At 36.7% G+C, this 121,896-nt stretch overlaps 6 protein-coding genes and 2 long non-coding RNA genes across 16 annotated transcripts in view; 4 read left to right on the top strand and 4 right to left on the bottom strand.

Annotated features, from left to right (window-relative positions):
• The first annotated feature begins 529 nt into the window (after window positions 1–529).
• Window positions 530–8,812, top strand: LOC106178729 (uncharacterized). The gene is made up of 9 exons (XM_013562031.2): window positions 530–698; window positions 3,112–3,344; window positions 3,946–4,125; window positions 4,449–4,594; window positions 5,200–5,397; window positions 5,679–5,807; window positions 6,278–6,553; window positions 6,774–6,903; window positions 7,327–8,812. The coding sequence occupies exons 2-9, from the start codon at window positions 3,145–3,147 to the stop codon at window positions 8,165–8,167; spliced, it is 2,100 nt and encodes a 699-aa protein (XP_013417485.2). The 5' UTR covers window positions 530–698; window positions 3,112–3,144; the 3' UTR covers window positions 8,168–8,812.
• Window positions 8,813–9,795: 983 nt separating this feature from the next.
• Window positions 9,796–62,737, bottom strand: LOC106157166 (uncharacterized). Its single transcript, XM_087008105.1, has 45 exons — window positions 62,362–62,737; window positions 61,676–61,857; window positions 61,167–61,324; window positions 60,447–60,684; window positions 60,087–60,243; window positions 59,640–59,736; window positions 59,270–59,385; window positions 58,821–58,906; window positions 58,320–58,396; window positions 57,921–58,048; window positions 57,438–57,508; window positions 56,879–57,072; window positions 56,422–56,570; window positions 55,970–56,138; window positions 55,436–55,690; window positions 55,070–55,195; window positions 54,579–54,710; window positions 54,132–54,221; window positions 53,731–53,868; window positions 53,089–53,236; window positions 52,640–52,759; window positions 52,123–52,333; window positions 51,546–51,690; window positions 51,046–51,233; window positions 50,646–50,826; window positions 48,985–50,087; window positions 26,901–27,051; window positions 26,015–26,607; window positions 25,680–25,772; window positions 25,156–25,282; window positions 24,638–24,729; window positions 24,212–24,355; window positions 23,786–23,887; window positions 23,034–23,129; window positions 22,024–22,280; window positions 21,337–21,512; window positions 20,647–20,793; window positions 19,099–19,143; window positions 16,927–17,091; window positions 16,315–16,485; window positions 15,698–15,849; window positions 15,215–15,307; window positions 13,918–14,077; window positions 13,220–13,389; window positions 9,796–12,769 (listed from the first exon to the last, which is right to left on the bottom strand). Exons 1-45 carry the CDS (start codon window positions 62,662–62,664, stop codon window positions 12,158–12,160), a joined length of 8,508 nt encoding a protein of 2,835 aa, XP_086864231.1. The 5' UTR covers window positions 62,665–62,737; the 3' UTR covers window positions 9,796–12,157.
• Window positions 62,738–75,893: 13,156 nt separating this feature from the next.
• On the bottom strand, window positions 75,894–79,982 carry LOC106178732 (uncharacterized). Its single transcript, XR_001239974.3, has 3 exons — window positions 79,014–79,982; window positions 78,219–78,715; window positions 75,894–77,781 (listed from the first exon to the last, which is right to left on the bottom strand). It is a non-coding gene; the product is annotated as an uncharacterized LOC106178732 (long non-coding RNA).
• Window positions 79,983–101,464: 21,482 nt separating this feature from the next.
• On the top strand, window positions 101,465–105,947 carry LOC106178726 (neuromedin U receptor homolog nmur-2-like). 6 transcript variants are annotated; one of them, XM_087009779.1, is made up of 5 exons: window positions 101,836–101,964; window positions 102,198–102,402; window positions 103,013–103,041; window positions 103,582–104,395; window positions 104,548–105,947. In XM_087009779.1, the coding sequence occupies exons 4-5, from the start codon at window positions 103,618–103,620 to the stop codon at window positions 105,114–105,116; spliced, it is 1,347 nt and encodes a 448-aa protein (XP_086865905.1). In that variant the 5' UTR covers window positions 101,836–101,964; window positions 102,198–102,402; window positions 103,013–103,041; window positions 103,582–103,617; the 3' UTR covers window positions 105,117–105,947. The 6 variants fall into 6 exon arrangements, with proteins under 6 accessions (XP_086865901.1, XP_086865905.1, XP_086865902.1 ...); XM_087009776.1 differs by having other exon boundaries at window positions 102,994–103,041; XM_087009775.1 differs by lacking the exons at window positions 102,198–102,402; window positions 103,013–103,041 and adding an exon at window positions 101,465–101,554 and having other exon boundaries at window positions 101,838–101,964.
• Window positions 105,948–106,543: 596 nt separating this feature from the next.
• On the top strand, window positions 106,544–108,746 carry LOC147763200 (neuromedin U receptor homolog nmur-2-like). The gene is made up of 2 exons (XM_087008619.1): window positions 106,544–107,873; window positions 108,041–108,746. The coding sequence occupies exons 1-2, from the start codon at window positions 107,096–107,098 to the stop codon at window positions 108,610–108,612; spliced, it is 1,350 nt and encodes a 449-aa protein (XP_086864745.1). The 5' UTR covers window positions 106,544–107,095; the 3' UTR covers window positions 108,613–108,746.
• A 16-nt stretch (window positions 108,747–108,762) lies between these two features.
• Window positions 108,763–115,501, bottom strand: LOC106178728 (kynurenine aminotransferase-like). The gene is made up of 13 exons (XM_087008620.1): window positions 115,396–115,501; window positions 114,916–114,980; window positions 114,553–114,604; window positions 114,142–114,240; window positions 113,346–113,495; window positions 112,801–112,890; window positions 112,355–112,474; window positions 111,997–112,117; window positions 110,994–111,160; window positions 110,641–110,827; window positions 109,959–110,035; window positions 109,533–109,619; window positions 108,763–108,935 (listed from the first exon to the last, which is right to left on the bottom strand). Exons 2-13 carry the CDS (start codon window positions 114,972–114,974, stop codon window positions 108,876–108,878), a joined length of 1,269 nt encoding a protein of 422 aa, XP_086864746.1. The 5' UTR covers window positions 114,975–114,980; window positions 115,396–115,501; the 3' UTR covers window positions 108,763–108,875.
• Window positions 115,502–116,964: 1,463 nt separating this feature from the next.
• The window catches only part of LOC106178736 (kynurenine aminotransferase), a 19,188-nt gene continuing 14,256 nt past the window's right edge, over window positions 116,965–121,896 (bottom strand). For 3 of the 4 annotated variants that reach the window (XM_087008616.1, XM_087008618.1, XM_087008617.1), the window contains 7 exons: window positions 121,053–121,142; window positions 120,508–120,627; window positions 119,860–119,980; window positions 119,377–119,543; window positions 118,908–119,094; window positions 118,058–118,144; window positions 116,965–117,719 (listed from right to left, as the gene is read on the bottom strand). In XM_087008616.1, coding sequence (XP_086864742.1) covers window positions 117,508–117,719; window positions 118,058–118,144; window positions 118,908–119,094; window positions 119,377–119,543; window positions 119,860–119,980; window positions 120,508–120,627; window positions 121,053–121,142 — 984 coding nt within the window. In that variant the 3' untranslated portion in view covers window positions 116,965–117,507. Of the gene's footprint in view, window positions 117,720–118,057; window positions 118,145–118,453; window positions 118,531–118,907; window positions 119,095–119,376; window positions 119,544–119,859; window positions 119,981–120,507; window positions 120,628–121,052; window positions 121,143–121,896 lie in introns of all 4 variants that reach the window. The other variant, XM_013562040.3, reaches the window with a different exon arrangement.
• The window catches only part of LOC106178738 (uncharacterized), a 6,588-nt gene continuing 5,833 nt past the window's right edge, over window positions 121,142–121,896 (top strand). The window contains exon 1 of the long non-coding RNA XR_015333452.1: window positions 121,142–121,393. This is a non-coding gene — a long non-coding RNA (uncharacterized LOC106178738). The remainder of the gene's footprint in view (window positions 121,394–121,896) is intronic.

The following is a 121,896-nucleotide window of genomic DNA, read 5'->3' as shown; positions in this document are numbered from 1 at the left end:
GCAAAACATTTTATCAAAACCACTTCCGTAACTTGCAAAATAATGTTTGGTCATCATTGAATTACTACAGATTGCTGCATTATATGAGTTTGCGACAGTTATCACAGTGAACTTTAAATTAAAGATGCTACATGTAACTTTCGATTTCCCTTTCATATTTAGCATGGGTCCTAGCTAGCTGTCAAGTTTTCTCAGCCATTTTAGGCCCTATATTAAATAAGTCATTAAATATAACATCTAAGTAAAAAAAAAGTTAACTTTTCTAATGGACCCCCTGACCGGGAAATTTATTTTTCCCGAATATAAACGCATGCAACACAAAACGACTATTATTGTCATTATTTAGTACACTCGAGGGCCCAGTGTATATTTGTACATTGACCTAAATATGACTCCATATTGGAATGCCTGAGATAACAAGGGCGTTAGTGCTGTATGACTTATAGTCCGCATACAATAACTACTGGACATGGACTGACTGCATTCCAGTCCTCAGGATTCGCATTTTCCACTCGACCAGTACCAGGGTGCCTCCGCCACCGACGGAACCGACCCTGAGTACGCTAGTGTAGGCCTACACCGAGTGTATACCAGGAAGCCCATATGGCGCAATGAGTCAAACTCTACCTCTTGAGAGTCAGCATAGCCTTGACGCTCGTCGAATATATAGTTGATCAGACGTTTGGTTTATCACATCTGTAAGTAATAAGTAACAGGATGTACATGTAACACACACACACACACACACACACAGAGAGAGAGAGAGAGAGAGAGTATTGGTGGTTTGAGGATACTTAGGCCTATTTGTATTCAGGCTATGGCAAGCGTCAAGCTGAGCGTACACGCGCAGAGCTAATGTCGCCCTTACTGGTATATCAAGGTAGCCTACAGTGTACATGAATGCCCCCCCCCCCCCCCCTTCCAATCAACCACCCAATGAAGGGAAGACTTGAAGCTTGACCCCCCCCCCCCCCCCTCACAAGCCACTGGTACCACATTAGTAGGCTATCATTAACAGTTATTGTGCGAAATGGCAAGTAGTCAGGCCTGGCTGCATATATATTCATGCAGTGCATTGCCAAATGAGAATGTAAAGGACATGTTCCTATCACCGTGAACATCACATTTCGTCTCTGGTGACGCGTGTAGGATCCAAGAGGTTTGACAGTCCACGGACCACTGGCATTTTATAATCATATTTACGATGATTGATGTTTTGACTTTTTCGTATTTGACGTTTTAAGGTCAAAGATATGAATAGATGCATTTGACTAAATGGCCTACATTTGTAGCTGTTTTCCCACAGACAAATTGCTCGTAAACCTACCTAAGACAATTATTGCCTTCCTCATGGGCTTGCGAGGAATACGTTCATCATTGGTTTAGACAGCCCGTGTTGAAACAGTGGACACAGGACATGAAAAATGTATGTCGACTCACGCCGCGTGCAAGAGAAAAAATTGCTTTTGTCGCAAACAATCAGCCGGTTCACATGATAATAAGGCCTCAAAATGGTTCCACCGCTTACTTGTGTTTGTACATATCTGAACTGTTACAGAAACTTATTGGAGATCTTTTACCAGACCATCCCTTGCTGGCAGACCCCCCTTACGCACGCACGCACGCACACACACACACACACACACACACACACACATTCCTGTTAGGCACCATTCAGAATAGGGGACTAACTAGTCTGAGTGTCAAATGTGGCGACCTAATACAAAGATTGCCGTCTAATCCGCTAATAGACACTGAATAGATATCCCGTGGGGAAGTATTCAAGTGAGTCGGCCATATTTGACCCTCGGACTAGTTAGTCCCCTATTCTGAACGAGGTCTAAGTGAATGTACAGGTAGCATTCATACCTAACGTGTTGTGCATGCAATCAGCGTCCCCGGTATTTTTTATATATAGTAAAGTACAAATGCACTCATTGTGGCTGGTGTATAGTAGATATCCAGGCTAATGAATATGGAACCAAAGGATACCTGTGTTAGGGCTATGTTGTATATTTATCTCCAGTGTCCGACTGTGATATGTATGCACGTTGGTGCAGTTACGGCACTTTTTCCTATTCCCGTGTTCTATATGTGTACTTCATTGCTCACAATACCATAGGTGCCATGTTGGGAAAGAGAGCGTATCTTGTCTCAAAATGCTTCAAAACTGTTTCATTGAAACACGGAATAGACAGATAAAATAAAGATGACCTAAAAACAGGTTATGTCATGTGAAGCGTGAACTTTCACCGACACGGTTGGTTAATTACGTTTTAAAGTTTCATAAAAAGGAAGAAAATTTCGCCGAATGGCTGTTTTTAATGATTAATGACTAAATAATTAATCATACATGTAGATAAACAAGATGAGGGAGAATTAATTACTACTTTAATCAACTCGCAGTACATTGTAAACGCCCTTGTTATGACTTCAAGCTAAGTTGATGACATGTTAATGGTGCTGGTGTCTGAAGACTGGACATGCCAATATAATTGATTGGAATGCCGGGGAACACGTGGTTAAGTTGTGTTCAGAGCAGGTCTAATTCAAACCTGTACATGTATGAATAAATGACGTCGCCCAGCAAAAAAGATGACATATGGACTACTATAAGACCCGTGGGACTTAGGGTCCCAGGATTGCTATATATACATGTACAGTATACGTCTAGGACCCCTTTCTAATTATGCCGTGTTAAGTAATAATCTTGAGGTCTTTAACTTGAAATCTCCCAAACTTAAACTTATTTTGAATTGTCTTAAATCTTGCAAACATGCTGTTATTGTACTGGTAATTGCAAGCACGAAAGATTAACAGTCAGTGTACATTTTTAAGACGCTGGGCGTCCGAGGCAAATTTGCCTACTTGTACTTACGAGTGTTCTTTAATATCCGTTAAAAAGAGGAAAGCACAGGAGCGGATCCAGGACACGAATATTAGTGGAAAGGGGGGGTGTCAGTCTTTGTTTTCAACCTGCACATCCTACATAAAGACAGCCAGGCAGAAATCCCACCAGGGCACTAGAAATCTCATGTGGTATGGCATGAATATCATTTCATTTACATGTGATTGTTTTGACCTATTATCGGCAGTTATTCTCCACTCTAGGCACAACAAGTGTTCGAATGCCCCACCTAGACAATGGAGCACGTGAACCCAGACATGGCGTCTAGCAGGGGACCCCCTGGCGCCCCACCCAGTTACGAAGAGGTGATGTCCCCAGCGGCCGCCCTCGGCGATCAGCTTCTTGCTGCCCAGCAAATTTCGTGCCGCGACTTCGCTCCAGTGTGGAGTGCGAGACAGTCTTTGTTTGGGTCATCTGTCACAGGCGATGACATGGCGTAAGTAGGCCTACTGGCAAACCCGTAGTTGGGCTGGGGGTTGGTGTGGGGGTGGTTTGTGTAATGCCCCTATTTTACACAGACCACGAATCCCACGAATCGCCAGGTATTGACAAATTTCAGGATTCGTGGTTGAACCGTAATCAGTTCGTGATTGATCAAGAATTGCAAGAACTGACTACGAATATATACGAATCTGTTAAGAACTTCACGAACTGATTACGATTCAACCACGAATCCTGAAATTTGTCAATTCCTGGCGATTCGTGGGATTCGTGGTCTGTGTGAAATAGGGGCATTGGGGGGGCGCGGGGATGCGAAAGGACAGCCTTTGAATAAAAAATTTCTTTCTGATTCCAAATTTCATCTGGGCAATACGTCATTTTCAAGTTGGGTCAAATAAGGGAGTTAAAGATCCATTTTTCTTTTCAGAAGAGTTGCCCTTGATGCCAAGTTTATTTCTTTTATGTAAAGAGTTGTGCATACAAGCATCAGACTCATATGGCGCATTTTTAGACTGTAGCAAGTAAGTTAACCGTTAGAAATTTATGAATTTTATTTATTCTCTTTCGGAATTATTGACTATATTTTTTCTTTTAAGGGTATTAGTAAGCCGAGCATCTTCTTGGTTGGCAAGTCGAAATGATGTTTACTTAATCAAGTGTGAAACGGTGACAAAGATTGTCAGAGCTGACACCCCTAGTGCTGGAACTGACAGCGCACTCTGGATGGAGCCACTATCCAAGAAAGGACCAATAGGTGTAATTGTGAGACATTTACGGTGTGTACGGATATTTTTTCAATTGAAGATTAAAGCGGAAGTCACTTGATAAGATTGAGAATGGAATTTTATTTAAGGTTCATTTATGATAGTTTGAAACCGGTTTTGGTGCAAATGCTTTGAGGTAGTTCGTGACACACATTTTTTGTTTTTGTAAATTACTTGAAGTACGAGCTTCACGTTCTTTGCCAACAAATTTTTGAGAATTAGTCTGCTTCTAGCTGGTAGACAAGTTTACTACCTTTGATCTCTCTTCTTCGTCAGAAATGACTATAGTATTATGTACGCACCGATGATTATATTAGTCTTGACGTCATTTTCAGGTTATGGTATAGAAAACTCCCACCGTCATCGCCAAAACCTTCTACCCCGCCTACTCTCCTTATACGTGACTTCGTTCCCAATCACGGTGACGTAACGCTTGGAGAATTGATCCAAGCTGCCAATGAGTGGCTGGCTAGGACCAAAAGTAAGTGTACAGCGCATGGTGTGATTTTGATTCAACGGCTTAATTTTGATTATTCATTGGCAGATATTGAATCGAAATACCAGTACATTATATGACTTTCCCAATTCAGCAGTGTCTCTACCTCTTCTTTTCTAGCGCACCCAAAATATGTTCTACATCTCTTATCAGATTTGATAGGTGATCGGTTAGACTTCCCAGAATAGCATGCTTTAAAAGTGAACCACTTAGAATGTCGATACACTCTTTAATTTTAAATGGTGCTGTCATATAATTGGTTCCTAGTTTACATCCATTTAAGTGACTTTGTGCGCATCAGCGCATTTCCCGGTATTTGGTATTTGATAAAACGATGTCGGTTTTTATAAATTTATCAATTTTTTGGTGTATTTGAGAGCAGCATACTTTTCCATTAATTTTGATATTACCAACTTTTTTGAGTCTATAAGCCGTCATTCTAATTTTATTTAGGTGAAGTTTTAACAATGAAGTGCCAAGATAATGTCTGTGGTGTGTAACAGTATGTTATCTGTCATTGTGTTGTATTATGTATGTTTGTGCTGTTATCAAGAACAATAACATATTACTTACACATGTTCCGTCCCCAGACCCCGTTGTGACAGTTGAGACTGTGAATACCCCTCTGCACATCACAATGTACACCCCGGCAGATCAACCGGAACGCTTTATAACTCGCAATGACTCCACAGCCTTGATATTCAAGCCAAATAAGCCTTCTGCCTTCATCCTTAGGTTGTTTTACTTTGCTCATAAAGGAGATGGGCCTAGAGAGGAAATGCGGCTAGGTAAGTATTTATTTTAAATTCCGTAAAAGGGCAAAATAGTTTAAACAAAATTGTAGATATGCCGGCCTAGGTTGGCTACCACAAGCTGAAACCTTTTTCACAAAAATTGAACCAATGACTACGCAGTTTGTTGACCTTCTTTATCATACAAATAAATTGAAAACTATGTTAAACTTTTCTCTCCATGTTAACTAGTCAAACTAAATTTAATCAAGTAAAAATAACATAGGCAACGTCAGCAGCACAAGTTTATATTGAAGATGAAAATGCTCTATTTCCAGGCCTACGAGATTTTATACCGTCTGCCCTGGGGTTTTCGTCACCCAGCGAGGCAATGCACCACATCTCCTCCTGGTTAGGCCAACAGAATGTCCACGTCCTCAATATACAGACAGTAAAAATTCTCTCAGGTTGGTGTGGTTATGGTTTTATTTGCGCAGCCTAAAAGTTGGGATCCCAAAGACAAACTGACCCGAACAACAGTAGCACGAGAAATGCAGAACTAGAAGTGTGTTTAAAAATACCTAATATCTTGCATACAGTGTGTAAGTCGGGCACGCAAATATATTTTTGACATAATTTTGACAAATAATGAATCTTTTTCCTTGCCGAAAGAGATATGTTTAATTATATGATACTGATATTTGGGGAATTACAAGAAGCCGAGTAAAATGAAATAACTTAGCATCGGAGCTTCTCCACAATCTATGATATTGAGATGATTGTTAATATATCTAAATTATTGTTCCGAAGGAAACGTCACTCGTCAACTTAATAAAGCAAATCAGTGGCTTATCGATTTTTTAAAACTTACTTATCTCTTACACATAGAAGTTATCTACGGTGACTAACTAACCTTATAACTATATTTATATTTCAGGTAGAAGTCCGAGTGCCTGTTTTCAAAAGCGTCCCTTTAAGTACATGTATCTCCCTGATAAGCGTTCAAGGCGCTCTTATCAGTACGTTACTCGGATCGCCTACTCCTTCACTCCAGGTAGCGACACGCCCACTGCAGCACCTGAACGCTTGTCATGCGCCATTTTTTCTCCTTCAAAGGTGTCCATATTGCCGCTAGGCAACGGGCAATTTTCCATGACATTCAAAAACTTTCCTTCGGTTTTGGACAGATTGCAACAGTGGATGGATAAATCAGGTGAGATGTAACTTAACTTAATTAGGTCTTAACTTAATTAAGTCTAAGCTTCGCTCGTAAGCATGCTTTCTGTGAACAGAAGTTCTTAACCGCAGTGCGAATTTTAGGTCTTGTAAATTGTACGTTGAGTCTCTGTTATTTCATAAATTGTACTTCTTGTCTCTGTTATCTCATAAATTGTACATCTTGTCTCTGTTAACTCATTTTTATTTCGCTCCAGCCCACGACCGAGAAGTGATAAGTGTCGAAACGTTCCCAGTTCAAGCTCTGACGTCAGAGGAGCAGGCGGGGGCCACCCGAGAGGACGTCACTTATCTCCATGGTGAGGAGACGTGGCTGGATACTATACGGTGGGTACTGTACTATATTTTCCCCGCTTTAAAGTCGTGTTTTTTACGTTTTACAATCTGTTAGAAGATACAAAAATCTATTAGTTATGGCGGTTAACATTTTTGTACAAGTTTTATTGTGTGACATCTTTATTCATTTTATGTTTGAATTTACGCTTACTTATTTACCTTTGTGTAATAATCATTATTACAATTGCCCTGTTGATGCAAAGCATCAGAGTTGTTTTTAAGTCGCAATAGTACAATAATCAGTATTTGTAGAAATTTTTGGGAATGTGTACGTTGGTGCTGAAGTTGATATTCCAAAATGTTATCGTTTATTCTTCTTTGATTATAAATTTCTGTTTTTCACTTGCTTTTCTAAAGAAATATATAAATCCAAGATTCCCAAAATTATTATCTGTTGTTTTTATAACCACGTAGGGTATATTTGGCTAAGAGGACGTCACAGTTTCTAGAGTTTGACAACATTCCGATAGCCTCTGCTTCCGCGGTCAGTTCAGCCAGTCCTCAACTTAACGCGGCCCCGGTGTCTGGGTATGCCGCCGTCTATGCTCAAAACACAGCCAAAGTGGCTGGATACTCTGCGCAAGATGTCCCTGGTGTGAGCGGGTCATCTGGAGTTACCGCTGGACAGGTTATGGTCAGTGCGGGTCCCTATGTTATGGCTGGCACTCCTGCACCGCCTTCACCACCACCGCCATCAGCACCACCGACAGGCCCACCAACAGTACCGCCAACAGAACCGCCTACAGAACAACCAACAGAACCGCCAACAGGCCCACCAACAGAACCGCCTACAGAACAACCAACAGAACAGCAAACAGAACCATCAACAGAGCCATCAACAGAACCGCCAACACAACCAACAACAGGACCATCAACAGAACCACCAACAGAACAGCTAACACGGCCACCAACAGAACTGTCAACAGAACCGCTAACAGAAACACCACCAGAACTACCAACAGGACCATCAACAGAACCAGCAGAACTACCAACAGGACCATCAACAGAACCAACAGAACTACCAACAGGATCGCCAACAGAACACCCAGCACAATCACCAACACAACCACCAACGGAAGAGGCAGCAGAACCATCAGGGGAAACGCAACCACGTAACACTGTGTCTGTTGAGACGCATGTTATCTCAAACATCGCACATAACATTACCGATGAGGAGGGGAATGGCGTTGCCTCGTTACAGGGTGAAGAAAGCACCATAGAAACTTTCCCAGAAAGTTCTGAAAAATATATCTAATACAGCGACAAGTTTTCGTTTTCTGCTGTGCCAAATGATGCCGTTTGCCTTGCCACTGATACTGGTGGAAAAGCCTCCTCTGATAACTCTGTCCCCTTTTGTGTCAAAGTATCCAAAATGGATGAATTTTCTGAATTTTCCTGTGACGATGACAGTACACCGAGCTAGAAAAAGATTTGAACGAAGCGGCATGTGCCTCATTTAGTATTTAGACTTCAGACGAAGTTTTGAAGGGTATAGTCATAATGGATCAAATCAACAGGAAAGGGATTACAAACTCGTTGCCCAGAAAACGCTGAGAGTTCATATTTGTCGGTTGTTTTATCACACGCCTCGTCCTCATAACAAATTGTGTTAAATTCGCAACTTGATATGCATTGATATGCACGTAAGATCTGAAGATAAAAGCTCAAACTGGTGAAACAATATAATTTGCAGCTGGCGTAAAGAATGCCAGAATTACATATACGGCCACTTAATGTCCATTTTAATGATCGTTTCCCATTGTTTTCAGATGTATCTCTATTTTCTAAATTTTTAATATGTGAAAACATATAATGGATTACGCATGCAATTTATACAATACAGCGTTGTAATATGTTAAAATGATGTTGAATTGTGTGTCACAGTGTGTGTGTGTGGAAAGGGGGGGGGGGGGGGGGTACCGTTCGTTGCCCTTAATTCTACCAACTGTGTAATATGTTAAAATGATTTTCCAGTTGTAACAACTAGCTGACTGTGTGTGCGTGCGTGTTTTATCGGACTAAGTGTCAGAGCACAAAAGGTAAAATATAATAAGTGGATTTATATTATTAAATTCGATAAATTACAACGGGTTTTGGAAAGAGATATTGGGTTTGGTCCAAAGCACCGATGATATTAGCGTTTGATATGTGTGGAACTCATTTCGCTACAACAAAGAATCGCCGTTTTACCCACTACGCTACTGATTCCACTCGAAGTTCGTTTTACTTCTTTAGTCTCCCAGGTAATTTTAATAAATGTTCTTTTCCCATTCCAAAGAGAGCTGAAAGTAACATATTTCATTTCTCTTTTCCCCTTTATAGGATCATAGTTTGTCTTTTCCCCGTCTGCTCTATATCGGCCTGTTTGAGTAGTGCGTTTCCCCGTTTAGTCGAAAACTACTGATTTGAATGCGGAAAGCGTTTAACTTAGACAAGAACACACGCTTATGGTTCAAACAAATCATCCCAGGCGGTGTACCCTATCCTTGTGATATACGAATACAATGTGCATATGACAAAAAATAAAAGATCCGGCAAACGACGTTTAATAAATGGACAAATCACATGTCACGGGGAATTAAAGAACGTGTCCAAAAACACAACCAAGTAAACAAGTCAGTTCTGTTTAAAGTGAAATAAATTCTACATAAATACAGTAATTTTGCATAAAATAAAGAATCTAAATTTCAGAACGCGCAAAAGGTAAAATGTAATTTGTGCATTATTATTTTAACGAATTCTAACCGTTTTCTCTTGTGATAGGGTCTAAAGGGGATATGGTACATGTATTTGGTTAAAAAACAACAACGTTTTTTATCAAATGCTAAGATTCTTACAGACTATACTTAGTCTGAAGATGTTGAAAATACATAAAACGTTGCACACTGCTTCTTTGTCCAATTTATTTTACATTTTTAACTGCAAATTGTCAAAACGTCTGATTGATTGTACCCTTCCAGTATGTGGCTTATAGTACTTGTACATGCACTGGATGTCTTTTTGTAGCCATTTTCGATGATCAAAGTCCTTCAGATGAAAGAACCTAGATACTTTTCATACCACATACCTACTATTCATATTTGTTTGATAGTAATTTTTTTCCTTTGAAAAAATTAACATAAAATATAGACATTATAATTTTTTTTACGAATTAACTTATACTTGGATTTTATAGTTAAAGTTAGCATAACAAAAACAAAAAGTGTGACATTTGAGTATACCCTATGAAACTTCTGAGCTTTTAAGTCAACCAAATCACTGAGACAGATATTTCAAACCTGAAGATTGTTCTAAGTAATATAATTTTTCTTCTGTTTTCCTGACCTATGATTCATTTCAATTAAAACCTTTTCTACCTTAAAGGCATCAATATACTGCGCTTTTCTGGTAATCTGTATATAAGTAAAATAAATAACACAAAATGAATTGACACAAATTAACTCCTAATGATGTGAAATGAAATAATGAAATAAAATCCTATGATGAAATAAAACCCAAGATGGTAGCAATTAAAACATGGATTGCCATTCTCCCATCTCATAACAAAACATACCAAAACAAAAAAATTGAATGAAATCAAATATATTCCACATCAAGAACTATCAAATGAATGCTAATCAAATGGGGTCCATATTTAATGATATTATATGATAAACATTGTTGAGACACCAAGAAATGACAATAAAATTTAAAAACTTATATACTCTTTAAGAAATAAGAAAAAAAGTGAGATGTTGAATAAGTAAATTTAGCAGGTAAGATTAATCGATAGTGGTACGAATCATAGCTGATGAAAAAAAAAAAAAAAAAGAGTAGATCTATACTTCTGCTTCTGCAGGATTCTGATCAACAGAAACATTGAAAATAATATAGTACATCTTGTGTATGGTGATAACAAAATATAGTCCGTGCATTTTTCACCACATACTGTTCATCACAAATTTGAGTAATTTAAGGATGATAATTTTGACTTGAAGAGTATTAAGAGGATTTTGAGCCCAAAACTTTTTCTCGATCAAACATTGAACACTGGCTACCAAGTTTCGTTCTACACTGTTCATACTTTTCAAATCATTCCTCGCTTCTGAAAGGAGCACGTTTGTGAAAAAAAATGATAAATTTAGATTCTGAATCGACAGGAATACATTTAGAATTTTTGGGAATGCTTGAAATGACTTTCTAAATATGTTTATACTGAGCACATCAAATAATGGAACTTTTGTATTATTATTGCTCAAATAACTCTAGTCTTGCCCAAAGAAACAATTATAATGGATGTCTCCCCTCCCATTGTATGCAATTCAATTATAATTAATACAAGTAAAAACGATTAAAAATGGAGATCAAATATGACAATGACCAAGAAACTATATGATTTTGACTGAGCTTCCCTTACCCCCCATCCCCCTAACCAAATGCACATGCGCGCGCGCGCGCGCGCGCGCGCGCGCGCGCACACACACACACACACACACACACACACACACACACACACACACACACACATCTAGTCCTGTTGTTAATACACAGATTTCAACAGAACTCAGACTGGCCATTAAAATTTTTACCATATTCATGAAGTCAATCAATCAATGGACAATAGATATATAAGTTTCTACATGAAACCGAAATTTGACTTAGATATCAATTATCAAGGAAGAGAAGCCTGTCACCATTTAATTTTCATTGTCATCAAATCTATCTTTACATTGGAACTGGTTTTTCGCAGCATCAGTCCCTTGGTTATCTCTTAATCAAGTCCTGCTCTCCTAGTAAGCTAGTTTTCCCAACCTTTTTTTGCGATGCTTAGCAGCACAACACACACACACAACACACTTGCATCCACAAAACCCATGAACATTAATTTTTGTGACGACATTCGCTGTTTCTATTAATTTAAAAGGATAATTCTTCATTCCTTTGTATAAGATACCATGTGGATCATTTTATAGTTTTGCTGCACATGAACAATTATGCAACACATGACGAATACTGTCTTGAGGTTCAATGGGTAAAAACTGCTTATTCCTTCATAAACATACTATATAATATCTGTGTATATGAAGATCCTAAAAACATTTTTTTTCTGGAAGCCATGCCTTAACAAGTTAAAATAGCTTAATAATAAAAGTTATCAAGAATAAGTAGACTAGAAAGTTCACTTCACCTTCTTGTTTTGAACTAAAAAAAAGTTTAAAGTAAAAGAAAATGGCACCAAATTGATTGGAAATCTGCAATACTCCATTCAGTGGGAATCCGGTCTTTGTTGACTTTTTTCTTCATGGAGGACAAGTGGGGATTTTCCTCTAGGAGAGCGATGCATCAAGTTCCCCAATCTTGGGACGCTCTCTCCACTGCTGAACCTCTTCCTGCTCTGATCTTGCTTTTCTTTGGTGATTATTGCAACCTCCGTATCAGAATCATCGTACGTGCCACCTTCAAAGTTATTTTTGTTTCCATCCTGCCCAGAATGAAGAGTGTGTGGAATATTCTGCATCAAATCTGGCAGAGAAATACCTGCTTGTGATATCTTCTCTGGGGGTATCAGCGCCTTCAGTTTAGCCACTGTGTTAAGTAAAGCAGTCCGTTCAAGCTCTAGGGTTTTCAAATGGGACTTCAGTCTGTTATGGCTGCCCTGAAGATTGCCAAGAGTGACCTCTAGTGTGTGGTTCTGATTGTGAGCCGTCTGGAGCTGTTCCAGCATCTGCATGTTTTGTCGTTTGAGACTCTGGTTGGCTTGTTCCAGTCTCTCAATGTCCATGTTCCCTTGCTGTGGTGACCACAACATCTCCTCCTGCAGGACGTGGTACTCCACCTCATAGGAATTCAACTGTTGGGAGATGTCAAGGTTGAACACCTGAGGACAAAAGGAACTTGACACATGAAATATGTGCTATAGTAAGTAAGAGCTGGAAACACAATCAGCAGTCAAAATACATTCCCTGTCGTATCATATTACATATATTAAAACTTTCGTGGAGTTTTGGGTTATTTTCATGATTGCTTGTGTAGATTAACGTAATTTACTGAAAAGAAACAGGGCAAGAAGAGGGGGGCTTTTTTCACACGTCTTAAAAAAAAAAAAAACACCCTTCCTGCTAAATACAAAAGGTTCTATAGTGCAGAAAGTAATACTGAGGTGAAGGTTCTGGTAGCTTAAATTATTTGCCAAAGTCAAAATATAATTCTCCTAAAGGAAAATAACATACATGTACGTATTCTAGCACATTCAATTTTTGAATATTCCACCTATGACCTAGATTTGGAAATAAACAAGAAAAGGAAAGAAAGAGGACAGACTAAGTACCTGATTGATGACTCTCTCCATCTGTATCATACTCATCTCAGGCAGGGTGGTCTTCAGACATTCCACGATGGTCTCAAAGCTGCTGCACTGCAGAACCAGCTCCTTATGGCTTCCCAGTAACACCAGCGCCACCTTGAAGATCACCTCCATACCCTGCAGGAATATCAGATCTGGAAGAAAACACCAAGACTACTGCAGACCATGCATGAATATGTTAATAACACTCCTCCTCATGTTTCTAATATACTTGAATCATTACAACCTACTCTGATTTCTACTCAATGCCAGGAGGAGGCGTGTAAGTCTGTTAATCTGGCTGCATTCAGCATGAGTCCCCCAGGAGTTAGTGTGCACTAGCTGGTGGGACCTAACTCATTGGCATTGGCGCCTTTGAGTAGGGTCCCCTCCACTCTTTCTTAGATGGGAAGTGTAGCATATTATGTCACCAGATGACAATATTTCACTACAGACCAGTATCTTACCTAAAGTTTATATTTTTTGAAAATAAGACTAACAAAACAATAAGGCATGTAACTGATTTGGAATAATATTAAATAGGTCAACTTAATTATGCCATGTTATTCTAATATATGTGTATGTGTTGTACAATATAATTCTAAACATCAGGTGCATACATGCATATTAAGTTAAACTGTACAATAAGAATACATCTACAATTATATAACAGAGTCATTTACCAAACACTCTGGCGACAAATCCCAGTGGAAACTGTGAGGCAAACAGAGTCAGGAACCAAGGGGCCGCATAGAGAGTGGGGTGGATCTCATTTTCCTCAAAATGCTCATATAGCTCCTTGTAGTGGTCGTGCAACAAACGCTGAAGTTGATACATTTGAATCTGGAAAATAAAGAATATTCATCGAGCTAATCTATAATGTTATTTTGTATTAAAAGCTTAAAGATGCATATTATTAGATGTATATGTAATCAATTCTCAAAAACTTTACCATTAAGTGAATGAGCATACAGTTTGCTTTAATAATTCCTCATATGCTAGATAAAATCCTTATTTCATATAGAGTATTTCCTAGAGTATCCTGCAGTTATGTTGACCGAGTTAAAATCATAAAGAATAAGTCCTAAGCCTATCCTTTGGCGAGAAACAAACAACAAATATGTTCCCACAAAAAAAAAAAAAAAAAAAAAAAAAAAAAAAAAAAATATATATATATATATATATATATATATATGTGTGTGTGTGTGTGTGTGTGTGTGTGTGTGTGTGTGTGTGTGAATTATCAAACTCGAAATGAAAAGGTTACATGACTTACTATGTGTAGCATACATAGCATATAATACCAAATTCTCTACACAAGCAGTAAACATGGGAGTTTCATAGACTATTTTATATCCCTGCCTCCTACCCCCATGTTCTAATATCTCTCCTTACCTGTAGTGAGGTCATGTCTGGCCTGTACTGTCTTCTGAACCCCATGTTCTAATATCTCTCCTTACCTGTAGTGAGGTCATGCCTGGCCTGTACTGTCTTCTGAACCCCATGTTCTAATATCTCTCCTTACCTGTAGTGAGGTCATGTCTGGCCTGTACTGTCTTCTGAACCCCATGTTCTAATATCCCTCCTTACCTGTAGTGAGGTCATGTCTGGCCTGTACTGTCTTCTGAACCCCATGTTCTAATATCTCTCCTTACCTGTAGTGAGGTCATGTCTGGCCTGTACTGTCTTCTGAACCCCATGTTCTAATATCTCTCCTTACCTGTAGTGAGGTCATGTCTGGCCTGTACTGTCTTCTGAACCCCATGTTCTAATATCCCTCCTTACCTGTAGTGAGGTCATGTCTGGCCTGTACTGTCTTCTGAACCCCATGTTCTAATATCTCTACTTACCTGTAGTGAGGTCATGTCTGGCCTGTACTGTCTTCTGAACCCCATGTTCTAATATCTCTCCTTACCTGTAGTGAGGTCATGTCTGGCCTGTACTGTCTTCTGAACCCCATGTTCTAATATCCCTCCTTACCTGTAGTGAGGTCATGTCTGGCCTGTACTGTCTTCTGAACCCCATGTAGAACATCATGTAGATAAGAGTATCAAATGCCTCCTCTTCTGGCATCTGAGGGAGAAAATGAAACATTTATGAAATTTCAATATCATTTACAGACGCTGACCATCAGAGGTTCAACCAGGATTCTGAAAAAAGTATAATTTCCTTTTTTTACAGGCCATCTAGGTTCCAATAAATAAAAATCTGGTAAAAAAACTGAAAAAGAGAGTCAAAAACACACCTGAATGGCTTCCTGACTAGTGCTGTGTCCACTATACAGATACAATAAAAAAACACAATTTTACATGTGGACAGCCTAACATGCATCAACAAGATACCAGTCATGTGGCTGATTAACAGGCTTCTAGTCTAAGCTGATCTCTGACTCCAATTACAAGACAGCCTTGAATAAACAAAGCAGCAACAATTATTGAGTGACTGCAAAGTAAGTGTACTTACATGCATTAACAAGATACCAGCCACAAAGCTGAGTCCTTGGCAGTAGCCGACCTCTGTGTCCAACAATGAGTATGCCTTGAGCAAGTTGAAGAGGGACAGTTGACCCACGCCCAGTGGAGTGGTGAAGTACTCGTGTGTAGGAAATGTACGACCTGGAGCAAAAAACACATGGTTTATAGACATGATTCTGGTAGTCAGAAAGTTTTCATTTATGATAGATCCAGAAATTTGAATTTTCATGTTGACTGTTTCGAGATAGTTGTGACCAAGTCTGTCAGAGTGAACAGACGAAACAGTCAACAGGTAAATCAAATATATAATCTTTTATGTTCCACTGAATTATAAAAGTCAGTTTACAATGACATGAATGCTGTAAAGTCATATACCTACAAACATAAACAACCACAAATATTTACCCATTAGCACTGCAAGCTCCTTTTGATAACCTATAGCAACCAAATCAATTTTGACACACTACATTTTTATTGGGGCTTGAGGCTTTGATTTTTTTTAGTCAGTTTTCATTACTTGTATCTTATACTGTGCAGTTTTTTTCAAAATATTCGGATTTTGGGCTTTAAATCACTTTTATTATTATTATTATTTGTATATCCCACCTAAGTCAATGAGTATTGCATGCTGGTGTGTGGTTAGCTGGCGCAGTAAGTCTTGATACGGCGTCTCCAGCTCAACATTGGGGAACTTCATCTTCAGCACCCCAGGGTGGTGCAAGCGGTGCTGCGCCACCAGTAACCTCCAAATGGCACCGCGCTTGGGTCGGGGGATTCCTGCGGGAGATGAGAGGAAAATAAATACCAAGATGTTCATGTTTTCAACGAGCAAAGATCAAACAACCAAATGTAGACAAATGTGCCAATCACTTACATATGTCACATTTGTAAGATTTATTCTAATAGTTTTATTCAATATAAAAATAATTTAAAAATAAAGTTATATCATCTTTAAGCGACATGTCCAAATAATAAGTTAATTAGGTTAATAACATTTTCACAATCATCATGAATAAAATCATAAGGTTTTGGATAAAACTTCAAGTATATGATTTTAAAATTAAGTTAAAACAAATACTGTAACACTCTTTTCAATTATTCCAGATAAATTATGCAAAACAATAACATTGAATAAAATCATCATGCAGCAAAAGTATCAATCAAAAACAAAATATTTCCAGTTCTAACACAATGCTGTGATAAAGCAAATATATTCACCTCTCTTCACTGCATCCAGCAGCTGATCAGCGTCAAATTTGTCTCCCGTCATCTGTTCCATTGTTCCCAGCATGCTCTCCCACTCCTTGGACACCGCTTTGAGACACGGCGTAATCTCCTTGTAGTCCAGCCTCTGACGCTTGTCTTGAACTGCGTCCTGGCGAGCTAAGGCGAGGAGAGAACAAGTTGAAGTTAACTGTTTTATTTTCTTCATTTAAGATTCTAGTACCTTGAGAAATCTTTTTAGAAAGAAATGTACAGCTATTCTGATGTAAAATTTCAAAGGCATATTACACAGCAACTTTAAACACAGCTTAGACTAATTTCAAACTATGAAAATCTTACTGCAGCAACAGCTTGAGATCAAATCACTGGTTAGCATCCCATGTCTTTCATACCAATAAATATAGTACCACAGAAGTAATGAAATCATTCTTAATGGTCCTCCACTTCACTTCCAGTGATAACAAAATTGACAGAACCACTCAAGTTGTGTTACAATCAAGTTCCCCTAGGGCTCAACATTTGTCTTAATAAATCAGTGTCAGTTAAAGTAATTTACTCAAAGTGTCTTCCTTTGGTTTCATAGTCTAAAAGACTATGGCTCCATCTACTGTCAAATAAGGGCAGTGACAGTAACAGCAAATATGGGCATATACAGAGCAGGCAGAACTTAGAATAGTCTGATTTCTGGTTTATGTGGAATGATTTGAGAAAGCATTATTATACCATATACACATAATAAACCTGTACCTACATACAATCATGCTATGAGATCATGCTGTTAATGTGACTATACACAATGTCTTGATGCCACATGCATGTTACAACACACTGCCTGAGAAAATGTTGATAAGATACACTCATGCTGGTGCTACAAAAATGAAACTTATAAACACAATCAAAGTTTTCCCTCCTACCAAAAAAAAAAAAAAATTATAATAAAAAAAATAATAATAAATAAATAAATAAATAAATAAATAAATAAATAAATAAAATAAAAATAAAATAAAAAATACTATCCAGAAACCAAAATGAAAATAGTATCAATGGTCTGTGGTACATGTTGTGTTATTTTGAAAAAAAATTAAGGTATATCACAGCAAAGCAAATGTTTCCAATAACCAAATTATCTAAATGTTAATTCATCTTTTTTTTCATGAAGGAAATTTGTTAGCTGATACAAAAATTGTTAAACTTTGCTTTTTACACTCTGTTCATTGTAAAGCACTCAAAACAATATATATCAAATAAACATAACAATTAAAGAAATAAAGATAAACTAGCTAACAAAACAGGGGGCATGACCTTCAAATACAGAGACAAATATATGGCATAAAACAGGAACTATAAACAACGAGAAAAAAAAAAACAACAACGATGAAAAGTAGTCAGTATATCTTAGATGTGCAATTTCCCTCTATGTCCCCATAAAATAATAAATAAAACATTCTTTGGTCAACTTAAGCAAGGAAGGTGTCTAAAGGAGGGATGGAGTGACTGGATTTGAAAGATTACCTGACAAAAAGATATTAGAACATGGGATCAAAAACAAGAAGTATTGCTAAAAAACTGCACACAGCAAGAAAAAACTAACAGCATCAAACTAGTTTAAAACAAAACAAAATGGCACCAATATAATACATTTTTAAACCAGGAATGTTGTGTTCTTGGAAATGCATTTTCCAATTTCTTTAATCTGTGCCTTTAAAACAGTCAAAGAAACAAACAGATAGGATTGTGTTGTCATGCTCAACATTCCATAACCAAACATGTAATCCAAGCAGAGCCTGAAAGTATCTGAACACATAGTACTTATCTGCAAACCCACTGCAACACTCAGCCAAAATACGAATCCTGCCACCAAACTTTAAACCAAATGTGTGAGCTATTACCCTGAAAAACTGACTGTAAAATTATCCACAGATTTCTTTGGAAATTTGAAAGAAGAAAGAACTGCCTCTTAAAAAAACAAAAGAATGGAATGCAGCCTAAATGATTAAAATATACTCAGCAGCCTAAAATATTCTAAAAGAAATAGAAGTACTATGTTCAAATTTAGCTCATTAGGTAGCTGATTTTTTCAGGGTACCAGCTGTCACTAGTAGGAATAGGAAAATAAACACCACACATATTTTGAGAAAATTATCCTGACTAGTAAATATGTCTCACCTGGAAATGTCACCACTAATTTTTCTCCGTAGATTATAAATGAACCTAGGGATTCAAATCAACATTAGAATGGAACTGAATAAAAGAGAACTAAATACTAGATAGCAATGAAACGAAAATGAACTAAATTAAAAATCGGATTAAAATTCAAATGGAAAGGGTTATATTCAAGGTCGTGGCTATTATTAGTACTGTGGTTTCCCTTTATACGGTTATAATTAAGTTAAGAGGAGAGATACATATAATATATGTAAGTGAAAAGCAAAAGAAGATTATTGTGGACATTAAGTTAACCTCTGCCAGATCCAATACACACACTACACCGGATCTTGGATCATAATTTTGTATTTCAAATTAAACACCAAATATTTAGCAAAACAGTTTTAAAGATCATTCTTGACTTTCTTTTATTACTTATTTAGCCATACCCTCAATTCTTTACATGAAAAGTGAACTGAAAACTTTGTGATAGCTCTAATTTCTGTTTTCAGTCTGACAGTATTTCCTGAGCTATTGCAAGGTTTTTCATCTTCCAAAAAAATTTAAAACTTTTTCAGGTTAATAAACTACTCTTACCTACAATAGTTAATAAAACATAATACCACTATAAAAGGTTTGTGCAATGCACGCACACACGCGCACACACACACACACAACCACATATTTCATTCACGTCCATTCTACAATCTCAGTCTATACCAATACAACTAAATAATACTGAAATGACTGTTATCATGACTGCCTGTAAACAAGTGCCAAATAAAGCCATTTTATCTCTCAAATTCAAGAGGTGTGGAATTCCTTAACGACATTACAGCAGTCAATTCTTAGGAACATAGAGCAATTGGAAGACTTCAAAAATCCCAGTCCCTCTAACAGATATTATTGTTATTATTTTAAATATAAGCAAAATAAATATGATTTTAAATATAAAGTAAATTCTGATAACAGCATAACTTTACATGCCTGACATATCTATTTTGCATAGAGTATAAGTTGGTGATATAGATTAATACGTAGTTTGTCTATGGATTAAACACTGCTATATCACTTATTGTATGTGTTACTTAGTCTAGCTATGTTGATTATAGTACTCTATGTATAGGTTAAGATTTAGAAGACTTGCCAGTTATGGTGCTTTGGTGATAATTGATATAGACATTCATTTTGAACTTATTCAGTGTGCTGAGAAAATTATGTTAACATGCTGAAATTTGTAAAAAGGTTATGATATACATGTACATACAGTTACTTATCAATAAAAGCTGGATTAATATGAAAAAATCATGCAATATATATATCTAAGCAAAATTAACTTTTAATATTACATATATAAAAAAATAAAAAATATATAAAAATATCCATAAAACCTGCTTTCCATACATTGGTTAATTTCCCTTCCACTTCATAATATAAAAATAAAAAAATTAAGATAAAGAATTTAAGCTGCTAAAACCCAATGTTTCCACTGCCCATATGCTACATATTTTGTTGCAATCTATTGGTTTTTTGTACCTATGATACTTTCCTTTTCAAATGTGAACCTACCCTGTAAATTCCTGTTTTCTTTCTCCATGCGAATAAGCAACAAAGTTTCCATTATTGCTTTCTTCCAGAGAGCTCGGATTGCTGATGAAGATTTCTTTTTCTGAGTAGCCTCATCTTCAAGTATTGCATTCTCATCAATTGTGTCCACTGAAATATACAAGGAGGTGGTTCATATTTGGTGGCGTTGTCAATGGCAACAGGTAGCACTGAAAGAGATACCATGGTAGCAGGTATCATGGCAACAGATACCATGGTAACATGGTAATAATAACTCTACAATGCTTCTATTACTAAACATAAGATATATTTCAAGGACAACCAGACTCTGAGGCTGAGTTACAGAAACTAGGTTGCAAGTAGCACTGCTTTTTACATCAATTACCCAAATATCATCAAATTCAAGAAGGCCATTTTTGTTATAATACATATTTTATAACCATATGCATGATACTACTTTAATTTTCTACCTCTGATAACAAATAGATAGGTACATATGCTTCAACTTCAAGATTTCACTCTGTATGAATAACTTAAGTATAAGATAACAAATAATTAAAAGATCTAGTTTCTGTTGCTCAAGGGGGGAGGGGGCTTAAGATTCTATCTTGTGTATAAAACTCTTTGATACTGAAGAACCTGTGTTCTGATTCATGGTTTGACAAATAGTCTATGTGCTATCAAAGCTGTTACCATGTATGGACTTCCTGCTGGACTTGCTGGTGGGGGTGACCACGCTGTGGAAGATGGCCTGTCTCCAGGACCCTCGTCTCTGTATGGGCGTCTTGGGGGTCTGAGGTTCCCCGGCACCATGGCTGTCCTGGGACTGGGTCGTGGACTGACTGCCTTGCTGTTGGGCATGGTGAAACCTAACAGATACAGGAATACAGATACACCTTGTCCATTTTAATAGTTTTTTAAAAAATATATTGAAGCAATTACATAGTTTATTAAACTGTCTTCAGTCTCATTTCTGCAAATAAAATGTCTTTGCTCTTATCATTTTTCTTCCTTATAATTCCACATTGATGGTATGACTGTATTGTTAGAATGTTAACCCCTTGTGCTGCAGGGGGTGCCTGGCTGGTCAAGTCAAAGACAATCATAAAACTGGCTGCAATCAATATATCACCCTACCTTGAGGTGTAAGTTTAAAGAACTCGGATGTGATTTTAGCTAGTAAAAAAAGATGGTCTTATGACTGAGGTTGACAGTGCCACAGAAGGCAGCAAATCTAAACAATAAACAAATAAATGAATAAAAAATAAAAAAATAAAAAAAAAGTTGCCACATAACTAATCTACACTTATAATTAAAGATTTGTTTAAACATTCTTAGATGTGGCTTTAATGCGCATTTCCCTCTGTAACCTCAACTCACATGCTCCTCCTCCTGGGAGTAGACACCTTAACACATTCCTGGTGATCCTTCTTCCCGTGCATGCTCGTATGGAGGGTCTTCAGCTCCGTCTGCTGCTCCGCAGTCAAGTTGGCTCCGACAGTGGAACTCCGTGGTCTCCGCTGTGATGCTGCAGACCCCCTGGGGGAGTCTCCGCCTGCCCATGGGAGGTCCTTGAATTCTTTGGTCATGGGGGAGGAGCAGGGGGTGGTATCTGGGGTGCTGCTCACAGAGGAGTCCTGGGGGGAGGAAAAAGGGAAAATATAATATTATAAAATCAATGAACTGTGAGGGTTCCTATAGACAGGTTACCTGTTACAGTAGGTCAGTAAGCCATGAGATGGTGTCTGCAGTATTTCATTTTGTTTACTGCTTACAGGCTGAAAGAGGATAATATTCTAAATCTGCTTGACAATTGAAGTCAATATCATTTTAATATGCTGATGAATAACTTATTAATTAAACTTTAAGTACAAGAAAATACGCAATTACAAGTTCTAATTTCTGTTGCTCTAGGGGGGAGGGGAGAGCTTGATATGCTGTATCTGATGTACAAAAATATTTTCTACAGTTACTGAGGAACTTTTATCACTGTATAATATATTATCAATTTATTTCAAAAATAATGACTGCAAACACAAAAACACTTAAACCATAAGTATTTGTCACACAGGCAGAACCCTTGTTCTCTGAACTATCAAGGTGTCTGATAACATAAGATCTTGAACATAAGATTTACTACACATAAATTATACCATATAAATGTGGAACTTTGTGTATGATATGTAAAAACAATTAGAAATGACACTGATGACGCTGTCAATTCTAAAAAAAAATATATATAAATGAATTACAGATAATGAAATAAATACATAAATAATTTAAACTAAATAATGACAATTATGAACATCAAGATAACATCTTTGATATATACACTTAGTTAACACTTCCCCACATACTATCCGAACCGAGGGTGGAAATGTTTTACTTACTGGTGTAGACGTTGCACCTGAACTGTCTAAGTCCAAGGAGGTCCAGCTTCTTTCTCGTCCATTAGCGTGCTGCTCAGGGGGAGCTTTCAATTTATTCTGTGAATGATAACAATTGCAAGCGCAGGGTTCACTAGCACAGCTAAGCACCATGGAAATCTATGCCATCTGAACTTTTGCATTCCATGTTTATGATAAATCACTGCTACTTACTTTTTTTTTTGTATTTCAGAAGGGAAGGGTAAGAAAATGCTTGTTGAAATTTTTTTCTTAGTTTTTTATGGAGGGATTGTAAATATCAGGGTCATAATCATAAACTTAGCAGTAAAAATTCAGACTTTGCCACTGACCATTTTATACATCTATCTGCTCATCTCTGAACATTTCCTACACATAGAAAATAATAATTTTGTCATCACTAATAAAATTAGATTAATATTTTGAAATCAAAATCTGTTTGCATCAAACAGAAAATATGATAAAATCAAAAACCAAATAAAGATAATCAATTGCTATTCAAGCATAATTTAAGTTAAACATACAATAATTTATACAATAAACAACCACAAGGCAGCAACGGACAAACAGAAACGACCAGCACAACAGCTACTCCATTTTAAAATTGAAATAAATCACAATCATTCCACTGAACTTCTTCAGTGTCAACTGAAATTTCTAACACAAGTTGGCCAACATCTGACACATACCACAACAAAACTCACAGATAACAGAATTTCATACTGCCCTCTACTCACCCTGATTAAAATGTCAAATGAACTGGCTAGTGACTTCTTAGCTTTGGACTTAAACATCTCCAGCCCAAACCTGGCCTTGTTCTTGTTGTCTACTAGGTTAAACTTAAATATAGATACAACATACGCCAGTTACCATTAGGGGCTTAATCCAGATATAAATATTTCAAGGTTTTTTTATTTCCCTAGAAAAAAAAATGGTTTCGTTTTTGTGATTTTGAAACTTCAGCAAAGTTCTGTGGCACTCTAATTTCATTATATATGCATAATTATGTAAAATGCCGAATAGATTCTATTTGACATTAATAGCAATTTCCTTTTTTTTCTAATTGTTCTGCTACTGATCAAATTATCAATTCCTCCTCATCACCAAGGCAGGGTTTGGCAAGCAATCTACGCACAACCCACAAATTATAAACCTGTCCTTACTTCCTGCTTCACACCACCGCCACCACCCCCACTCTTGCCAGTGTCACTGATGTGGACATGCTCCCTCTGCTTCACCTCGCACAGTTGCCGTAGCAACATCATCAACACCTCGTTCATTTCCTGGTAGCCGGATGGATCCTCTGCCTGGTATGAGACAAGTCGTTATATTATATGGTTCAGTTTAACAACAAAATAATATACTCAGACATGATTTGGGTTATTAAAAAAAAAAAAAAAAAAAGGGGGCGGAAATGGCTTTGTGGCCCTACAGTTAGGGGCAGCGAAATAAAATTTTTCATTATTTCAAAGTTCACACAATTTTTATCAATTATTTCCAGAGTCTACAGAGATGATGATCAAATATTGAACAGAATACCAAGATCTGTACATTCTTGGAGGCAGCTAGCATGGAGATTGAGGCAATACCTTGAACTTTGCTATAATGTCTTCCCTCTCCACCTCTGGGAGAGCATCCACTCTGCTGTAGATAAGAGCAAAGGCTTTCTGAGGCAGTAATCCTGGAACACAGACATCAATTTTATTATAAATCTTCAATGAGGATAAATGGATTAAAGCATATCTTTACTAAATCTTCCAATAACCATGCACCATCTTTTTCATTTAGGTACTGAGATATTAGCCTGCTTGAAATTGGAAATGTGATTTAGAAAAATCTAGATGAATGCACTGGCAAAGAAACATTAACTGTGTATGTTATTTTATAATTTCCAGACAGGGGGTGCTGGCAATAAAGGGCCATAGTGTTTCAGTGTTAATTTTCTACCCCCTCCATTCCTTCTCCCCTATTCAAACAAGTACACACATGCATGCATTCTCTCTCTCTGTCTCTGTGAGAGAGAGAGAGAGAGTTGTAAGAAGACAGAATTGTTTGCCACATTGGGGGGTGCCACAGCTTTATTCTGTCTGTGTAATCCAGTGCTCACCTTCTACTTGTTGGCACAACTTGTGGAGCTGGTGCATGGGGCACTGCTCACACACCACATGGTTCTTGGCACTTTGTTGAAATGCATTGTGGAAAGAACGCTTTAGATTCTTCATGATTTCATCCACCTACAACCAAGATATTATTTAATACTTTATAGAATGAAAGTTCTGAAAGGAGCTGCAGTTTTGCCAACACATCTTTTTTATAACATTTACTATATAAATTACAGCTTCCCCTTAAAAACATTGTCATTATCATTCCCCCCCCTCCAAAAAAAAAAGGTCACAATTTTTAAAGAATAATCCCATTATGCTGAGTCTTGAATTCTACCAAACAAAGCCACCCAGAAAATTTAACGTGATTAACAGTGGTGACACAGACAGACACAGTGATCAGAATATATACTGACAGAAACAAAAGCTGACCTAGACAATGATAAGGTATCAGACAAGTATCATTTGCAACACAATACATCTGTTGAATGATAATGGAGGAAAGTTCACAAGTAGAAGTAATACTTGCCACTGACTCTGCGGCACATCTGAACACATAACACATGAAGCCGCCGCACGGTTCTCTGGAGATGAAACCAAAATGGTCCACTTCTCTCACACCCTGGAAAAAAATTACTCTTAATATTTTTTTTACTTGAGGATTTAATTTACAAAACCAAAAAATACCTTATTTAAAACATTAACAAAAGAGCATCACCAGTAATTGCACACAAGCTATACCATAAACATTGTACTCACACTTTCAAGCTTTTTAGTGCAAACCAATTTCTTATGGGAAATCATTCACAGAAATCATTCATAGAAATTATAATTGCAACAATTTCCCCAGGGAAAGAAACAAACCTGTGAGACAAATGAAATGTCCTTAAATTTCCTTTCCAGACTGACAGTTTTCTTGTCAGGGCTGATGAGACAGATTTCGTCGAAAGCAATCTGGAACAACATAGTTCTGTTATGCTCCCCGGGAGTGGGCAGATGACTCTGACCAATCAGAACACTTTTCATGAGGTTTTTGGAATCTTTGTGATGTTTGTCGTCTGACGCTGTGTGATTTACTAAAGACTGCGTTTCTGTCGCAGAGGAGTCTTTCAAGGAGTCGTCAGATGACGAAACATGCTTGGCCAGTCTATCTTGTGAATTTTCCGCTGAGCTGCTACTCGTCAAGAACACGTCCCCGCTATTGCTGCTACCAGTGCTATCAGTGCTGTTACCTCTCAACTTCTGTGCCTGTGAGGAAAGCTCATTTTCTTTAACTTGGACAGAATTTTCCAAGTTGACTGGAAGGCTTTGTATACTTGTCCCACTACTGTGACGTTGTCTTTGTTCTTTCTCTTGGGCCAGTCTTTGTGAGCGTTCTGATTCTTTCTGCTTGAACATAAGCACTGTTTCATCGATGAAAGATGCCGGGGCTTTCTTCTGGGCAACTGATAGCTTCCCTTAGTAAGAATATAAAGAACCACATATGATATAACAACCATAATTCTGAAACAATATATTGAAAATTTAATTTAAATGAGCTTATCTGCAAGAAAAAATACATTAGATTTAGTTTCATATTAATTCTTAGCAAACAAAACAAGAGAAAAAATTTGTTGAACATAAAAGTGCATTGAAAAAAAAGCTTCATCTCTTTACCAGTAATCCATCTGAATCAAGAATTCAGAAATTTAACTTTTTTAATCCATTTAAATTCAGAAACGAAATAATCCTAATAACTGAGCAGACTAACCTGAATAAAGCACCTCATAGAACTGGCACCCAGATCTCATGAGTTCCCCCATGTTATCCACAGGTCTGCCCTCCTTACTGTGCTGCTGATGGTGGATGTCCTTCACAACTTCTTTGGTGGCTTCTCTAATAGCTGTGAACAACTCTGGGACCTAAACAAAACATAGGTTCACAGTGTGAGTCATATTGCATATCACTGGCAATTGAACCCAGGTGATCTAGCCACTGATAAAATCTGTGACCAGACAGTCAAAGGTTGAGTTCACAATACATCTATCATACAACATCGATCCAACTCCCTAGGAACTGTCACTGAATGTAATCAGATTTAACTGAATGACATGCCTTTAATTTGTGTGGGCTCAGATTTTGGAAGCTTTTTCTTAAGTAAATAACCCTAAAGCTGCTGAAAAGTCATGTCATTCAGTTAATCTGATTGAAGGGACAGGTGTATCCGATCACTTTGTACCGGGTGACATTTTGGAACTTCGGTAACTGATAACATGTGATCAGACAGTTTATTACAATGAAGATCAATTTTACCTGATGACTTCAAACTTGTTAGTTTATCTCCTTGTTGACTGCTACCACCAGAATATATTGTGTTATCTATTAGCTATATGTATTACTGGGGTAGAGTTAACACTCGCCAATTTAGCCAAATGCTAAAACTGCCCTTAATTGGCTAAAGAAAACGGGCTTGATTTGACTTGTTTTAGTCAAATTATAACCATTTCGATAACAAATTGACAAAAAAGTGGTGATTTGGCTAAGCGAAAAAAATGCTAGTGTTACCCCAGTATTATACAGGTATATTACATAACCACCCCTAAATACAAAAATCTTGATCAGATATCACTGCTTATATAAATGAACACTAACACTAAAAATCTGACAGTCTTTGCTAAATTAACTGAAATCATCTTTCATTTTACTTCAAAGTGAACAACTGACTCTAATCCAAGAAAACCAAAATTAGTCCATTCAAATCAAAGTTTTCATCAGTTCCCAGCACAGACCTTGACCTTACCTTCTTACTTTGAGAATTGAACTGAACACAGCACAAAACATAAGTGTTGTATATCTCAAACTTGAAGCGATTTATAACCAGCCCAGTCAACAACTTTATTCTAAATTTCTGATTGCCCTATACTGTCAACAGCCAATCATACTCAGTTTAAAAAAATTTACAAGCCGGATTTAAAACAGTCAGGCTAGGTTGTAATAAGTAACTTGCATTCATGGACATGAGCTTTGAATCAAGGTGTGCCTGGCTTTAGAATGGTTTAAATACATTGTGATCAGACTTAACCTCATGTCTTTCTGAAGAACAACAAGGTCCAATGCACAACTTCCAAGAAATCAAATTAAAAATATTTCAGAACTGCTTCAAATTTGGAACTTTCATCCCTTCTGAACAGGATATAAAGCTCTTACAAGCTGGTTAATGATTAACCAATGTAAATTTTTTCCTTACCTGTTTGCTTTAAGAGCTCTGTGGATATGAAATCTGAAATCCTACACTTTGCACTGCTGCACAATATTACCATAGTTTCTATTAATGGAATTTGTAACTTTTTATATAATTAGGACCCCACTTTCCAGATAAACAGTATTTACTCAGCAATTTCGAATATCTTATTTTGTACATTAACTTACTATTTTTTCAAGGTGTATAATTTCTTTAAAAAAAAAAAACCTTGGGACTTGAACCCAATTTATCATTTAAATCGAAATAATTCCTATCAACTTTTCCAGACAAATTACTGAAATGACACAAACACATGAAGGTAATTAAAAGGTTTTGTTCAAATTTACAAAGCAATCACCGTTTATGTACATTATGTTTACATCATATCTGTAGCTATAGCGCTAGTTGACAAATGCTATCAATTTCATATACAGGCATATTTACAGATAAGTTAATTCATTTTAGTTTGGCTTTCATACTCTGTCCCAGGTCAATCAAATTTGCACAGAAAAAATGCCAGCATGTTCAATACAGGTGCATGCATTTACTAGTATCTGGTGATACAATGTATTTCAAAGAGGGGTTCTTTTCTCTCAAAACTTTTTAACTCTTAATTAGTAGACTCAAATTGGGGAAAGACAATTCTTTTGAAGACCCCTTGCCTGTCAGGTGACTGATGGAAAATATCCCACTGGTTACGAGGGTTGCCCCCCCCCCCCTCCCATCCCCCTTCAACAGCTAGCACTCACCTTTCTCAGAACGGCTAAAATGTTTGGCATCATCAAATGCACCAGGAAGTTTTCCTTATTTATGTGGAAACCAATTTTTCATGATAGATAACAGCAGTTATATAGTTCTCAACTAGATGTCAGCTCAAAATGGATCCTGCAAACTCTGGTCATTGCTTTACTTTAAGTTTTGTGAAAGAAGATAGTCAGAGAATTGTTCATGTGTACTCTAACAGGAAATGAGTAAGCTCTGAGGAACTGTCCTTTTGTATAAAGGGGTTTCCTCTGAGTAAGAAAAGATGATGTTTCTGAAAGAGAAACTGGGCAGAAAATCATAGTGTGAATAAAAATTACCTTTTACTAGTGTGCAACCAACTGCAATTATTAAAACTTCCAGAAACAGTAGTTTTTATTTAGAAACACCCCTGAAGAGGAAGCTGACTAAAACATGGGTACACAGGTCATCAAACAATTCCTAACTACAGACTTGGGTCATATCACTTTCTCGTCCTGTTCATTCAGAAAAGGTCTTGCGTACACTGGAAAACACTTCATATGACTTCTGCTTACTGAAAGGTCTGACTGCCTACAGGATTACAGGCAGGAAATGTTCAGGAGGTTATAAAAAAAATCATCCTTTCGGACAAGGTCCACTCTGAATCCACCTTTGACCTCGGTTCTATGCCATTTTTCAGGTGAGGTCAACTACTGGGGTAAAAAGTAAATTTTAAGAAAAGAACCTTCCTTTTGAAATTGCTGGCTACAAGGATGGCTTACCATAGGGTTTTTAGGCCCAAAATGATAAGGGGAGCCCTGTGTCCCTAAGTGTGGTAGCACTAAGGCATTTGTGGTTTAAAAGCTTAAAACAAGTTTTTAATGCAATCAATGTGATCCACTGGCTAACCAAGATGTATAACATAAGCAAAGACAATGCGACCAATGCTAATGTTTATGGTTTACTCAATGACTTTTTTTTTGTATTTCAAACAGATTTTTAAATGGATATTAAGTACAAAAATAGCTCAAGATTTTAAGTGAGAAAGGAAAAAACAACCCAAAAAGCACCATTATTGAAATCAGTAATACAGCAGCCTAAACCCCTAGTGAGCTAATAGACATTGCATTATAATTTGCCATTGAAATAGCACAACATTACCACATGCAATCTAATTCCAAAAGACATTTAATGTTCTGCCCTGTTATTTTTCCCTTTCTCTGAAAAAATGAAATCCACAGGGTATGAACAATCCACAAACAGCATCCAACTTTCAATCAAGAGCAGAAGAAATATGGCACTCGATCAATATGTCCTTGATAATCAAGGGTCCAACATGAATACAAGCAGTTCCAAATGACCCCCCAGTTCCACTTTTCTTAGACTGGGTTCTCATAGATTTAGATCGATCTGTCTGGATTGACCTAACTCCCTGGGGGTTCAGGCTAAATTGTTGTCAGCGGAGGTTAATTACCCCCTTACAGCATTTAGTAGGCAGGACAGACTTTTAAGTTGGCTAATCTGACAGGCAGACCGCAATCTAGTGAGACTCCCCATGGGGATAGACTGATTTAAAATCTGTGGAAATGCAGTCTTAGTTATCAACTTAGACCCAGGATTGAATGAGAGTACCTGGATATACATAGATTGTCAGAAGAATTGAAAAGATGCAGATATTGATTATCATTTATCTTACATTAATTCCGAATGAAGAAAGAATGAGAAGAGGGTTATCAGATACCACAAGCAGGGTCCACAGTATGTGGTGCAGATGCGTTACCTAATTTTGCCCGATTTCACTTACTTTGAAATACATTATTGAACCTATGGAAATAAGTTCATGTTTCCTGTCAATTTGGACCCACTAATTTGAATATACCTATAAACCTAACTCAGAACAATTTGAACCTACCAGTACCTATATAACTCTGAACGATTTGGACCTACCAGTACCTATATAACTCAGAACAATTTGGACCTACCAGTACCTATATAATTCTGAACAATTTGGACCTACCAGTACCTATATAACTCTGAACGTTTTGGACCTACCAGTACCTATATAACTCAGAACAATTTGAAAGCTAAAAATGAAACATCCACTATCTTATTTTTTACTTTTCTTTTTGTGAGATTACGCCCTAATCTGGCACTCTACATATAGTCTCAAATCACTTCCTCGTTATAAAAAATAAGGAAGTAATTAAATGATTGTTTCTTATATTAATTTAGCCTTCAATTTGCATGGCTCTGAGTGAGTTACCAATGCAACCCAGCTAAATTCTTATATAAATGTGCATATTCTTCTCATAATTTAATCTTCACTGATGGTATAAAAATACACATTCTCTCCCTAGATAGCATATGTGTATGGTTTGAACTTACTAATACTATTGTCTGCTAAACAAAAACTGAGGTTATGCAAAGGTACAAATGAAGAATCACTAAAAAATAAAAAAAACAACAACATATTTTGAGGTCACAGCCACATGTCGCAATATTGGGATTGCCTTACACGCTACCACCATTACCAGGAATTTACTTTTTACCTGCATTAACTTATTTTTAACAGCATGACCTGGGGCTTTCACATCACCAGCATTACCTTGAACTTAGTTGTTCCAGGTATTACCAGGTAAATGTTTGTTATTGTGACTGGACTCATGTGTGGTTTGTATTAGCAGAAAAAACTCTTCATGTTACTGTAAACAAAAGTGCCAATAACATCATATAAATAAATCAAACAGTTTTACCTGCTTATCCTAAGAATGATGGAATACAAATGTTAATATGCTGATAGTCAGAATCTACTTCGTAGTTTATAATCTGAATTAAAGAAAATAAGAAGCAAGTTTCAAATGCCTCACATATTTGGATTTGTAATATTTCCTATTTTCTAGCTTTTCAATTAAATTCTTGCTCAACAAACACAACCCATGCCTAACAAACACAATAACTACACAACAAATATTATGATGCCAACAAAGTCTGCAGTGGGTAACTAACATAAGCACTTTTATTTTATTTATGTATCTATTATATAGCGCGTTTATATTATTCTTGCAAATTAAATAAAATGTCTGACAGTCATGAAGTCTACCTCTGAAAATTTGAATCCACCTGCTAAGAAAAAAACTTTGTCATTCTCAGACATCAGCTACCAAGCCTTTATTGATCTGAAAATATATATGATAAAAGTGCAATTTGAAAAAGCCATAAATCTCAAGATATATTCCACACGTTATCATATATACAAGTAGGAGTGGGCTGGATGGTAAAAAAGTCATATATAAAATGAAAACAGGAAATGAGTGGGAAGGGATGGGGTATGACATGAACTAGGTACATGACAATGATAACAGACAGTGCCAAAAATTTCAGACTGCTTTGTTTTTCTTTTTCTTTTTTGTTTGTTTGTTTGTTTTATTTAGTAGCACTATAACTGCTACCAAATTTCACCATGTATTTGAACCAGCACCCAAACTTGAATGTTGAAATGTATTTGGAATTCTTACAGAGGTGTCACATAGGGATGTGTATATTGTGCCTGTGATTTTAAAAAAAATTAGTCATTTACTTTTACAAATGACTTGTTCTAAAAGAAATGAGTTGCTTAGCTGATAAGGAACTCTGAATAATCTACTATGGAACCTAATTACGCAGAGATAGCAGAAAATGGCATCAATCTGAGAGAAAACAGGTTCAAATAGAGGACAGTTTGAGACCTTCGCACTCTTCAAATCACCTGCTCTTTCTGTCAAGCCAACAAATCATGCTTTACAGCTATTTAATTTAGCTTCTGTGGCCACCACAGGTTAAAGAAACAACCCATAAAAATCAGTGGGAGGCAGAGAGCAGAGGTGTGATGCGATGCGGAAGTTAATTAACCTACCTGTTTTATAGAGATTTGCACTAGACGGAAGGTGTGGAGTTTGCGCTCATATTCCATCTCGATGTTGTGATGTAAGCTGGAGTTGAGGCACATGCCACACTGGTAACGTTGTGCTTGGGGATCCATCGCCACATGGAGAACTTTATACAAACTACATTATTTTTTGATAATTTACAAGCTATAACCTCAAACAAATACACCTTTGGATGTTTTCACCTGCACTGGCCTCCATCCTAAGTTTTTCTCAAAACATGTCACAGGGGCTTCCCGTTTTGAAGTTTGACTCATCGAGTTTCGACACCAAGATAAGCACTTCCCAGTTCTGAGCATGTTCAAAACAAAAGGACTTTAGTCATTCAGCTACTACTTATCTTTTTAGTTCACTGCTGACTAAAAATCCCACCACTAATTTTCACAATTACTCCAGCTTCCAATGCATAACGCATTTATAAGAAAGAGTGTGAAAAACAAAGCCGCGTGAATCATAAAGCCCCAAACATGATGTTCTGTTTTGCAATGCCACATATCCAGGCACGCAGAGTTTTGTTATAAAAACATATCCTGGTATAGTCCTTGAAGCAAAAACTTATGAAAAATCCAGTCAAAAACAACCGATTCTGTCATCAACTCCTGGCATGATATAGCTAAAATTGGATACAGGTCTCCTCCTCCTCCTACAAGTCCTATTAGATTTAACATTTTCAATACAAATGCAGAACAAAAATCAGTGCAAGATGCACAGTGCATTCCCAATGGACACACTGTGAGAGAAAACAACAACAATAACACTACTCTGTAAAAATATGTGAAGCAAATAAAAATCTGGGACCTAACACTCAAAAATGCTTCCAAATCACTGTGTGATTTCCTTTCCATGGCCCTAGAAATATTTGTTCCTTTTGTTGACAAGTCATCTGGGATCTCATTAAACTCCATCTTAGTAAGTACAACCCTTCAACAATACTCCCCTTGATACGTCCAGTGTACTTTGTGTAAGTCAGGCAGCTGATATTGCTGACAAAAAGGAATAAAAAATAAACAAAACCAGCCAAATGACAAATCTGAACTTGACACAATGTTGTTCTTTGTTTCAGAAAAATATATGTTTACATCAGGTAAAAATTTTGTCTGTTACTCTGGGCTTAAATTACAATAAAGCTATAACACTTCTGCCTCATTTATCTTAGAGTCCACAACCTTTCTGTCAATATTTTGATTTATTATTCCTTGTTTTTTGCTTATAAGGCCCAAGAAAAATGCCACACATTCAAGGAACTTTGATAAAGTCTTTACATTTAAGTGAGAATAAAGCCCAGGAGATCAGACCACTTAAAAATAAATCTGAACAATTTGATTTATTCAGCTGTTCTATGAGCAAATGTATCTTTAATTCACTTACTAGTATTTATTCCATCTATTTTTAAGAAGCAAAAATTATAAAAATTATAGACACTTCAAGTCAACATATGGAAGACATTTATTCATTCCATTTATAACATTGCTCTCTACACTTTATTGACTTGTGAACCTTTAAATAAATTAGAAACCTTACTTTATAAATAAGAAAATATATTTTGCATAATGTGAAATGCACCAATAAAATTACATAACAATGTATAAGGTCACAAATGTGTGCAAAAGTGCAGGATTAAACTGAACTAACACAGTGAATATTTTTTAAATGTTTTAAGAACAATATACCCTATGTGCAAATAATGTAATCTCCAAGATATAAGTGACAAGTTGTTCATAATATTACTAGTTCTGTTCAATTGTTATACAGCCACAGATGCTGACTGCTGATGACTTTTATTACTCATCTACTTGAGAAATTACTTCCAAATCAGACAAAAAGGAAGCACTCAGATATACTAGTAGCAGTGTAACACAGTGGCTGGGTTTAGGCACTGGTTGTGGCTGAAACTAACCCAAAAGTACTCTCTTCATCATAATATTTACATTCTCATTTTGAATTAAAATAAAATACAACATTTATACCTATTTTTTGGATTATCTGCTTCAACAGAGATATAAGTAAACCTAAGCTGAACACAGAATTAAGGCTCTATTCCCATAGATTTTAGATCGATCTATCCCCACGGGGAGTCTCACTAGATTACTTTCAGATAATCCGACTTAAATGTCCGTCCCGCCTACTACAAGCTGTAAGAGGGTAATTAACTTTCGTGTCCACCCGGCTGACAGCTATTTAGCGTGAACCCCCAGGGAGTTAGGTCGATCTAAAGTAGGTCGATCTAATCTATGGAAATGGGGTGTAAGACTTGATGTATTGCGTCTTGCCTACTGTGCTGATTTAACTATCACGTCGAATCATCAATATTCACAATTAACCATTATTATAAGGATAAAGCTGTGTACAGCTGAGCTGTTGAATCTACATAATATGTAAATGAAATTAGTGTAGTAGGCACCTGAATTATCAGTAATAGAATCTTTCCGTGCGGAAAGTAAATTTAAGGTCATCAGAGAATACCACGTAATATGTTCACTGAAAATGAGTCCACCTACATCTTCCCTTTGCTGCCATTTACTAAATCACCCTAGAGAGACAACTTCATTGAAACAAATGGATTGCAAGAGGATATCCAACTGCTGAAACCCAGAAGATTAATTTACTGCGCCAACACCTTTGCCTCTAACAAGTTAATTCTGCTGAGTGTTTTACACCTACATTACTATCAGATCAATCCTAGAAATTCACCAAATCCACCATATCAGTTTTAGTATGGTTCATTTACCTACAGGGTGAAAAAAGGAAAAATATTTCAGCTACCTTGTAGTTATAGGATTTAAAAACAAGGCAGCAAAGCTGTCAAATGTACAGACAAAAAAAGAAAATAGAAATGCAGAAAATGGGTCATTTTGTCAATTTTGATGCAATAATAAATATTGCCTATAATAGCACTGTCAATCAACACTGAATTTTAATCATGCACAACAGGTAACATGGTCAATAACAGGAGCAGATCCAGAGGTATTTTCTGACAGTATTCCAAATTATCTTTGTTGATCCACCCTCTATTTTTGATGGTCTTCTAACAGAAAAAAACAGATACTCATCAATGTGAACTTTAAAATCTGACCATCTTCTGAAAGACCCAGAAGACGGCCTCAATCCACCCCTGCAATAAGATTACAGTTTCAGGACCATGAGAGTTCAAATTCACATAATGAAAATCCCAATATTTGAAAAATGATGACAGTGCATAAAATAATATTACGTAATGTTTAAAGACATAAAAACCAATGCAACTGCTTATGTGGAAATACAGAAAATGTGAAGAGCTTCAGGTGGATGGGAGCTGAAAATGCCAGTGTTTGAAAAAAATTTTTAAAAGACAAAAATATTCCAATAAAACTGCTATTCAAACTTTTAATCTTGCTATATTAACATGATATGAATAACCCCAATGTGTTTGAGGATAAAACAGCATTAATGTTGGCATTAGACAATTTTTTTTCTTTTGTAAACTTTGCAATATTAAACAATATTAACCTGCATAATTATCACTAATTCCTAATTATGTGACACAGTTAAGAGAGCTTTACCTATGGGGCTTTACAGGGAAATCTCAACGAGTGTTTTATGTAATCCTATTTAATGGGCACTTGGAAATTAATAAGGCAAGTGATTTTATAGCTCTTAATTTAGCTTGTGACTACCCCAAGGGACAATTACCACTATTCATAAACAGTAGCCCCATAGAGCACTCTATAGAGCTGCACTACTTCCAAAACAGAAAACAATCACACTGATTTTCCAACACAAACTGCACTTCAGTCTTACGAAACTTTTCAGTTAGTTTGAGAATCATAAGTAATATGGTATTTCCCTAGTGGTCATTCCGGCAGCGATGTACAAAATAGGGTTTTCTTCAACTTTTATCCAATATAACATAATGACCATCAATTTTTAATAATAAAATAAAAGTATCATGGATATTCAGAAAATTTGACATGGAAAGGTCTTCAAGGCCATGGAAGTTCAGAGTCACACCTTCAAAATGCCAAAATGTAAACGAGATAAACTGTACTGAAATGATTTTCTTTCCACTTTCAACACTTTTTTTACACATAACAAAATAATCAATTTACTGTCATTTTTAAATGAACTAAGAAAATTGTTGACATGGGAAAAATGTCAATAACAATTTTAAATGTCCAGTTTGCCCCATTCTAAGATTCTGAACATGGTGAATGATTGAATCTGACAAACTGTAAAGATGAGTTTATTTCCATTTTTTTTTTACACTTTATTACACAATGCACAATAACAGGTTTACCATCATTTTTACATAATCAACTAACAATATTGTTAAGATGTAGAAAATGTCAAAGGAACACCTTTACATATTTAATTAGTTTTTTTTTTACACTTTATTACACAATGCACAATAACAGGTTTACCATCATTTTTACATAATCAACTAACAATATTGTTAAGATGTAGAAAATGTCAATGGAACACCTTTACATATTTAATTAGTTCACATATGAGATTGTTAACATGCCTAAGAATTAAATCTGAAGAAAAAACACTAAACCAAAATTCTTCACCAAAATTGAACCGATCAAACTTATTTTTGAATTTCATCTGTATTTCAGTAAGACTGATCACCCCTGTGAATTTCAAGACAATTGGCCGATTGATTTTCCTTGAAATGTGTTATCGGTATTGCATATATGCTGAAAAAAGTGAAAAAACAGCATAACTTCCATAAAATTGCTCCGATCACCCTGATTTTCAAACTTGACCTGCGTATTATGAATATTCATCAGTTCTGTAAGTTTCAAACCAAAAGGTAAAACGGTTTTTCACTTATTGTGTTATTGGTGTTACATATATGCTGAAAAAAGTGAAAAAACAGCATAACTTCCATAAAATTGCTCCGATAACACTGATTTTCGAACTTGACTTGCGTATTATGAATATTCATCAGTTCTGTAAGTTTCAAGCCAAAAGGTAAAACGGTTTTTGACTTATTGTGTTATCAGTGTTGCATATATGCTGAAAAAAGTGAAAAAACAGCATAACTTCCATAAAATTGCTCCGATCACACTGATTTTCGAACTTGACCTGCGTATTATGAATATTCATCAGTTCTGTAAGTTTCAAGCCAAAAGGTAAAATGGTTTTTGACTTATCTTGTTATCGGTGAAAGTGCACGGCGACGACGACAGACGCAGGTGATGGCTATATGTACAGACACATCTGTGTCTGTACATAAAAAAGTAATAACAGTATTTAATGGTAAGGGAACATGTGTCTAGCACCAGCAATCTTTTTTTACTTGCTGAAGCATTTTGGTTTCATTCAGCAATCATTACAACATTCAAACTTCATGACAATAAAGATTCAGTAGGCCACAGTCTCATTTATTCTCGCCTTTTATCTTTTTGTAAACAACTTCAATCTTGGGTAAAATTCAAGGCAATCAAATAGACAAAACACCACAGTCTCCTGTGAGTGAAATTGAAAGTAAAGCATTCATTTATTTCTCAATTTGCCCAAGCACTGAGGGCTTTAACTTTGAAATCAGCAGTCCGTTCATCATTTCCTTTCTGATCAATAACATCACAAAAAGCCCCACTTGTTTCCACTGAAATGCTTTAATAACAGGCAGAGAAACAGAAACTGGAACTGGCTTGCCAGATTTGTGTAATAATACCCTTCAAAGGATGGTTTAATGAATGTATTTTTAGTTAGAAGATCTTTAAGGATCAATAAAAGCTTGATAAGAAGTGAACATTGACATATATTCATCTAGTTTTCAGCAGTGCCACTGAAGCAAGCAGTCTGTCTAACTCGCAGGCAGAGGTCCATATTCTACGGATCAAAGTTTCAACTTTCAATCATAATCAAGATAGATTCTTATTCCTCATATCCTGCCAGAAACACAAATGGAACTAAAGGCAATTGTTCTCTCATGTTCTGCAGCTGTCAAAGGCATACAGACACATTACTAGTATATATCACAGCCAAGGATCAAAATCAATGTACGTAAGCCCAAAATCAGAAACCTAGATATAAACACTTCTTTTTATGATGAATATTCCCTATCATAAAATGCCAAAAGTACTTTACAATCACAAACATCCTGGATTCTATGTTTTTATATGAAATATTTTATATATCTCAACAATGTTCATTCCAAATCAGGGTGGAGATACTAAATATATAAAAAATTCTGCTCTGGTGAGTTCTGTGACTGTCCACTCAACAAGTTTAGTGTATTCTTTCTTTTAGCCTTTTCTTGGATCAATTTCCAATGTCCAACTTAAGAGGGAGTAAAACAAATTGATGCTGTGTTATGATTGAAAAAAAAAAAGAGGTAAAATTCTTAATAAGTTACAAGTCGCTTTAAGAATCTTTGAAGTATACATATCATATAAGTGATAAAGGACAACACATTTACCAATCACAGACCAATCATTGAGCACATATATGAAGACACAAAGTACACATTATTATCTTAGGCAAAACTTCTGGGCAGCTATTATTTAAACTATAAACTGAAGTCACCTATTCTGCTAAGTCAACATACAGTATATATATCTGAAATCTCAAACCAAACAGAAACCTTGCAGTGCTGTCCAGATTATTAATGTATAGGATTATTAATATATGGGTTTATTATAAATCAATATACAGTTGAAGAAATGGTGTATTAAGAATCAATGAACTATTCTGATTTCACAATGTCACACTATGGGATATTAGGGGCTAAATATTACATGTACCAAACAATATACCAGTGTTCTAGTATGTATACACCTTGGCAGTGCATAGCACACCTGTTTGCTTAACATCATTAAGTAAACTTAATATGATGCAATTAGTCAAGAGGGTTTCTAGTAATCACACAAATAGCCGAAAGTACTTATTGAAGTCGCAGATCCAAAATTGAAACCTAGCCATCAAAATGTTCTTTTTAAAACCTTATCTCTAAACCAAACATTGAAGGATTTGTTGGATGCCTTGATTGATTATTTTTTACTGGGACAGAGGAATTCAGCATATGACTGTTATTTCTTTTTTACATTTCCTTATATGGAAGCAGTAAATTACACCTCAGGAGAGAGATATAAATGTACAATTGTACAACCTAGTTGTCAGTATGATGAAACAGCCCCGATTACATCTTATATATCAGTATATTATAATTTTATGAGTGTGTATGCATGCAGCAGAGCACGTAGTTGATTCATCTTCAAAGACTACGTGCCACCTTCACCTGAACGTGTATGCCTGTATGTACACAAAGCCCTGTCTAGGTCAGTTGAACCACATACTAGTAGATACAATTGTGTACTAGTACCTCCTTGGTGTAACCAAACTGAGGTGTCTATGACTATGGAGTCACAGGCTTGATTGTAATCCCTGAATGAGTTCGGTGGTCAAATACGTAGTGGGGTCCATTCATTTTTATTATTAATATCCAAAGTAACTTAAAAGAGCCTAGTTAATAAATTTCAATTAACCTAATGAGGCTGGAACCAAAACAATGATTATTTGGCAGAAAAACAATTAAAGTACAGAGCAATTTCCTAGCAAAAAATATTTCTTTTGTTCAATGATAAAACCAATGCCAGAAAGACTCTTAAGAGCACCTAAAGTAAAGAAATGGTAATTTATTATCAATATTTCTCAAAACATTTAAGGTATAAGTCATAAGTAAAGGCCATACTTATTAATATTCTTGCCAAACTTTAACAAAGAATGTATAATAATTTTTTTGAATAAGGCATTTAAGTGTCAAAATTCAGTCTGCAATGCAAACAAATACCATCAAATGCTCCTTATACTATTGCATGTTCATATAGTGGACTTAATTTTAGAAAGTACACCATGAATGTTTCTTGCAATTGAGAGGCTTTATTGTAAATTAATAACAAACTGACGATGAATCATATTACCAGCATTCTGTAACATGACCTTTATGTGTAGATCAGCTACGAGTGACAGAAAGATCAATGCTTCTTTTAACAGAAGAAAGACGAGGAAGCAGGCAAAAGGTCCTTCACTGCATCTCACTATCTCGAGGAGCATGTGAAGAGGCAGGTTCACTTCTGACTCACTGGTTCCTTTAGGACTAAAAGCTGCAGTCACATACATACAGGACTAATATTGACTGAGAATGGGAATCTTCCGAGAAGGCCAATGTTTCACCACTTTGCATAAAATCGAGCGAGATTTGGGAGTCAGAAGAGTTTACGAGTGGGGTCAAAAAATAATGAAGCAGACTAGTGAAAACAGTGCAGCAAGTGTACATAAAAAGTTGACTGAATTTAGCCATGGATATTTTCACTGGCCATTTTGTACTAAATTTTGCAGAATTAAACATTTCTGCACTTGTAAATGCATTTATTCACCATGCGTCACGTGAAACATTGGTAAATGCTTTTTAAGACACTCTCAAGCTATAGAGTTTCATCCTCTGATTGCCAAAAGGTTAGCCACACCTCAGGCAGAATCTCTCAAGTTTTCTAGTCTCATATGACATCTATGATCACGCAGTGCTGACAGCTTTCTTTTTGATTTTCACCCACACACAATAAGTGTAGGAGAGAGAGAGAGAGAGAGAGAGAGAGAGAGATTCATTCTAGTATTAAGAGAGATTCATTCTAGTGTTGAGAGAGATTCATTCTAGTGTTGACAAAAGGCTTTGTGTATTTATTCACCATGGGTGGGTTGATATGTTTTTTTTTTTTTTAAAGAATCAAATGGTGTATTAACTGGCCAATCACCCGTATAAAATAGTTCTGTACTGTGACAATTTTGCCTGCTGTGTGCTATGTTGTATGCACTCCATATCACTGCACAAGTTGGTGTCTCGCCCTTTTTCACACTTGAGTGGGTATGCTTTGCTGGTTAGACTGTATTACAAGATGGCAGTAAATCATCTACTGGTTCAACAAGTACTGGTATTTGTTATTATGCATGCATGGTCCACCTGCATGCAATGTGCATGGAGAAAGGGGAACCTGAACCATAACAAACCTTTCACTTTTCCTCCATGGGATGTGCTGGGTGTACCTCTCCTGCCTTACATAAGTACTAGTACACCCTCAACATTTTGACCTATCAGTTCCACTTGTTAACATCCTTCAAGGGCAGGTTTATCCGCCAGAATGAAAACTGGTCTAAACTTTTAAGCTTTTGCTTTAAAATTCTGTCTTCTTAATTAGTTCAAGATAGTGATCCATGTTTAAACTAAAATAACTACGGGTATGCAACATAAACGTTGTATTGCCAAATGTAAAACAGACACAATGTTGCCAGGGGCCGGGTGCAGAGGGGGGGGGGTTAGAAAGAACCCCCTTTTGTCGGGAAAAGGTCCCCTCTGGAAAATACTTTACCTAAGTACAGGAAGGTTTTATGGTAAAAGGTCCATTTTTTCTGAAAAAGGACCCTCTTTTGAAATTGCTGGCTATGGGCCTGCAATAACTGTTCTATCTTGGATGAAAATAGACCAACTCTTGGTTTAAAAGTTACAACCAGGCTCAAGTACTATTGTGAAAGAGGCCCCAGGTGTTTTTCTGTGGTCAATTATCTGAAAGCCACTGTTTCTAGGAACTTTCATGACTGAAATATAAAAACAACCCAAAAGACATGTAAAAGAATGAATTCCATAATGAAAAGCTTGAATTCTTATTAACTTAATGACGCAGTATTTTGATTTTGGTATACAGAATGACATCTGCAAGTTGTTTCGAATGAGTCAGTGTTTGTTTTCAAGATGAAAAAGCCAAAAATAATTCAATACAAAACATGAGGCACCTTCATATCAATGTAGACAGATTTCTACGAAAATATGACAGATAGAGTGAAACAAGTCAGAACATATACAGAACTTAACATGCCAGATAGCTGAAAGTGGGAGAGAGCCCATAGGAGAGCTCAGGGTAGTTGGGAGACACCTTGGAGACAGAAGAAACGTAAAGTGTGCCTTACAGGGAAACTTTTCTCCTACGGAAAGTTCACTTGTGACAATTACCTTGTAAAGATTTTTGGCTCTTGAGGAAATGTTGCCATTATTGCTGTTTTTTTTCAGTTTTTTTTTCCTGACATGGAGAAAATTTTACTTGTGTGTGCTGACAGCGAAAACGTTCTAAGCAGAAAGCTTTCTTTCAGTGCAAATGGGGATAATGTCAATCACAATCAAACACAAGTTTCTTCACAGTACAAGCACAAATCTCTTCACATAACAGTACATACTGCCAGGAGTTGGAGTCTACTAGTACCTCTCTCCACACACTCATGTTGGCTCAGTGTGATCACCTCTCATCCCCCAGCTTCTTAGAAAAAATCCCCATCACCCAGAAGAGTGCATCACTCAGCAAGACTCCACCATGGATGTTACAGTAAAATGGTCACTCAACCACATACAGTAAGCACCATTTGTGGTATATCCTTGCCATTTTAATATCAATTTAAGTGTCAGTAGGTCATTAAGACTGAGAATAACTGAAAAACAAAATGCAGAAGTGCACTGAGTGTATTTCAATAGACAGACACTAAAGGTCCCTACAACATAAACAACAGCAGCGAAAAACTTCAGAAGACAATACCCAGGTGAAAAAAACTAATACTTTGTTTAGATTATTTTCTACCAAGGATAATGTAAAAAAAATATTGCTTAAATTTGACCTCTGGGAGAGAAGACATCCTGCACACTTACAACTCACAAAATCAAAAAACAAACAAATAAATAAGTTCTAAGAAAAGAAAACAAGTTCTCACAAATGATATAATAATGTCAACTTTTCTCAGGTCACGTTTACCTTTCTAAGAGCCATCTCAATCAGTTGCCACCTGATTAAATATATTAAAGCTGACCATAAGATGTCATTTTAATGGCATGGTTATTCCCTTTTCAGAGGCAGAGGGTTGGAAAACAGTGTGATTAGATCTGCTGCATATGTTTTGCTATTCAATAATCTTATGACCCTTGCAGATAGGCCATACTGATACAGACCATCCTAAGCTGACTAGAAACACAACTGACAAGTAAATTGCTTAACCCGGGGTCTTTATTCAGGAATTTCCTATGAATTTATATGCAATATTTCCATGGCAGTACACCTCAGCTATATTATTGTACTAAGTTACTACAGTACACAAGTTTTATTCAGCTAAGCTTTTACCAGTTTAGAAAGATAATAATACATATGAAAACTAGGAAGGTGAATCTTGAATTTGTTCAGATAATTTTAATGACATATCATTAGTAACAAATAACACTTAACTAGCCTTGTATGTTATCATTTTGGGAAAAGGAGCCTCATGTGTCAAATGCTGCTGCCTTTTCACCAGATTAACCTCAATTCTTTTCACATATGACGTGACACTGACTCCAAATACATTGACTACTGAGCACATCAACTTCTTGTTTATTTCCATGCACTTGGAATACACCTTTATCATTAAGGCCAATGGGCATGAAAATGTAGGCCATTACCTGTATTTATTACCTATATGTATTTATCTAGCACTGTATCCACAAGAGTACACAGGGGGAGGAGGCTATTTAAAGGGTCACACCACAAGTGTTTGATGACCTTAGCTTTAGCCACTGAGATACAGTTATACTGGCTGACATGTTACACTTGAAAGCTTAAGATCTGGTATTTACTGACCTATTGAAGACAAACCTTACATCAACAGGCTTAACCTAACCTGAGACTTTGTTTATTCAGGATATATCATTATACCATAAAATTCGAGTCAATGACTTCATGTTCAGTATCAATATTATATATATATATATATATAGAGAGAGAGAGAGAGAGAGAGAGAGAGAGAGAGAGAGAGAGAGAGAGAGAGAGAGAGAGAGAGAGAGAGAGAGAGAGAGAGAGAGAGAGAGAGAGAGACTTTAGTAAAAAAAAAAATTCCCAGTCAGCTCAGCAGTTGTCATGCTCATGGGCATGACTGATATATGAAAAAAAAACACCCAAAACTAATTTGAAATTCCCCAGCCTTCCTCACAAAGCTAATATCTCTCTTTGATCTTGCATATTCTATTGATAAATGTTTTACTAAACACTTTCTATCCATCTTCAGCCAAGCTGACATGTCACTGGCATTGCTGCACTAAGTACATGATTTGTGCATCTTTAAATCCATTTAGATGCCACTGATATGGGGACTACAGTGACCACAATCAGATTGTAAATCTAAATCATTTTAACGTCACTCCTTTTGTCCTTATATGTGGGGACAGAGAGAGTCATTTCTCTAACTCAAGGCTTATTCAGCAGGCGCTTTGTTGAGGAAAACTAGATTTTAGTAAGAGATGGACGTCTCCTTGCCTATACAGGTGTATAATATTTGTGGAATGTTTAGACTAGATGATGAGATTTGGATCTATTTAGAAAAAGGAAAATAAAATATTTAGACCCAGGCAGGATTAAATAACAATTAAATCTTATTCTTCAAGTTAACCCAACTGGCAGTTTCAACTAAAATAAGAGCATGATTTGTCTCTTGCTATCTAAACAATATATATTACAGCTTGAACATTCAGAGTGAAATACAGGCAAATGTTGCATAAGGTAACCTAGACTAAACAGGTAGTCAGTCATAACAGCATATGATAAATGAACATACAGTATTTTATTTTTTTCTACCTCTGATATCTATCTCAAGTTTAAGTGGATGTTGAAATCCAACTTATAGTGCAATCACTAGACATAATCGCCACTTTTGGTTTTCATCGATACTAAATAAAAGTAAGTAATAACAATATATGGAATTTAGCTCTTTAAGGACCCCACCCCCTTAATAATGTACAGTAGATAGATATTTGTTTTAAAGATCTTTAAGATTTTTACACTTTATATAAACGATCTAATGTTTTATATTATCTTATAACAATCTATTATAGATATATTCATAAGTTGTTTAAAATACTTACCAAGTGTTCTTCAAGGGCTTGAAAAACGTAGCAAGTAAATGGCTTGTCTGCACTGGTCCTCATCAGATAGGCGAACACGGTATGGTCCGAATGCGCCCGGGCAAACCTGGTGATATTCTGCAACTTGTGTTCAAACAGGCAGTCGTCTTCCTCGCTATGTTGCCCAACTGCGGCAGCCCGTAGAGTGTGCAGGTGGAGATCGAGGTGTAAATTGACCATTCTCATTTCGCCGTGGCGGTGACAGTGGCGTTTCATCTCGGCCATGATCCATGGCAACATGTTTTGCGTGTACCGTTTGTCCAACACTGATCGGCCCAGAAAGCACACCTGGTATACTGATGTCTTTTTACCATGAGGGCCAATGCGCTCAACGTGGTGTCCTTTTTTACAAGAAGACTGTGGCAACGTGGTATCACTGAACTGATTCATGTTCATTTCGGCAGCCTTGTTGACGCTCAACGCCGAGGCATTAGATGGTCCATCGACTCCATTTTTTAACGATAAATCGGTTAGTCTACTAGTTGTATTTTGTACACCAAGTGGCACACCCCTTCCTGAATCCATTTCTTTTAAATAAAGATTTACTACTAACGCTGATAATCCTTGGTGCGCTGCTTTACTAGTGTGTTTTTTCCGGTTGACTCTCAGCTGATGGCCGCCATGCCAATAAATGACGTCAGAGTTCAAGGTCGATTGAAAAGGCCGCGCCTCCAAGATCCCAATTGTTGAGCGCTTGGAGATTGTGCTCGATCAATTTACCTATCTAGTTAACGATCCCACCCAAAATAGGTAAACGATTAAATGAAATAAATTTTAGATTTATTTCAAAATACAAAGAGTATTTTTAAAATAAAAAAATTAGATTAAAAGATTTAAAAAAAATTTATTTTGCAGTCAAAGAAGTAGTTTGTCTTTATTTTTACTTTTCTATTTAAATTTGTCATTATTATTTCATATCAAAATAAAGCAAGTGTAGGGAATGGTTAGCATTCTTTGACTGAAACATACCATGCTGATAACTTTTCAACGTACTACAATGTAATTCATTTATGTAAAAACGTTGCAATTCAAGATACGCACCGATCCTGAAGGAAAGTGCGTTTGAGTTTTGACCTACTGAAAAACGAACTTGACATTGACACTAAGGGAAAGCAATGGCGGAATTAGAGGGGGGTCAGGGGGTCTTTCGATTTCTGAAAAAAATCACACTAATGATCCCCTCTTGTAATAAGAATTTTGACTAGCTAAATCATACTTTTAAACAGTACCAAATGGCACCGTTCGTCCTCTAAAATACCAAAATTGGGAGGGTCGAATTCGCATCCGCAGACCCCCCCCCTTCAAATATTCCTGGATCCGCCCCTGGAAAGGTATTGCAAAAGTATTATAATTGTCTTCTTTCATAAAATACAATATATATATATTATTCCTCCGGGAAATCGGAAAATTCAGTATTTCTCCCTTTATCATCGAGTTTTACTCTATCTAAAATGGCTGCAAAAATCCCCAAACCCATATTTTAACATGATGTAAGGGTTAAAAATAGAAATTATGAGAGCTTGAAAACGTTTTTAGACGGTTATGCATCTTATAGGGTAAATTGGTAATTAAAGGAAAATTTCTTCTTCTTTCAAATTCCTTGAATTTTGAATACAGCTATTTACAGTGAGCAGTATTTATCTTTTTTTGGAAGGGTATACGCTGCACGATTTATACCCGTAGTCAAAAGAAAAATACCATTTATTCAAAAGTTGTTTCTTCAATCTTATCCAGTCTTACAATTAACATGGTTAATATTGGCAAAAATACAAAAAAGGGCTAAGTGGTCATTTATAAATCAAAGCATCAGCAGCAACATCCTGCTGTTTTGTGCAAAGTCACAGACGACTGACAATCAAGCAAGTTTAATTTTGCAGTATAAAACTGTCTCCCACGCCATGACCCACTACGAGTATTTTTTAACATGTAAGGCATATCCAGAATTTACTTTTATTTCCCTTATTCCTATAAACAAATTCTGTATAATCCAGGTGTGGTGGCATAGCGTTATCAAATTTGGGTTAGTAGCCAGGGTGATTTGGGGGGAGGGGGGGGGGTTTGAACAAACCGCACCCTTTGCCAGGTAAAGGTCCACTCTGGGTAAAAATTGATCTTGTTGCACGAAGGTTTCATGGTAAAAAGGTCCACTTTTTCAAAACGGTTGGATATGGGCCTATATAGGGACAAAATACGAGGCATATGCTTTGAAACATGGACTGAAGCAAAGGGACAATACACTATGTACATATAATGATTTTTTTATTATTTCGGATAAGTTGCAAGTCTTTCAATATCATCTTAATGTTAATTTTTAGTCATTCTGAACTCAACATTAGAGAGGTTTTCTTCCTGTTTTTTTTTTTTTTTTTTTTTTTTTTTTTTTTGTCTCACTTTCATAAATCTGGCAACAAAACTGCTCAAGACCGAAACTGAAATTTCCTGTTCTAAAATTCTTTGTGCACAATCTCTTCAGCTTGCCACAACAATTTATCCAGAAGGTTCACTGTTTCTGTTGTAACAGCATACTGTTTAGCCCAGCCAATGACAGCAGTCCTCTCACTGGGCTGTGAGCTGTATTGTTGTTTCAGCATGTAGGAGATGATCAGGGCAGATTCAACTGGGTCTGGGAATGTCAAATTCTGGAAAACGAAATAAACATTCTATGTATAATGTATTTCTCTAAAAATAATTTATCATATCAAAACAACATTAAAATCAAAAGAGTTGGTATGCTCTATCTTGTTCTATAGAGGAAAGTTTTTTTGAAGTTTGGTCTAGAATGAAAAATTATTAACAAAAAAAATGTAATGGGATTATTCATAAAAATGAACAACTGAATTTATGAAGGCATAATATTATTAAAACGGTTTCTATGAAAAGCACAACTACATTATAATATCACATTAGAATTATGTTAGTATTATATATAGCATTGCTAACAATTTTATCCATTTTCAAAACTTTGCTTATAATTTTGGAGAAAATGAACCTTTGACATGAAACAGTTTAAAGGTCCCTTTACCTTAGGAAGAGCAGGCAATCTTTCCAACATCTCTTTCAGTTCTTTCTCTTCCGACTGGACTGTGTCCACCATTCCTCCATTTGCAGAGTTTACCTTACTTCCATCTATTCCATGAATTTGATCATCTTTTACTAAGTGTTCTTCAATACCCGGTTCTGGTAAAGACATCCCAATAGCTTTTGAACTAATGTCATCAGTTGCATTGGGTGTGTCATTATCACATCCAACACAATCAGTCCTGTCACACCTAACACACTTAGGTCCATCTTTCTCATCAGTACTATTTATAATGGTCTCAGCATCACTACCAGAGGGATGCATATTCCCTTCATCATCAATTATCTCCAATTCACTTTTGGTAACAACACTGCAGGTTTCTGTTCTCATAGTTCTGTTATTTTCAGCACATTCAATACTTTCTGCACCTTCCAACTCAGAACCTTCTTTGTGTAAATCTGTCGTCATATCTTGATTGTCCTTTTTTCCAGAAGTATTTTTGGCCAATGTTTTTTCAATCTCCATCAAAAGGTAATTATATTTGTTTCTAGCTGCATGGACATCCCACAATAAAGCTTGACAAAGTTCTTGCAAAACCTTGCCATCAAGAAGATCTAAGTGATCTGAATTTTGTACTGAAAAACTGTTATCGCACTCTGCTTTTGCACTATACTGAAGACTAGATGAAATTGACTCCTTGCCATTTTCTGTATAATTAATAGATAACCCAGTGTCATCAATATCACCATTTTCAGATCTTGCTGGCCTTTCCTCTTCAACATTTTGACTGAAATTTTTGTTATCAGGGAAAGGAGATGAATAAACAGTGTCCATTTCCCCGTTTTCTACGTGTCCAGACACTACATTCCTGGCAGTGCAGTTCACAGCATTTTTCCACCACACATCAAGGAGAATGGACAAGGCAATGAAAGCATTCAGACAGTCTTGTGTATTGCACTCTTGCCTGCTTGTGTGGAAGAGCTCTGGGGAGATATTCTTTGCCTGTCTGCTGGCTGTAATATTATTATCTCCTCTGTCAAGGGCTGCCTGAACCATCTCTTTAAGAGAAGTGTTAGTGTTAGACTTTGGCTGAGTAACCCTCGCCCCTGAAATAAATTTAAAATTATAAATTTAAGACTATGAATAATTCTCAACATTGGGTCAAGAGAAAGATTTTTCTTGTATAGGGATCATGCACTTTTATAAATTATTCTTAATATACTTCATTAAATATATGGTTGTTCTTGTGATATTTGAATAATGTAGTTCACCTTAATAAAATATACGTGCAAACAATAAGTTCCCCTGGACTTTGTTTCTTCATGGCAATAAAAGTCTATCGTATCTCATCATGGAATTTTTATGATAGTCACAATGGAATTGCTTCAGGCTTAAATACCTCAGTCATTAAAGACAAATTTTGATTAAAACAGCACAATGACCCACATCAGGGGTGAATACAGAGTTATTTTCTGACAGTCTTCCAAATTATCTTTGTTGATCCATCCTCCATTTTTGGCCGTCTTCAGACAGAAAAAATTAGATGCCCATCAGTGTAAACTGGAAGACCCAGAAGACTGCCTGAATCCGCCCCTGTACATGTAGGAGACTCAGATAAAATATTATAAAGATTTCAGCTATTTCTTTAAGTGAAGAAAACTCACCTCCCACTGTAAGCTTTCCTTGAGGAAACAGCATTCTGCACAGCTCTATCATTATGTCTACATGGCCTAACTCATAGGCCCCAGATAATACTTCTAAGAAATGCCCACTCGCCACTTCCAGATCTCCCCACTGTAGAGCGAGAATTCCCAGAGTTGTTTCCAAAGCAACATGGATGAGAAACTGAGAAAAGAGGAAAACTGGCATTTTAATGTAAGTAAAAATATCCAAACTGCAAGAAAGTTAACTCATATGCCTACAGATTAACAGAAAACTTCAAAGTTGACTTCTAGTTCTATATGCATGTCATATCTACATATTTTGTACTATTAACTACTACGTTATAACCAATACTATTACTGTTATAAGTAATGTCTAATAATAATAATAACAATTTAAAACCTGTGAAATGGACAGTTGTCCCTGTTTCACTGCCCTCCACTTTATTAGTTGTTCATATACATCTCTCCATCCAACAGACTCTTCCAGAGACTCAGGTAAAATCTTTGCTTTCCACAGGTTGGTAAAGTACTGCATAAAACTTCCTCCTTCAATCCAAACAGTACACCACTGAGGAAAGCCATCATCACCTGTAAATTTTAGTTTTATTTTAGCATGTTGTAATGCGAAGTGGAAATTCTAATACATGATTACCTAAGTTAACGAGATCATGCATTGCACACACAAGATGTGATAGTTATGTTTATTGAAATACTTAATCTTTAAAATAAAAAAAATATATAAACAAGTATGATATTTAAACAAACTTTTTTCAAAATAATACAGATATCCACCAACAATAGAGACAATCCAATAATGAAAATATTTTTTTTAAAGCTTCCTAATAATAATTTTTATACTTTCAGGAAGATAAAAGTTTTCCCGAATTGACTTTGACTTACCTTTTCTTAGTTCTGTATGCTCCAGTGCCTCTGTGGTCAGTAAACCACCTGGACATGACTTCTTCAGATAATTCCTGTCCAGACATTTCTGGTCGACAAGAAATCTCAAGACAGCTTCATGCATTGTCACAAACAAGGCCAGAACCTGCAGAAGAATTGGAAATGTTAATGTAGTGCACTGACCTCAGGGCTGATCCAAGATTTTGTGAGACAAAAGGCGTGTGCTAACTCTCATCCCTTCTAAATGCCAAAACGAAGTTGTTTTTTATGCAGATAAACTGGGTGCCAATGAAAAGAAGAGATGGTTCCTCCACCCCTGATCTTCCAGTATGACTAACATTTCAAGTTGTAAAAAGTTAAAATCTGTGTATGTACCCTCCTATAACTGGTGATTGTTATATTATCTACTAGCAGTACAAATGAGTAACAGTCATGTTAAATTTTCATTTCCCTCTTTTTTCTATGTCTATGATTGGCACTGTTTGGACATTTGTAACAGCTAGTGAAGCATAAATTAAAACTCAAAATTTTAAGAAATAGTAATTAAAATGGTAAATATTTTTTATCAAATTCTTACTGTAAACTGTTCAGCAGACTTTGAGAACATTACTGCAGAAGCCCAGTCACAGACTGCCAAGCACTCTTGTACATAGCGCTGAGCATACACCATCCCAGCTTCAATTTCATTGGCTGATATGGTCACATGGGCTGCAGCAGCCAATCCAGAGTGGTCTGCTCGCCGTGCCATTAGTTTTGCTGCTTCAAGAGGCTGTTTCAGTGCCAAATAACTATTCAAAGAAAGGGCATATGTTTTAGTAACATCTAAATAGCAATTGCAGTCATACAGCCAATCTGAGCCGAAACTTTACCTAAATTATAAAACAATTAGTATTACTTGGTTCATATTCACATGCAATTCACTACAGTACTAGTGTTTCTGATATAGTAAGAGATACCAGTGACTGACTCTTCTCTTACTTCTCAGATATAGTTTTCATTCCTTGTGACTGGTCTTGAAAATTTAACAGGAAAAAATGTTAAAAGAGCGTGGTTGCTTTAAATAATCAGTACCACTACCCAGTAGTATTACCCACCATTTTGCAGCCTGTTCATAGCTGCCATCTTTAGCGAGGTGTCTCCCCCAGGATTCCTGCAGGCTGGAGAGCAGTGGATCTGAGGGAGAGAGGCGTAACTTGGCCAAGGCAACTGCCTCCCTGAAAAATACACAGCAAATGTTAACATTTAATATCTAATTGAAAATACTGATTGTATCAATTCCTTTAATGTGGTTTTTTTCTGAATAGGTCCTGAGTGTTTTATTGATAACATCTTAAAATCTATGCAGAAATGCAGTGCTTTTGTCAAACATTAAGAAACAAAATTGATCTTCATTAGCCAGTATTCATATAGAAGCCAAAGAAGCAAACTAATCACAATGTAAGCACATACAATAATTTTAAATTTCAAATTCATATATCTCATCAGTTAGGTAATACAACTTTGGTTTCAAGGCATAAGCAAGTTAAAACTTAATAAGATCTACCTGAACAGCCGATTCCTTTTCAACATATCAATTGCTTCATAGACCTTGTGACAGGCCAAGTAATAAGAGGCGGCCTTATGGTAGTTCCCCTCCTTCTCCAGCTGCTGAGCATATACCTCACAAAGTTCCAAATATGTCCGCTTGGAAGCTGATCAGAAATAAACAAACACCAGTGGAGAATTAACAAGGCGGAGTTCTGCAAGCATGTCTTTTAGTTCAGGATTAGTTAGTGTTAAGAACAAATGATTTCAATTCAGGAGAAATGTCTTAATGATCCCATTACCTCCACTAGAATTCTCCTCTCTTTGAAGACTTTTGAAATATCCAGCAACTTTTTGACAAAAGAGACCTTTTCAACCTGTTTTCTCACACAACATCATGATTATAAATGAATCATGGTCTATAACTTACATCAGCAACATATTTCTATATGTGCTACTCAGAAGAGGATCCTCACACATTAGGGTTAATATATTACCTGGTTTTGGACCCAGACTACTTAACTGAACACAAGCGGAAAAATGTGACCAATTTTTAAATTAACTCATCCAGTACTGCATGAAAACCAGTGCTGAAGGAATACAGAGGTATGAAACAGGTTCTCACCGTGAATTTATATATTTGAATCCAAATAAGGCTTACCCATGGGTGCTATGGACATCAACCAGTCCGAGAGGACAGCATGTTCTGCAGCATATTTCAAGGCTCCAGAAACGTTTCCCTTCCAAACCTCCAGCTGAAGATAACCATCTATATAACCTTGAGACACATGGTGGTCACCTGAATATGAAGACACACTTTTTGTATAATTCTTTTACTATGAACTGTACAATTAACTTAGTTTTTCAATAAGACCCAAACTTCACCTTTCTTTTTAATGAAATGAAATTTTCTTGGCAACCGTACTTGTTACACCTTGCTCACCATGCTCTAACCTTCTTAGAACCTTTCTATGACATTTAAAAAATTCAATACAAAATGCTCATAAAAACTGTGCAAAAATCATTAAAAAAAGAGTACTAGGATGAATAAAACAGTCCCACCTTCTTTCCTCAACAGCACATACACCTGTGGTCTGTCAAGGTACAGTCCTAAATGGTTGGTGTCAACCTTGGCATCTTCTGCAGCTTTTCCTGTAAAGAGTATAGCAATGTGGACCAGGTCCAGTATATCTATAGTAGATGGCTCAAGGGATAAATAGAAGCCAAATTATTATAAATTTTGCTTTTTTAACTAATAATTAGTATAAATGTCAAGATTTTATCATTTTTATCCATTGTGACTAGGGACAATATTCTCCAAATTCATAAAACTATTGAAAATGTGAAATATATTCTATACTGATGACTTTTCAAGAGCACGATCCTGAGTCAATAAATTTTTCAATCTTCTGACAAAATACATAATTTGATTTTATTTACCACAGTACACCAAATGTTAAATATTACTCATACCAAACATTTTAAAGTCATGAAATGTATGTAACATACCCCACATCTGCTTTGCCAGGTGCAAACAGTCCTGTGCTGCCCCCTTGCTTCTGTTCTCAGCAGCCCCTGACACAGGGAACAGGGACTTGGGCTTCCTCTTCTTCCTGTCCTTGTGGTCTATGCTGGGAATCACTGGAAAGAGAATGGACACCATACATCAGCTATGTATATTCACTTTAAAAATTATGTCCACTGAAATCCAATTTGCAATTAAAGCAGGCTTCATCAGCTTTTTTTCACAAGAAACAGAGTAACTCAACACAAGAAATTGAAAACATACTAATATAACCAGGCATACATAACAGTCAGGAACTTAATGATAGTCTTATGATCTCTGGTCACAAAATAACATTGCTACTTTAAGTAATTTCCAATTTATCTTATTCTTTTCTAATTGATTTCTCTTATGAATCAAACTGCTGTCTTTGTACTCAAATTGCTATTTTCATCTGGTCTTTGCTGTTTGAGAATGAAAGCAACTGAACACTAACCTGTTCTATTTATCAAATGTGTAGGTGGCACCATTGTACCCTCTCCTGCAGCAGCAGCAGCTGAGCCCAATATGGCAGACAACAGTTGCCCTTTGTCTTCCACCACATTTATTCTTCCTGATTGGTCTTTTAAAATTAATGAGATATGTCAAAACAATATGAAAAAGTTTGTAAATTTTAAAATATTAGACTATGAATCTAAATAATATAAAATGTATACTTTAACTTTAATTTCTTTTGAATTAGTAAACGTATTAAGGTCCACTTCAAAGAAAAAAATCTCAAAGTTTCACTGATTTACATATCTCACTACCAGAAATAGAATTCACATCTAAACTAAACTCAGAAAAACTGCCTCCATCATACCATTACTCCCTTCCTCCACTCGTTGTTGCTCTTCTAGAAGTTTTCTCTTCTCATCTAACATCTTTTGTAGCTCTTCCACTTCAGAAACATCTACAGAATGTGACTTAGGCACATTGGTATCCTGTGTGGCAAGTTCATTTTGAGTATTACAGGAAGAAGGTTCCCTCGGAGAATCAGAGAATTCTGCTCTATGGTTCTGGCTGCTGTGATGATTTCTACCTTTGCTTTTATATTTCTTTCTTTTCTGAGGCCCTCCTATGGAGCAAAGGAGGAAAACACTGCATGGTGGTGTTTTACTTATAGAAGCTTACAGTAAGGCAATAAACATGTAGCTATATGACAATGATAAAAAAGAAATGAATTTCACATTTTTTAGGCAGAAGGTCTAGATAGTAAAACAATTTTCAAAAACCTTCAGCTTTACTGCAGTTATGTATATGCACAAAAAACTTAACCATGTTGAACATTTATTTACATATCTACACACACAATTTTAATTTTCTTTCAATTGATCACATGGCATAGTTACTTCACCTTTATCTTCATGCCCTTTCCACTCAGACAGTTTCCACTGGTGGACGGCAAAGTCATCCCCTCCACTAAATATGACATCACAGTCCACACTGCTCCACAGCACAGTGAGCAGACGACCATTGTGACCTGTGTAACATGCCACTGGCTCCCTCTTCAGGACATTCCACACCTGGCATCAAAAATGGACAAAAATGTAATCTGATAAAATCGATTGTTTGTCTTTTAAAACTGGTAATACTGTGAATAAAATAATAACCAAAATCATCCTGGCAGACTAAGTTTATCTTAAGCAAGTAAAAGTTCTTCACTTTTTACTAAATATAAATTAAAGACAAACAACAAGCTATTTGCTTTAGTAAATATAACTTCAATTAAGAGATATTTTTATTTACATAACATTTTTCAACAAGTTTTCTTTTATTCCAATAAAAGTATATCGGTTTCAGTTTCACCTTTGCAGTTCCATCATATGAAGCTGACACCAACATGGCGTCTGTGTGAAGACTCCATGACAGTCCAGTGATTCGACCGCTGTGGTCCTCTAACTGGCAGAAACTATCAGTTATACACACTGGAGCAGGTGGTGGATCCTCTGTGCTTTCTATAAACATGCAAAGTATTAGAATTAGATCTTGTCTTTTATAGAGTATGATAAAATATCACGCAATAAAATCAGTTCACCTATTCTATTTAATCAGTTAACGTACAACAAGCAAATTACAATAATAACATATATTAAGCTAAAATTAATTACACCAATTTGAACTGGCAGTTTTTTTAAATAAATGAAAACTTAATTAAAGAGCGCGCTTATCTAAAATGTGCCCATAAATATGACAGTAATACTTAATCAATAATCTTTGACAAGAAACATATTTCTTATCAGTATCATAAAGTAATATCAATTACCTAAAATATTCCCGAGATCGCAGACATGAATCACGGACTCATTGGAGCCACAAGCCAGCCAGTGTCTGTAGGGGGAGGGGCTGCTGGTGGTACCCACGTGCTGGGGATGCCACCGGACACAGTTGATCAGCTTTTTGTGTACTTGGACTGTACATAACAGCTTCAGTGAGGAGGTCTGGTACACTTCCACTGACCTGGTGTGTAGCACATAGAAGATCATACCACCAGAAATCCTAATCTTATTATGAACAGCCCCAAGAAATCTTTTAAAAAAATATTTAAATTTTTGCTTTTATAGATTCTAAAATAGATTCTAAACTCCACTGCTGAACTTCCATATATCATACATGCGACATATAGATCGACATTACCAAAATATAACAACCTCTGACTTTAACTGCAGAATAAAATACCTACTGTTACACTTTTTATACCACCAATATTGATAAGGGTTTCTGAAATCAATAATGAGCTTTATCTTAAAATGACTGAAACCTTTTCTGTAAATGAGCAAAGACTGACATTATTGCCTAACATTATATTTGGCTTATATATTCACCCATCATCATTCCCAATGGCAACCACAGAAAAGTCCGACTTCCAACTTATTTCACTGCGAATTGGAAATTTCTGAAAGGAATTGGATCTTCTTTAAGATTAATTTTTACCATGTTTAGGTGGACACAGCCATTATGGTAGCAAAACCGTTAGTTTCATTAAAATTTTTAATCAAACTAAATATGACATACCGTATTTTGCAATGAACTAATTGCACAATATTGTCTAAATTTTACAGAATGTGAGAGACATTTAATCACTCCAGTGTGGCAAATCCCCCTAATAAAAGCCATCCGTGGAAAAGTAAATTTCATTTAGTTAATTGATTAACCAATTTATTCATTTATCATACTCTATTGTCTTGAGACATATTTAAAATACCTTTACTTCTTTATTTTGTTTACAAGCAAGGACCGTATTTTTAGTCTGATCTTTGTCTACAAACTTTCAGCTACTGTATCACATAAAGTGCTGATCCTTTTACCCTCTCTCCATTCACCCTTGCTATTTCATCATTCAGTTGCAGGGCAGGGGTATCCAGCTTATAGGGGTCGTGTTGTAATATCACACCGTCACCTACACTGTGCACTGCATGGAACACTTTGATAGGATCTAGAAAAATATTGACAAAATGATTGCTTGATCTGATTCACATTACTTCATGAACTGGATGTAATTAACCTCATTTGTAACATCGAGTACAAGATTTCTTTCTTTTATATCTTGGAACATCATGTGTGCCAGAAAGTGCACGGACCAATATTAAATTTAATGCTCTACTTAAACCAACATCTCATTCAAAACAAAAACTTATTCACTTCAAATACCAAAGGCAAACCGGACCAGGTTTAAGATCACTTCATATCACAAACTCTGCCCATACCTGTTTGCTGAACTGCAGGTCCCCATGTGACCACATAAACTGTCTTCTTGTGGTATGTATTAGACACTAGAGGAGGCCTGAGTGGAGGGGGGGAAAATGCATATTAATTATGGAAAATGACCAAAAGAAAAATCAAACTGCATATGCTGGTTATTGTTATACCTCTGCAAAAGGAACAGAGAACTGAATACACTAAAAATTAATAGATTGAGAATTGTCATCCACACTACATTTGTAACACTTTAAAATTAAACAATCTGAAAGTTGGTGCGTCTTTTCTCTAGAAAATATTGCATAAATGTATGATTTATTGATTACTTTTCAGTTTTGTGTGCCTTGATTCTTGACATAGTTGACAAAAATGGAACAAAAATATAAAACAACAACTTAAATATACATCATGACATGGAGATTCATTAATACCCTATTCATACCTTAAAATCTAAATAAAACCCAATTTCATGTCTGATGAAAATTCTAGAACTAAAATCTAAATCATACCTATTAGACAAGACATCATATATGCCTACTCTGCCATCATCAGTGCCATATGCTAGAACCCCCTCCCTGTCTGGGTGCCAACTCAGCTGGAGAGGGAGAAACATAATATGATCACTTAGCAACACATTCTTAATAAATTCGACAAGCATTGGCCAGCAAATAAGAAAGAAATAAAAACAGAAAAATAATTCAAGTAAAGACAAAATAATAATGAGACATGATTTTTGCTGTATAAAGATACAAATGAATGAGTCTATATTTCACTAGCTTTTTCATTCTATTTTTTTCTTTCAGTTTTTCCTTTTTATTGGGTGGAGACTACATCAAATTTCAACAGAATTACTGAAGAGCGAGGCAATACCAATAAGAATAGCAAAATAAAAATAGCAATTTGGCACAGAATAGTTTCTTATACACCAAGTCTAGAACCATGTTTTACATATACTTACAGCAGTAACTTTCCCTCTTATCCCCTGCCACAGTAACAGGTAGTCGTACGGGTTGCCAGGGTTACCAGTGTTCCACACTCGTATCATTTGGTCTCCAACTCCAATAGCAACGCGACCTAAAACACAACACATGCCTGTTACTGGGAATACATGCAGAATTCATCAATAAGCCTCAGTTTTTCTACCTATCCTGTATATTATAATCCAATAACAAAGTCAAAATCTCTCAAAATGAGAAAAAATATAAAACATAAACCTGACTCAATATGTCTGTTGTATTGAATAGTACTGATGGAAAATGCAATCTTAATTTTCTACAATGTAATTTTTAAGAGTGGAATTATTCAGCCTGGCTTCTCCTTGCACTTACTTGGATCCACTGGGGAGGCAGCAATATTGTAGGCAAAGCCCCCTAAAGTGGGGATACTCTGTACAGAACATAGGTCTCTTAACGACCACACAACAATCTGAAAACAAATTTAATTCATTATATACCTCTTTCACCATTGCCAGTGAAATATTTTGCTCTATTCAACTGAGACCAGGAAACAACCAGATAAAATCATGATTGTTGACTTCAATAATGTGAACAATGATTCTCGAATCTTTTAACATGTGCCAGTGAACTATCAAATCTGAGCCTGAACAAAAATTATTTTCAGTGAATGTACTTTACCCTTTGGAAATTTTATATAAAAAAACATTACCTTTTTACAACACACATCTTAACTCAACCCATTATTTGATAGTGTTGTCTTTAAAATGATAAATGGCATTTAAAATCTTACAGAATCCAATAAGATGAGATCCCACAGACCTGTCTATCCATGGATATTGTACAAAGAGTATCCATATCCACTCCACCACAGCAGATATTAAACACAATACGGTTGTGTCCTCCAGCCTCCTTATGGTTCAGTGGCTGCCATTTTTGTTTCTGAGCACTAAAAGGTGTCCAGTGGAGCAGGTCGCCACTGTGAAAACAAAAATCTCATTTGAATTATTCATATTGTTTTTTTTTTCCTCATGCAAATAATAATAAAAATAAAGTGGGAGTCAAGTTTCACATGAATTCAATGTAATCAAGAATCATTCTTGATGTAATTTAATGGTATGCTATTCGATTTTCATTAAAGAAAAATCAAAATTCACTTTAATCCACATACAGTTTACCCACCTCTGAGTGCTAGATACCAGCTGCAGTGGCCAGCACTTCGGCCAATATATGGCCAGCCACACCCTCGTCCTGCCCCAGTCTTCGCCTTTGTCTCTGCGCTGACCATGACTGGACGGTAGCCTCAACAGGCTCACCTGTCGCCCCCCGGTGGTGCTCCAAAGCCGTATTGTCCTGTCTCGACTGCCAGACGCCAGCAAACAGCCTTGGTCTGTAGGGGGGTCTGCATCGCTGGTGTCCCCTGGAAATATATTATATTATATTATATTATATTATATTATATTATATTATATTATATTATATTATATTACATTGTATTAGAGTTGACTAAATGAGAGAGATCTAGTATCAGGATTATAATGATTTATAGTGATGTGGATTATAGTACAATTTGATCACAGGGTTAGCCAGTAGTCTGATGCAACATTATTGTATCGCCTATACTTTATTTTTTGTATACTATTTTAGAGGCCCCTGATATCAGAGGATAGTTTACAGAGTTTGGAGTAAATGATGTGGTTTAAGGTGATATGAAACACTTACTGGTGAGTTATTGCAATTATTCATTTATTTACTTATTCATTTTGTAAGTGTGTGTGTGTGTGTGTGGGGGGGGGGGGGTCAGCATCTATATTTGACAAAATCAGTAATAGACAAGCAACAATTAATTTATCTTGAGCAATGGGCATAGATATTCATACCCCTAGTTAAGCTTAGACCTACCATTTTCTGTTTCATTTTTCCTCCAGTTCTCTCCCACCTCTTCCCCAAGAGAAGGACTCCACACAACACAATGGACCTCGTCATCATGACCTCGCAGTCTGTGTAGTATGGCTCCATTCTGAGAGATATCTACCAGCAGAATTAGACCACTTTTGTAGCTAAAATGAACATAAAGGGACTTACAGTATATTAATGCAATAAGATGATTGATTTTGGTAACAAAATTTTTATTTTCAGTACTCAAGCCCTGATAATGTACCCACTGTCTTTAGTCACTTTTTTATTATACAAGAACTCGAATGAAAAATGCTTATAAAAAGTTAAAATGATGTACGTGTCGAGTTGTTCTCAACAATTGTCTTCCTTAAAGGAAATTCTAATGCACTATTGCTGCAGAGGTTACATGTAACTTTCAATGAACTTTGTTTACATATGTACCATGCAGCAATGGCCATGCATGCATGCAGTGATAATGTGCCATGCAAAAGCCCCTCAAATGCTCCACTCACCCTGCAGCTACATGTCTTGAATCATGTGGTGAAGCAGTTAGACAATAGATTATGCTGCCCTCTGGTGTGAACCTCTTATGATACCCAGAGGTGTAGTTCCAGCAAACCAGGCCCCCTCTGTCATCTCCACTGATAACCAGGTCATCCTTCACCACTGACCAGTCCACACACGTCACTTTGTTCTGAAGTTATGAAGATAAGAACATGGTAGTACATATTTTTATTGCTTGTAAATTAAAGTACAGTATTAGATATACATCAGGCCTGTAGCCAGGGGGGGGGGGGGGGGGTTGGGGGGGTTCGAAAGAACCCCCCTTTTTGCTGGAAAAAGGTCCACTCTGGGTAAAATTTGACCTAGGTACATGGGGATTATATGGTAAAAGGTCCACTTTTTCAATAAAGGAACCCCCCCTTTGAAATTGCTGGCTATGGGCCTGTACATGTACATGTATTACATGTATATGCACAGTATGTCTATGCATGTGTGTGTGATGGGGGGGGGGGGGGTATTGCACAAGATATACTACAATATGCGATGGAGGACAGGCAAATTTTCCCAGGATGTGGATATCTATAGCGCCAAGATTTTGTATCACTGGGTGTTATGGGGTCTTATATTACCCCTGTAGAATGAAACTTGTAAGGCACAAAAATTGAGACGTCTTGAGCTAGAGGTATCAACTTACTTTATCGTGTAAACGGTGCTCGTGCAAGCAAGCCTTGGATTCCAAACTCCATATCTTCACCTTGCCATCGTCCCCACCACTGCAGCAGAGGTGTCTCAGGCCCGCGTGCTTGCACAGGGACAGTCCTGTAACTCGGTCCCCGTGCGCGTGCTGAATGTCTCCAACAAACCGAGGGGGTCGAACATTAGCGTCCAGGAGATGGAGGCTGTTTCTAGCACCATATATAAATATCCCCGCCTCGTTGTTGTCACTTATTCTGCTGCAGTACCAGCTAGGTGAAGGCGGTAATATGCACCCGCTCATTGTTAGCTATACATTAAACCCACCATGGAAAACACCACTTTCAAGAACGTCAGCCTCGCGACAGGCATGTAGATATATTACCTAGTAACGGTTGTCGTAAATGTCGTATTCTTTTTGAAAATAAAAAGAAGGGATCCGCTTCGTCATTGTTCAGTGCATTCAACAAGACAAATACTAGTATTACATCAGTGTTTTTTTGTCACCATCAAATTAAATATGAACAATGCTGTAGAGTTTTTTAAAGTCGTAAAAGCTAGGTCAGTGTAGAAGGGAGGTGACAGTAGTCCCCCCCCCCATTCTACCTACACCAATAAGCTAATTTCAGCTTATGCACATGTATGGACATTTTGTAATATTCGTTAATGATACAATTTCAAAATCATTATTATTATTATTTTTATAATTATTATTATTATTATTATTATTATTATTATTATTATTATTATTATTAGGCCCCTAATTACTCGATTATTAGTCCAGCTATCTATTTATTCCTCTTTTTCTTTCAGTATGGCAGTTTTAAGTGCGTTCGGCATAATCACAGAGGTGGTCTTATTTCTAAGACGACAGTAAAACGTGTTTCGAAAAAGTAAAAATTACCACAGGGTTTCGATTCATTATAACCCGAAAAACGACATTTAAGAGATATTTTCTGCTGTGCGGACCGGAGGAAAATAAGATTTAATTAACGACCAGAAATTTGAAAAGGGGGTAGTTCAAAAACCTTTTTTTAAGCTGAACGAGCCACTAATTAAGATTGAGCCCTTTTTTAGAAGGGGCGGATCCTGGATTTTTGAAGGTGTGGTCCGCGGATGCGAGCCCCCCCCCCCCCCCCCCCCCCCCCCTTGTGTGGGGTCCGGGGCCCGCTGAAGGGACCAGAAAAATTGTGGTATTTTATAGGGCGAACGACGACATTTGGAACGGCTAAGATATATAGATCAGCCAGTGAAAACACTAATTTCAAGAGGGTGATGTTATCAGAATATGAAGGAGGGGTCAGGACCCCCCTGACCCCCCCCCACTCTAAATCCGCATCCGCGGACCCCACCCTCAAATAATCATGGATCCGCCCCTGAACAACCCCCACCTGAATAAGCCATATGTAATTTGCATAACAATATGTTGCTCATCGTAGGGCAAAGTGTCTTCCCATTTGGCAGTTGGACACGGTTGGGCGTAGTCGCAACATTGTGTGGTGCAGGCCCAAGGTCGCATTATTATATGGAGTAGAAGCAAATGCATGTTTGTGAGTATCACTATTTCTTCATTATATTCTAAAGGCACAGACGAATGAGAGGATATTCAAGACAAATATTCACATAAATATTTGCAGAATTTTATTACTAAAGGAAATTGTCACCCCGCGCCCAAAGAATCAAAATAAATAAATAAATAAATAAATAAATAAATAAATAAATGCTAAAATACAATATCTGTAGCTTTTATCATTATTCAGCTATAAAAATGAAAATATAAATAATATCTATCTGATAAATATATATTGAATAACATAATATATATATATATATATACATGACATGTAGCCTATATAGCCTGTCTCGGGGTTACTCAGCATTCCATCTATCCCTGCTTCTTTGATAAATTAGTGCTTTGCGTAGAGCAGGAAGAAGTAGGTAGGTCTTGCCACCGGGAATAGATAGATCATTGCAAAGCTATACTAAAATTATTCTCAATGATTACTGTATTTGGGAAAGATGCCTACTCGTGGATGCGAAAACTAATCAGCAGAGGCTCGTTAGATTGAAGTCATACATGGCTGTACTTGTTCTAAAAGTGGAAGTAAAATGTGCATTTCATGGCATCGGGGAAATATAATAATAATAATATTAACAGTAATAATAATGGTTATAATTATAGGTATCCGTTTAACATAAATAAAGTGGCGTGGGGGAGGTGGGCGGTCTAAGCTTCAGAAAATTTTCTTTCTTTGCTAGATTTTGCTTACAGACAGACTGTGGAAAAAACTGCAAAACATGTGAACATAAAACCGCTATCCACTTCCCAAGAAGCTAAGCAAAAACAAACATTTTGCAAACTTCCATCTATCACTCTCAAAACGTTTCAAATAAGTTAGATACGCCTCTTAAAATTTACACTGTATCTCCACACGAAATGTTTATATAGATTTCTTGTCGCTGAACTCTTAACCCTCAATTGTATTGCCATTTATATCTGATCATGACTAATCAATTACTGTATATTCTAACAGTACAAATTATTATTGAAAGAATAGTCGATTTATACACGGTTCCACAGAAATAAAATAAAAACTTAAATACGACGGTAGCTTTTATTGTTAATAACAGTAGCTTTTATTATTATGCGAGTATATATAAATAATGAGAAATATACATGTAGTGTTCTTGCGTAAGGAAGGTCTGTTGAGCACGCAAATGGCACACGCATTCGCTAGTAATCCCATCACTTACACCACTGGGCGGCCTATCAAACGCAAGCGAAATGAAAGACAAATCAGCCAATTTCCTGTTGCTTCACACAGACGGGCATTTGTCATTGAATGACAAGATTTCCGTGCAATTAAGATCTGACCCGTCGGTAAGGAGCTATTAGTGTCTGTTCTTAAGACTGGAATGTAGGCACTGTCATTTTGATAAACTTCGTTACTTCTGTTTACTAATGATGACGAATATCAGCACCAAGCTTATTAAATATCAACACACACACACACACACACACACACACACACACATATATATATATATATTATATATATATGTGTGTGTGTGTGTGTGTGTGTGTGTCAAATGTTACTTCGCCCAGACGACGGTAATTCAATTGCTGGCTGCATAGAAACATGTTTCTTTTGAAAGTTTCATTGGTGCTATTTACAAGTAGTAGTAGTAGTGGTGGTGGTGGTGGTGGTGGTGGTTGCAATAACAATAATAGAAATGTCAGCCAAACTTTCTTCATTTCTTTCTCCATCAATCAAAAAGTGGTAAAATACTCCATACCTACCCTCTAGAGGTTCCAACACGAACACACAGATACCTGTCAATCCTAATTCTCTGAAACTCACCGTAGGATGGTCCACTTGAATAAAACCACTCAATATCAAGTTACACAGAATACATTTTACGGTTACCTTAAGTGTGTAAAAAAACGTATAGTCATGAGAAAAATACGCCGACGTCTCGCTGAACCCTCGCTGAATGCAATCAGATTAACTGAATGACACGCCTCCTCCTGGCGTTGCGTAGAAAAGCTGGTTATTATGCGTGTACACATGGAAACAAGAGGTGGCGTGATAATTTGTTAACTGATTGCATTCAGCAAGAGTCCCCACGGATTTACGTTGACCGATAATGTCACTGGGAAAGAGCCGTAAGTATTTAGGGACCCATGGACGAAGAAAAATAAAGTGGTTCGTCAACCATAGGACATGTGCAAGAATTTGACCTTTTGCGGAATAGGGGGGCCGTCAAAAGTGCTGCTTGTCCATGTACTGCCGATGAAGGATCAGGGTAGCTAGGTGCAGTGACAACATGTTCTGAAACTGATGAATTTTGCGAAGCGGCCAACCTCCCTGTTTTCGATTCCCTCAGAGAACTGAAGTCTTCTAAAATTGTCTTTTATTACATGTCTTGAAAGTGTCAAAAGAAACTGTTAAAAGATACTAAATACAGGGCCGTAGCCTCCGGGGGGGCAGGGGGGGGGGACAGCCCCCCCCCCCCTGGAAATTGGGGTGCAAAAAAAATAATCGCAAAGGTAAAAAAAATAATTGCAAAGTTGGTATCAATTCTGTGAGAAAAGGCACTCATGGCCACTAGACAATCATTCAACAATCTGTTTACAAAGGTGTACTTTTTTTAGCCAACTCTGTTCTTGCCAAAAAGCTCATCCTCCCTGAGGGAGCTATCCCCCAGGCCAATTGGCGTGTTTTGTTGAAAAAATGACTGTACTTATGGCAAAATGAACCCACAATTTCTGACTACTGATTGACCAATAAATAACAGTTAAAATGCACCAGAATGCAGTATTATACATACAGTTTTTAAAAAATTTCCACACCGTGGGAGGGGGACATCCCCTCCCACACCCTCCCCCCTCGGGGGCTTCGCCCCCTCTTGTCCGCTTACTGCCCCCCCTGGCATTTTGCTCAGGCTACGGCCCTGAAATAAAGGTAAAAAAAATTCAATCAACAACGCGTCATTGCGGATTGTTTGGGCAAAGTCTGGAGATTGCTGCCGACAAAGGGTCATCTATTACTTCCCAAAAAGGACCATCCTTTCCTCCTCTGTTTCGCCACATTAGCCCAATAACAACCTTGGCTAAGTCAGTGGCGAGAGTCAGGCCAACCCAACTATCAGACGCGGCACGCTTAAACCAGGCAAGAGGGTGCTGCTTCTGATATTTCATGGCGCGTACTAATACATGTACACACTTTGGAAACCGGTAGCGTGATCCGATCTACGGTGATTCTGGATCCTTCCGTGCCGCGTCTGGTAGTTGGGAGAGAGAATGAAAGTGGCCTGAGAGTGAAAGCATGATCAGTGGTAAGGATTTGATAAGATAGGAGTAGAATAGGATAGGGTACGGTAAGGTACGGTAGGGTACAATGTAGGATATAGGGTAGGATAGGATAGGGGAGGGGGCAATGTAGGATAGGATTGGGTAGGATACATCATAGGCTAGGAAAGAGGTTATAATAATGATGTAAAAATGTAATGTACCGTATGGTGAGCAAGAGGAAAAGCTCAAAGAATGAGGGTAAGGGCTAAAAGTGACCATCAGACGGAGATCCACAAATTTGTCATAGACGTACTGAGGTAGATAATATAAAAGGACATCTAATTATTATAGTTAAAGCATTTTCATTTCAACAGTATTTGAGTGAATATGTAACAAGCCACCATTTAATATTCTTTGAACAATGCTTTAATATATTCGACATGTCTTAGAATAATAAAGTCAAGTTTGGTTTTCATAATGTTTGCAAGGCTTTCTTATTTAGTTTACATCACCAACTTTAGGAATTCTTATTGTACTTAACCCATGCATTTTACACTGATGCGTATGTGTAGCGCATTTTTATTAAGATAATAATAATAATAAACTGATATTAAACGAACGACTATGACAACATTTTGACAGAGCACAAAATGAGAAAAATCTCCATTTCGTTATATGCACAAAATGGATGCTTCTGACAACGCCAACGTCATTTCCAGACATAGAAAATCGAAAGTTACGTTAATGCTGTCCCATGCACAAGTGGTTTTCATTTATACACAGCGTTTAACTGCAATCAAACTGTTTTAGAATAAGTGATGTATGAAGGCAAATAGGATCACACGAGAATATTGAGCACTTCTCATGTTAAGAATATGTGTGAAGCTGAAGTCCCGTAGAACAAAGAGGGTAATATTACATGTGCGTAGAGAACACGTTTTCAGATGCATCAGCATCATCAGCTGTGGAGCAGTCGGCGGTAACCTGTGACATACTTAAAATTTGTACGACGCTCGTAGAATACTTCGTACTGCCGTTATCAAGAGCACTCGTCTGAGTGCGAGTACTCCCGTATCTGACCAAGTCGGGTTCAAACACATCTGGGGAAAAACTTCCGTCATTGCTGGTTTCAAATCTAGAACTTAAGTGTTCCTGTGCTATGCTATTCAAATGGCCCTGATCCCCCGTGTTTGCCGGAATGGCGGTTTTGCGTTGACAGCCGAATCGTCCTAGAACAAGTCTTATTGTATCTTTTAGTTCTTGGCGGTAACGCTGTGCGCTCAGGCAATACAGAAAGAAATTTGAGGCATGGTTCAGGTAGAATAATAAAATAAAGATAGAATAGAAAATGTTATATGTTGCCATTGCATCAACATCATTTAGTTCACTAATGTTTATAATTCCGCTTTGAATAAAATTCAACCCTGAAACCATGATCAAAAATGCAAATGTCACAAGTAGTAACATTTTGGTTATTTGTCCTTGAGAATGGCCGGATTTATTATTATTACAGTTACGCATATGTTTAAGTTGTTTCTCTCTTTTTCGTATTGACCATATTATAAACCCATTGATAATAGGAAGGCTAAGAAGTGGCACAATCCAGTACAAAGCAAGTGAGATCCATCTGTTGACGTATGCAAAGAAGTACGTCACGCCGTCAGTATGGTTGACAAGTAAGTCCACGCTGTCGTGATAGGTATTCCAGCAAATGTCAAAACCGCAAATAGAAAAGTACATATCGGCAAAGAAAATATGACCGTTAATCGCAATGGCCACACCACTAACGAGTAGAATTGCTATTTTCGCAGATCGAGGATTGGAATTTTGTGACCAACGATGCGGAAACCTGATTTTCATTAATCTCTCTGCACTCATTATCACTAGTAAGAGTGCACTTATTTCGGGGGCAGTATAAACTGTAAATAAAGTTAATTTACATACGTAAGGATTAGCCGACATGGCATGACTATCGCTTAGTTCATACTCGACCCAGAAGACGAATCCGATGACCAATACGAACATGTCTGCCACTGCAACTCCAATAAGAAATATGCATGTAGTGTTCTTGCGTAAGGAAGGTCTATTGAGCACACACATTGCACACGTATTCGCCAGTAACCCCAACACGTACACCACAGGGCGGCCTATCAAACGCAAGCGAAATGAAAGACAAATCAGCCAATTTCCTGTTGCTTCACACAGACGGGCATTTGTCATTGAATGATCGTACAAGATTTCCGTGCAATTAAGATCTGACCCGTTGGTACGGAGTACATATTGTTCATTACTGTCTGTTCTTAAGAACGGAAAATGGGCACTGTCATTTTGATAAACTTCACCTGCCATCGTTACTGCTGTTTACCAACGACGATGAATATCTGCACCAAGCTTCTAAATCTACATATATTTGTCACATGCAAGTTTGTCCAGATCACGGTAATTCAACTGCTGACTGCGTCTTCTTTTAAACATTCTATCCGTGCCATTTGCTGAGCCGTTGAAATAGTCTGTTATTTCGTCATTTGTCTCCCATATTGAATGACCTGAAATGGTAGATGTGTAGACGGATATACTTACATATATATTTGTATCTACCAGATATATTTCCTTCAGATTTGACGCATTAAATTAGCGTTAGCTCTATTTTGTTTTTCCCCTGTGAGACGCATGTACGCAAAATGCAGTGATCAACATCGTCCATAAAGAGCAAACATGAACTTGGAAGCAGCGTCCAGAAATAACTTTGAAATGCTGAAGCACGCAGTCCATCCTCACCTGGAGACAGATATTGAAGTGGCTATTCAACAACAGCAGTCCCTTGTATACTTTCAATCCGGACTACACTATGGGATTAAGGTGCCTATAGGTTTGGCAATACCATAGGATAGTTATAGAATTGGTCACAGTTTAGAATATCAAAAAATGGTTTGAGACCCTTTTTGTGGTATTCTGTGGCCTAAAAGTGATCATACAATAATGTAAGATTGTCTATCATGTTTAATCTTGGCAGCCTGGTAGACACGAATTTGGTCTGCTACACCTGAGCGGAACAATTTTCTGAAAGGCAAACAGTTTCCAGGGAAATTCCATTTTTGCTGCATAAAGGTCTAAAGCGCATCGTATTCCTTTAAGTATAATGATGAAAACAAGGCATAAAAGCATAGTGATGTATCTGTATCCTGTGAAGTCATATCAGTATCATCGTTCACTCAAGCAGATTAATAAGACATTTCTCCTTGTCTGCTAAATGACAATTTAAACTCTCTGTAAACTAAATTTTAGCTAATGAAGCCATGCTGATATTCAATAACAATAATAGTGAGCAATGATGTGGGGAAATTCTAATCAACAATGAGGAGCAAGCCCGCACAAATTAATGAAATAGAAGTGATTTTTACATACCACTTTGTTTATCTCCGTTGGTTTCGTGCTGACGGAGCTAACACAAGCACAGCCCTATTCAGTGCACTTAAAATAAAAATTGTTCTGTGTCGAATCTGTTGCAATCATTGTATTATCATCAAAGCCTTTTGCTAGTCCAGTACCAGTGTATGTGAACATGGTTGTTCATTCTCGAGCTCTCCAATTTGTGACTGTTTTCAAAATCTGATTTAAAGTGAAATAGCACATGTCAAACTGAAACGAACAGATGGTTTTGAATAGTTCCTGAGACTAATTAACTTCGATTACAATTTAGTGTCTTTATCCCTTGTGGTGTCTCAACAAAAACTCACTGATTGGCAATATGTTGGTGGCTTCATTTGTTATTGTTCTACTTGACATTAGTGTAAGCCGTAGGTGTTCGCTTAAGTATTTTGAAAATTGAATTTCTGGTGACGACAATGTCACTTATTAACGTTTAAATAAACATCATGGTAAACTTGAGGAGACATATATTGTTATTGAGTTGCATTGGTATTGACGTTCAACCCTTGCACATCGAAGGGAAATCAAAAAATCAAAGCATCATTTGATGACGCCCCACGACAGAGATTTTTTAGAAAGAGAGATTGACGTTTGTCCCCTAAAGGCTACATGAGTAGAAAAAATTCATTTTCCAAGTGCATCTACTTCCATCTCTTGCAAATGACAAAATAAGAAACAATGGGTTCAAACGGACATTTGCCTTTAATAAAATGATAAAATACTCCGAGATATAACATCACCAAAATGACACTTTTTTTGGCATTAAACTGAATCGGTATTAACATTCCACCCTCGCACAATCATCCGGATATCAGAAATCGTAGCATCATTTGTTGACGCCACACGATGTTTTTTTAGAAAGAGGGTTGTCATCATGTTAGTGGAAAGAATTTTTCCGTCTCTAAGTATAGGCTACCTTCCTTGAATTGACATAAAAAGAAACACTGGGTTACAGTATAGAAAACTGGTATTTGATATGACCTGTACGTGTTACCTGTGCACTGTAGACTTGGAAAGGTGAAGTTCCCGCGGGAAATATACCGGTAAAAGTTATTTTCCTGTCTTCAGTCCATCATCAATTTTACAGTTTCATCAATATTCTAAAGACTACATATTTTGTTCAAGACCATTAAGCGCTTCTGTGCTTGTGGTAATTGGCAACTAAATGATTCGAAAATGTCACATCGATGTGATAGAATGCTTTTCAATTGTTAAATACCCTCCACTATTACGCAAACTATCAAGCAATGTGCCTTTAAGTGCTAGCTCCCCAATCGATAGAATTAATGAAGGCAACCGCCAAAAAACCATAGAGTGGCTGTTTTTGGTGAATTTGCTATATGGTAAACCTTAATGGTAATGATGCTTCACAAATTGCCAAGACATGCAGTAGTGCCTTCTACTGGAACATGTTCCCAACTCATTAAAAAAGCCTATAATACCACGTGTGAAATGAATTATTCAGGGAAATTATAGACACTTTAGGTAATGAATTTTTACACGAAAACTAAGCGTTTCATTCGTAACACTTTTTGATAAAATCTCTTCATGTATATATCAGCAGTACTGGGGAGGGTGGAACTGTACAATTTATTCCTTGTCAAAGGGGAAAGCAAGCCAATCAATTATTACTAATCTGTATCAATATGTAAAAATAACATGCACAATATACTAATAAATGTTTATGCATGCAACATTGTGTTAGTTGATTAACCAAAGGAGGATGACAAAACATCATTAAGTTGTTATGAGAAAACAACATTATTCTCTTTTTCGAAGTGATGATTTGCCAGCATCAATTATGACCACGATTTTAAAAGTCGTTATTGCTGCAGTAGTTGTGATAACCTTCTATTTATCGGGATGCCGCAGAAACCCAAACAAGCACCTGAAGATATACGGCTCCCATTTAATGTATTTAACAGGAATATTGGGTTTTTATATGTTACTTTTATAACGCTAATATTTATACATTATCGAACCACTCTTAGCTTATGGTTGGAATAGAATAACCCGCGCCGCAACGGTAGTTACACTACATCTGCAACCGTCTTCATTTCCAATGTAAATGCAATAAATCATTATCTAGAGACCGATTAGTGGAGAATTCCGTTCCCCAAGTGCTTTCAGTTTTCCTTTTTTTGTGTGTGTGTGTTCGTATGCAAGCAGGCAAGTGGTGCAAAGCGATGCAAAACGTGTTATACTTATCTGCACCTGTGTAACCTCCTATGCACTCCCAGCTGCAAGTATGGTAAATGTTTGTATCCGCAGTGCTAGCTTCTGGTTATCATTGGTCAAATGTACAATTACAACTGATACTCTGATGTGTGTAAATAAATTGTCCTTTCCATTTGTGCATTGCCACAGTCAAATGAGATTGATTTATTTGGCCAATCTCGCGTTAATGTTCTTATCATGCAAACCATACCGGCCAATTAAATAACTACTGACTAAATTCCATGTTGCATCCCGTATATTGAGTGATTGTCAGTATTTAGAGTTGTATGCAATCCAAGGGACCTGCTGTCTTAGGCTGTATTCCCAGAGCTTTTAGATCGATCTATCCCCGCGGGGAGTCTCACAAGATTACTGTCAGATAATCCGGCTTAAATGTCCGTCCCGCCTACTACAAGCTGTAAGGGGGTAATTTACTTTCGTGTCCGCTCGGCTGACAGCTATTTAGCGTGAACCCCCAGGGAGTTAGGTCGATCTAAAGTAGATCGATCTAATCTCTGGAAATGGGGTCTTATACGTGTCCCGATTCATGACCCCCTCAACATAAACATCCCAGATCCATCCAAGTTTAAACAACGGGAATGTGGGTACCTCGAACTTTAACTGAATCTGAAGATGCTATTAAGGATCTTGTTAACTGGCGTGTTAATATACGGTACCTATTTGGTTTAGATTGTAATGGGGACAGATAATCATATTTTGGAAGGGATATTATTCGAGATAGCCTAAAACGAGACTGTTGGAAATGCGTAACGTCATATGAAACGCGTCATATAAAACGCGCTAGGATTTTTGTGTAATATAAAGTTAACGCATTATAATGCAAAACAGAAGGATTTCTACTGCTCTACAGTACACATAACTCAGGAGAAAACAGTCAGAAAATATCCGTGGAAAAATTCTGTCAGCTTGAAAAACGTTATCGCTAGTCTGCCATTATTTCTGAACCATGTCTCCCCCTCCCCCTTATTTTACGCCAAGTGTCGAGATTTTTCCTCCGCGGCGGACGTAAGCGTGGGTGTTGGTCTGGCAGCTAGTTGTTAACAGCTTGGGTGTTCACACGGTCTTTACAGGATGTACTGGTATATTGAGTTCATATATAGAATTCTCGTCATTCAAGTGTAAATCTTCCCACTCACAATTCATACTTAATGTCAACAGGCAGCTCATAACTATACTAAGTCAAATCCGTAAAAAGTCTAAATGACGCCATATGACGACCAGATCACATAGCCCCCGCCCAGTGGCGTACTGCAAAATTAAAAGCATATGTTCAATTAGCAATCTGGCAATTTTCAATCTGATTGTGTTTAATTTATCTTGGCCCGGTTGTGAACAGAAATAGGAATGCTTTTATCGCAACACTGTTAACACATTCTTCGGTATCTGTATGGGCACCTTCTATCAATCTCTGACTGAAAATCAAAAGAATTTGCCGATTTTATTCCATTGTTGTTATTTCCTGTAAAACACAAGTATGAGGTAATAGAAATTGTTACACATCTTCTCTTTCTCAGAAAAGAAAATTTTAACGCTTTTTCATTGTATTTCTTCTGTTTTCTTTAAATGGATATATGTATCTTTTTCAAATTGTTGAACGGTTTCCCAAGAAACAGCTTCAATGATTGCCCATGAACTGATGAGTGAATGGTTCTGTTATAGATAATGATTTGATAATTTTAAGCTTTTCTTGATATTTGGTTGCTGTCCTTCTTAAGCATTATCTATATAGGTTATGTTATTTCTGATGTTGCACACGTTATCGCTTTTAATTTTCTCTTGATTACATGTTTGAGGCACTACAGTGGCATGTATTAAACGTTCACTTAGCACAGAAAATCACTCCATAGCATTTTGATAACAGATTGAAACTCGCAACTTCATGGCAACTTCATTAAAAATGCATTAGTTATCTACAACTACTTTCGATAGAACGTCAATAACGGTACATATTATGTTCATACATTTTGTCAACTATATTTGTCAAAACAGTTGATGAAATATCGCAATTAATAGCAAAGTTATGCTTCGTGAGAGACAATTGATAAGAGCGACTGATGCTTTAAGGGCAAATTATGCCTTATTTCAGTGTTTGTGTTCATAGTTAAGAGCTTGACATACATGTACATGTAAGACTACGCCATGCGACCAGTGTGCACAGTGATAAAGGGGTGACTTAATCGAGAGAGTAGGGTCAGGTGCGATAGAACTTCCCTGGGAACAGTTAACTAAAAAGCAATGCTCAGATTAACATAAGTTTACCTACTGCTTTATCACATGCCTAACCGGAGCCTACAAACGGCAATATCAGTTAATTTACAAAGCGGGCGTGATGATCTTTGTCGTAAATTTTTTGTGTACTTAAGTACATACAATAAACCACTTATTGCTAAAAGGAATGAATATTTTATACCCTCAGACGCCCTTAGAATTTATGTTAGAAAAAACTCACAACTGCTGAATTGATCTGCAATGGCGTTAATTCCATGAAGATTGGCTAATATTAATGGCCTTCAAAGGTGTGTGGCGTATGTGATTCCGCCATTTTTTTCATCTATTTCTATTTTCTGTTTTAAGTTATAATACATTAATTAGTATAAGTTACATTTACAGATTAATAAACCCATTTAATTGAATGTTCGCTTGGCAAAAAAAAAGGGGCTTTCCTGGGGTAAATGGCTTAATTCCCACATACATACATACTCATGGTAAATGGATCCATACCAGCATTCAAAGTTAGGGACCATTCCCACAGATATTTGGATCGATCTATCTCCCTCGGGAGTTTCACTAAATTGCTATCAAACGAACCGACTTAAACGTCTGCCACGCCTAATAAAACTGTTAGGGTAATTATCTTTACCCCTAGCTGATTAGGTAGGCGTGACAGACATTTAAGCCTCTTGAGCTGATAGCAATTTAGCGTGAACCCCCAGGGAGTTAGATCGATCTAGATGGATCGATCTAAGTGTGGGAACCCAGTCTTTGTCCATGTTTTTTTAACGTTTACGGAGGTATAGCCATCTATGAAAATCCACGTGGTCTGATTCCAGAACAAACGCGATGACCGCTGATTTGGTGTTAAATGGAATTTATTATATTTCTATGAGTTGCTTACAGAGTATGTATTGTGAAGTATGGACCTTATACGAACAGTCGTCATCCTTTTTTGTTAAAACAGCTGGTTGCTACTGTGCCCTTGTGAGGACACATCATAGTTTAAACTACAATGTCATGTTGAAAATGGGATTACACAAGAATATTGAGCACAGTATGCTCATGTTAAAAATCCATGTTAAGCATCAGGCCCGTAGCATTATGAGCGTTATATTACATATGTGTGGATGACACGTTTTCTAATGTTTCAGCGTCATCAGCTGGGGAGCAGTCAGCAGTAACCTGCAACATACTTAAACTTTGTATTACACCAGTACAATCCTTCGTCTTGACGTTATCAAGAGCACTGGTCTGAGTCCGACTGCTCCCGTATCTGACCAACTTGCTGGGTTCAAAAACACCTGGATCAAAACTTTCGTCATTGCTGTCTTCGAATCTGGAGCTAGATTGTTCCTGTGCTATGTGATTCAAATGACCATTATCCCCTGTGTTTGCCGGAATGGCGGTTTTGCGTTGACAGCCAAATCGTCCTAGAACAATTCTTATTGTATCTTTTAGTTCCTGGCGGTAACGATGTCCGCTAAGACAATACAGAAAGAAATTTGAGGCATGGTTCAGGTAGAATAATAAAATAAAAATAGAATAGACAACGGTGTATGTCGCACGTGCATCAATATCATCAATATCACTTATATTTACTATTCCTATTTGAATGAAATTCAAACCTGATACCATGATCAAAAATGCAAAAGTCACAAGTAGTAACATTTTGGTTATTTGTCCTTGAGAATGGCTCGGTTTATTATTGCAGTGACGAATGTATTTTAGTTTTTTCTCTCTTTTTCGTATTGACCTTATGATAAATCCGTTAATAACAGGAAGGCTAAGAAGAGGCACAATCCAGTATAAAGCAAGTGAGATCCATCTGTTGACGTATGCAAAGAAGTATGTCACGCCGTCAGTATGGTTGACAAGTAAATCCACGCTGTCGTGATAGGTATTCCAGCAAATGTCAAAACCGCAAATAGAAAAGTACACATCGGCAAAGAAAATATGACCGTTAATCGCAATAGTCACACCACTAACGAGTAGAACGACTTTCTTCGCAGTACGAGGATTCGAATATGGTGACCAACGATGTGGGTATCTGATTTTCATTAATCTCTCTGCACTCATTATCACTAATAAGAGTGCACTTATTTCGGGGGCAGTATAAAGTATAAATAAAGATGATTTGCAAATGTAAAGATTAGCCGACAAAATGTGACTATCGCTTAGTTCATACTCAGCCCAGTGGAAGAATCCGTTGACCAAAATGAACATGTCCGCCACTGCGACTCCAATAAGGAATATGCATGTAGTGTTCTTGCGTAAGGAAGGCCTGTTGAGCACGCAAATGGCACACGCATTTGCTAATAACCCCAACACGTACACCACTGGGCGGCCTATTAGACGTAAGCGAAAAGAAAGACAAATCAACCAATTTCCTGTTGCCTCACATAGACGGGCATTTGTCATTGAGATATCGTACAAGATTTCCGTGCAATTAAGATCTGTCCCGTTGGTACGGAGTGCATATTCTTCATTAGTGTAGGTTGTTAAGACTGGAAAATTGGAATTGTCAAGTTCATAAATTTCACTAGCCATTGGAAATGCTGTCATTATCAATGGTTATATTTTTGCCGAGTAATACATATCGTCACAAGAGTTTCTATATGTATCTGTTACACGCAGAAATTGTTAAGATGACAGCAATCCAAGTTGCGCAGAGACGTATTTTATTTGAAAATCCATCCGTGCTATTTGCTAAGCCGTCGAAATAGATTGTCTTGCCTATTGAATGACCTGAATGAAATGGAAGATGTGTAAACACTACGTTGTTAATGCTAGTATAGGTAGACTATACCATAGTATTTTTGCCGAATATATATATATATATATATATATATATATATATATATATATATATATATATATATCCCTCTCTGTTTGCAGTCCGTAAACTCAATGGCTGCCAATGCTGAAAACAGGACAGAAGAAAGGAAGTGTCTTGATCAATGGTCGTAACAATATCGTTTATTTTTATTGGGGATAAGCAAGCAAATCAATTTAATACTAAGGTGTTCCAATTGATAAACCTAACATAGAACAATAAAACTCCATTAAGGTTTATTAATAAAACATGACATCATTCTCTCTATTTAAGTGTTGTTTTACCAGCATTAATTATACATTGCAAACATGATGAAAGGGGTTACTGCATTGGCACAAGCTATGGTTACCTTTTTCAAGAAGCGACGGAAGATCCAACAAATAATCGGGTTAATGGCTCCTATTGATCTATCAGGAACATAATAGTTTCATCAAACAGATCCTTCTGGTAAAATGTATAAAAAACCATGATACGTATACGTACATACATGTACTACTCTATTAATTCCAGAAGTCTACACACTTTTCATCTGTCTATTGCGTTAGAATGAAATAAAATGGGTTGGCGTCCCTTTTGTGCATTGCATTAGTCAAATGGCATTAACTGATTTTGCAAATCCTGTGTTAATGTCTTTCTCGTCCAAACGATATGAGCCAATTAAAGAACTACTGATTTGGGGGCTGACAGAGAATTCTGCAAGGCAAATGTGTCGCGTGCTCAAAGTGCATATCAAGGATCTTAGCACGGTAAACAAATTCGTCGAAGCTGAAACATTCGGAAATCAAACTTGAGCGAGGTATTCATATATACAAAGCCTTCCCTGCGAATCTGATGAATACCTTCAATCTGCAACAGAAATAAGAGCTTTACAAACATTACAAGCAATAAGACTGTAGTATGCAAATTAATTGTGGTCAAACTCATCTCAAAATCGAATTTTATCGAGATGTTCATGTGAAAAAACCTTCATTGCGAACTTGATGAAATTTATATATATGTAGAAATGACGCTCTAAGCAGAGGTCCTGGCTGCTTGTGAGATGACCACTGCCTAAAGCGCCTTTTCTATCCATTTGCAGTCATGATCGAGTGAGCAATAAGCTTTTGCCACTGTCATCTGAAATGCGTGGAGACGGAAGACCTACCTGTATGAAGTAAAGACTTGGAGTTGCCAGATGTGTGAAGGCATAAGGATTTATCCGGGGTAGAAATAATTTGATTCCATCTGGTATCAAATCATCGAGGTCCAGCAAGAATTTATGCATGGGATTGACGATATTTCTCAGTCGAGTCTAGTAGAGAGGACCATAGCAACACATACAGCCCTGCTTCCGTATCTATTTGTTCTACTTTTTACAAGTCACGGTGAATCATGGAGGATTAGAGATAAGGATTTCAATGAAGTTAACTCGTGGAAGAATAAAGATCCCTCTTTAACATATAAGTGAAACCATCATGGTGGTATTAACCAGTTGTAATGAAATACATATGAACTTATTCATTCCGGAACACATTGTTTGAAAGTATCTTTTCAGTTTATCAAAGCTTCAGTTCTATAACCAGAACAAATTTCACATGTTCAACAGAAAAAATAATTACAGATAGCGTAAAAACTGTCCTTAAAACATACAGTATACAAAAAAAAAAAAAAAAAAAAAAAAAAAATCATCTCAATTTCAGTCGATCTGGAAATGGCAATAATATAATTTGCTGCAAATAAAAGACCTTAGTCAGTGAAGTCGTTGATCCTGATGCGACAGTTGAGACTAATAGGAGCAACCATTGTAGCATTTTTACACAGTTTTTTTCGCTTCCTTGTTTCAAGAACCATCCATAGGTATGGGTGACGGATAGAGGCGGTGGAGTAGCTTTGCCCAACAAAAAGCTTTGTGGTCCTATTCCATACTCCCTATTAGCACCTGCAGCCGACATAGAAAAATGATGGCTGAAAAGAGTAATAAAACCAGAAACAGTTTTGAAAATATTGCGATGAAATTGGAGACATTTGAGGAAGATGACGTTTTTAATAAATGCTGAAAATTTAACGACTCTTCCTCTCTTGGTTTAGCTAGGCACACCGAAAAAATTGAAATCTTAAGCATAAAGTGCCATGGCGGCTTATGTAGCTTCTGACAAGTGCCAGTGTCTGGCAGTAACGGCACCTGTCAATATGTTGTTTACTTGATGATAATATTAAAAATGCTTCACTTTAATAATTTTAATTAATGAAACTTTAAAAAACTTTAATTTTAAAAACACTTTCAGGGTTGACGCACGACAGTGCAATAAAATTGTGTGCGAAATTTAAATTTTAAAGCTTGTATACTTTTGAAGTTATTGAACCTTGAAATATGTAACAGTTTATATAAGTTAGAAATTACCATTCTTTGTCTTTATATTTTCTAAATGTTTGTTACAGTAAATTGCATTTTGTACATGTCACAGTTTATTGCATCTTTTATCGTTCATTATAGTCCAGACTGTCAGCTTTGCAGCGCCCACAGTGTAGGAGGAAATCTTTTGCTCTGCTAGCATATTTAGTGTTATAAATTGTATATCTCCTCCGAAATGAAGAAATACCACTAATAACTACTAACGATTTTTCCAGTCACCCGATAATCATGGAGGCGTGAAGAAATATTCGACAACCTATTCCATTAAACATTTGTTTCCTTTGAATAGCAAATGCGACTGAGTGAGTGTGCAACCATGTGAACAGTCTAGAAACTAGAAGTTTATTGTTCGTCCCCACGGTGGCGGCGAGCTTGTGAATTTTTAATTGGGCAGACACTGGGAGATCACACAGCAATCTGTCAAATGTGCAAAAAGTGTGTGGGAGATGCATCCATAATGAAAACACATTATAGGAAAGCAAAGTTTTTCCAACAGTTTTTCATTTATGTGCGCCTTCGGGGCGGGTGGTGAGCACACATTCCTAACGTTTCCAAAACCGTCGAATAGACGACATCATCTAACAATTTTTAACATGATCGCAAGCTCCCTTTTTGTGCGAGCTCCTGTACAATTTTGTCTTAGATACTTCAACTTCGGTCTTTACGAAACACGGACCTTAACACTTCCTTGGCAAATGTTTGTTTATTTGTGCCAAAAAGTTTGCATACAGGGTCCCATAATCGTTTTAAACTGTATACTTGTATCTTAATTTTTAGTGTGTGAAATAGTTAAAGCTATTAACGCGCAATCATTCTCATTTACTGATTTGATCGAAGTATAGACATTTGTTTATACTTTCTAGGTGGAGGTATTTGATCTCTGAGTGCTTTCTAGTTATTATTATTATTAAAATTATAATTATTATTATTATTCAAAGCATCGTTTCCCTAACTGAAATGATATATTAAGGACGAACATTCTTTGTAAAGAAGCAAATCCAAAGGATATAATTTAAAAAACAAAACAAAAAAAAAAAAAACGTTCAATTTTCGCTTGACTTGTAGCAGGATATAGCAAAACGTATGCTACCACCTTTTTTGAAGTGAAAAAGTTGGTTAACTCTCTGTTCAGACTTTAGGAGGGAAGGACGACGCTGTAAAGTCTGGCATGCGTTCAGACAGTTTTTGCCCCTGAATGATTTTTATTACACCTAACAAAATTTAGGGTACAGACAATGGGCGTGCAGTGTTAGCCAGCTTCGTCAAAAATATAGGCCGTATTTTGAGGCCAATAGGCATTCAGATGACGGCTGGACGGCTGTCTGGGAAAAGCCTTGCAAGAGACCCTACAAACGGCAGTTTCATTATCTTTACAAAGCAGGCGAGAATTTATGTTCGAAAACTCACAAACGCTAAATAGATCTGCAAAGGCGGAGGTACAAATATAAGTGAACACATTATAAGTTGCTTTGAACGCCTTTCAAGAAGCTGATGGATTTAATATCTTGAGTAAAGAATGACTCATTTATGTTTTAGTGACCAATTTCCAAAGTTGTTTGGGCTACTTTTATCACTCTCTTTTAGTGAATGAACAAACCAACTTTTAGTTACAAAAGTAGACATATTCTTATTATTACCATTGCAATTTAATTTATTCTTACTGTGCTAGTGACAATTGCTTATTATTACTTCTTCACAAAGTGAGCAAAATCAACAGACCACTGCGCTATAAATAAATAAATAAAAGATGGAATACACCAACGTCATTTCCAGAAATCAGATTGTTCTAACATTTTACAAGATGTGACGCTTACATTTGATTACACAAGAATATTGTGCACAGTATCCTCAGTGTAAGAGTAAAGCTACAGTTCCGTAGCACAAAGCGTGTTATATTACATGTGTGTGGAAAACACGGTTTCAGATAGACCAGCATCATCAGCTGTGGGACAGTTAGCGGTAACCTGTGAAACACTTAACCTTTGTACGTCACCCGTAGTGTCCTGTGTGCTGGCATTACGAAGAGCACTCGCCTTAGTGCTAGTGCTTCCGAATGCAATAGACATGTTGGGTCTAAACACCCCCGGAGCAAAACGTTTGTAAATGTTGGTTGCCAATTTGATTCTAGATTGGTCCTGTGCCATGTGATTCAAATGACCATGATCCCCTGTGTTTGCCGGAATGGTGGTTTTTAGCTCACAGCCAAATCGTTCTAGAACAATTCTTATTGTATCTTTTAGCTCCTGGCGGAAGCGATGTCCGCTAAGACAATACAGAAAGAAATTTGAGGCATGGTTCAGGTAGAATAATAAAATAAAGATAGAGTAGAAAACGGTGAATGTCGCACTTGCATCAATATCATAAATATAACTTATGTTTATAATTCCGCTTTGAATAAAATTCAAACCTGATACCATGATCAAAAATGCAAAAGTCACAAGAAGTAACATTTTGGTTATTTGTCCTTGAGAATGACCGGATTTTTTGCTATAGTAGCACATGTGTTTTAGTTTTCTCTCTCTTTTCCGTACTGACCATATAATATATCCGTTAATAGCAGGAAGGCTAAGAAGTGGCACAATCCAGTACAAAGCAAGTGAGATCCATCTGTTGACGTATGCAAAGAAGTACGTCACGCCGTCAGTATGGTTGACAAGTATATTCACGCTGTCGTGATAGGTATTCCAGCAAATGTCAAAACCGCATATAGAAAAGTATACATCGGCAAAGAAAATATGACCGTTAATCGCAATAGCCACACCACTGACAAGTAGAACGACTTTCTTCGCAGTACGAGGATTGGAATATGGTGACCAACGAAGCGGGTACCTGATTTTCATTAATCTCTCTGCACTCATTATCACCAGTAAGAGTGCACTTATTTCGGGGGCAGTATAAACTGTAAATAAAGTTAATTTACACACGTAAGGATTAGCCGACATGGCGTTACTATTGCGTAGTTCGTACTCAGCCCAGAAGACAAATCCGATGACCAATACGAACATGTCTGCCACTGCAACTCCAATAAGAAATATACATGTAGTGTTTTTGCGTAAGGAAGGTCTGTTGAGCACGCAGATGGCACACGTATTCGCTAGTAACCCCAACACGTACACCACTGGGCGGCCTATTAGACGTAAGCGAAAAGAAAGACAAATCAACCAATTTCCTGTTGCTTCACACAGACGGGCATTTGTCTTTGAAAGATCGTACAAAATGTCCTTGCAATTAACATCCGTCCCATTGGTAGGTACTGCATATTCTTCATTAATGTACGTTGTTAGGAATGGAAGATTGGAACTGTCCAGTTCATAAATTTCACTAGTCATTGGCAATGCTGTCATTATCAACGAAGTTAATGTTTATATATAAAGACTATCTCAAAGTTTTTTCGCCGAGGATATATATATATATTCTATTTCAACATCGACACAGTTGCCTCCTCTGTTTGCAGTGCGTTAACTCAGTAACATCTTATTCAACTGTCACATCACTATCGTTTATTTTTTGTTACTGGGGTTTAGCAAGCAAATCAATTTCAACTGATAAACCTTACATAGAATAATAAAACTCCATGAAGGTTTATTGATAAAACACGACACCTTTCTCTATTTTTAAATGTTGTTTTACCAGCATTAATTATACATTGCAAACATGATCAAAGGGTTTACTGAACACAAGCTGTGGTTACCTATTTCATTCAAACCCACGGATTTGTGCCGAGTAATACATATCGTCACAAGAGTTTCTACATGTATTTGTTACATGCAGGAACTTTAGAGATTGTCCAGATGACGGCAATTCAAGTTGCACAGAGACATATTTCATTTGGAAATCCATCTGTGATATTTGCTGAGCAGTTGAAAATAGATTGTCTCGACCATTGAATGATCTGAATGAAATGGAAGATGTGTAAACACTACGTCGTTAATGCTGATATAGGTAGACTCAAAATATTTTTGCCAATATATATATATATATATATATATATATATATATATATATATATATATATATCCCCTTTGCAGTGCGTAAACTCGATGGCTGTCATTGCTGATAGAGTTAAAACAAACTAGCCTGGAGGACGCCGGGAAATATCTTGATCAACTGCCACAACACGATCGTTTACTTTTTTGTCACCGGGGATTAGCAAGCAAATCAATTTTATACTAAGGTGTTCCAATTTATAAACCTTACATAGAACAATAAAACCCCATTAAGGTTTATTAATAAAACACAACACCATTCTCTCTTTGCAAGTGTTGTTTTACCAGCATTAATTATACATTGGAAACATGACCAAAGGGGTTTCTGGGCACAAGCTGTGGTTACCTATTTTTTCAAGATACGGTGCCCTCTATAAATCTCTGACCAAAAATCAAAAGCATTTTTGTCATTGTTATTCCATTGTAGTTATTTCCTATACATTATATATAAACCCCAAAATGAGACAATAGAAATTATTAATTATTTTTTCACAGAAAGGAAAATTTAAATGCTTTTTTCATAGCATTTCTACTGTTTTTTTAATGAATAGGAGATGCATCCGTTTCAAATTGTTGAACGGTTTCCCTAGAAACAGCTTCAATGTTAAATGAAAATCTGTAACTAGGTGCTCAAAACTCCGTGAAAAACATATGAACCAAGACGACGGCACAGGATTGTAGCTTTTGAAGCTCAAAAATCCACAGTAAGAGACGAACGCGACATGGGTCGTGTCAATCTCGCATCTATGGAGTTCAGTAAGTGGCGATCAGACACAGCCATGTCATTTTTTGGGTCTCAAAGCTCTGTAGTAATAGACGAATGCGACATGGGCCTTGTCAATTCCGCTGCTAGAGGACTTAATAACATACGAAATAGACACGGTGCATGTCGTTTTCGCATGTAAAGAGGCGTCTAAAAGACGCACGCGTAGGCTCCTATGGGCCATAGTAAAATAGATCTGCAAAGATGTTATTTCCATGAACACTCACAAATATTAATGGATACCTCAGAAGAAAACTGGCCTTCAAAGATATGTGGCGAATGGAATTCTTTCATATCTTATATATTTCTATTTTGTTTAAAGGTATAATACATTTATTAAAATAAATTACATTTAATAGTAATTAAGTCATTTCATTGTATTGTTCGTTTTGGCCAAACAACGGGCTTTCCTGGGGTAGACGTCAATTTTCCCATACTTAAATATGGTAAATGAATCCGTTCCGACATTCAGAGTTAGTTCATGCTTTTTTTAAGTTTGGTTTTCAAAATTATCTCTGAAGAGATTATAACGGAGGGTAGCCCTCTATGAACGTCCACTTGGTCTAATGGCAAGCACAGATTCCAGAATAAAGTCGATAACCGCTTTCACTGTGAAATATGAATCTCATACCAACAGTTCTTATCCTTAAAACAGCTGGTTAGGCCTCTATGATACTGAGCCTTTGTGAGGAAACATCATACCTTAACATTCTACAATATATCATGTTTAAAATGGGCTTACACAAGAATACTGAGCACAGTATCCTCTTGTTAAAAAATTCATGTTAAGCAGCAGGCCCTTAACATCATGAGCGTTATATTACATATGTGTGGATGACACGTTTTCTAATGTTTCGGCATCATCAGTTGTGGAGAAGACAGCGGAAACCTGCGACATACTTAAACTTTGTATGACACCAGGACAATCCTTCGTGTTGGCGTTATCAAGAGCACTGGTCTGAGTCCGACTGCTCCCGTATCTGACCAACTTGCTGGATTTAAAAACACCTGGATCAAAACTTTCTTCATTATTGTCTTCAAATCTGGAGCTAGATTGTTCCTGTGCTATGCGATTCGAATGACCATGATCCCCTGTGTTTGCCGGAATGACGGTTTTGCGGTGACAGCCAAATCGTCCTAGAACGATTCTTATCGTATTTTTTAGTTCCTGGCGGTAACGGTGTGCGCTCAGGCAATACAGAAAGAAATTTGAGGCATGGTTCAGGTAGAATAATAAAATAAAGATAGAATAGAAAACGGTGTATGTCGCACTTGCATCAATATCATCAATATCACTTATATTTACTATTCCTGTTTGAACGAAATTCAAACCTGACACCATGATCAAAAAGGCAAAAGTAACAAGTAGTAACATTTTGGTTATTTGTCCTTGAGAATGGCCGGATTTATTATTACAGTTACGCATATGTTTAAGTTGTTTCTCTCTTTTTCGTATTGACCATATTATAAACCCATTGATAACAGGAAGGCTAAGAAGTGGCACAATCCAGTACAAAGCAAGTGAGATCCATCTGTTGACGTATGCAAAGAAGTACGTCACGCCGTCAGTATGGTTGACAAGTAAATCCACGCTGTCGTGATAGGTATTCCAGCAAATGTCAAAACCGCAAATAGAAAAGTACACGTCGGCAAAGAAAATATGACCGTTAATCGCAATGGCCACACCACTAACGAGTAGAACTGCTATTTTCGCAGTACGAGGATTGGAATATGGTGACCAACGATGCGGGTAACGGATTTTCATCAGTCTCTCTGCACTCATAATTACTAGTAAGAGTGCACTTATTTCGGGGGCAGTATAAAGTATAAATAAAGTTAATTTACACACGTAAGGATTAGCCGACATGGCGTGACTATCGCGTAGTTCGTACTCAGCCCAGAAGACAAATCCGATGACCAATACGAACATGTCTGCCACTGCAACTCCAATAAGAAATATGCATGTAGTGTTCTTGCGTAAGGAGGGTCTGTTGAGCACGCAAATGGCACACACATTTGCTAGTAACCCCAACACGTACACCACTGGGCGGCCTATTAGACGTAAGCGAAAAGAAAGACAAATCAACCAATTTTCTGTTGCTTCACATAGACGGACATTTGTCATTGAAAGATCGTACAAGATTTCCGTGCAATTGAGATCTGTCTCGTTGGTACTAATTGCATACTCTCCATAAGTGTACGTCGTTAGGACTGGAAGTTTGGGATTGTCAAGTTCATAAATTTCACTAGTCATTGGGAATGCTGTCATTATCAATGGTTATATTTTTGCCGAGTTACACATAACGTTATGAAAATTTCTGTTACAGGTACATATACATGTTACATGTATCTGTTACATGCAGGAACTTCAGAGATTGTCCAGATGACGGCAACTCAAGTTGTGCAGAGATGTACTTCCTATGAAAGTCCATACGTACTATATTTTGCTGAGCTGTTGAAATATATTATTACCACGACATTTGTCTCTCCTATTGAATGAAATGGGTATAATGGTAATGTGTAGACGCTACGACGTAAATGCTTATATACTGTATGTCTCTCAAACTCATATATATATTTATGCCGGATATATTTATGTTTTCTACATCGAAATATCATTCATTTGCTCCCCTCTATTTGCGATGCGTAAACTTAGTGGCTGGAAGTAGCAAACCAGCTGAATCAGCTATCACAGCATTATAGTTTATGTTTGGCCACCGGTTGTTAGCAAACCCATAAATTCCATACTAAGTTATTACGTTTGATAAACCAAGGGTTATTAGGTTCTATTTGTGTAAGGGAGGTCTGTTGAGCACGCAGATGGCACACGCATTCGCTAGTAACCCCATCACGAACACCACTGGGCGGCCTATTAGACGTAAGCGAAAAGAAAGACAAATCTGTTGCTTCACACAGACGGGCATTTGTCTTTGAAAGATCGTACAAAATTTCCGTGCAATTAAGATCTGTCCCATTATTAGGAAGTGCATATTCTTCATTAGTACAGGTTGTTAGGACTAGACTAGTCATTGGCAATGCTGTCATTATCAACGAAGTTAATGCTAATATATGAAGACTATCTCAAAGTTTTTTCGCCGAGGATATATATTAGGGAGGGGTGTTATTTCACTTTTTTTAGAAAAGACAAGGTCTACCCCCCTGAATTTATGTAATGGGACATAAGAAGTGTAAAAAATTTTTTTTTGAAATTTTTACCCCCTCTAACCCCCCTGTACATACCTCCTGAAGTTAATGATATTCACAGATCTAGCGGTTTGGACGCTTGTTTGGCGTTTAAGTATAGTATGTCATATTGTGAGTAATTAAAATGCTCACAATGGATAACATATTATGTTTGCAGTATGAAGTATATGTTTCCTATATGTACATTCTATAGAAATCCTGTTATTTGTTCTTGGGAGTTGAAAGATATGAAAAACTCACATTTAAGCGACTTCTGCAATATTCCATGCATATGCTTACATACATTTATTTGCAACTGCCTATTTGTTCACCAATGAAGCCTAGTATCTTGTATGGCCATAGTTAACTATTTCTATTTTATTATTAAAAAAAAATTAGACCCCATTCCCAGAGATTAGATCTATCCAACCAGATTGACCTAACTCCCTGGGGGTTCACGCTAAATAGCTGTCAGCCGAGCGGGCACGAAAGTTAATTACCCCCTTACAGCTTGTAGTAGGCAGGACAGACATTTAAGCCGGATTATCTGACAGTTATCTAGTGAGACTCCCCACGGGGATAGATTGATCAAAAATCTATGGGAATGCGCCCTAAAACATTAATGTAATTCAGGATGCATACAAACTACCTGCATCAGGAGAACCTGGAACAATTTTTGCATTTTTTGTTAGATCCATCTGTCGAGCTGTTTACATTTGCACTGATACTCGTATATATCTGTCACCACAGTTTAGTACTTTAATTGATGTTAAGATGCTCAAATACACATTTCCTTTCTTTAAGTTGTCTGAATGAACTCATCTGTAGGTCTATGGATGCAGAAGTAAATAAATACATGATACAAACGTTATTTTTTGGTGATTATCAACACTTGCGTTTTGTTGTAAATAATAGGGAAGGGTAAATAATAACTTCTTTGGAAAACCCTAGAGGAATGGGTGTTTCCAAAGGCAAAATGGGCCAGAGAGTCCATTTCTAATGAGAAATTTGAGCTATGAGCATTATTTAGATCAATAAAAAACACCATTTTTGGATTGCATACAAAGTATGTGTAACAAATGTAGAAACAAGCAGTATGTACTGTATATACCCCAGTACCTGTATGGAATATGGTTGGCTGAATCTCCTGATTTTTTATTAACAGGTATTTGCTTTGGCAGAAATGGATGCTTAACAGATGGGACAGCTTTTTTCACAACAACCATCTAGGTTGATAAAATCACCATTTTCAAAATCACTGACAAAATGCCCTAACAAGTGTTTCATCATCAGCAATTAAATGGCCCATACTTTGTACTGTTCCTTTTCATATGTTCATATTTAGGGTTGTAAGAAATATTTTTTTATGTTACATTTGAAATGGGAGTTTGGTCACCTTGTGTGTTGGTAGTACATTGTCAAGCTTGATGGAAAAGCCAAAATCTCAGTCAAAGCAAGGAGTGATGAGATCTTAAGTTTAGTTGGATGTGAATTGTAGGGAACAATTAGAATTATCCTCACCTCAAGCAACCAGAGGGAGATTATCTTAAGATCATGAAAAATAATGGATGATATATCTTGGTTCTTCATGTATGCAGACAGGAAACACTCATTGTCATAAACTGAGACCAGCAAAGAAGTTGCCATTGCAATATCTAATGTCTGCATGTCCAAGAATATCTTTCCCCTCTTTGAGTAGAACATTTCCAACTGTATAATGTTGTATAATAATAAATTGAAGGAACTAATGAAGCTGGGTTGCAGTGTGAAATACATGGATGGAGAAAGGATGGAGAAAGGATGGATGGTACATGTATACTGTATGTATAGGATCTAGTTCAATCTAAACATGACAAAGAATGTTGATGATATAACTAAGTTACATACTTAGCAGTTTTCTTTGTCATATTGGGGTAATGTATTAAAACATTGTACTTATGATGTGGCTTTGATCATAAATATTCTTTGTCAAGTTTATATTGAACTCCTTCACCTTTATATATCATCATATATGATCTGCCACATTTAATTCTTGCACTTCACAGACAGGTACTGCTTTGCTTGTTCCCTGAATATATACTAGTAAATATCCAACATTATTCTGTTGGGCATCTCTTTTCAAAGATAGAAAAAATTTTCTGAATTAAACATTTGACAAAACATCTTCATTTCACACTCACTTGCATGTCCTCCAAGGCAACAAAATCAAGCAAGGGGTTGGCAGATGTCTTAGAATTGCTATTTTACCAAGTATCTGTAGGGCTGTGCAATATTTGGAACAGTTATTATTAAACATAAATATAATTGAAATTTATAGTTTTATTATAAGAACATAGTTTCTGGTGCTGACTTATCATTCAAAAGAGGTATTGAACCCCCCAAATCACATAAGACAAGCAACCGCCTGCATGATAAAGGGGGTAGGGGTAAATTCTGATGTGTAGGTGAAAACCCTGAGACCAAGGTGACTATTGTTTCATACCAAAAAAAAAAGGCCAATTATCAAGGATTATTTTGATGTATTAAAAATACTATTCAGATATAGCATATTCAGTGTGACATAAAATATGGGTCTGTCCTAAACGATTATGAGCACAAATGGTCTAATTTTTCGTTATTTTTTTAGCAATGATGTTGAAACTGGTTTTATCTTGATATTTGTGGATAAAAAAATACAAGAATATATTTCTCTAAGCCTTTGGTACATTAAGAAGGGCAAATACCACGAAGAAAATGCAAAAAATTGCAAAAATTGCAACAAATTAGTAATTTTCGAATATGGCAAACTTCAGAGGGTTATGTACAGGGGGGTTAAAGTGTGTCAGGAACCACAGTGGACCTATAGAAAAAAGTGTAATTAGTACTTTTTAAACTTGCATACTAGGTGTAGTATTAATTCAATCAGAGGAAGCAATTGTTTCATAAAATTCATACGTGAGAAGCCATGTTGTATAAGTAGCTTTAGATAATACTTCACACCTTGCATTTCAAATTTTTATGTCCTTTGTTTCGAAGCCAGTAATCTGTTAGAGCTTGATTACACGGAGTTATTAACAGTGACCACCAGGAAGAGAGTGGACTTGGGTATGAAGTAACCAATGAGTTTTTATGTGATTGACAGTTTAACTGATAAAGTTTAGTATAAAACCTGTAAACTTAAATCTAAGAGGAAGAGTTATATGAGATGTGAGACTGAATAGAGAGTAAGATGTAGAGAGAGGAGGAGAGAGAAGTCATACTTGTATCATGTAACTTTTAGTGTAGCAAAATATATTCTGTTGAAGTTACAACATGGAGTCGTTCCATTCTTTTCCGTGTGCAGAATTTAAGATCAGGAACCTGGGAATCTCTGTAGCAGTACAGGTAGCGTTATCCAAAGATGTGAGCCCATTGTGCCCAAACCTCTAGGGGGTTTTATTATTAAAAGTAATTTTACGTAATGTGGGAGCCCGGGGTGGTCTAAAGGGGGTTCCCCACAAGGGGTTTAAAAATTCTAAAAAAAAACTGTTATGTCTTTTAAGACCCATTACATAATTTCAGGGGGGTAGTACAAAAAGTTGGTATTATCACCTCCATATATATATATATATATATATATATATATATATATGCCCCCCCACCCCTTTTGCAGTGCGTAAACTCGATGCCTGTCATTGCTGATGGAGTTTAAACAAACTAGCCTGGAGGACGCCGGGAAGTATCTTGATCAACTGCCACAACACGATCGTTTACTTTTTTGTCACCGGGGATTAGCAAGCAAATCAATTTTATACTAAGGTGTTCCAATTTATAAACCTTACATAGAACAATAAAACCCCATTAAGGTTTATTAATAGTTTATTAATACCTGCAGTACAGGTAGCGTTATCCAAAGATGTGAGCCCATTGTGCCCAAACCTCTAGGGGGTTTTATTATTAAAAGTAATTTTACGTAATGTGGGAGCCCGGGGTGGTCTAAAGGGGGTTCCCCACAAGGGGTTTAAAAATTCTAAAAAAAAACTGTTATGTCTTTTAAGACCCATTACATAATTTCAGGGGGGTAGTACAAAAAGTTGGTATTATCACCTCCATATATATATATATATATATATATATATATATATATATATATATATATATATATATATATATGCCCCCCCACCCCTTTTGCAGTGCGTAAACTCGATGCCTGTCATTGCTGATGGAGTTTAAACAAACTAGCCTGGAGGACGCCGGGAAGTATCTTGATCAACTGCCACAACACGATCGTTTACTTTTTTGTCACCGGGGATTAGCAAGCAAATCAATTTTATACTAAGGTGTTCCAATTTATAAACCTTACATAGAACAATAAAACCCCATTAAGGTTTATTAATAAAACACAACACCATTCTCTCTTTGCAAGTGTTGTTTTACCAGCATTAATTATACATTGGAAACATGACCAAAGGGGTTTCTGGGCACAAGCTGTGGTTACCTATTTTTTCAAGATACGGTGCCCTCTATAAATCTCTGACCAAAAATCAAAAGCATTTTTGTCATTGTTATTCCATTGTAGTTATTTCCTATACATTATATATAAACCCCAAAATGAGACAATAGAAATTATTAAACATTTTTTTCATAGAAAAGAAAATTTAAATGCTTTTTTCATTGCATTTTTACTGGTTTTTTAATAAATAGGAGATGCATCCGTTTCAAATTGTTGAACGGTTTCCCTAGAAACAGCTTCAATGTTAACCAGTGAACTGATGAGTGGATGGTTCCACTATACACAATGATTTGATAATTTTAAGGTTTTCTTTGTCATTGATATTTGGTTGCTGTCTTTAACATACATTATATATACAGGTTATGTTTATTCGATGTTTCACTCGTTATCGCTTTTAATTTTCTCTTGATTACATGTTTGAGACACTACAGTGGCATGTTTTAAACTTTCACTTCGCACGGAAAATCACTCAATAGCATTCATGGCAACTTCACTACAAATGCATTAGCTGTCTACAACTACTTTGGTTAAAACGTCAATAACGGTGCATATTATGTTCTTACATTTTTTCAACTTTATTTTTCAAAAGAATTGATCAAATATTGCAATTAATAGCAAGATTATGCTTCGTGAGAGACAATTTGAAATAAGAGCGAATGATGTAATACTTTTAGGACAAATTATGCCTTCATTGATAACCGCTTTCACTGTGAAATATGAATTTCATACCAACAGTTCTTATCCTTAAAACAGCTGGTTAGGCCTCTATGATACTGAGCCTTTGTGAGGAAACATCATACCTTAACATTCTACAATATATCATGTTTAAAATGGGCTTACACAAGAATACTGAGCACAGTATCCTCTTGTTAAAAAATGTTAAAAAGTACAGTGTCCTTAAGCTTGTTAAAAATCGTGTTAAGCAGCAGGTCCTTAACATTATGAGTGTTATATTACATGTGTGTGGAGAAAACATGTTCTGGTGATTCAACATCATCAGTTGTGGAGCAGACAGCGGTAACCCGCGACATACTTAAACTTTGTATGACACCCGTACAATCCTTCGTGCTATCGTTATCAAGAGTACTCGTCTGAGTGAGACTGCTCTCGTATCTGACCAATTTGCTCGATTTAAAAACACCTGGACCAATACTTTCGTCATTACTGTCTTCAAATCTGGAGCTTACATAGAACAATAAAACCCCATTAAGTTTTATTAATAAAACATGACATCATTGTCTCTTTTTAAGTGTTGTTTTACCATCATTAATTATACATTGCAAACATGATGAAAGGGGTTACTGCATTGGCACAAGCTATGGCTACCTTTTTCGTCAAGAAGCGACGGAAGATCCAACAAATAATTGGGTTGTTCCTCCTGGAGGTGTTCTATTGATCTACCAGGAACATAAAAAGTTTCATCAAACAGATCCGGCTGGTAAAATGTACAAAAAAAAATCCTGATGGGTATACGTACATACTAGACTATTAATTTCATAATTCTACACACTTTTCATTTGTCTGTTGCATTGAAATTGAATAAAATAAAATGAGTTGGCGTCTCTATTGTGCATTGCATTAGTCAAATGGAATTAACTGATTTTGCAAATCCTGTGTTAATGTTCTTCTCATTCAAACGATACGAGCCAATTAGAGAACTACTTATTACTTTCCATATTGCATACCGTACCTTGAGTGACTGTCATTCTTTAAGGTATGCAAGCCAAGGGCATTGGAGGCCAGTATAACTTGGTCACTTTCAGTCTGCCAACTTCAACACACGAATTGGAGGCTAACAGAGAATTCTGCGAGGCAAATGTGTCGCGTCCTCAAACTGCATATCAAGGATCTTAGCGCGGTAAACAAATTCGTCGAAGCTGAAACATTCGGAAATCAAACTTGAGCGAGGTATTCATATTTACAAAGCCTTCCCTGCGAATCTGATGAATACCTTCAATGTGCAACAGAAATAAGAGCTTTACAAACATTACAAGCAATCAAACTTAGTATGCAAATTAATTGTGGTCAAACACATCCCAATATCGAACTTTATCGAGGTGTTTATATGAAAAAACCTTCATTGCGAACTTAATGAAATTTATATATGTAGAAATGACGCTCTAAGCAGAGGTCCCGGCTGCTTGTGAGATGACCACTGCCTAACGCGCCTTTTCTACAAGATTTTCCATTTGCAGTCCTGATCGAGTGAGCAATAAGCTTTTGCCACTGTCATCTGAAATGCGTGGAGACGGAAGACCTACCTGTATGAAGTAAAAGACTTGGAATTGCCAGATGTGTGAAGGCATAAGGATTTATCCGGTGTAGAAATAATTTGATTCCATCTGGTATCAAATCATCGAGGTCCAGCAAGAATTTATGCATGGGATTGACGATATTTCTCAGTCGAGTCTAGTAGAGAGGACCATAGCAACACATACAGCCCTGCTTCCGTATCTATTTGTTCTACTTTTTACAAGTCACGGGGAATCATGGAGGATTAGAGATAAGGATTTCAACGAAGTTTACTCGTGGAAGAATAAAAGACCCCTCTTTAACAAATATATGAAACCATCATGGTGGTATTAACCAGTTGTAATGAAATACATGTGAACTTATTCAATCAGTGTCGACTACACATAATGTGTAGAATTCAGGAACACATTATTTGAAAGTATCTTTTCAGTTTATCAAAGCTTCAGTTCTATAACCAGAACAAATTTTACATGTTCAACAGAAAAAATGATGACAGATAGCGTAAAAACTGGCCTTAAAACATACACTATACAAAAAAAAAAAAAAAAAAAAAATAATAATAATAATAATAATAATAATAATTAATCACTTCAATTTCAGTCGATCTGGAAATGGCAATAATATAATTTGCTGCAAGACCTAAGTCAGTGAAGCCGTTGATCCTGATGCGACAGTTGGGACTAAAAGGAACAACCATTGTAGCATTTTTACACACTCTTCCTTGTTTCAAGAACCATCCAGAGGTATGGGTGACGGATAGAGGCGGTGGAGTAACTTGGCCCAACAAAAAGCTTTGTGGTCCTATTTCATACTCCCTATTCGCACCTGCAGCCGACATAGAAAAATGATGGCTGAAAAGAACGATAAAACCAGAAACAGTTTTGAAAATATTGCGATGAAATTGGAGCAGTTGAGAAAGATGACGTTTTAAATAAATGCTGAAAATTTAACGACTCTTGCTCTCTATAGGCACACCGATATAGGCACACCGAAAAATTGAAATTTTAAGTATAAAGTGCCATGGCGGCTTATGTAGCTTCTGACAAGTGCCAGTGTCTGGCAGTAACGGCACCTGTCAATATGTTGTTTTCTTGATGATAATATTAAAAATGCTTCACGAAGCGAAATTTAAATTTTACAGCTTGTATACTTTTGAAGTTATTGAACCTTGAAATATGTAACAGACTTTAAATAAGTTAGAAATTACCATTCATTGTCTATATATTTTCTAAATGTTTGTTACAGTAAATTGCATTTTTTACATGTCACAGTTTATTTCATCTTTTATCGTTTATTACAGTCCAGACTGTTAGCTTTGCAGCGTCCACAATGCCGGAGAAAACCTTTGGCTCTGCTAGCGTATTTAGTGTTATAAATTGTATATCTTCTCTGAAATAAAGAAACACCACTACGAACTATTAACGTTTTTCTTTCCAGTCCCCCGATAATCATGGAGGCGTGAAGCAATAGTCGACAACCTATTCCATTAAACATTTGTTTCCTCTGAATAGCAAATGCGACTGGGTGAGTGTGCAACCATGTGAACAGTCTAGAAACTATTGAAAGTTTATTGTTCGTCCCAACGGTGGCGGCGAGCTTGTGAATTTTTAATTGGGCAGACTCTGGGAGATCACAAAGCAATCTGTCAAATGTGCAAAAAGTGTGTGGGAGATGCATACATAATGAAAATATATAAGAAAGCAAAGTTTTCCAACAGTTTTTGCATTTATGTGCACCTTAGGGGCGGGTGGTAAACACGCATCCCTAATGTTTCCAAAACCGGTCCACTGTACGACTTCACCTAACAATTTTAACGTGATCGCAAGCTCCCTTTTTTGCGAGGTTCTGTAAAGTTTTGTCTTTGAAACTATGACTTCAATATCGGTCTTCACGAAACACGGACCTTAACACTTCCTTGGCAAATGCTTGTTTATTTTTGCCAAAAAATGTACATACAGGGTCTCATTTTCGTTTTAAACTGTATACCGGTATCCTGATTTCTAGTTTGTGGAATAGTTAAAGCTATTAACGCGCAGCCATTCTCATTTACTTATTTGATCGACGTATAGACATTTGTTTACACATTCTTGGTGGAGGTATGTGATCTCTGAGTGCATTTCTAGTTACTATTATTTTAAAAAAATTAAAATACTATTTTTATTGTTGTTATTTAAGGCATATTTTCCTTACTGAAACGGTATATTATGGATAAACATTCTTAGCGTTGCTTTGAACGACTTTCAAGAAGCTGATGGATTTAATATCTTGAGTAAAGAATGACTCATTTATGTTTTAGTGACCAATTTCCAAAGTTGTTTGGGCTGCTTTTATCACTCTCTTTTAGTGAATGAACAAACCAACTTTTAGTTACAAAAGTAGACATATTCTTATTATTACCATTGCCATGTGACAATTGCTTATTATTACTTCTTCACAAATGAGCAAAATCAACAGAGCACTAAATAAAAGATGGATAAATGCACCATGGAATACACCAACGTCATTTCCAGAAATCAGATTGTTCTAACATTTTACAAGATGTGACGCTTACATTTGATTACACAAGAGTATTGCGCACAGTATCCTCAATGTAAAAGTAAAGCTACAGCTCCGTAGCACAAATGCGCATTTGCACCCCCACCTTTAATAATTACATATTTCTTTTTAGTTAATTTTAATCGTGTCACTATAATATATAAGCCTTATCGCATAATTATTTTTTAAATTCCATTACAAAACATACCGGTGACTCCCTTCGCCACATAAGTTTCATGTAATTATTAAACAGAACAAAAAATGTCCCTATTTCTGTAGTATTATAAAGAGTGTTATATTACATGTGTGTGGAAAACACGGTTTCAGATAGACCAGCATTGTCAGCTGTGGGGCAGTTAGCGGTAACCTGTGAAACACTTAACCTTTGTACGTCACCCGTAGTATCCTGTGTGGTGGCGTTACGAAGAGCACTTAAATTGTCTTAGTGCTTGTGCATGCAAATGCAATACACATGTTGGGTTCAAAAACACCTGGATCAAAACTTTCGTCATTGCTGTTTTCGAATCAGGAGCAAGATTGTTCCTGTGTTTTTGTGATTCGAATGACCATGATCCCCCGTGGAATTTATTATATATTTCTATGAGTTGCTTACAGAATACTTATTGTGAAATATGAATCTTATACGAACAGTCGACATCCTTTTTTGTTAAAACAACTGGTTGGGCATACTTGTTACTGTGCCCTTGTGAGGAAACATCATGGTTTAACAAACTACAATGTCATGTTTAAAATGGGATTACACAAGGATATTGAGCACAGTATGCTCATGTTAAAAATCCATGTTAAGCACAAGGCCCGTAGCATTATGAGCGTTATATTACATGTGTGTGGATGACACGTTTTCTAATGTTTCAGCGTCATCAGCTGGGGAGCAGTCAGCGGTAACCTGTGACATACTTAAACTTTGTATGACACCCGTACAATCCTTCGTGTTGGCGTTATCAAGAATGCTCCCGTATCTGACCATCTTCCTGGGTTCAAAAACACCTGGATCGAAACTTTCGTCATTGCTGTCTTCGAATCTGGAGCTAGATTGTTCCTGTGCTATGTGATTCAAATGACCATTATCCCCTGTGTTTGCCGGAATGGCGGTTTTGCGTTGACAGCCAAATCGTCCTAGAACAATTCTTATTGTATCTTTTAGTTCCTGGCGGTAACGCTGTCCGCTAAGACAATACAGAAAGAAATTTGAGGCATGGTTCAGGTAGAATAATAAAATAAAAATAGAATAGAAAATGGTGTATGTCGCACGTGCATCAATATCATCAATATCACTTATGTTTACTATTCCTATTTGAATGAAATTCAAACCTGATACCATGGTCAAAAATGCAAAAGTCACAAGTAGTAACATTTTGGTTATTTGTCCTTGAGAATGGCTCGGTTTATTATTGCAGTGACGAATGTATTTTAGTTTTTTCTCTCTTTTTCGTATTGACCTTATGATAAATCCGTTAATAACAGGAAGGCTAAGAAGAGGCACAATCCAGTATAAAGCAAGTGAGATCCATCTGTTGACGTATGCAAAGAAGTACGTCACGCCGTCAGTATGGTTGACAAGTAAATCCACGCTGTCGTGATAGGTATTCCAGCAAATGTCAAAACCGCAAATAGAAAAGTACATATCGGCAAAGAAAATATGACCGTTAATCGCAATAGCAACACCACTGACAAGTAGAACGGCTATCTTCGCAGTACAAGGGTTGGAATATAGTGACCAACGAAGCGGGTAACGGATTTTCATTAATCTCTCTGCACTCATTATCACTAATAAGAGTGCACTTATTTCGGGGGCAGTATAAACTGTAAATAAAGTTAATTTACATACGTAAGGATTAGCCGACATGGCGTGACTATCACGTAGTTCGTACTCGGCCCAGAAGAGGAATCCGGTGACCAATACGAACATGTCTGCCACTGCAACTCCAATAAGAAATATGCATGTAGTGTTCTTACGTAAGGAGGGTCTGGTGAGCACACAAATGGCACATGCATTTGCTAGTAATCCCAACACGTACACCACTGGGCGGCCTATCAAACGTAAGCGAAATGAAAGACAAATCAACCAATTTCCTGTTGCTTCACATAGACGGACATTTGTCATTGAAAGATCGTACAAGATTTCCGTGCAATTGAGATCTGTCTCGTTGGTACTAATTGCATACTCTCCATAAGTGTACGTCATTAGGACTGGAAGGTTGGGATTGTCAAGTTCATAAATTTCACTAGTCATTGGGAATGCTGTCATTATCACTGGTTATATTTTTGCCGAGTTACACATAACGCTATGATAGTTTCTGTTACAGGTACATATACATGTTACATGTATCTGTTACATGCAGGAACTTCAGAGATTGTCCAGATGACGGCAACTCAAGTTGTGCAGAGATGTACTTCCTATGAAAGTCCATACGTGCTATATTTTGCTGAGCTGTTGAAATATATTATTACCACGACATTTGTCTCTCCTATTGAATGAACTGGGTATAATGGTAATGTGTAGATGCTACGACGTAAATGCTTATATACTGTATGTCTCTTAAACCCATATATATTTATGCCGAATATATATATGTTTTGTACATCGAAATATCATTCATTTGCTCCCCTCTATTTGCGATGCGTAAACTTAGTGGCTGGAAGTTTCAAACCAGCTGAATCAGCTATCACAGCATTATAGTTTATTTTTGGCCACCGGTTGTTAGCAAACCCATAAATTCCATACTTAGTTATTACAGTTGATTAACCAAAGGGTTATTAGGTTCTATTTGTGTTTGTTGTCAGGAAGCGGCAGACCCACCAAATAATTGAGTAGTACGGCTCCTGTCCTATTGATCTACCAGGAACGTAAACGGTTTCATACACAGTAGTTTTCATTAACCAATTTGAGATGGTAAAATGTACAGAGATAAATCATGATACCTATTCATTCGTACTAGACTATCTTTTCCATAAGTCCTCGAATTAATCAATTATATATTGTGTTGGAATAGACCTCAACAGTCTACAGTCACTACTTCACAAGGCGAGGGGTATCATGGAGGATTAGAGAAGCAGACGTTCAATTGATGATAACTTCAATGTTGACAATGTTTACCCGTGGATAAATTAAAGAGAAGTCTCTGACATAAAAAAGAACATGGTGATAACCAGTAGTTATGAAGTTCATGTGAACTTATTCACTGAAACCCTCTGTGTTGACAACATATAAGGTATAAAATTCAGGCACTAATTATTTGGCCTTAGCTTTTCAGTTGAATAAAACCTAATTTCCATAAACAACAAACATTTCACATGTTTAGCTGAAATCTTGACAGAGATCACAAAACCTGGCCTTAAAATCACAGCATATAAAAATATTTATAAAATCATCTTAATGTTGGTGAGGATCACATTCGATCTGATAAATGATAATAACATAATTTGCTGCAAATTATAAAATGCCTGCAGAAATGACAACCAAAATTATTTGTACATCATTTTATCATAATGTCACAAACTCCGACTGTTGAAACTCCGACTTAGGAATCAAAGTGACTAGAAGTGTCTCCTCTTTCAGCACCGCTACTAAGCAACATATTTGGCAGTGAATATACGGAGCCCTCTTCTTCCACTGTTAAGCCGTCTTCTGCGTTGAATAACTTGATATTCAGCTTGATTCACTAACAGAAATCTCTTTGTGCTTGGGAACTGCGTTTTGAAACGATAAGTCTTCATAGGACGTTGTCAACATGACACAGGCAGTCCTTAGTCAGTGAGGTCGCAGAGCAGGATGCGACAGGTGAGACAAACTGGAGAACCATTGTAGCATTTTTACAGTTTTTTTTTCGCTTCTTTGTGTCAAGAATCGTCACTAGGCGTAGTGACAAATAAGGGTGGTGCACATACATGTGGTCCCGTAGATCTACAATAAATGATTTTAGGGAAATGCAGTCTGAGACAGGTCAAAAATATGAATATGTGCTTGTAAATGCGATCTGACACACACCTTGAAAACGGGTAGTGTGGTCCGATATACCGGTTAATTCAGGATCCTTAGGTGCCGAGACTGGTAGTTGGGTAGGCCTGGCACAATTTAAAGGTAAGGAAGAATCTTGTTGTATAATCTTCTTTGTAACAAGCACCGATAATGTACAATCTATAATCGCTCATGTTTTTTACGGAGTCGGCTTTATAGCCGTACCTGCATATTTGTTGGTTAGTAAGTTGACAGTTTAAACCATGGCCTCCTTTACAAATTAACTGCTTCGATAAAAAAATGTTAAGTGTCAAAAAAAATGTTAAGGGTCAAATTCAGGAAAAAAGCAAGAAAGAGCATGTACATGTGTTATCTCGTACACCCTTCTATTAACGGTGAAATTCAGGGATTGCAGAAGAAGGGGGGGGTGCGGCCAAGTCTTAACATCCGGAAATAAGAAAAAGAAGCCAATTGTGCGAACGCATATGAACCAGTTTACGGGTCATAACTGTGACGATGGAAGTTATCTGAAGGTAAAATTGATATAAGTAGGCTTTAATTTCATATATTATCATTGCACATGTATACCTTTGCTATCATTACCCAACATTATTACCAATTACTAACAGCACTTAATGCGTAAAGCAATTAAGGGGGGACTGTTACTTTCACTTTCGCTACAAATTTCTCGTTAGTTCACTTTACAACAGGTAAAAACAACACGTGATGTATTACGCACACTTGTTCTATTTTTACTTACATCTAGGCCTAATCAGGGACTTTCAGAGCACGTATCACTGAAGTCATCTGGAAATAACGTCGCAGTGCTGCAAAGGCCACTAATATTTTTTCTCGGTGGTGGTGGTGGTGGTGGTGAGGATAACAGTTGAAGGCCTACAATACGCGTGTTAGCATTTTATTTGTAAAATCTGTGGTACCCCTTGCGGTGCGGTGGTATTGATGCATTACAGGTAAGGAATAATATTGTCGTATAATCTCCTTTGTAACAAGCACCGACAATTTACAAGATTTAATCGCTCATTTAGTTCACTGAATTGGCTAGACGCGTCTGCACATTTGTTGGTCAATACCAAGTTTATACCATGGCCTCGTTCACAACTGCTTTGATAAAAATAGTTCAGTGTCAATTCGGGAGAGAGGTAAAGACGAGCATGAATGCAAACCCCACGGTGTAGCCCAATTAGCGGTGAAATTTAGGATTGCAGCAGAAGGGAGCGCTGCAGCCAAGTCTTTAAGTCCAGAATAAGAAAAACAAATCAAGTGTGTAAACGCATATGAAAACATTTACGGGCGTAACTGGGATGATGAAAATAAGGTAAAATTGATATTGATATAGGTTTCAATTTCATATATATATTATTGCACATGTAGTATACCTTTGCCATCATTACCAACGTTATAACCTATTACGAACATCATTTATTGCTTTAAGCAATTAAGGCGGGAAATAGGTACTTTCACTTTCGCCACAAATTCCTCATTTGTTTACTTTACAACAGGTAAAATATCACGTGATGTATTACTCATAGTTCTATTTTTAGTTCCATCATTCGTATCCAGGGCACATATAACCGTAGTCATCTGTGAAGGTACGTGACACCTGGAAATAACGTTGTCAGTGCTGCATTGGGCGAGAAATATTTTTTGGAGGTGGTTGGGTGGTGGGGTTGTGGGGTGTGTTGGGGGCAATAGTTGAAGGCCTAACAATAAGCATGTTTGCATATTATTTGTAAAATATTTAGTACTGATCAATATGCTGACTGATGGAGAAAGGTAAAGGTTGAACTTTTAGAGAGGTCCCCCTAAAAAATTACCTCCTCCCGGCTGTGCGTTGTTGATCGCACTGACAGCATTAGGTGACACGCCTGACCTCGTCAATAATAGCATTTTATTGCACCTTCATGTTTGATAAATATGAAGTAACCACCGATTGCAAAAAAATAATTATATTATAAATAAATGAATACACAAAAATTAAAAAAAAAAATGAATAGGTAAAAAAAAAAAAAAAAAAAAAATATATATATATATATATATATATATATATATATATATATATATATATATATATATATATATATATATATATATTACGAACATTACCATCATAATAATCTTATTATTTTCAGTTTGAAGCCAGGTGTGAAACCAATGGTTCATCAACAATGGATAGAGTGCTAGTGACAATAATAATAAACAAGATGCTGTCTTTGTCGCTCGCCGCCAATGCTTTTCCGGACCCAGAAGGAGAAATGTCGGTTTATATAGAGGACGTCGGTGACCCAGGGTACAGGATAGGGGATTCTCGGTGGTATCCTATAGGAAACGGCTCTCACGCCAACAGGTGCGGAGAAATCCTATTCAACCAGGCGGTCACAAACTCTCGTCTTCACATAGACTATCTCCCCAACAACACGTTGGTCGCGGCTGCAGACTATATGCGTGTTATAGGGCGACCGACAATATACTTCGTGGGCTTGTTCTTCAACGTACTTGGTATGTGTGTCCTGTTGAGGAGGGAATTACGCAGAGTGGCCACCTGTAATATCATGACAGCTTTGGCTGTCGCTGACTGCTGTATCTTGATCAACGGCTTCTTCTTCTGGATCGAGTACGAGCTCCTTTACCCAGGGATGACAGCCAGTAGAGGGCTCTGTGGCCTGACTGTATTCACGGTGTATTTCGCGCCCGAAATGAGTGCGTGTATGATAATATTGATGAGCGGGGAGAGACTCCTCAGACATATAAACACGCCAAAACACGAGGTGATATTTTCAACTAAGAAAACTCGGATTTACATTGTTGCGATCGTGGTCTTCCTCCTCATTTTGAACATTCCTATCCCTTTATTTGATATATATTTCTATGAGTGTGGGCGGCAGATATGTTGGAATATCTTCCACGATTCCCCAGAACTCCTGGAAATACACAATCACAATGCAGGTAAGCTAACTATAGCGAAACATTAACCCAGCGTACAGCATCAGCCAGTATATATAAATAAGATCCAAGGTCGCGTTTAATTTAAATAAGGAGACTTACTGATTTCTTTCTAGGATAATGATAAGCTATAGACAAAATGTTCAATTTTTCAGCTGAGGAAGGGGATTACTACTCGGTATACAGATGGGTGGCTCTAGTGATATACTGGATCATCCCTTTAGTCGGCTTGCCAGTCATTAACGCCAGGCTTATATATGCCATCTGGAAAGATAATAAGAAGAAGGGGTCGCAAGTACTGGAGTCCACCATACCAACCCCAGGCTCCGGGTTACATAGAGACTGGCTAGTCGAAGAACAGAAGAGCGTCACTAGAATGCTCATCTCCGTCACGGTGGCATACTGGATCATGACAACGGGGTTCAACTTGATTCAAGCAGATATAATAGATATATATCGAAATACTACCGATTACGAAAGAGCAAAGTTTTCTATGATTTACACAGTTTTCATACTACTATTTTACATGAATCATGCCTCGAATTTCTTTCTTTACTGCTTGAGTGCCCGCCCATACAGGGAAGAATTAAAAGCAATGTGGGTTGATATTAAGGAATGCATTTACACAAAAAGAGAGACAGAAGGAGCTAGAAGGTCACACGTGCTCGGCCGCGCCTCATCGTATGGCAGCTTAAATCAACTCGTCGGAAATCAGGAAGTGTGACAAACATTGTATAAAGCCTTCGTAACTTTCACTTGCTCTTATTGAACGAAAACGAAATTATGCGGAATAAATTTTTATTAGCTAGGTCATATTCCTATTCAAAGTTAGTATTTAATTGTTTCACTTCTAATTGGACCTCGATTATGTACTCTTTACACAGAAGTTAGAACAATCTATATATATATATATATAATTTCTTTCTGGTATAACATGCATTGTTATAATATGGAGGTATTTCTTCACTTTCATAATATTATCCTATAAATATAGTAAGAATGTGAAATTGGTTATATATTTGTACAGATATTGGTCACACGTTACTCATAGCACTTTATTATCTTATTTCCATACGCATAGATGACAAGTACACAGGTCTGTATAGGTTTGTGTATGCATACTTCTATATCCACAGATGCATTTCGTTAAGAATTTACCTTTTTGACGGTCATCCATTTACAGAACTAACTTGACATCCTCTGTAATGTCAGGAATATCAGGTTTATCAAAGCGGACATCTGTAATAGATATAAAAAAGTATAGTCCAGACTTTTTATATTAACATTTTTAGATAATGTGTTCATGTTCTTGTAAATTAAAAAGTGGAGGCACTTTTCTATGTAGGAATAAACAAACTTTCTGCTTTGGCCACTTAAAATGTTATCATGCAACAAAACATTTTCATTTATTTTGAATAAGCTGTCTTTCTATGAATTTGTAATTATATCAGCTAAATTTGATATGTTTATGTTGCATTACATAAATAATATGATAAAAAATAAAGGTTTACTGTAAAACAAACAGATCATTTTCTGTTTGATTGTTTTATGTTTCCAAGATCTTTTAGCAAAGCTTTGGAATACTTTTTCAAGAAACAGTTGTAATCACCAAGTTCCTTACACTAATGGTCTTTAAGGAGATAACATAAATAACACTTGATAGAAAGGCAGTATGTTTCCTTGACAACGAACTGCTTTTAACCAGTTGAAGCTCCAAAGTTAATGGTTCAATCAAGTTGTCCTACTTTTCTATTTTGGCAGCATTCTGTATTTCTTGTATTTCACTCATACTTGTTCTATTTTATTCACATCATTATTGACTTCGGAGTACGTATCACTGAAGTCATCCGTGAAGACGGCGCCTACGTAGTCAGTGCCGCAAAGGCTGAGAATTGTTTTCGGTAGTGGTAGGGGTGGCAATAGCTGAAGACCCACAATACACGTTATCATGTAATTTGTAAAATATGTGGTATTCGTCAATATGCTGACAGAAGGACTTTTGATCGCCAGGAAGAAAGGAAAAGGCTGACATTTAAAGAGGTACCCCGAAGAAATCCCCACTCCCCTCGGCATGCGTTGTTGATCAACAATCGCAGTAACAGCATCAGGCTATCAATATATATATATATATATATATATATATATATATATGCCTGACCTCGTCAATAACAACATTTTCATTGCACCCTCATAAATACCAATGTCTGATAAATATGAAGCAAGCACCGACTGAAAAAAAGATTAAATGATTGGTCGGGTATATCAGTGTTAAAACAATACATATCATTTATGATGGACTCTCTATCGGCTAATATTTTATGGTGCATATATACGTCTTCCTGGGTTGAAAATTCGAAGTATTTCATCAATTTGTAAGGTCACTTGAGTAGTTATGGAATATGCCATAAGGAATTTCACGTTACTGTTAGTGTTGTTCTAAATTCAACACTTGATTTCCATCAGTAATGCCTACATTTCAGATCAATGATTAATAATCATTCAGTGATCATTAAAAGAACATGAGTCACTGCGCCGGCTCTACATATTATTATTTTTATCACATTATCAATATATGTTATATTCTTATCAGTGCTGTTGTATTTATCATTTTTGTCACGAGCATTACTATCAATATACTTTTATTATATTTATTTTTAAACCCGAGCCATTGTTTCCAGCTGTGAAATCAATGATTCATCAACAATGGATAGAGTGCTTGTGACAATTATAATTAAACAGATGCTGTCTTGGGCGCTCGCCGCCAATGCTTTCCAGGACTCAGAAGGAGAAATGTCCATTTATATGGAGGACGTCGGTGACTCAGAGTACGCAATGGGTTATTCTTGGTGGTATCCCACAGGAAACGGCTCTCACGCCAACAAGTGCGAAGAAATTCTGTTCAACCAGGCCGTCACGACCGCCAGGCTCCGCATCGACTATCTCCCCAACAACACCTTGGTCGCGGCTGCAGACTATATGCGTCTTATAGGGCGGCCGATAATCTACTTCGTGGGTTTGTTCTTCAATGTGCTTTGTGTTTGTGTCTTGCTGAGGCGGGAATTACGTAGAGTGACCACCTGTAACATCATGATAGCTTTGGCTGTAGCTGACTGCTGTACCTTAATCGACGGCTTCTCCTACTGGGTCGAGTACGAGCTCCTTTATCCAGCGATGACAGCCAGTAAAGGGCTCTGTGGGCTGACTGTATTCACGGTGTATTTCGCGCCTGAAATGAGTGCGTGTATGATAATGTTGATGAGTGGGGAGAGACTCCTGAGACATATTAACACGCCAAAACACGAGGTGATTTTTTCAATTAAGAAGACTCGGATTTACATCGTTGCGATCGTGGTTTTCCTCCTCATTTTGAACATCCCTATCCCTTTATTTGATATTTATTTCTACGAGTGTGGGCGGCAGATATGCTGGAATATCTACCACGATTCCCCAGAACTCCTGACAATACACAGTAAGGATGCAGGTAAGCTTGCTACAGTGAAATATTAATCAAGCGTACAACATTAGCCAGTATATCATTAAGATTCGTTGTTGCACTTAAATTGATGCACTATTATTTAGAGGACTTCTTTTTTTTTAGGTTATAATGATAGGCTAAACAAAATGTGTACAGTGTAATTTGCTTTTCAGGCGACGTAGGGAATTACTATTCCACATACAAATGGGTGGCTCTAGTGATATATTGGATCATCCCTTTTGTCGGCTTGCCAATCATTAACATCTGGCTAGTTTGTGCCGTCTGGAAAGATAATGAGAGGAACGGATCGCAAGTACCGAAGACCACAATACCAATCCCAGGCTGCAGGTTACATAGAGAGGGACAGGTCGAAGAACAGAGGAGTGTTACCAGAATGCTCATCTCCGTCACGGTGGCGTATTGGATCATGACAACGGGATTCAACATGATCCAAGCTGATATTATCAAAATATATGGAACTACTACCGATTACGAGAGAGCAAAGTTTTCTATGATTTACTCAGTTTTCATACTATTATTTTACATGAATCATGCCTCGAATTTCTTTCTTTACTGCTTGATTGCCCGCCCATACAGGGAAGAATTAAAAGCAATGTGGATTGAAACCAAGGAATTAATTTACACAAAAATTTGGATAAAGATAAAGGGAGGTAGAAGGTCCCACGTGCGCAGCCACGTCTCTTATGGCAGCATAACTCAACCCAATGGCAATCAGGAAGTGTGACGTACCTGGGATTTTGCGTACGTAACTTTCACTTTCATTCCCTTATTGTAACATAAACGACATTCTGCAGAATTAAATTTTTATTAGCTAGTTCGTATTCCCATTCAAAGACTCGTTCCAAAAACCAGTTGCGTTCAATATACTAACCTGATATGAAATATATCTAACACTGCATGCCTAATGATTAGCACTGATATTTGAATTAAATATTTGTATTCGTTAAGATATTATATCTATTTTTATCTGTCACCCATTTCTTCCCGTTATAAGGATTTCTTCCATTCTTTCAATATGTCTGCTGCTCTTTTTAGGGTGCCGTCCTCCTTCAAACAGAAATGAAGTTTAGTCATAGTTGAAATTCTTGTTATCAGTTCAATACCATTTAAGCAAATTAATCCATTTTAATCAATTAATGATTCGTTTGAAGCTGTGTTTCTACTTAGAGAATTCAAAGTACTTTTTGAAGAATTCCCACACTGCTATAAGATTATTCAGCTTTAGGCATAATTTTAGTTGTGTGGAAAATGGTTAGACGTTCATTGTATGATAATTTTACAATTAACAATCAAATATGATTACTTGGAAGGCCGATCCCATATCTGTTAAGCCTTACCCATATCTATATGTATATAAACATTGTCAATATAATATTTTATTGTCATCTGATGTTATACCTCAGAATAATGTAAGTATTGAAGGCCCAAAAGAGAATATTAGCTAAAAGCAGATGTCAAACTCTTTTCAAAAGCGTATATATTGAGTAACAATTGTTTATTCACATGTAACAAGGACAACTGCGGTAATATTCCATTGATACAGAAGACCAATGGATTGACTGCTAAGACTGTTATATGGAAAAATAACCACAGGTCAATGAAAAAAAGGATGTATCGCCCTTATATTTCTCAATCTTTACTTACCTTGATTAAGCAGAAGCGTAGATATTTGGCTCCTAAATGTTTGTTACCTTTGTGGTAGAAAACACTTGGTGGGATAGCAGACAGCTTCTGAAATGTTCGAATGACAGGTATTTAATTTAGATTCACAATAAACGTTATAATTTCTTCCTGGTATTAAATGCATTGTCATTATATCGAGGGTGATCTTCACTTTCATAACTGTGACAAAACATTATCTTATTTACATATGGTAAATAAGTATCTTATTTACATAGGAATATGATAGTAAGAATATTAAATTGATCAAATATTTTTACAGATTGTGATCACACTTATATCATTATATTATCTTATTTTCATGCACATAGGTGAGAAGCACACAAGTCAGTGTATTCGTTTATGTATGCATACATGTATATCCACACATGCAGTTTGTTTATAATTCACCTTATTGACAGTCATCCATTTGCAGAACTTGACATCCTCTGTAGTGTCAGGACTGTTACTGTCATCAAAACTGACATCTATAATATATGTAAAAAATGTATAATCCAGACTTTTTATATTAACATATTTTAGATTATTTGTCTAGGTTCTTGTAATTAAAAGATAGAGGCACCTTTCTACGTGGGAGTAAACAAACTTTCTGCTTTGGCCAATTGAAAATTTTACCATGCAACAAAACATTTTAATTTATTCTGAATAAGCTGTTATTTTATGAATTTGTAATTATACAAACTGAATATAATACTGTATGTTTATGTTGTATTACATAAGTAAAGTGATCAGAAAATAAAGATTTATTGTAAAACAAAGACAACATTTTCTGTTGGATTGTTCTTGGCTTCAAGATCTTTTCGTAAAGCTTTTGAGATGCTTATCATATACTCTGGAACAACTTTCAAGAAACTTTGCCTGCTATATACTTCACAATGACCTCTTTAGATAAAAGCAAAATATAGTAGTATCTTAAATCTTTCGTTCCAAAGTAAGTGATTTTCATCTCTGAAATGTTACAGTCCCTTATGATATGGAATATATGCTATTCCTTGTTTTCCTAATAGATATATTTGCCTTTTATTATTCAAAATTAAATTAATTTAAATTCGTGTTTCTAAAAAATACCAACTTAAATGCGAAAAGTCGGCCATCATGAAGTACGCTCCTTGGGGAATGACAGGAACGAACCCGACCTCCTGAAGATCCTTGGCAAGAATGTCACGCTTTCTTTCCAAGTCATCACTAAGTTGTTTGAAGTAGCTGTCTGCCTGACCAAGTCTGTTTACTTCTGTTTCCATGCCAACAGCCACTGCTTCCTAATTATGATAAAAATGCAGTTACTGGGTACCTGCATTTAAATAGCAACAGTCAGACTAACTGTTTTTCCATGCCTTTGTTGGCAGGTAACTTTACAATATATACTCATGAAGCAATACACCTTTAATTTAAAACATACACCTATATATCTGATGTCCCACATACCTGTAGTGGAGTAGGGCAGGTGTAGTTACAGTTCTGGTGAATCCTCTGAGCGCCCTCTATCAGGTGTGGAGGTCCTATACACCAGCCCAGCTTCCAGCCTGTCACACTGAATGTCTTCCCAGCACTGCTGATACTGATGGTACGCTCCCACATGTCTGGTAGGGTGGCTAGAAAAGAGGGGATATTTTTTTACAAGTTGAAATAATTCAATAATAATATTAATAACTAGTACTTAAACATTTAAGTTCTTATTTTAATTACCGGTTGGATGTTAAAATTATAAAGTCACTACATGCAATTCCACAAAGTGGTTTGGAGGAGTGGCAAGAACTTAATTCTTTTTTAAATGACATGGCATCTGAGAGATTTAAATCATTTTTATAACAGCAAACTAAACGAGGCAGAAAAGCTATCAAATGTACAGACATAAATCATAAACTAAAATGTCAGTGGACTAAATAGGGTTTTTATTCATTTTGATCCAATATAACATAATGCTTTACATCATTATCACCACCAATTTTATGTATATTTACAAAATGTATCTACATGAAGCAGTAGGCTTCAGACCCATAGAAGTTAAAAGTCACCCACCGAAAACGCCAGTGTTGAAAAAAATTTAAAAAGTCGTAATTGAATAAATAAATAAAAAACTTCAAAACGAAAATGCTAAGCAGGCTTGAACAAGGTGTACCTGTATATGTATCTCAGTCCTAAAAATTGAGTTTTAGGAATAAAGCCACATGGTTATCCATTTATTGTGTTTACAATGAAAAGTGAACAGTGATAAAGATGTCGGGCGACAGTATACGCAGGGGATAGTTAAATGTACAGGCAGCGTTTGTATAAAAATATCAATATAGAATGTGCGAAAATCATCCTACATATTTGTAAATATTCAGATCCTTTTCAAAATACTTTTTCTGAAAAAAAAAGTGACTAAATATAGGCAGTGATTAATCAGTCGTAGGAGGAAGTAGAGCACATGCTGGAGTTTTCCTACCTATTCTCACATGTTCCTCCCCTTGGAAAGTAATCCACTCATACACTTCATCTGATATCACCATCACATCATGCTGTTTACACAGGTCTGCTATCACCTCCAACTCTGCCCTGGAAAAAACCTACACCAAGGATAGATCAGAGCCGTGGATGATATGTAGCACTTCAATCGCCCTTTTTTTGTTTCAACAATTAAACAAACCCTGAATTTCAGAGGACATTGGAAAACACCTGTCATTTCCAGTTCCAGCAGAGACAGAAAAATACAAGAGAAATGACCGGGTTTAAATGGTCCATTGAAACTAATAAAAAATACATATGCCCTACATTAAATGAACTATTAAAACCTTTCAACCTACTTTGCCAGTTGGGTTATGTGGAGTATTGATAATGATTGCTTTAGTTTTAATATTAAACTTGCTGGCCAGTTCTTCTGGGTCTAGTTTCCAATCTGCACTGGATGACACCAATGTTGCTTTCTGGAAAATCCACAAACACTTAAATCACAGTTAATAATATAACATTTTTAAATTAAGTAATTGCTGTAAACTGGCAAAATATTTGAAGGGGGTGTTAAATGCCATCATTCACATTATAATGTTACAAGGTTTTAAAAAAAAATTAATCTATGAATTGCGCTGAATAAAGCTTTTATTTTTGCAAGCTGTATACTTTTCTTGATCTGGGAGCATTTCGCTCTAAATGTGACAGGTGCAACAAAACACAATCAGCAATCCAAGCACCACCATAAATAGTGCCCTGGTTGTGTTTGCTGTGGAAATAATCACCATGCAGCCATTCTTACCTCTGCTCTAAGTGGTATAAACACTGGTACCCCCTCTGCAAGCCTTACCATAGGCTCATAACATCCAAAAAACGGCTCAATAATGACCACCTGGAAATAAATGAGAAATGTAACGTCTCACCTTTAACCCTCGGACCCTTAATTCACTTACACTTATCTAAATACGTTATCTAATATTTGCTGACCTTTCCAAATAATTATATAGGATTATAATAATCACTATTTTAACCCATACTTGTGCACACTGATCATGCTGTATTGTTTTCCCTTTTAACTGTTGCCAGAGCTAAGGCTGTAAATCTCTTTTGATACAATTGACTGCATCATTTGACATGACCAGACGTCAATGTTTCACTGGGAACCAATCACAGCTCAAATCTCTTAACACCGCATAACCAACCTATCTTGTCATTTTATGGAGCCAAATCAAGCATGTTAGACACTTCAGATCTTGGTTTTAAAAAAGGATCCTGTAAACAAACAGAACGACCAGAGAACCTGTTCTTTTTTCATTGCAAGTGAACCCACCTGGAAGTAGGACCTACCTCATCCCCAGGGTTGATCAACCCCATGATGGTACAGTACAGAGCCCCATAGGCACCAACTGTGACGATTATCTCATTCATTGGGTCAATGGTCCGACCATGGAGTGGGGAGAACATCTTGGAGATTGCCTGAACAAGTCTAGGGTGACCCTGGAAGAAGAGGACATCTTAAAGATTGCCTGAACCAGTCTTGCAAAACTCTGAAACATGACGTCACCTGATGACCCTGATTTAAAAGAATATCCTATTCAAAATATTTTAAGCTATTTGAAAGTTCCAGGAAACCTGGATTGACCCCAGAATACTGTACATGTGTATTATGGTATTTCTGATATGTACAGACCTAATCCAGAAGCAACAGATAAACAAAATCATGTTAACTTTTAAAAAGACAAGTGAGCCGATCTATAACTTCTAAACCTAAATACCGCAGGTGGAAAGGTTTGTGGGGTTGTAGAAAGTGTGCTTTTTCTTTTAAAATTGCGCACTAACGTCCGTAGTGCTGTGCATAGATCCATGGCCATGCATAGAGAAATATACAGATAAACAGTGTAAAATAATTGAATTACATGAAATGCCAGAAATACTGCAGGTGTTTCTCAAGGAAATTAAGCATGGTGCAAAAATCTCCTAAAGGATTCTTTGCGTGGTTATAAGAAATTAAGGGGTTTTCCTTTCTTTTATTAAGGCATATAGCTACCCTACTATAACATAACACAACATACCAGATATACATGTTTATTGGTATATAATTCCTTCCAATGTAACACTGTAAGTAAAATGCAATAAGACTTACAAAGCTCCTGGTGTACTGGTTCAGCAGAACATTGCTGCTCATGGTGGCATCACAGAGGGCTTGTTTCACATATTCTGGAGGGGAGAAGTCTGGAAATCCCTGGGAGAAAGGACAAGTTTATGTTCAGCGGACAGTAATCATGTATGCCTGGATATATTGAAATAGTAATCATCTTCATAATCATCATCAGCCGCATCACTCATCTCGCATCCGGTGGTGGATATACATGTAATACTGTAATTTACATCATGTACATGTACACGCTGTACGATCCCGTCAACGCTTCTGCTTAAATTTATGTCGATGTTACAAATGTTACAGAGTGCATTTATTAGTACCGTAACTAAAGATTTCAGGACATCTATTATCTCAGCGAAGTATAAGACTGATTTTTTTATAAGACATAGTTACCAGACCAAGGTTGATAGCCTCGTGCTCGGCTGCTAGCTTGCCAAATTCAGCCCTGAAAATTATCACAATATAAAAATTCCGTAAATCCGAAAGTAAATTCATTGGAAAATGGGATGAAATTTATCCCCTGTAAAGATGGAAAACAGTTTCACTGTAAAAACTCATATGACGTTATTCGCTAAGGTGTATTCAGACAGGACTATTTTGGACCGACAACCAATTCAGTTCTCGTTGCTTAATGACAAGATAACAGAAATCTCTTCAAGCTCTTTCTGATGGTGCAGGTGAGAAAAGTGGCTTTGTATCGTATGCCTGAGAACAGCTTTTAATACTGTATGTATTTCCCCGATGATGTGGTCTTACCAAACATTGTTCGCTGAATGTAATTCTGTCCTGTGTGCGCTGACCAATTTACTGGACATCCTAGACTGCAAAGAGAAGAACAAATAATAAAACACAAACTTAACAGAAAAGTCCACAATGTTACATGCAACAAGTGAGTGGCTAGAATGTGTAATATATCTTGAAAATGTGATCTGGAAAAAGAATTATCTAAGAACCATGCTACCTACTAGTATAAACTGTCACGAGATGGACGTGACCTTTTGACATGAGACGGAATAAATACTAAGATGTCAATATGAACCAATTGTAAACATTTCACAAACAATTTACCGGTACTTTGCCAGAAAAAAATAGAAAAAAATAGCCAATCAATCTGTTATATTTTGCTTAAGTTATAAAAGACAACATGGCAAAAGACTATTATTATTGCTATTGTGCATAATGGGTTACATTACCATAGTTGTTAACATTACCATTAACTTACTACTGCTTTCTTACCGAGTGGTGACGGGGTGTTTATTCTGAGAACAGAAACTTCTAACGACCGAACTCTTCCTTTCAACAATGGGTCTCAGAGTAGTCAACGTGCCCTGTGAATACATATGAATAAAAGGATTAATGGATAAATAGATAAGTCGATAGGTATATGGACAGACAGACTGTCAATATTACATGTACATAGAGAGATTTCTCATTATTATATAAATATATCTGACAAACAGATACATTTACTTTAGTACATACTACACTAAGTGCACGCGTTATGTAAAAAATAAATATCTCTCACTTACTTGTAGTAAGAATTTGACTTATACATACCATATAACTTGGTTTTTAATGTTCAATCTTTAGCGACTTCTTTTTTTTCACGAGCAGTTTCACAGAATTTATTTAAAGGCAAATACTACTACATTTTCGTTAATTACTGAACAGTTCTTTAACGAGTCACAAAAGTAAAAAGATTTATAAATATATTATCCTGTTTAACTATAGAAGTATATGCTTGATGAGAGCATGAAGATTTTTAAGAAGGCCCCTCACACATATCGGACTTAATATCCGTATATTGCCCTGAACGGATCACTTAACGTCCCCTCGCCGCTACTACTCCGTATCGGGACGCCCACAGGTAAAAAGACGAAAACATTTTTCTCAGCTTTGAAACCTGGCCCTAAGATTTCTAAAAACCCGACCCGAAAGTAAGTTTGTAAAAATATTCCCTTTTAAACCATTGAGGGGGGGGGGGGGGGTACCGATTCGGGAGTGTATCAATGCGGGGAACTCATGTCATATATAATATTGCTCCGATGCGGGTATGTACAGGCTCTGTTACACCTAGCGTAATAAGGAGCTCAAGAGTGTCGTACTTGAAATCGGTTATAGACCTGCATAAATTAAATCACCATTTTCCAGCGTATGAAAATTAACATGAAAGCATGTATCTAAGCATTGTTTTTGTTCATGTCTTACTTATCTTAACGATGTGGGGGAGGAGCAATGTCAGTAATAAAATGATGACCCTGTCAGATCAGCGACGCTCAGTTATTACCTGTTGCTGAAGCCATGTTGTAAGGGAAAATGGGGCGTTCGGCCAGATAACCTAGCCATTACGGTGCCTGATCGCTTATAATCGTGGGGATATCTTAGAGCAGAGTTAAAGGGGTCGGCAACTAGTGAATTTTCTGATAATTTTCTGTGGTATTGGATAGATAAAGCTGTCTACCTTTATGTAACTACCCGCCCCAAAACAAACAGGCATAGCAGCAGAAGAGATAATTTGGGTGGGTAATCACACAACTGAGGCGGATCTGATTTTATTCAAATCAAGCCTCGCCTTTCTTTTTTTTACTGCGTGACTGCCTGCCCATACAACTTTTACAAGGAAGAACTGATGCCAAGGAAATAATTTACACAAAACTTTGGATATAGAGAGAAGAAACTAGAAAGGTCCCACGTGCGCAGCAAAATTTAAAATAATCAATAAAATTATATAGTAATTTTTTACTTGTAATCTTCGTCTTGTATACGTAAACTGTCAAAGCAGAAATAAGAACAGACAAAATTCCATATTTTTTGTGTGGAATTGTAATTTTTTTTTTATTTTGCATCAGTTGATACGATTCACATGACGGATTTTTTTTCCAATCACAGTTATTACAATCACAAAACAATGATTTACATTAATAAAGGTCTCTCACGTCAATCTCTCATCAAAGGAGATATCAGCAGAAAAATGGCACGACTGTCATTTTGCACCGGTTTTAAAGATATTGAACTGCTTAAACAGAAAATAGGTTTTAATGTTCTTGCATAAAACTAGTACTGCAGGTTTCACTGAATAAGGGTGAATATGTGGAAGGGGGGGGGGGCTACATGACACTGAAATGTTCATCCAGATACACAGAAAACAATTTTAAGGCATCTTAAAAAAATAGGAAGAAGAGAAACATTAGGCCCTCATGCCACAACTCTTTGGCGCATTTACTGTAAGTGCATTTTGTATATTCATCTTTGTAGAATACTATTCATTGTATTTTATACATTAATATTTGTAGAAAGCTATTTATTGCTCTCATTAACACTTCATTTGTAATAAACTCTTCTTTTAAATTATGTACAATGTACTGATCTGATATAAAATAGTTTATTATATATTACACTGTATGCCCTAAATTTCATACTCTTTTCAATTAAACAGTTTTTGTATCCGTATATTTTAATGTTATATAAATCTGTTTTATTTGTCCTCCTTAATCTTCTCCTTATAAGGATTTCTTCCATTCTTTCAATATGCCTGCTGCTTTTTCCAGTGTGCTGTCCTCCTTCAAATAGAAAAAAAGTCAAATCATTATCAAAATTCTTAGTATAAATCCAACAAAAGTTGGCCAAATAAATATTTTAGTAATCTGAAGCACACTTTTCTACTGAGAGAATTCAAAGTACTGTTGTAAATAACTTCAGTCTACACTGCTATTATTGAAAACCCAGTGGAATATGGCTGGTTTAAACATACATAGGGTAAAGCTTTATCCACATGCAAAAATGGCAACTTGGGTAATATTACACACTTGATACACAGGAACAATCAGTTGACCTAAAAATGGACTTAATGACCACAGGGCTTTTTATTAAAAATTGATATTTCTCAATCTTTACTTACTTTGATAAAACAGAAGCGTAGGTATTTGGCTCCTAAATGTTTGTGACCTTTGTGGTAGAAAACACTTGGTGGGATAGCAGACAGCTTCTAAAAAGTTTAAGTAATGATTTTTAATTTTTGATGTTTGATGTTTATTATAAATTTAATAATTTTTAGTTGTGATAACTTCACCTTTGTGATTACAAAATTCTCTTATTTTCAGAATGAAATTAAGTCAGATTATTATCGTTTTTCTTTTTTTTTTTTTTTTTTTGCAGCTAGTGGTCACACTAAACTTATATCATAAAGTCATTTTATATTATTTTTGTAGAAATAAGTACATATTTACAAGTATAAAAGTCAGTGTACGTGTTTGTGTACGCATATATCCACACATGCAGTTTGTTTATAATTCACCTTATTGACAGTCATCCATTTACAGAACTTGACATCCTCTGTAGTGTCAGAGCTGTCACTGTCATCAAAACTGACATCTAGAATTTTTTTTAAAAAATCTCTTGATTATATTTATATTGCATTTCATAAAAATATGATTGAAAGATAAGAAATGTATTGTAAAACAATGGAATGCACTTTCTATTAGATTGTTCATGGTTCAAAGATCATTTAGTAAAGCTTTAGTGATGATAATCGCTTACTTTGGAACAAACCTTTTAAGAAACTGTTACAACAATGCAATGTTTTGCTCTTATTTCAAGAGCATCATCTGGCTTGTTAAGAGCAATGCGTAGCTGTTTCATAATGTTTTTTTCCTAATTAAGTGACTACATCACTACATCTATATCTTTGCCTCTGCCATTAACAATTTAAAAGTATAAGTATCCATCTAAAATGCTACTAAAATACTGACTTAAATGCGAAAAGTCGGCCATCATGAAGTACCCTCCTTGGGGAATGACAGGAACGAACCCGACCTCCTGAAGATCCTTGGCAAGAATGTCGCGCTTTCTTTCCAAGTCATCACTAAGTTGTCTGAAGTAGCTGTCTGTCTGACCGAGTCTGTGAACTTCTGTTTCCATGCCAACAGCCACTGCTTCCTAAATACAGTGATGATAAAGTGTATAAACTCAGACAACGTCATACCATGGGAGATATTTACCCTCTACCAGGGCGACTGATAGATTTTTTACAGATATTCACAGATATGTCTCTAGATAGATAGATGGTCATTTTGGTCCAAGACTTTGGTTCAAGAGGTATTATTAGTTCTAATAGCTTTTATTATTATTGATGCTGTTTTTCAGCATTCTCACTTGTTATAGGAAAATATAAATGCAGTGATAAAGATTTTATTTCCATATAACTGATGTCCCACATACCTGTAGTGGAGTAGGGCAGGTGTAGTTACAGTTCTGGTGAATCCTCTGAGCGCCCTCTATCAGGTGTGAAGGTCCTATACACCAGCCCAGCTTCCAGCCAGTCACACTGAATGTCTTCCCAGCACTGCTGATACTGATGGTACGCTCCCACATGTCTGGTAGGGTGGCTAGAAAAGAGGGGATACTTTATTTACAAATTGAAATAACTCACATGCTTCTCTTCTTGGACATTTTTTACAATTTCTTTAAAAAATTAGTTACTCCATAAGGTCATTGATTGAACTCTTTTAGGAGGAAGTATTATCTAGTTTGACTGCTTGACTTGACTGATATTGTCAAAAAATCTAAAAAAAATTTCTTAATTTCTTCTGCTAACTATCAGGACTCAATCAAACAAACAAACTATATATATATATATATAGAGAGAGAGAGAGAGAGAGAGAGAGAGAGAGAGAGAGAGAGAGATCACATGCTGGTTCCTACCTATTCTAACATGTTCCTCCCCTTGGAAAGTAATCCACTCGTACACTTCATCCGATATCACCATCACATCATGCTGTTTACACAGGTCTGCTATCACCTCCAACTCTGCCCTGGAAAAAACCTAAACCAAGGATAGACCAGGGCTGTGATAATAACACTGCAGTGCAGTATGGCATGCAGAGGTTTACTTACTGATGTCATTATAATTATAACTGAGACAAAGTCAGGGGCGGATCCAGAGCTATTTTCTGACAGTCTTCCAAATTATCTTTGTTGATCCATCCTCTCATTTTGACCGTTTTCCAACAGAAAAAATAAGCTGTCAATGTAAACTTGAAAATCTGACCGTCTTCTGGAAGACCCTGAAGACGGCCTAAATCCCCCCCCTGAAAATCATGGTTAGAGTAAACATCTTTGTAAGAGTAATAATCTATAATGTCTTGACTGCTACTTTTACATTATACAAGACATACAGCATTTCAACTAAAAAGAAACAGATGTAGCCTATTATAAAAAAATCTTACACTTACTGTCCTAATGCACTGCAGTCTTTTCAACTGTCTTATTTTTCAATTTTAACTTAATGAACCCCCAGCTTCAGAAACACACAAACTAAATTAAATGTACAGGAACAAGCTTTCAACTTACTTTGCCAGTTGGGTTATGTGGAGTATTGATAATTATTGCTTTAGTTTTAGTGTTAAACTTGCTGGCTAGTTCTTCTGGGTCTAGTTTCCAATCTGCACTGGATGACACTGACTTTGCTTTCTGGAAAATTCGTAAAATTTTAATTTATCAGCTACTTATTAATTAAAAAAAATTACATAAAAAGTTTGAAGAAGGAGTTAAAAGTCATCATGTTCACTTGGAAGTTACAATGTTTTTTAAGAAATGATCTATGAATCACAAGGAATAAAGCTTTAAGTTTGTTTTCTACACATGCATATTGATGAAATGAAGTCCAATTCTTGGCAAACACTGTAAATTACTTAAACTTTCTTTGTAAATATGTTTCAGTAAGTATCATGATGACAGGCAGATTTAATTCTTAATTATATTCTTTTTCTAATATGGAATCATTTTGCTGGAATTGTGACAGGTGAGACGAAACACAATCAGCAAACCAAGCACCACCATAAATAGTGCCCTGGTTGTGTTTGCTGTGGAAATAATCACCATGCAGCCATTCTTACCTCTGCTCTAAGTGGTATAAACACTGGTACCCCCTCTGCAAGCCTTACCATAGGCTCATAACAGTCAAAGAATGGCTCAATAATGATCACCTGGAAATAAATGAGAAAGGTAGTCATGTCCCATCCGTCCACCCCCACTTTAACCCCTCACTCACACATGGACGTTATCTAATTTGCTGATCTATCCAAATAAGGCTTAGGATTATGATAATTACTGATATATCCCACATACCAGTGCATAGATACCACATTGTGATTTTTTTCCCTTTAATAACAGTTGCCAGAGGGAATATCATACCAAGAAGATATATATGGGCTACTACAGTACCTTTATTACACAGGTAAGTTCAATGCAAAGCTCTCAATCTCTGCTGTGAATCAGTACAATTTTCTTTAATACTTGCACGTGTTAACAACTGTGGTACTTCAAGAAATATAGGTTACAGATATTGAACAGACCGATACAGGTCTGACTATATTCATATCCTTTTAGCAAACATGACACAGAAATAACTCCACTTATTGAGCCAAGAGTGGGTGTATTTCATTCCAACTGTAGATATTAATATGTAGGTTATAGGAGAGTGAGGACAGATATTGATCAGCAAAAGCACCCTTGCACATAAAACACAAGGCAAAACATGGATGGCCATAAATCCGGCTGTCAACACTTTATCTGAGGAATATTTTAAGAATTTCTGTGTGATACGGCTACAACTGTAGTACATTTAGCACTGTTAAACAGTGTAATGATATAAGAAACCAGCAGCAAAATATTTTTTAAAATCAGCAAGTTATATGCTTTTAACGTTTAAAGTTATAATCATGCTGAAGATCAAATCTT

Source organism: Lingula anatina, chromosome 3 (assembly GCF_051362555.1).
Source record: "Lingula anatina isolate TDL-2025a chromosome 3, LinAna3.0, whole genome shotgun sequence".
Lineage (NCBI taxonomy): Eukaryota > Metazoa > Brachiopoda > Lingulata > Lingulida > Lingulidae > Lingula > Lingula anatina.
Note: the sequence above shows the minus strand (reverse complement) of the source record. Positions and strands in the feature narration are given on the sequence as shown.

Excerpts from the sequence above, each read along its gene's own strand:
- LOC106178726 (XM_087009775.1), top strand. The coding sequence starts at position 101,917 with ATGAACCAGTTTACGGGTCATAACTGTGACGATGGAAGTTATCTGAAG. Across the intron at positions 101,965-103,581 it reads ACGATGGAAGTTATCTGAAG|TTTGAAGCCAGGTGTGAAAC; the intron begins GTAAAATTGATA and ends TATTATTTTCAG. Across the intron at positions 104,396-104,547 it reads AATACACAATCACAATGCAG|CTGAGGAAGGGGATTACTAC; the intron begins GTAAGCTAACTA and ends TCAATTTTTCAG.
- LOC106178729 (XM_013562031.2), top strand. The coding sequence starts at position 3,145 with ATGGAGCACGTGAACCCAGACATGGCGTCTAGCAGGGGACCCCCTGGC. Across the intron at positions 4,126-4,448 it reads GTAATTGTGAGACATTTACG|GTTATGGTATAGAAAACTCC; the intron begins GTGTGTACGGAT and ends CGTCATTTTCAG. Across the intron at positions 5,808-6,277 it reads GACAGTAAAAATTCTCTCAG|GTAGAAGTCCGAGTGCCTGT; the intron begins GTTGGTGTGGTT and ends TTTATATTTCAG.
- LOC106178728 (XM_087008620.1), bottom strand. The coding sequence starts at position 114,974 with ATGTCCAGTAAATTGGTCAGCGCACACAGGACAGAATTACATTCAGCG. Across the intron at positions 113,496-114,141 it reads ACCAGTACACCAGGAGCTTT|GGTCACCCTAGACTTGTTCA; the intron begins GTAAGTCTTATT and ends CTCTTCTTCCAG. Across the intron at positions 108,936-109,532 it reads TACGCTTCTGCTTAATCAAG|GAGGACGGCACCCTAAAAAG; the intron begins GTAAGTAAAGAT and ends TTCTGTTTGAAG.
- LOC147763200 (XM_087008619.1), top strand. The coding sequence starts at position 107,096 with ATGGATAGAGTGCTTGTGACAATTATAATTAAACAGATGCTGTCTTGG. Across the intron at positions 107,874-108,040 it reads AATACACAGTAAGGATGCAG|GCGACGTAGGGAATTACTAT; the intron begins GTAAGCTTGCTA and ends TTTGCTTTTCAG.
- LOC106157166 (XM_087008105.1), bottom strand. The coding sequence starts at position 62,664 with ATGAGCGGGTGCATATTACCGCCTTCACCTAGCTGGTACTGCAGCAGA. Across the intron at positions 20,794-21,336 it reads CAGCAGGAAGTCCATACATG|TGGACACAATTGATGAGAAT; the intron begins GTAACAGCTTTG and ends TGTATATTTCAG. Across the intron at positions 15,850-16,314 it reads TGCAATACTCATTGACTTAG|GTCGTACATTTCCTACACAC; the intron begins GTGGGATATACA and ends TTTTTGCTCCAG.